Source organism: Ruditapes philippinarum, unplaced genomic scaffold (genome assembly GCF_026571515.1).
Source record: "Ruditapes philippinarum isolate M1 unplaced genomic scaffold, ASM2657151v2 ctg2963_1_1_1_1, whole genome shotgun sequence".
Classification (NCBI taxonomy): domain Eukaryota; kingdom Metazoa; phylum Mollusca; class Bivalvia; order Venerida; family Veneridae; genus Ruditapes; species Ruditapes philippinarum.
Genome location: NW_026853030.1, coordinates 7449 through 137145, shown reverse-complemented (window position 1 = coordinate 137145; position 129697 = coordinate 7449). Strand labels below are relative to the sequence as shown.

The following is a 129697-nucleotide window of genomic DNA, read 5'->3' as shown; positions in this document are numbered from 1 at the left end:
GGGCCCATATATAAGACCGAGTTGAGTGGCATTATTTCATGCAGTCAGTTTTTATATACGCCACTATGTAGGCATAAAATGAACATTTCCATACAACAGAACTAAGGGGTACTAAGTTATATATATCAACTATATATTTGATTTTACCATAGGTGAAAACATATTGACCAATAACATAAAACCCCATTAAAAATATATACATTTGTGGGACATATATCATTTACTACTAAAACCGGCCTACGGGCACTATGTTAGAAGGGTAGCCTACGCCCCCATACATCGTTTTAAACATGCCAGAGTTGCGAGGCCTTATGTATGCCCCACATTAAATATAAACCCCACAAGTATGGTCTCAAATAGACCGATGCCCCGTAAATGGAGGAATGTGACTGTATATATATATATATATATATATATATATATACAAGATAAGCTTTGTAGGAGCACATTTGTCTCGGAGCACATCTGTCTTGTACGACCGATGAGGTCGCATTTGTCCCTCGTGAGACAAATGGGACCTCAAATGCCTACCCCTAAAAAACTCATTTGACAAATGTGACAAATGTGCTCCGATCAAGTTTTAAAGGGATAAGAAAGCACATTTGTCTCATGTTTGAAGGGACAAGAAATCACATTTGTCTCATGTCCTCTTTATGAATAATTTGTCACATACTTTCCCACGGCAGAAATTTTTTTAAGAATCGAGGTTCGCCGTTTCACCTCAGTGTAATCATCAGCAGGTTTGCTAATGTCTTTGTATAAAATCTTAAACCTAACACCTACAGTTAAACTATTAATTCTAGAAATTTGATTGACTCGACCTGAGGTCGTACACAGAAACATACGGAATCCCGTTCACGATGGTAAAACGGTAAACACGCGATGGGACGATGATGAAAATGCGATGGTACGATGGTGAAAACACGATGGTACGAACTTGAAACAACAATTGTACGATGGTGAAACAAACGATAGTAAGATCGTGAAACAACGAAGGCACGATGATGAAAATGTGATGTTACGATGGTAAAAACACAATGGAACGATAGTAAAATTACGATGGTACGAAGATGAAACTGCGATGTTTGAACGATACAATATCGTGACTTGTTTCACATCTCGCCGGAATCTCGCGTCTCGCTTCGCATCTCGTACGTCGACGTTAGACAAAAAGTCATTCGAGACCATATACCGCTAAATTGTATTCCCTTTATATTCTATATAAAACTGACTTTTTCAAAGAGCTACAAAACATAACTAGACACTTTTAGAGAAATCATTTTAAAGAGTAATGATAAAACTGATATAAAATGATACGAAAAGTCGAGGTCATATATCTAGCGTCACATTTGTTACTGTAAAATCACTTAAAAATCTGCTATGACGTAGCAATAATAAAATTGAAATTCACTTTATCAAATATAACCTTTGCCCGCAGGTTTTCTAACAAAATGTCAAAAACATATCCATGATGAAATTAAAACAGAAAAAAGCTAATGTTAAGACGTCTATGGCCGTGCAGAGTAAATAAAATAGTGTCCGATAACCTGTCCGCCATTACGCGACAAGGCAAGATAGCCCCGCGCTGGTTCATTTTTATTTGAATGAATGAATTAACGAACGAACAACTGAACGAACGAATGATGATGCAATACACGTATATGTTTAAACAAATTTTTGAGTGTCTATCGAAAGTATATGAGTTGTCTTATTCTAAAAATTAAATATAATATATTTATTTTTCTACCTATGCATGTCCTGTTGTTGTTGTTGTTGTTTTCTATTTCAGAAGGCCAAATTGGAAATAAGATATATATGATTGTTTTTGTATGTTCTTAATGTGTAACCTTCTTTAAATAAAGATATTATTATTATCATTATTGTTATTATTACCATAGTGAGGCCATTGAGTATCATTTAGAACCACTGAAAATCCTATGACCCTTTTTGCCACCGTAGATACTGCCTTGTTGTTGCTAAGAATATTTCTTAAATCATTTATAAAACTTCTAGCATCGCAAAAGAATCGTGTCACAATTAATAACGATAAGAATGGACTCTCTGCATGTGTTTGGGTTCTGGATGCTGCACTGGTAGAAATTTTCATTGTGACATGCAAAACAGGGATATTCTTCAAGTAAATATATGACTCCTATGCAGAGGCTGGAAGTTTTTTATTGACCGGAAGTGACCTTAAAAACGGTATCATAAACACAGGACAATGGCTGGTAGCCGGTATACGGACTGGCATAACTATTAACTTTTTAGAATTTTATGGAAAATATGTGAGACAATGTGCTTCGAGTGTCCTTTCTTTTGTGTATCGAACACATGAATGTTTACGAGAACATGTGCCCCGAGACAAATGTGCTCCTACAAAGCTTGTTAAAAAAGTAACTTGACATAAATTGATTGCACTAATCTACTGAATACGGAAAGTGAATGGAAATGAGACATCAATCTCCATTTTACAGCATTGGAGGAAAAAAGCTATGCTTTGGTATAACTACATACATTTTGTTTCAAATGCATTGAAGATAAAAAAAATGTGTACTTGATAAAAGTTTCCTTAGGTGACTATTTCCTCGCAAACATCCTAATTAAATCGACTATTATTTCCTAAATTTAAAGTAAAAAGATTCATTGGTTCTTAATTGTAAATATGACTTCATAGTGGATGAATCCAACACGACCTTTTTTGTATGGAAAAAAATAGTTCCCCTCCTAGAAAGGTAGAATATTAAATCCTTGAAATTAAGTGACAAGAATGTCAAGTTGATACCGTACCCTCTGTACCTTTTAATGAGCTAAATTAAGATGATACATAAAGCTTGAAACGTTATATGATTCAGTAGGACATTTTAGACATAGGGGAAAGAGTTTCATGTATGTCAAGAAGAATACTGTACCATCCGCAGGAAACCGTTAAAAATGTCCTCCATTTGTGATATATGTAAGATTTATTACTGTTTAAGCATGAAACTGTATTTCTTTAACTTTGTTTTATGCATACTAGTACATAATAATAATAATGTTTCAGAATAAGCAAATAATTTCAATAAGAAAATAAGAAGGATTTTTGCACATAAAGTTTTTTCTCTTCATTTTTAATGTTGTTAACGTTTAAGTACATTCGCACAACGTTTAAGCACATTCGCACACTTAATTTTATTTTATACTGTGAATCACTTTGTATTTATGATAAAATCTTGCATAAAAACTGCACACGCATTGACTCAGCGCGCAATGAAGAAATAACTGACAAAGATATCGGTCCCGGTAATTTCAAAACACAACAGTCAAATGACAACGTACCCAAAAATGAAAAACATAAGAAAACTAGTTTCTTTTGCCAAGCGTTTATACATTTTTCATTTTTTGCTTATTTTGCACAATTAAGATTATCGTGAAACAAAATGACTGTGCGAATCACTTGCAATTATGCACAAAAACTATTGATCCCACCATAGAAATTATTGTCCTTTTAAGTCGCATTTTTTTAAAAAAAAATTGAGTCGGATGGGAAAGATTGTTTGATAAAAGTAGTTTTCTAAATGCACTGATTCAAAATATCACGCATCCTCATACAATGGATAAGAGAAACATCTAAGGCATCTAAAGATATTTTGAACAAATATTTAAGTCTGCATTACATTTTGAAATTCATTTAATCGCATGAGTCTGCCGAAAACACAAACATAATTAAAAAATGAAGATAATTTTTGTAAGTGCGCTTATAGTCTGTGGATGTTTCACATCTGTTAAAGCAAACGATGTGTGCCTTAACGAGACAGAATATGATTTTTACATGTAAGGGAACCTTGTTAAAGATGTTGAGAAAAGGATAAATCTTTGAGAGAGAACGTAAAAGGTTTGATTTATAACTAATTATTAAAAGTTCTATTGAAAAAATATTATATTTAAAAAAATGTTTTTATCTTTATTTTAATCTATAAGCCTGGAACTGCATAATGATAAAACGAAATTTATTGTAAATTATTTACTACTTTTCTGTATTCATTGATTTTATTTATAGAAATGTCCCGTGGCGTCATGTCCTGTAAGGTCATGTAGTGATAAATGGATTACCTACAACAATTCTTGCTACTATTTTGAGAATATCAAAACAGCAACATTTGAAGAAGCAAGGGCAAGTATCATAACTATAAACTGAAATGTCGTGGTTTAATTCAACCTATCTAATTTGATATTTTCATTTGTTTATTCGTTTAGCAATTCTGCAAGCAAAAGTCTGCTAACATTTTGTACGTTGAAGACAATGACGAAAACTCCTTCATCGTAAAAATGCTCGGTCGTTTTAAATGTGAGAAATATATTTTATTTAATTTAACATCAATAATCATAGCTTTTTAAATATTTGTCTTCTCATAGTTTCCAGTAAATACACGTTACCCGTTTTATTATGCCTCATTTTTTAAACATTAGAAATAAATTGAAAGACGTAAACTTTCATGTTCAAGTATGTAATTGATTAAAAATCATGAATATTTGATCCATGTCATATAATTATATTCGAATAAATCAAAAGAAGACGTTTAGATAGAAAACATCACATGGTAAATTAAGCGGTTACAAATCTGCGAACATTAACTAAACTGTCATCAGATATTTAGATTTATAATGGGATTAATTAATCAATGAATTAATAGCAATTAATTAATGGTTTTCAGGATTCAACTGCAGACAGTTTATAGAATATATTAATATATTATTAAGTATAATTGTTCAATGGTTACAATTGCATATATTATGAAATAGCCTTGTGGTTAAGGTGTCTGCCTTTGAACTCATGAATCATGGGTTCGAGCACGACCATGATTTCTCATAATGACACCATTACTGGTTAGTTCCAGGAAGCGGACTCGAAATTAATTGATATAAATTACAATCGAGCTAAAATAAATATGTTTAAACTAATAAGCTAACAGTTTTTGGTTGAATGGATTAACCGACAAGAGTACAGAAGGGAAGTGGAAATGGATAGACTCAAATGCTCCTGCAAGGTTTATCAAATGGGTACCCGTTGAGTGAAATTTACCGAGTAATTATTATTTTTTACAGTAAAATGTATGATTTGACTCGGATAAAATGTTTTCCATTTTGTTAATGCTGAATTACACATACAACGATTGTTTTTATTTCTAAGACATTACTTGTTACGAAGCAATACAAAGTCTGATATAATTACAACGATTTTTTTTTAATACTTGACCCTATAGAGGAATAATTATCTAAACACATTTAGGTCAGCCACAGGGTCGCATCAAAGAAAATTGTGTTGTGTTTGTCGAACGTGACTCATATCAGTGGCATGACGTAATCTGTGCAGACAAAAATTCATTCATTTGCAAAACGAGTGACTAAGTAAGTGAGTCTTAACACCAAATTAAAATAGAGTTTACATAACTGAATTATTGGAAACAGAAAAATAAATAGTACACAAAAAATAACTTTATATAGAGATTGTTGTCTGAATACAGACTTGGGTTTTCTAGAATGTTTTCTGGAATGTACAAAAAAGGAATCTTTCGTTATGTTTAAAATTTTTGAAAACCGCTTGTTGATTTGATAATTTGATATATATTTTTGAATAAATTATTTGATTGTAAAAATATTTACATCTCAAAACATTTGATCCAAAGAAGGATATTGATTCCAATATAATTAAAGAGAATAAACGTTTATAAAAAATATATAAAAAATTAACTACTCATTTATAAAAAAAATCATACTGTATTTATATACATGACCATAATGACCAGAATAATATGTGTACTGTTGTTTGTTTTGTTTTTTTTGTTGTTTTTTTTTGTTTTTGTTTTTTTTGTTTTTTTTGGTTGTTGTTGTTGCTGTTGATTTTTTTGTTTTGTTTTGTTGTTTTTTTTGTTGTTGTTTTTTTTTCAGAAAAATCTCTTTGAATGTTGAGTGACTCTACATGCATTGGCGCCGGCTATTTATAAATATTACATACATTAAATAGCTACATATGTGACTGTATATATATGTATATACATGATAAAATTAGTTGTTGAAGATACATTTTATATCAAGTTAAGCAGCAATTGATATCAATATTAACTTTTTTTTATACAAGGGACATTAAATGTACTTAATATTTATTGTGGCAATCTTTTTCTTTCACAAATTTTGCTGGATAACAAATGCGAAATCTTCTTTATTTGACTAGATTTGACGAGTCTGATTTAAAAGATAATAATTCTATATAAAATTCATTATTTTTTGTTGAAAGCCGAGCGTCCAATTTGTTACTGACTTTTAAAAATAGAGTTAGTTCGTAAGACCACCAGCAATATGATTGGTATTTTACGAATTTGTACTGTTTTCTCTTCAGATTTTTGTTCACACAGTTTACTTATCCTGTATGTGTCGTGTTCTTACAATATGTTTAAGAAAGAATTCAATAAAAAGTATATATAAAATATTTTGATTTTATGAATAAAAAAATCTATAATAAATATTTTGATTTTATTAAAACTTTTACAACAATATAAGTCTATTCCTTCCCATCCCCGCTAAACTCAATAGAAATAACATCGGATTTGTAATCCAGAGGACACTTGTTCGATCGTCGAGCAAGGCAAAATTTCTCCATCACAATTGATGCCAGACATTACGTCTAATAGACATTTGTCGTTTACTGCTAATACAAAAAAACAACTGGGGATTGGTTATCGGTCACGTGCGGATATTTGAACATTGCTGGTTAGTTATCCAGGAAATTCGACTGTATGAACCAACCATCGACAAATGATCGAAATAATATTAAAAATCGGCGTAAAAACAGTCAAACAAGCGAACATAGCTACGAAACATTTGTTCATATGAAAACGAAGATTTTTTATTTGCGTTGGTTTATTATTAAATATAAATAGTGTAGACTATATAAAGATATTTCAACATTGCTATTAGAATACTATTCTGTGGCTCGTACAACAATGCGGTTCTCTTTATGAGATTTCAAACATTATCACTGGAATCACTTTTTCTTGTACTCATCGTTATGGGTTCAAATCCACTAGCCAACGGTTTTTTGTCAAGCCTACGAAAGGGTGATGGTTTTACTCAGGTGCTTGCTCGTGCATGAAATATTGCAAGAAGATGCGCCTAAGGTATTTATAAACAAGAAAATCTATGACTTCGCCATTTTTAATTTAAATAAAACTACAAGATTGTAAATGTAACATACAAGGGCCATTTATAATTTTTGTCTTAAAACAGATACATATGCAGTAGGAAGAAGGAAATTAAGTTGGACACGCACAAAAAAAAATAACTCACGCTTTTTCAAGGATTTATTATTTCTTATTATATAGAATAAATTGTGTTTAAGTAGAACTTCATTATACTAAAAAAGTTGATAATGTTTCAAACATTTAACAAAATGTCACATTTGAATGCATAAAATCGTCATCATTTTATTTATCATTGTATTAAATAACATTAATTGTACTTATTAACATTAGAACAATTAGTCTGAAATACGTCCGAAATAACATATCATTTGAAGGGTTTAAAAATGAAAAATAAAATTATCTGAATGTAATTAACATTTATACCTTATGATGAAAGCTAAATATATTAGGATAACAACTGTCTTGTTTACAATTATGGTTATTATTATTACTATTTTTATTATTTTTATTACTATTACTAATATTATTATTATTATTATTATTATCATCATCATCATCATCATTATCATCTATCATTATTATTATTATTATTATTATTATTATTATTATTATTATTATTATTATTATTATTATTATTATAGTAAAATCTTTATTTGCTTGAAAACTTTTTCTTTCAACGTGCTCTTTGTGAGTTTTTATTTCTCCCTTTGTTCGTCAATGACTGTCTTTGAACTATATCTTAAACTTGATTTTAACTAAACTTCACAGCAATGGCCCTTGAGTGGCCCCTATCAATGTTGTTAAAACATTTCTGGTTGGTTGCATAAAAAGGTCACAGGACGAAAAAACGTTATGAAACCAATATTTATTCAGACAATTATAATTTTAGGACATAACACAAAAGTGCATTCAATGAAATGAAACTAAGTGTGTTGTCAATATATGTGAGCGATGAACAAAACTTATCAAAAATGAATGTACTATGATAAAATTTTGACATTTGTTTTAAAATTGTTTTTTAATTTTGCAAAGAATGGAATACGAAAATACAATCCTTTGTGACATTGTTTATACAAATGTAATTAACTATGGCGTTTTTAAAGTATTACACATCTAATTCATGAATCATGTACACCATATTCTTGCGTATCAGACAGGATTATCTACCGTTTACACCGGCGCTAGAAAACTCTATCTTATACCCCCATGTAAGACAATCCGCGTGCTTTAAATGGCATCATTGCCGCGCGCCTTTTATGAATGAATTTATTGAATAGATTTTAGGATGAACCGTTATGAATGAGGTTGTAAGTTCATACGCTGCTATAAGAAAAAAGTGCATAATGAGAATATCAGTTTCTGAAAATAATTGATATGTAATATGCAAGAAAAAGAACACCGGCTGTTGGTAAAGACGGGAAAATCTATTTCGAGGTTAACTGATTACAGCGGTAACGAGTAATCAAGAATCATTGATATCGATGAAGCGTGGTTGAGGTCGTATGAACCAAAGCTAAAAAGACAATTAGCTGAGTGGCACATACCAAGCTTCACTAATTCTCATTAGTCACAAAGTCACAAGGTCGATAGTTGTAAAACCTTTAATGGGAAATACTTTGAGGAGGCAATCGCTGAGCCAGGTTATCCGTAGAAAGAGACTAGAACCATTGGCAGCCGATACAATATATATACATGAATACGTACCATAGCACTGCGTGCATTGCTAGAGCGTTATGATAGGGAAACCATAAAGCATCCCTCTAAAATCCCAGACAGAAGTCCCAGTGACTCTTCCCAACTGAAGGAGGACATGATGGGTATTTGTTAAATTGATTAAGATGAACTTGGCTTTGCTGTGACAGCGAGGTTGTGGGTGCTTCAGAATTTTTATCTCTTGATAAAATCACAGTTTATCGTTCGGATGCGCATCGTCGTCGTGATATACATGTAATTCCTCGCATTCGAACTTCAAACAGTGGTTTCATTTTATTTAGGGATTAAATCACTGTTTGTGATATATTGTTTCTGTAACAACATACACGTACAAACAGGAAAAATCCCTTGAAATTATCAAAAGATAAGTTTATATCTTATAAAAGTTTGAGTATCAAAACAGCTTACTTTTATCTTCTTCAAATTATGTTTTAAAAAGTTCTCATTTGACCAATTATTAAAACAAAGTGTAATCGAGTAAACGATATGTGTACTATATTTCAAAAGACCTTCTGATTTACGCAGTTGTATCAAGGTGTTCACTCAAAACAATAGCAAACAAGGATGTTAATGTAATAGTTGCGATAGTAATCTCCTAAAAACGGAAAGTCACGTTTCGAGCCATCCTGACACCGTTGTGAAAAGTATTTAAGTCTGCTTTGAATATTGAAATTCATTAGAAAACACTAGTATCTAAACGTTGACAGTGTAACGTGAAAGAAAATGAAAATATCTTTAGTAAGCGCGCTTTTGGTCTGCTGTTATATGACAATTTCAAAAGCAAACGAGGTGTGCCTCAACGAGACGGAATATGATTTCTACATGATGGAGAACCTTGTGACGGACTTTAAAAAAAGACTCGAGTCTTTGAAAGAAAATTTCAAAGGTTTGATTTCTCATTGATATGAAATACGGTTTAATTTTCAAAACTTTTTTACTGCATGCCATATTTCTCTGCTTATTAATTCACCCGTTTTACATTCATGTTTACATACAAATTCAAATTGAATTAACCTTGATTTGCGACTTATAACCTTTTAAACATTCGATTGTGTTATTTATAGAGATGGTACATGCAAAATGTCATAAAACGAAATGTCCTCAAAGCTCTTGCGCTGATGATTGGGTTTCTTACAACGGATCTTGTTACCGCTTTGAAACTTTTCCAGCTCGTAATTTTGAAGAAGCAAGGGTGCGTAAGAACTTATAACTATAACTGATCATAAGATTTGGATGTAACTTATTTTTTTAAAAATCTATTTTAGTTTATACACGATACAAGTATAGAATAAAATACATAAGTAATTCTTTTTCATGTTAATTTGTATGATTTAAGTATTTGACGAGATTATTTACTTATTTTATTTCATTTACTACATATTTTTATGTGCTGTTGAAATTTTCCGATCCTAATTCATTCTTTAAACTTATATAATAATATTTTAAAAGTATCAAAGCAATAAAATCAAAATAAAAAAAGGAATAAAATAAAACATGCAACTATAACGTTGTACAGCAAGATTTGTTGTAGTAGTTATTTTTGATCACTTTCACAGGAGATCAAATAAATATTGTTCACCGAAATATGCATTGGTCAGAAAAATATGTTCGTTTTCGGTAAAATATATAAAAAATAAAAAGCTATAAAGCTGGAAATCTTTACTTCGCTAAATACAAAATGCATTGGTAGTTTACAAGCGTCATAAGAGAGAACAAATATTGAAAGTTTTACTTTTTCAAAAGTTGATTTCTGTGTAACTTAATTGACTTAAGTTCTTACGATTTTGAAAAGATGATTTTGTATAGGCAATCGCTGTTGATACTTCGTTTAATTATGACTGTCATTGAATATAATTTATATGCATAAATGCACAAACTTATTTGGAATGGCTACAGAGAGACGCATTGTATTTATTTGGTACATAATTTAAAAGCTTGCTGAAAGTAATTTATGTTTTTATTGAACATATATGTCCATTTTATTTTTTTACAATAATTACATAATTTTATATTAGTAATTAAATCTTATTGTGTACTTTAAAGGAAAAATGGGCCGGTTCCTAAAGGAATAGTTAGCATGTGTGAAATTCTACCCTTATTGTTAAAAAAAGAATCTATCAAATATCCTTTCCTTCATTTTTACAATCATTTTAGTCATTCATGTAAAACATTTTAAGTTATCAGCCTAGGCAAATCTAAGCACAGTATCCGTTTATGTAAACACTTGGTTATGCAGAAATATTCAATAAAAGTTTGATTAAAATGTAACGATTGTCATAACAAATTAATTAAAATTTTATACGTGTAAACCTTTCTTTTCTTCTCAATTCGCTGACAAAAATAAGTGAACTTATCACCTTATTAGCTGTAAATCATTTCATACTGATAAAATTTGAACAATTTGAGGGGTGGATATGGGCAACAGTGACTCTGAATATGATTTTCATATTGATGGCAGCTGTTTTATTATCTTCATATGAGAGTTATTCGAACATATGTCTTACCGGAAATTAACCTTTCTTTTTTACCGATGCAAATTTCCATGAATCATACGAAGTTGGTCCCCCGTGATTTTCTAAGTAAAGCTCTTATATACAGATATGGAATTTGATATATGCCAAATCATTTTTGTTAGGCTTTCTGCAAACAAAGAGAGTCTGTATTGTTGTATGTACAAGATGCGGCGGAAAATGCGTTTATAGTCAGAATGCTAGGCCGCTCGAAATGTAAGTTTATCTTCTAATTGGCATCGTGAAGAAATAAAAATATGTAAAATTAATTTTGCCATCACGTATTTATGATGCCGTATCATAACTATTCTGTTAGCCAGATGGTTCTATTTTACAAGCCCCATTCACCTCTGTTCATAATTACTTAGATCATATTTTGATAAGTTTTGAGACCTCGTATAATCTGCTTTAAAAGTGAACTGTTCATATTTGTTAACAATAAAAACACTATTTGGACACCTTCTTCATTTCAAAGCTAGTAATAAAATAACGGTGAAGAAAGAATAATATTGATTTATGAATAATGATAATGAACCGAGTGTGCCAATTAATTATGATTTTCTAATTTAACTTGACTTTAATTAACAATTTATGATGATATCAATGAAAAACGGCATTTCTTACTGTCGAAGTAGTTAATATGCATGCTACGTTCTATCAAATTTGAAATAGTATAATTAATATTACTCATGCTGTAGCAAGTCCTCATTGGCTATTGGGTTTGACTGACCAAGGGTCTGAAGGAAAGTGGAAATGGATCGACACAAGTGCTCCAGCGACATTTATCAAATGGGCTCGCGGTATGTGTAAAAATACAAAACTTGTTTTTGGAATGATAAAATGTTATATTTCAGACAATAGTTTTTTGTTTTCTTTTTTAACACAAACAAATAATAAATAATATGCAAACTGTTGAATTTGAAATAGAATGGCATTACAACTATCCAGGTATCCAAGTTTTATTTTGGTATGTATATAATTCATTGGTTCAAGGATAACAGTAAAAATAATTTGCCTTTGATATAATTATAATTTGTAAGGAAACATGAATAGGTTTTGTATCATTATAAAATGAATGTTTTAGGTCAACCGGAAGGTCGCACAAGACAGAACTGCGTGGTGTACAGCAGTTCTGCCTCATATCATTGGCATGACACAGAATGTACTAAGCGATATCCATTTATCTGCAAAACAGGTATTCTGTCATATTTAAGATTATCATCATACAGACCTTAACAAATTTATTTTCTTTCATAACTGATGTGTGTACAGTACTTGTAATACATTTATTTTAGTATTTAATCAATAATTCTAACAGAAGGAAAAACTCATTGTTTTCATACTTACAGTCTTATAATACTTAATAAATAGTTACTGTGATTTACTTGATTTTATTGTCGATTTAAGCACAAACAAACAAATACATATGCATATGGTGTTTGTTATAATTTGATCATATATTTTGAGATACGTACATGTGCTCATATATTTAATATTTTAACCAATGTTTCATTGTATTTTATTGCAGTAAAATCGACAACAGGAAGACAACAACATATATTTGTTCATTGACGTATCTATCGTTATTTCCGTTATGTTACTAAAGACACTTTCACACAATATTATGTAATGAATTGCGACCAGCAAAAAATTTGTACGATCTTATACTACTTTATCATTTATATAGATATGGAGACATTTCTCTGTCACTTTCTTTTTTTTGTTGCGAATTCCAAAACGATGCTCAATGACAATATATAGTAGAACATTTGTTGTTTGTTTTTACGATAGTAAAGTTAAAGAAATGACGTATGTTTGTTTTTTATGACTATATTACACATATTTTCCATAGATATCATGTATATATATGACTGTCTGTATGTTTAAAAACACTTTCTACCAGTTTCGGGTATATGTGTTATTTCCCGAATCGTCTTGCACTATTCACAATGATTTATTTCTGTTATATATGTACAATGATGTTCTCTCGTATCATTATGACCACAACATTATGAAATTTATAATTATGGTTTTGCATTGAGAATGATGATTTTATCGTCTTGTTATGCGGATAACATTTTATTCTAAGTAAGTAATAAGTAAATTTCTAAAAACGATTTCGAAATTCTTTGAAGGAGTTTGTAAAGTGTTTCGTATATGCTTTTATTTGATAAAACACACACAAAAACTGTACGTTATTTTAAATGATAAATAAGATTAATCTAAATCTAAATAACTTTTCTAATAGAAATTTAAAAACATTCTTTAGAAAATTAAAAAAAATATAGCCTAAGCGTTCTTTATTTGAGATAAAAACGTTTAGTGCTAGGTTTCTTGATGAATTGAGAGCTGTCAAGAACTAATCTTAATCACAAATCTAGCTCTAAACGTCCCTGATCGTGTGTCTGTCTTGTTGATGGATCTAGTTCGTCCTTTGTTGCAAATTGTCTAATACATATAGTTTCTTAAGATCTATCTGGTTATGTATTTTTTGTTTTTTTAAAATTACTGTTGTCTTCATGCAGACCTACACAGTATATCTACCGTCAATCCAAAGTCATTTTAGAAATTTCTGACGGTTACCTTTTGGCTTAGGCACAGTTACTAGATATTTGTTTTAGTTTATTGATCCTCAATGTTAATCATGGTTGACTGATTATCTCATCTAAACTTAAACATTTTTTGTGCAAGTAACTTCAGTTATTCAACACAGCAGTCATCTTGAAAGTCACTCTTAGTTAATTACGTGAATTTGCAGTGCGCTCATTCACTTGCTTCAATCGGAACATCCTCGGCTATTATACATAATGAACTCGGACACAATACGGATTGAAAGTAGTTCTACCACGTGGTTATAGATGTAAACAAAAACAGAGCGTGTAATCTTTGATAATGTATAACGAATGTATATATTTGACATACATAGACAAATAACGATTGAAAATATGTCTGACAATCATAACCAATCTAAAAATGCCCATTGATGTAGAATTTTAAACAAATACGAATTATACCAACCGGTAGACATTTTGTACCTGCGATTTCTACAACCATTATAAAAAGTATATAAATTGCGTAAATTTTAGTTTTATATCTTTTAATCTACTTAATTTAGATGAACTTTTACTAAATATATTGGAATAAACAAATATAATGGCTTTTTGTAAGCTTATTAAATCATATGGGATACACGGGAAAAAAAACTTATACTCAATTTCAATAAATCGTTCTCATAGAAAATAACCGAGTGTTAATGGTTTGGGGGTAACAATTCTAATAAATTTATCAAATGTATAGTTTTCTTTGATTTATTTTAATCAATTATACTCGAAAAAAGATTCGAACACATTTATCATATACAGATAAATTTATCCAACAATAATCTGTTGTTGATTATGGGTCCTTCCTGTACAGTTTGTATTGCAATAATCCTCCTGACAGCATTCTGTGCAGACTGGAACTGACCTCTGGTTGAAAGGGTTCAAAATTCTGTGTTCTATAGCACAATCCTGAAATAACATATTATGTTTTATTAAAAAAGAACCTGTTTTATAAATAAGATATCAGAACGATTGAAAGATCTTTGTAATAAGCTGATATATACTATTTCGATTTGACAAAAGAAGTTGATAAATGTGCTACTAATCTTCCTACATGACGTAATTTGTAATATCTAACGGAAAGAGACGGAATTTACTCAGCTGTTTAATTATTGTTTTTGACATTTTTTTTTTTGTTGAAAGGATTGATTCATACTGGTGAGAATAAAGAATATGATTCTATTAAAAATTAATGTAGTAACAAGTGGAAGCAGCCCAAATGCAGTGTTTATATCGGCTTGATACTGTAATACATATATTCTCCGTCTGACAAATACAAAAATTTTCTACATACATTGACTGACGCGCATCCAAGGTGAAATATGGAATTGTCACCCCATGGAAACTCTTCGATGCGGCATACCTAAGAACAGAAAATGAAGAAATTTCGAGTCCCTTACCATATCATATCGAATGCAAACTTTTTTTATCAAGTAATATGATCTGGACATGAATTAAAGTGTGCTTATTAATGCAACAATGACGGTTAAGATATACGCCTTAAATTTCTGTATAAAGCTTATGTTACTTAATTAAAAATTAATTTACTCACAAATGTATACCAAGTTCATATTGTATTAATAAAACTCTTATCATTTGATAATAAAACTAGGAAATAAATGTAAGCAAACCTCATTCGAGGAGCAGATAGTTATTTTGTCACATTCTTCTGGGTCACTCACGTGCGAACAGTCGAGACAAAGAGGGCCTCGTGATTGTTTTGGCGGGAAACCTGTTAAAGTTAAATAATCGATTTTTTATAATAAGAAGTCCTGAAGGTTATATAATTTGAAATGTTTGTACAAAATATTGTATTTTGCTAACTGTAACTAACTCAATAACTAAATTAGATAACGAAAATTCAGTGCAAGTAGATATTTTTGGAATTTGGAATTTCATTGGCCAGGTACGTGTTGTAAATAAAATATTCAGTTACAAATAGAGTTGCTATTACTAGGTACCCACACTAGCACCGTGCTCTCCCAGTAAATTTGAAAATTATACAACAGGAAGTGGGTTTATTCTTTTACGCATAAAAACACCTTAAAATAATTTTATACGTCCAATAGTATGACATTATTTTACGGTATATTCATGCCATTATCGTGTCCATTTATCTTGATTAGCAATATCCATTTATCCCTCCCTAAAATTAAAAAATTTATTATACCATTATCTCCACATCCATGCGAGTTACAGAAATTACCATCACAGCATTGTAGACATGTCCCCTTAGAATTGCTCCCATGCTCGTTCAGACGACAGGTCTGTGATTTATATTATTTTTATGATACACTTTAATGATTCATTTTGGCTTATTGTTCTAAAGGTACTTATATAAGCCATAAAAAGGCGACTTCTTCCTTAGTTGTTTTTTTTGTAATAATGCACACAGCAATAACTTTATCATATTGTATGCAAAACCCTAAAAGTTCAAGTTCAATTTTTACAATACTTAATTGTATAGCTTCGTTAAAAAATCTCAAATGAGCATTGTACATCATTATGTCTGTACACTACTGTTTCAAAACTTCTTATAGCGAATTGGTTGGTTGTTTAGCAGTGTCATTTTTTTTAAATTGGAATAAAGCTAAAAATCTAAAAGTCACAAAATTATATAAATAAAAATGGGTCCTCTGCAACGTCAAACAATTTAATATCTTTTTTTACCTGATAGTCTATACATCCAGATCTGTAGTGAGTGTGCCCATTTAAATTTGTAAAACTCTGAACATAACATGTCTGCAATTTATAGAATAAACAAGAAAACAACTATCCGACGCACAATATACAATTACTGAGCTGTCTTAGCATTTTGTATCATTTTCAATAATTGATTCTTACATTGATTCTTCAAGTGCTTATGTCTGATTCATTAAAAAGAACACCAAAGCTAGGAACGTGACAAATGTTTCACTAATGCCTAAGTCACAAATGACAAACGGCCGTCGGGCGGCGACTATTTCTCCAAAAAATCGCAATATCGACCGATCCAGCCACCTTGACAATCGGACGACACCAGCTGGAAAATTTCTTCATCGGGCGGGCGCCATCAGTTTTAATTTCTAGTTAAAAGCTAACGCGGTTCGAACGATACTTTTTGGGGTCATTGGTTGAAAAAGTCATCTGGCGCGGATCTTTTTGATACAAAAACACTGTCCAATTACAAGTACAAATGTTGCTGCAATGCAGTAATTGAGAAGCTCTGCGCAAGAAATGCGCTCATTACAGATACCTTACCAAATTATTCCTTCGCACATGTCATGTTATATTCAGATTAAGTACTATTGTAGATTTTTTCCGAATGTTTTGTAAACCATTTTTTGCATAATTATACTTATCTTATGCATTGTTCATAATTAAAAAGAGGGGCCAGATATTTAATTTGAAAAATGCTTTCACTGATGCCTACCTGGTAAGGAAAGTAATTCCATTGAATACAAACAAGACTTACAAGACTTGTAAATGTTATGTGACATGACTGTACTGTGTTCTGTTTGTGTCACTACTGTAGTCAGTAACATAAGATGATAGAAATATAAAAGTCTGTTTTTATTTTTATTTCAATTGTAACAAATTGGACTTATAATATAGTAATATAACATGCATTTTTATGTCAAATATAAAAAAATGGTTTCTTTCAATACTGATAGAAGACTGTTACCTGAATTTTAGGCAGGTATGAGGAAATTCACTATTCGAGTCAAAGATATAAAAGCTACTTGACATTGGTGATATATATAAAAAGCTATTGTTAATTGATTTATTGGAAATAAAACCATTCATAAAAAAACAATACACCTCATGTTGAAAATGCATATCAAAGTTTCTTATCTATCTATATATAGTATATGCTTAATGAGTGTCCTTCCGCCCGTATGGGCACAATATGCAGCTTTCGCTGTTGAGTACGGACCCCGGATGCCCTTAAAGAGTTAGTTTTGAAGTGCAGGCGTGCATTGCCAATGTAACCACAGAAATGTAAGCTTATATACTAAAGTTATAATTATTTCAAAACAACCATATATCAACATGTTATTATTAAACATTTAGTTTCATAAATATAAATTAAGAATAATTATCAAAAGCAAAATTATTAAAGTCTTCTTTTGAATTTTAACGTGAACTTTATGGTCAGCAAGAACGTCTACGCGTATAAGAATTTTTAGGAAAAGGCCTGTAAAACCCTTTTTTGACAAATTTAATCCTTTAACTTGAATGCGTGTTAAAGTAAACAAAATTAAAAAAAAAATTTTTTAATTTTATGCCCCACTAAAAGGGAAAAAAAAATTTTTACTAACGTCAAAAGTCAGAAAATTAAAAACTATTTTTGCTTTCGAAATTTATTTCAACAAAACTGCTTTGGTTCCAAAATTTAAATAAACGCTGCGAAACGAAGGGGGAAACCAAAATAAAAACGAAAGGATAATTTAAAACCAATTTATTTTACTTAAATCGAAGGGGTTAAATTTATTAAAACCAGGCCCCTGGACAAAAACATAAAAAACCCAAAAAATCTGCGCCACGGGACCCGGGGGGACAAAGCCGGTCTGCCCGCGCGAAAGCACCAGTTGGGGAACGGTATCGCGGTTCCGGGGGGATTCTCAGATTATGGTACCGGGCTCTTTGTTTTGTGTAAAGGTATGCGCGGCTTGAGTCTGTTTTAATTGAGGCTTGAGAGTTTTGTTGTTGCCTAAACTGTATGTATCTGTGAATTCTTTTGAATTTTAACGTGAACTTTATGGTCAGAAAGAACGTCTACGCGTATAAGTATTAAGGAAAAGGCAAGATACAATTGTTGCATTATTTACTTGGTCTTCATCTTGTCTCCATCAATTGCCTTCTTTGCTTGCATATTGACCACTGACTGATTTTTAAAACAATATCATAAAATGCCGATTCTTTACCACCCGGCGATCACGCGGCGACCGTCCGATCCATTTATAAATCGGGCGGTGACAGTCCGGTCTTTGAATGTTGTCTGTTACATAAATTCGGCAAAGAATCGCCCGGTGGCAGTTTAATTCATTACCACGCCAAAGCCTCCAAAAATTCGTTAAATTGGTCGGTGGCCGTTTTATTTGTGACCTAGGCATAAGTCAAACAACTGCTGTTAGTGAAAACAGAGTCAAGTCAGACAACGTCAAAATCTTGATGTGGTGCTTCATTTCGTTTTTTATTTTTATAAAAAAAAATAACCACGAAACATAGACAACGTCCTTCTCTAAAAAATTCAGGCATCGTCAGAAACACATAAATTTTAATGTCCCCATTGTTTCAAATGAATAAAGGCGAATTTTCTAATTTGTTTTAATTTAAATTCCCTAGAAATCATTCTTGGGAATGGATGGTTTTCAGTCATTTTCTTACCTGGTTATTAGAACATGCCATAATTTCGTCACAGTAGGAAAGTCCAGAAGTGTAATCACAAGAAAAACATTTAGGTGGAGCTGAAAGATTAAATACACTGACGATTTATCCATGAATTAGTTTGCATATCACTGACAATCCATCTCTGCATTACTTTACATACAAAGCGGTGAAAAAGGAAGCCCGGCAACAAGCAAACATTGGTTACTATGGTTACAAGTATTTCGGGTGTTTATTTATAACTTCCTTTCATCTTTGCACAAGTAAACGTATCACATTAATACATAATAACGGTAAATATAAAAAAAGAAAGTATATGAAAATAAAAGGTTTTTTCAAATTCCTCGATTTTATCGAACAGCCTTCGTACTAGTACAATATTCCTCATTTCTGACAAACACTGACTAAAAGAGGACAATGAGACTGTAAAGGATGCAAACAGACAAACAGCAGCAAATTAACGGCCAACATATGCAAACAGACATTCAGCAGCAAATTAACGGCCGAAATATGCAAACAGACAAACAACAGCAAATTAACGGCCAAAATATGCAAACAGACAAACAACAGCAAATTAACGGCCGAAATATGCAAACAGACAAACAACAGCAAATTAACGGCCGATATATGCAAACAGACAAACAGCAGCAAATTAACGGCCGAAATATGCAAACAGACTAACAGCAGCAAATTAACGGCCGAAATATGCAAACAGACAAACAGCAGCAAATTTACGGCCGAAATATGCAAACAGACAAACAGCAGCAAATTAACGGCCAAAATATGCAAACAGACAAACAGCAGCAAATTAACGGCCGAAATATGCAAACAGACAAACAACAGCAAATTAATGGCCGAAATATGCAAACAGATAAACAACAGCAAATTAACGGCCGAAATTCTTTTTTTTTTTTGTAAAACAATAACACGGTCCGACCGGGTTTTTATGACCTTTGTATCTGTAGGACAATCAACATAAAAATTCACCAAATGGAGACAAAAATGCCTGTTCTTTTACCAGGTGTTTTGATAAATGAATTTCATTTTTGTATTAGATATTAATGGCGCAAATTTAGCAGTCTTTCAAGTATCGTCATTATGTCGTTTCAAAGAAAAGTGGTTGTTATAACAGTATTCGCCATGGAAATATAGCGCCAGATAGGTTCCATACGGTGGCACGAGTGACATGAGTGTTTTTTATTTATCTCGTGCGCACAAGTTACTAAGTCGTAGCCATGAGATAGCTAAGTCGTAGGAACGAGATACTATGTCGTGGGTACGAGTAACTTAGTCGTCACTAAGCCACAAATAGTTGAGTCGTGGCAACGAGATTGTTAAGTCGTGGCCACGAGATGGTTTCTCATGGCCACGACATAGTGGCCTTATTATCTCAACCCCACGACTTAACTATCTCGTGACCGAGACTTAGTAACTCGTGGCCACGATTTAGTAAATCGTGGCCACGACATAGTTTCTCGTGGCCCAGACAAAGTATCTCGTTCAAACGACTTAATTATCTCGTGTCCATGGCCTAGTAACTCATGGCCACGACATAGAATTTAATGGCCACGGCATAGTATCTCGTGCCCACAACTTAATTATCTCGTGCTCACGACTTCGTAACTCGTGGCCACAACATAGTTCTCGTGGCCGAGACTACGTATCTCGTTCAAACGACTTAATTATCTCGTGCCCTTGGCCTAGTAACTAATGGCCACGACATAGAATTTTATGGCCACGACATAGTATCACAAGGCCATGACATAATATCTCGTTGCTACGACTTAATAATCTAGTAGTAACGACTTTGTAACTCGTGGCCACGACATAGTATCTCGTTCCCATGACTTAACAATCTCGTTGCTACGACCTAGTAACTCGTGGCCACGACATAATATCTCGTTCCCACGACTTACTCGTTCGTACTTCACTTCAGTGTTGTTATATTTTTCTGGTCCTTCGGGATCATTGATGCCAGCACTATTAAGTGTTGAGAATTGAGTACCGCTCAAGCCGGTGCTAGGGGGCGTGAGGGATGTTGCACGTATTCATTATCCCTCATGTACAGACTCAATCAAACCGAGTCTGCAATTCTCTTGTAATTTTGTTGTGATTAATGCTTCCGAGGGATCACTTTGTTTCCAGATTTTTTTAACTATCTCGTGGCCACGGCTTAGTAAATCGTGGCCACGACATAGTATCTCGTGCGCACAAGATAAATAAAACACACACATGTCACCTGTGTATCACCGTTGATCCAAGACTTTTGAAGGACAATGAAAAAGAACAACGAGTTTATTGTTCGACTTTTTTCTATCAGCTTCACCGCGAGGGCTTTTTGGTCGCATTTTTATGTTCGATGATCTTGCATTCATCTTTTTGACCTGGAAACGAAGGCGGTATCTAGTGTGTAGAAAACTCCGAGATCACCGGCAACAAAAAGACTCGGGTTCAGCACAGCGTAGGGAAGGAGATGTGTATTTATTTCATGGACCGAATGAAATGATCTTGGAGCATGAAGTAAAAGACGACTGCACTTTGAACACAGAGTATTACTCCAAGGTAACTATAAAACTGATAAAACTTAAATTTGAAGATACATTCATCGGCGTTTAAGCCAAATTAAACAAGGCCTAGTTTAGTTTATAAACTTTCTTCTTGTTTCCTCATCTTTTCTATTTTACGTCCAGAGCCTACTGACAAACAGCAAGAAAAAATACGGATGGGAAACATAATAAACAGACGATCAACACGGGCAAGGGACATAAAATGAAAATTCTAGGCAAAAGTACACCATGTATATATTGCACTAAACTATCTAACTTATAAAAAGATTTATAAAAAAATACTTAGACTAACCAGTCTTGCAAAATGCATCATTCTGTCCATCATTTGTGCAATCACTATGACTTAAGTAGTTTTTTTCGACTGAAAAAAAAACATCAGGCGTGGAATTATTTCAAAAGTCGTAGTTTTTGGTTTGGTTATACGTCGCACCAGCGCAGTAGATTTCATATGTCGAAATTCAAACTTTACTGATTGAAGACGACCTCAGTTGCTCCTCCGTGAGTAGCAGTAAACTAGCTATACATCTTCAAGACATGAAAGAGGCCCCCTGGCGGGATTCGAACCTACAGCGTTAGGGGGCAAGTGATTTGAAGTCAGCGATCCTAGTCACTCAGCAACAGACGCAGAATTAAGTATTGTCGGTCACAGGTTCCAAAACTTTAAGAACAGAAAATATATGTAAACTCAGTAATCTACAGTCCGCTCCAGTGTAACCAGGCATACATTTACATTGATATTCGTTCAGTTTATTTAAACAAGTTGCTCCATTTATGCAAGGATTAGATACACATTCATCGATATCTTTGAAAAGAGAATGAAATTATAAATAAATAGTCTCATAAAAAAGTTAAAAAATATATTTTAATTTGAAAAAGCATGAATATATTATTTGAAGAATCATAACATCAGTAAAGATGAAACAAAGTAGGTACCCTTGTACACAGAAAGGCAGTTTAAGCTGTTATTTATGTACATTAGTGTCATATGAAAGTAATAATAAACACAATCATGCACAAATGTATATATAAGATAATTATTTCTAAAATTATTACATATGAGATACATATGTACGATAAAAGAGACATGGAACAACTTTCTCCATTTTATATGAATAATATATACATTCTCTATAAAAATATGTAAAGAGAAATAACACAAGAACACTTTCTTTATGTATTTTGTTTCATTTGTACTATCTTTTTATGATTTTAATGAAAGACATCTTTCTAACCAATACATAATACTAAATTAAGCAGCAGTGAGTATCAAACTATAAATATGATGGAATAATTGTGTAAAAACTGATGTTATATGTACCTGTCTCGCAGACTTGGCCAGTGTATCCGGGCTGACATTTACAAATAGCGTCTGATATATGCACTGCTAAACACCTGCCACCATTTAAACAATGTAGTTTCTGGCATGGCCCAAAACCTAATGTAAAGAAAAACATTGAATTAATTTTATGATCTTTATAATCACTGTTAATATGAAAGGATGGTTTAACATTAATTTCTGACAAAATTCATCTTGTAAGGATATCTAATTGATAAAATCTCTTTAAACTCCATTTATTTTAAATATGTAAAGCTTACTTGGTACATTTTTTACTTCTACTTTCATGTGGTTTTGTTGCCCACCGTATCTGAAATAAACGAAATTGAGATTTTAGTTTTTCATTTATTAAAGCTCTCGTTTAAAAATGTAGAATCAGAGTTGAAATTGCAGCGATAGGTCTATGGTATTTAGCAGTCAATTCTTTATACAGAAATATTAAGGTAAATTATCACGAACTAAATGTGTGTCCAACTGACACAGATGCCCCACAATTCACTTTTGTGTCAATCTACAGGTTAGCCTCAAAGCAGGACAGTGTAACAGATGACAGACGGTTATATCGGTATATTTCCACCCTCTAAGTAGTTTTTTTCGGGGGAGATATAGAAATGTGTGAATAAATAAACATAGAGAAAAAATATGTCATTATAATTATACAATTACCCTGCAGAAGTACACAAGTCAAGTGTGTCTGGATTTTCTGTCTTGATAGCTAAATCCGTCATGCACAAATTATCAACTGGAGTAGTTTTAAAGAAATGAACACCCGGCACTCCTTCTCCACACTCTCTGACCTGAGAACTGGTTATATATATTTAAGTTACAGAAAATCTTATGTTCTTCAAATATAACCTCGCAGATAGATTTTAACAGTTTTAAAAGTATCAAAGTGAAATAAATGTTTGTATTGTTGCTGTTTGTTTTGCTAGACGTCTACGCAGATTTAATTACATTTTAATTATTGAGCGGACGAACAGATTATTTCTGTAAAATACTATTATATAAGTGGCTAGGAATGGAATGAATAAAAGTGCCGATCGAGATTTGAATTCACAAAGCATTCGTGAATACAATTTTAACAAAAACTCAGAAATTGTTCATCCTGAGGCTATCGAACTAGCAACATTCGCTTACGATTACACTGCAGTACAAAGCAGTTCTTTTTATAACTATTTGCAAAAACTGTATATTGAAATAGATTATATAGTTAACAGAATATCTTTTAAAATGACATTTATATTTAAGGCACAAACACGGACTCAAAACACACGCACACTCATAACACTTAATTAATTCCGTATTTCTGAGACTGTTCCATCCTTAACTTTATTGGCCGAAAAATAAACACACCACAATTAGAATTTATGCGCTGGGTAAACAGAGAGGCGATAAAGACTACGATTGATGAAAAATAAAACTGGGTAAATCGTCTTCGATTTTTTCCCAAATTTACCAGCAATTACATAGAACGTTGCATAAACGGTGAGGTTGTATTGATATTATATGAGTGAATACTCAAGTACAATAGCGCTTTGATTTAAGGTAGTAACAAAACATATACACAAAACTGCGCCACTATTCAACTTGAGCACGTAAATAAAAAATGCAGAACGCTTTTGTCAATGCATACCAAAAAATTTTCTGATGAAAATGCAATCTGAAAATATATTCAAATTAATATCAGTTCCACTGATCTGCAAGGTTTAAAACTATTTAGATATTATTACAGTACCATTGACCTCCAGGCTGTTGCTCTGTAATAATCTGATTGTGACATATTGTGTTCGGTTTACATAAAACTGTCGACCCATCAGGAATACTTTTGCTAAAATGTGGCGGAGGCTAAAATAGAGATGAAAAACATTATATAAAATCATGACGCACGGATTCAGAATCATTTGCGAATTTATGTGATAAATATCAAGTTCGATATTCTTTTATAGCTGTTTATTTATAAAACATTACAACAATTTATGTTATAACACCATATTTTTAAAACATATAAATTGATGAGTATTTTAAGTTCGTATATATATTTTCAGTTCATAGCTACATAATTTAAAGACAACGATTTGCTGGAAAAAATAGTTAAGTAAAGTATGGTCGTACCGTGTTATGATTTGAATCTGAAATTAAAGATAAAAATAATTTACTACTAATCTAGTAAAATATAAAAGTTAAGTAATAGTAAAAGTATTAAGATTGGCCATCATGTTGATATATTATGGTTTGGGTCTCACTCTGCATAAAATGATCAAGGCCGTAACAGAAAATGATAGTAGTCGCGTGTATATCGAGAACAATTTCTGTACAGAAAACGCCAGATGCAGCCTCATTTCATGATATAAATTAAGTTCGAGTTTGATTTACTAATTCACTATAGTATGATAAATAAAAGTAAAGATTTGATTTGAAATAAGATTTTATTTGACATTTTTCCTCCGCTTAATAAATTAAACTACCCGCTTGGAATTTCGGTTTCGTTTTATGGTGCATGAAAATGACCGAATTTTTATTTTTCTAAAGAATTGTTTTAAAAGAATTAGGATACGCTAGTATTACGTTTTCCGTTGTATTTTTATTCTCACGGCAAAGGATTGATTTTGACAATTGTTTAAATGTAAACGATTATTTAGTAAATACTTAGGTACTTGAAACTGATAAAAATACAAGGATTGCTACACAGTAAAATGCTTATACAGGCTGTGTGTCATTGCACTAAATAAGATTGATTTAAATTGATTGAAACGTTAAACAAACTAATGTAGATGATCCAGACAAAACTGTGTCTTTACTGACATATTTCCAGTTCCCTATTACCTATCCCAAATCTCAATATATCCGTTATTTTCCGGTCTGAGTTTTGATATAATCAAGTGACTCTTGGTTTTTTATGGTCCGGGCCTTGGTTATACATGCACAATGTAAACTAAGATAACTGTGCTTTATTTGAAATAACGCAGACTTATTCTAAAGAACCATGCCTTATCTGAGATATCGCACTGTGCGTTATTACCAATAAAGCATGTTACTGGCGTATAACAATGGAGGAACATCTAAAAGATATTGTTGCATCATGCGATAATGATCAAGCGAATAAGTATACAAATGAGTATAAAAAATAAGACAAAATAACTAATCATAATGTATGATATATAAGTCATAGAACTAAAGAATATGTATCAATTAGTTATTTTTATGTCAAAGTGAAAAAAGTACTTTGTTAGGAATGGGCATGTCTGGCAGCTAAAGGATATTAGCCGGTTCAAACATCTTATATCAAAGCAGGTTTAAACTTCTTATATCATTACAACCGAATAATTGGCTACCTAACACACAATTGAAGTTTTGATACGTAAGATCTAACCACAAAGACAAAAAGGCCTAAATGGGTATCATGCATACATCAATACGACAAATAGGATTTAAAGAGTCAGCTCAGTTTGATATTTTATCGGTTCCAACATAATCAAAAAAGTAGCAAGAGCTGTCACAGAAAAGTGACTTTTGCTCCCGAAAGGAAAATTTGGCAAAAAATCCGCAATATATGCCACAATACCGGTAATACATGCCCGACCGCCTTTAATAATATCATTCCTAAACATTCATTTATTTTATTAATGTAGGAGAAATAGTCTACACAAATTTTACTAAAGAATTTACTTTTTATAGCTATGGCCACCATTGTGTATAGCGGAGCGGAACGTGCCGGCGATATGCACAATTAAGGATAGTACTGATCACTTCTGTGAAGTGTCATTGAAATCCGACGAGCAGATTAACTTGTGAAAGCCGGGCAAGATTTTTAGCTCTGGCGGCCAATTTGTGCATTGGAGGGGAAGTTGCCTGTGCTACGCACAACTAGGGATGATACTGATCACTTTTGTGAAGCTTCATTAAAATCCCATCAGCAGTTTGACCCGTTTAAGCCACACAAGATTTTTCTATTTATAGCTCTGATGGCCATTTTGTGCAGCAGAGCAGAACGTGCCAGCGATATGCACAACTGGGAATGGTACTGATCACTTGTGTGAAGTTTCATTGAAACCCGACCGTCATTTTGACCTGTGGAAGCCTGACAAGAATTTTCTATTTGAAGCTCAAGTTGCCATTATGTGAAACGGAGCGGAATTTGCTGGCGATATGCACGACTAGGGATGACACTGATCACTCCTGTGAAGTTTCACTGAAGTCCCCCAGCGGTTTAGGAGATGAAGCGCGGACAATCTTTTTCTATTTATAGCTCTGGCGGCCATATTATGCAATGGAATTGCACAACTAGGGATGGTACTTTTCCCTCCTGTGAAGTTTCACTGAATTTCCCCCAGCGGTTTTGGACAAGATAATTGGATATTGAAAAATGAACATGCAATGTAATATGACGTGACAATAAATGATATTTTATTTGAAATGTAAGACTTACTTTTATGTTGTACAGTGATATTCGTGCAAATCTCGTCAATATTCATCCTTGAAATAAAAAAAAAATCATCACAACTTTATAAAATAGCATATATTATATTAAAGATAATAGGAAAATCTTAACAAAATTAAATAAAATCGGAAAACAGGGTGATTTCAACAATATAATAACAAAGTAAGCTATAAATTATTGTAAATGTTTCAGATAGAACTATGTTAATGGAAAATAAGTAATAGCATACATTTATGCTGATGGTAGTTGCAAATAAGTTACCCTGAATTTGTACCATTTGTATGTGCAAATAAGTTACCCTTTATTAGTAGTAGTCTGCTGGCAGAATTTATAGGGACCACCTAGCGATGCTTTAACACATATCTGTGAAATATGTCTTGAATGATCAGTACTTCCAGTTCCTAGCACACTTTTGTTTGATATACTCAAACCGGAACTCATAAAACCAATCAATGGACTGAAAGATAAAACATAGAAAAGGAAATAAAATAAAAAATAATGGAAACCCGATAGACTGGAGTCGAAAAATAAAAAAAACGTGCATCTCTCACATGTACTAGTATAGGTTTTTGCAGAATTCAATATTCAACGAAAGACTATAAAGACTACATGGACTACATCAGAACATATATAACTTACACTAAGATGGAATATGGGACAATCTTTTATAGCTGACGTCAAACAACATATTATACATGTTGTTTTCAGTGCAAGAACACATTGAAAATAAAAGGTCCTTCAAAAGCAATAAACACAACATAAATAGTATTTTATACAATTTCTTTGTTATCAAGAAACACATTCAATAGAAAACATTGATCACGATTAAAACTAAATAAAAAAGAAAGAATTAAGAAGAAAATTACACAAAAGTTGCAACTGTATTTAGCTATATCTCTTCCTACCAAAACAGAGTTAATCATCATGGACATTGACATGTTATAATGGGACAAGCAACTGGAGATTAACGTCGCACTATCTTTTTCATCCAATCAGGCGCAATGGCATTATATATTATTTTGTCATGTTGATCATTGTAAAAGGGTATCTTTTTTATTCGTTGTAAACGGTGTACAATAATACAAATATAAGTCAACTGGCATAATCTTTTTACAGTCCTTTTTATGATGATCTTGACTTTAAGAAAATGTTATCAATTTAATCTCAAATAAAAACAGAATTAAAACATTAATTGAATACTAACGATCAACTGTCAATTAGACGCCAACATCCGACCGTACACTCGGTATTTAGTTGGTAGTAACATTTTTCGTTATCATATTCCCCAAAATAAACAAAATGAAATAAAGAAGTAACAAATTTGATATCATTATATATTATATGTTTGCAATGCTCATGTAAATTAAAAAGAAAATGTCTTAAAAAGTCCATTATAGATATTGTTTATCCCAATATACAATTAGATGTCAATTGTCAATTAGACGCCAACATTCGGTCGAATACTCTTTATTTAGTTGGTAGTTACTTTTCTTGTTATCATATTCACCAAAATGAACAAAATGGAATGAAATTAGTGGCATATTTAATATAATTTTATGTTTATATATATATTTGCAAAGAACATGCAGATTGAAAAGTAAATACGTGTAAAAGTTCCTTACGGACTAGTTTTCATCCCAATATACGGTGTATTAATGCAGCAGTCACTATTTTCTTCACATTTGACGTCATATGGAATAGCGCTGTCTATTTCAAAATATTGAATTCCACTAATCGTACCATTCAAATTCCTGACACCTGGTAAAGTCTTGTTATTGTTTATTCCTGATAAAGAATTCATAAATCGTATTAAAATAAACCTAATGTAATTTCCTTCTTTACTGGCGTCACTTTAGCGGGTTTCATATTATAAAGTTTTTGTGATGAACTCTGCGATTTGACACAAAGTTTTAATGACTGAGCGAGAATTGTTTATTTTTTTATCGTTTTCTTTTTTGTGACACATTTTGCAGTTTATTCGATCTTGTTATTGATACCATTGTATATTTGTCTAACTATTTATAATACAAACGCATATTTGTGACCATATTAAATTGTAAAAAAAAAGTTTGTTCATCATTGATTTTCTTCACGTTCTTAAAAATTATAAGTAAGCAACAATAAAATTATTATTAATAAAGAAGCAAGAAAGTATTTCAATTGTCACTATATTTTTATCGTTGACATGGAATAGCAAGCAATCACAGTACTTTGTCAGGTTTCTACAACTTCACAAAACCGCATCTCCACCTGCATCTGAGTATATTGCTTTGCCGATCTTATTCGAAAGCTTGATACAAAAATTTTTGATAAGCCTATAGAATTATTTGTTGTACAAACCTTTAAGTTGTAATATTAAAGATCAATAAATTATATTCACCATGTTCACAATTTGTGCCTATGAATCCATCCGATGTACAAATGCACGAGTATGTTACTGGCGTCTTCCTGAAATCCGCCATACATTTTCCGTTGTGTTGACAAGTGATTCCACGACATGGTGATATAACTGCAAAATATAAGTTTTCACATTAAAAACATTGATCGTACATATTTATGGTAAATTTATTTTTGATGATAATGATCATTTCAAACAAAATAATCAAAACTTTAATAATTAGATATATTTACCTTCCCTGTCCATATCTGTGACTACTTTAATAGTGTAACATCTACGTTCACCTTTTTTCCTGAATGTATGTAACGAAATTCATTTTCAGTTATTTTCAAATACACTGCTTATTGGTTTTATCAGGAGCGTTAATCAAATGCGGGATACTTAATTGAGCTTACCACTTTGTTGTTTCTACACTATATGAACTGCAAGTGTAGTTAACGACTACAAACAAACTTGTTCATTAGAATGATAATGGATCGTTAAGTTATACCAGTAGTTAAACTTAAATCATCATCACTATCAATACGACAGATCTATCATTTCACAAAATAATAACTTTAAAATATTTGAATGACAGAAATAAAATGTTTGTTACCCTGGTATCGATACTTGGAGACAAAGTTGGTGCGAACCGTCTGCTTGAGGTGGAACATACGTGACATCCCCAGTACACACCGTACTGTTCTCTCTCTTTACTTTAAATATGTGTACACCTTGTACGGGACTTGGACTCCTCTCAGTCAGAGATGGACTAAAAGTTTATGAAAACAGCACAATATTACAAATCCATGCAATGCATTAATCTAAATATTTAAATTGCTGTGTTTTAGTAAGGAAAAAAGCAAACTTAATTTCCCCCTTTTTAGAATATAAACTTGAATATTACCATACTCCAGGAAAATTAAACATATCTCCAGATGTAAAATGCATGTCGAAATGACAAGCCTTTTTGATTTCACACATCACAGTAGCTTCAGTTGATAGTGTAGGGGGAAAAAAGAAGGGCTTGGTCTGCAAAAATGAAAAAAAAATGACAACAATAAAATTATGAGTTTCTACTTTTCTCAACCGATTTTTCAACATACTTAAATATTTTGTCAGAAACTCTTTTCAATAACTAATGTTGAAAATCATTAACTGATTATTCAAATCATGTTTAAATTAATTAATTTTCTATCAATATTTACATTAGAAGATAAAGCAATGTCTCAAGCGCAAATTAAACAAATTAACTAATATTTACCTTGTCCGTTTTTTCCAGGGCTGTACCTAAAATAGAAATAGATTCTATAAACTGTTTTTAAGATTGAATAACTGAAAATTGATATCTGATATTGATATATTATAATAAATATTCTGGACCACAATGGAAACAAATGAATTAACAAGGACTTTTTTGTGTCATCCTAGGTATATGAATACATGAATTGGCACAATTTTCCATTTATAAATAACTTGGTGGTATTTTATATAATGTCTATCAAAATGATTATTTAATTACTATTATGTTTAGTTTGTCTTCTTATAACTAGTCTTAAGGTTTCAATTTAAAGTCATAATATAGTTATTTTTAATGATTTTTATTGGTTGTTGTATCACTCATGGTAATAATTATGTGATATTTTTCACCATGAAATGCCATGTAGTTTTATACAGAAATAAATTTTCATTATGATATCGATTTTGAAGTGAATGGAACTTATCATAATTTCAAATACACCGGACCGCAAAATAAACGCAAAGGTTTTGAAAACGTACGTCTCTTTTAAATGTCTGCTATATAGATTTTGAACCTTATTATTTTTATAAAAAAAATTATTTTAAATTTATGACCGTGATATCTGACTGGCAAACATAATTTTAATGTCTAGGAAAGGTCATCTCTGTAAATTGGTTAGTAAAAATAAAATAAAAATAATGTCATTTACTCTTCTAAAACAGTTATTCAATTGATGATATAACAATTTTCTAGTTATTTTAGGTTAATACGTAAAAATCGCCACAACACACGGCCAAAAAAAGTCATATATTATGTATAACCTAATGTTTTATTTGACAGAGTAAGATTATAATTATGTAAGGTAAGTTACAATTTGTTCAATAGAAAGTGTCTGCTGAATAAATTTGATAATGGAGTTTTGGAAGAATTTTACTGTGTTATGAAATAAAGCTCTTAATATGGTCTCATATGTATAGTTTGCATCACACTCGTGCATTCAGTACCCACATGCTTATATGTACACATAGCATAAATTTGTCATTTTCTGAAGTATTAGCTTGGAAATGTCGTAGAGTCTTTTGATGTTTTGTTTTCTGAATTTTTTACTACTCAAGAAAATGCTTAAGGCGGTGTTAAAAATGATAAGAAAAATGAAACTGCAGATAGAAATTAATGCAAGTATTAGTTTTTCCAAAAACGAGTATTCGAATAAAAGAATTCAGCGAAAGGGACTCCTTCCTGAACAAAAGAGGTAATGCTTATTCTTTTTATAGAAAATTATACTATTTATCCCGTAGGAGTCTATAGCTACACACTGGTTTCAAGCTTCGTACATGAAGAAAGTGTTTCATTTTTTTAAAAAGGTAAACCGACAAAAAAATGGCGGATGACGCGCTCCGTAGACACCCATTTTTGAGGTTTCTTGTCGTCCATTTTGTTATCATGTGATATTAAATTATGCATTTTGAATGGCTTAGGGCTGCCAGTATTCGGATAGAAACGGTGGAATATTGTTGAATGTATATGATAAGAAACGGCAAATATAACCAAACAGCTAGCTAAGGGAATTTCAAACAGTGCTTTGAGAATAACTAAGGGTTGTTTGGAATAAGAGATTCTTCATGAGACATTCCTATTTATTTTAGGTCTTTTATCGAGAAACCTTGGGCATACCTGCGGAACAAAATGGCTTTGAGCGTAAAATCATGACATGATCTCATTTGACTTTCAACTTAGGTTGGTCAAATATATTTCTAGTACTTTGAGACTTGGAAATTCGTTGAAAAAAGCAGATTGAATGCTTTCATTTTAATGTTGAGAGATGTTAGTGGTCAAAAGGTAATAAAATATGGGCGTTTTGCTGGACACTATAGGGCAAAGCTCTAGACTGTCTTTATTCCGCATAATTAGTGTCAGTTACAGTCGTATGTCTCTTTATGTGCTTGAATAATTGATTCCTGGTTCAGAGCCAAATCCCGCAAAGAGCTAGCTGAAACGCAATTGAATCATTGGCGCATTTAAATTTTTAGCAAACATGTTAAATGCCTGCACCAAAAAGCCAAAAGCACACTTCTCCAAAACAATTGTTCAAAACAAGTCAGTTTGGAATGTCAAGAGGGGTTTCAAATTAACATAAGTGATCCCTACAATGTCCCAGAAGCCAAATCATCAGTATGTTAATACCACCAACTGAACTGTAATACCATAATATGTGGGATAAATGCAGTAAAGGCATGTCGATAAGAGAGTAGTAGCTTTAAGAACTGTAAAGCAATCATACCTAGTCCAGTCTCTAGTCTGGTAGCTCTAAAATTGTATTAGGTTGCCTTTTAAGCCGAGTGTCTTTGGAGCAAAATTTATGCTTCTAACCAGTTAGTGAAAGTGGTTGTAAAAGTAGTTATGTGAAGGACAATGTCCCAATATGAAAAGGTGGTAAAGAGAAGTTTAAGGAAAGGCTCTGCCTCTGACCATTTAGTTATGTTGGGAGTAAGGATAGCTGCAAGAAAACGCGTTGGCTTAGTTATATAAATGTACCCGATGGTATAGTAGATCATTACTTGTAGAAACCGATGTCTTAAATTTAACACAACTTGTGGGTTTAGGTAGCAATAATCAGAATTGAGGCATACTACTTTTAAATTTTCTTCATTGAATTATTGAATTTGCATTGAATTATACATATGTAATCAATATTACTTCTGATTATTTACTTTTGTCTCATTTGAATCTGTTAAGTATATACATACAGATTCATGTAGCACTAGAACATTGTTGATAAGTTTCACCAAACACATAATCTTTAGACAATTCTTAGCTGGATGTGCATGTTCGAGCAAATATGTTCGGCTGATAGGTAACGTAATCTACTTCGTTCCGGCTTCAAGTCTAGTTAAAGGGACTCCACTGAGGTTTAAAAGCCTAAAAACCTAACATTTGAATTTCTTACATACATGAGCTGGGGTAGGTAAACGGAAAAAGGGATCGAGTAAGCGTACACTTTGCATATTTAGCCCCGCCTATAAATAAAGCACGAATTTCTTATAAAGCGTTATCATCATGATTAAAATAGACTATAAATCTGTGGAAATGATCAGTGTTACTGTATGTAAGTGCATATGCTTAATCCCCCTAATAAATATACACGAATGTCTTATAAAAATGGAAAAAGACTTTAAAGTGTTAAGTCGTGCAATAATGGTGCTTTCATTCATATGCCAAATGATTTAATCAGCATATGAACCTATGTGATGATATCAAGTTAGATGACTAAAGGATCATCTGAATATACATACAATGTATAGTTTTGTTCATATGAAAAATATATTAGGAATCACATTATAAGAGGACCAAGTTTATACTATATAGTTTTCATTGAACAGATACAACGCAATCACGTAAGATGACCATGTACATATACTATACTTTTCATTGAACAGATATCAGCGGGTCACGTACTTGATGACCAGGGGATCATCTACTTGTACACATAAAATAATTTTCATTTAACTGATATCATTGAATCACGTAGGTGACCAGGCGATCATCTAGATATACACGTCCTCTTTCTTATTATGGAAGGGATACAAGGGGATAACGTAAGATGACCAGGGGATCATCTTATTTTACATATGCTATAGTTTTTATTGATCAGAAATAAGGGGATCACGTAAGATGACCAGGGGATCGTCTAGCTGTGCATACAGTATAAGATTCATTGAACAGATATCAGGGGATCACGTAAGATGACCAGGGGATCATTTAGATGTACATATACTATAGTATTCATTGAGCAGATATAAGGGGATCACATAAGATGACCAGGGGATCATTTCTACATGTAACATATACTCTTTCTAATTATGGAACGGATATATGGAGATCACGAAAGATGACAAGGGGATCAACCATATGTACATTTACTATAGTATCCATTGAATAGAAATAAAGGGATCACGTAAAATGACAAGGGGATCGTCTATATGTCCATATATACTATAGCATTCATTGAAAACAGAAATAAAGTTATCACGTGAGATGAGCAGGGGATCTCTACATTGTACATTTATTCTTTCTTATTATGGAACAGATATATAGGTATCATGTAAGCAGACAAGGGGATCATCTAGATGTGCACATACTATAATATTCATTGAACAGAAATAAAGGGATACCGATCACGTTCGATGACAAGGGTATCATCTACATGTAAATTTATTCTTTCTTATTACGGAACAGATATATGGGTATCATGTAAGCTGACCAGGGGATCATCTATATGTACACATACTTTAGTATTCATTGAACAGAATACAAGGAGATAACGTAATATAACAAGTGGGTCATCTAGATTTACATAAACTATAGTTTTCATTGAACAGATATCAGGTGATCACGTAAGTTGACCAGGGAATCATCTTAATGTACATATACCGTACTTTTCATTGAACAGATATAAGGGATCACGTAAGATGACCAGTGGGCCATCTATATGTACATATACTATATTTTGCATTGAACAGATATAAGTGGATCATGTAAGATGACCAGGGCTTCATCTAATTTTACATATGCTATAGTTTTTATTGAACAGAAATAATTAAGGGGATCACGTAAGATGACCAGGGGATCGTCTAAATGTGCATATAGTATAAGATTCTTTGAACAGATATCAGGGGATCACGTAAGATGACGACCAGGGGATTATCTACATGTATCTACTCTTTCTAATGATGGAAAGGATATATGGAGATCACGAAAGATGACAAGGGGATCAACTTTATTTACATTTACTATAGTATCCATTGAACAGAAATGAAGGGGTCACGAAAATGAGCAGGGGATCATCTACATGTACATTTATTCCTTCTTATTATGGAACACATATATGGTTATCATGTAAGCTGTCAAGGGGATCATCTAAATGTACATGAACTCTTTCTTATTATGGAGGGGATATAAGGGGACAACGTAAGATGACCAGGGGATCATCTAATTTTACATATGCTATAGTTTCATTGAATAGAAATAAGGGGATCTTGTAAGATGACAAGGGGATCATCTAGATGTGCATATACTGTAAGAATCATTGAACAGATATAAGGGGATCACATAAGATGACCAGGGGATCATCTACATGTACATATACTCTTTCTAATTATGGAACGGATATATGGAGATCACGAAAGATGACAACGGGTTCAACTATATCAAAATTTACTATAGTATCCATTGAACAGAAATAAAGGGATCACGTTAGATGACCAGGGGGTCATTTAGATGTACTTATATGCTTTCATATTTTGGAGCAGATAAATGGGGATAATTTTAGCTGACCAGAACAGAAATAAGGGGATCACGTAAGATGACCAGGGGATCGTCTATATGTGCATATAGTATAAGATTAATTGAACAGATATCAGGGGATCACGTAAGATAACCAGGTGATCATCTAGATGTATAGATACTATTTGCGTCCGTGGACAAGTGGTTAAGGTCGTTGACTTCAAACTACTTGCCCCTCACTGCTTTGGGTTCGAATCCCGACAGTCGCCCTCCACCAGTAAAGCTGGAACGTCGCGATAATCTTACGTGATCCACTTATTTCTGCTCAATGAAAACTATAGTACTTATATGTACATTTAGATGATCCTCTCATCATTTTACGTGATCCCCTCATATATGTTCCTTAATATAAAAGAGTATATGAACATCTACATGATCCCCTTGTAATCTTACGTGATTCCTATATTTCTGTTCAATGAAAACTATAGTATTTGTACATCTACTCTAGATGATCCCCTGGTCATTTTACGTGATCCCATCATATCTGTTCCAAAATGAAAAAGAAAATGTACATCTACATGATATCCATGTAATCTAACGTGATCCCCTTATTTCTGTTCAATGAAAACTATAGTATATGTACATCTAAATGATCCCCTGGTCATTTTACGTGATCCCCTTATTTCTGTACAATGAATACTATAGTATATGCACATCTAGACGATACCCTGGTCATTTTACGTGATCCCCTAACATATGTTCCATAATGAAAAAGAGTTTATGTATATCTAGATAAATTCTAGTAATCTTAAGTGATTTCATTATTTCTGTTCAATGAAAACTATAGTTACTGTATATTTCCATCTAGATAATCCCCTGGTCATTTTATGTGATCTCTTTATATTTGTTCCATAATGAAAAAAGTGTCAATGTTCATCTAGATAATCCCTTGTAATGTTACGTGATCCCCTAATTTCTGTTCAATGAAAACTATAGTATATGTACATCTACATGATCCCCTTGTCACCTTACGTGATCCCCTTATTTCTGTTCAATGAATACTATAGTATATGTACATCTAGATGATCCCCTTGTCACCTTACGTGATCCCCTTATTTCTGTTCAATGAATACTATAGTATATGTACATCTAGATGATACCATTGTCATCTTACGTGATCCCCTTATTTCTGTTCAATGAATACTATAGTATATGTACATCTAGATGATCCCCTTGTCACCTTACGTGATCCCCTTATTTCTGTTCAATGAATACTATAGTATATGTACATGTAGATGATACCATTGTCATCTTACGTGATCCCCTTATTACGGTTCAATGAAGTGTATAGATTATGTACATATACATGATCCCCTTGTCATTTTACGCGATACCCTCATAGCTGTTCCAAAATGAAAAAGAGTATGTACATCTATATGATCTCCTGGTAGTATATGTATATGTAGATGATTCCCTTGTTACCTTACGTGATCCCCTTATTTTTTTTCAATGAATACTATAGTATATGTACATCTAGATGATCCCCTTGTCACCTTACGTGATCCCCTTATTTCTGTTCAATGAATACCATAGTATATGTACATCTAGATGATACTATTGTCATCTTACGTGATCCCCTTATTTCTGTTCAATGAATACTATAGTATATGTACATCTAGATGATCCCCTTGTCACCTTACGTGATCCCCTTACTTCTGTTCAATGAATACTATAGTATATGTACATCTAGATGATCCCCTTGTCACCTTACGTGATCCCCTTATTTCTGTTCAATGAATACTACAGTATATGTACATCTAGATGATGACCATTGGCATCTTACGTGATCCCCTTATTTCTTTTCAATGAATACTATAGTATATGTACATCTAGATGATACCATTGTCATCTTACGTGATCCCTTTATTTCTGTTCAATGAAGTCTATAGTATATGTACATCTGCATGATCCCCTTGTCATTTTACGCGATACCCTCATATATGTTCCATAATGAAAAAGAGTATGTACATCTATATGATCTCCTGGTAGTATATGTACATGTAGATGATCCCCTTATCACCTTACGTGATCCCCTTATTTCTGTTCAATGAATATTATAGTATATATACATCTAGATGATCCCCTTCTCACCTTACGTGATCCCCTTATTTCTGTTCAATGAATACTATAGTATATGTACATCTCGATGATACCATTGTCATCTTACGTGATCCCTTTATTTCTTTTCAATGAATACTATAGTATATGTACATCTAGATGATACCATTGTCATCTTATGTGATCCCTTTATTTCTGTTCAATGAAGTCTATAGTATATGTACATCTACATGATCCCCTTGTCATTTTACGAAATACCCTCATAATGTTCCATAATGAAAAAGAGTATGTACATCTATATGATCTCCTGGTCATTGTAAGTGAGCCCTTTATTTCTTTCTGTTCAATTAAAACTATATTAAATGTACATCTACATGATCCCCTTGTCATCTACGTGATCCCCTTATCATCTTACGTGATACCTTTATTTATTTTCAATGAATACTATAGTATATGTACATCTAGATATTCCCCTTGTATTCTTACATGATCTCCTTACATCTGTTCCATAATAAAAAAATAGTTTATGTACATATAGATGATCCCCTTGTCATTTATTTGATCCCCTCATATATGTTCCAGAATGAAAAAGAGTATATACATCTAAATGTCACCTGGTCATCTTACGTGATCCCCTTATTTCTGTTCAATGAAAACTATAGTATATGTACATCTAGATGATCCCTTGGTCTTTTTATTTGATCCCCTTACATCTGATATGTAATGAAAAAAAGTTTATGTACATCCAGATGATCTTGTAATCTTACGTGATCCCCTTATTTCTGTTCCATGAAAACTATAGTATATGTACATCTAGATAATCCCCTGGGCATCTTACGAGTTACCCTTATATCTGTTCCATAATAAAAATGTTTATATGTATTTCCCTCACATATGTTCTTTAAGAACTACAGTGTTTATACAGATGACCCTTCTTCATATATATTCCATCACTACTAATGTATATTTACATCTAGATGATTCCCTGCTCATCTTACATTAACCTCTCATGCATCTTCTATAAAAACTAGTATATGTTCATGCAGATGATCTCTCTTATAATGTGATTACTCATATATCTTTCATGAACATAAGTATACATTGTGTACAAGTGCATTCAGATGATCCTATAATAATCTTACTTGATATCCTAACATAGGTTCATCTGCTGATTAAATTATTAGGCATATGAATGAAAAACCATTATTCTACAGTTGTATGTCCTGAAGTTTAAAGCCTGTTTCCATTTTCTAGACATATGCATAAATTTATTAGGAGGATTAAGCATATGCACTTACATACAGTAACACTGATAATTTCCACTGATTTATAGTCTATTTTAATCATGATGATAACGCTTTATAAGAAATTCGTGCTTTATTTATAGGCGGGGCTAAATATGCAAAGTGTACTCTTACTCGGTCCCTTTTACCGTTTACCGCTGGGGTACTTTAAACAGAAATATACGCAAAATTAATTAAGAAATATACTTTGAAATAAATTGAAAATCGTATTTTTATGCTTTTCTTAGCCCGTTTTGAGTGAAAAGCGTTTAAACGTCTTTCATTTTGTGTCAATTATTTACAATTTGTATATTTATTCCGGAAAAACGAAGTGCGCTAATGATCTGAAATTTTGCACAAAGATTAGTGGTCTAAACCTACTTCAAATGGTCCATTTATCTGGACAAAAATATTTTCAGTCCCACCATGTCAAAAAACCTCAGTGGAGTCCCTTTAATGTTAATCAGGCGTTAGCAATATATAATAATTGTATGTTTATGATAGCGTGGCTTGTTTTTGTATGCTTATTATAAGAAATTGCGTGACTGGGGGTTTTCTGTGATGGAAATAAAACGAGCCTTTTGCAGATTTTGTAGTCATGACCATGATTCATTACATTTGATGACTAAGTTACAGGGTTATTAATTTTACCAACGAAAACCTGTTGGCTTTGTTAATGTAACAGGCCTGAAGTTCGGAGGTTTAGTCTCTCATTTTTTGAAACTTTTATATATTCAGTATTGTCTTTAATATTACGTCCCCTACATCGGACCATGGAAACGATGTGCGCCATCTTGGATTTTTAGCCATATTCATTTTATACTCTGATTTGCTCTCTAACTGGTCTTTACCTAAACATGCTTTGTGACAAATTTCAGGTTTTTCCCAACTTAAGAAGTTTCATTTCAGGGGGTCGAACGTATAGCGGTGCGATACTCCTTTAAGCGAGGTGATTTCATGCGATACGCCCTAATGGCAGATTTACTCGTGTAAACACACGTCAGAGTGAGTGTTTTTTATTAAGTATTTCATAAATCTTCGATTACAATTGCATATTTTGTATTGAGAATGTCAAGATAGGACCGACACACATTTCATCAAAATAAAAGAGGCCTAAATTCATAACGAAAAAAAGTTATTGAAGGTAAACTGACGGCAACTAATTTTGGGTCGGTGAATAAAATCGCTTAATGCAAGCTTATATTAATATAGTTAATTTCTTTTTCTTCTTTATTCTATAAGAGTAAGCATAATTGAGTTGCATAGCAAGTACCTTTGTGCTCCGATATACATAGACGCTTATTGGTCAAAATATTTTAAGTGTACGCTGGATTTTGGTGCGATAAAGATAAACTGTACGCTGTTAAAGGTTCGATATTTTTCATTAACACATCTGCTGTACATGTTTTCCTATTGATCTATACTAAGATATCTACCATATATTTGCCCGTTTCCGGAATTCTGAAATCTTCTTCTTTCCTTAAAGATTTACTTGAAATAAAAGTTTTGTATAACCATCTATATAAGTGTTTGAACTTAATTTAAATAATTAATAATAATTATCCTGTGAAAATTAGGAGTTGGAAAAAAGTAACCTTTACTCTAAGACCTTAGATAAAAAGTAGGAATTTGACCAAAATATGTAAGAATGAATTCTTGTATAATTTAACTCACTTTTAAAGCAGAACATTTCAGAAAAATAGCAGTTAATATGTGATATAAGGGCTGTTTTACTTCATGAGGTTCTAAGATCGTTTGCACATGTGCTGTCAAACTGATTTTTTTTCATATTATAAATAGAATTGAACATTTCAAACAACCTATAAAATACAGTGAAAGTACATTTCACTGCTGTTCTAGAGATAGAGACTGAGAACCAGGTGGTAAAATTCTTTTCTAAAATGTTGTTTAGAACAGGCTATTTTTGTAGTGCACATAATTGTGGCCTGTCAGGAAAAAACACAAAACTACAGTTTCAAAATTCAGTCAGTCATTGGACACCAAACAGCTCAGTGTCTTTCTTAGGAACAGCTGATTCTCACATGTGCAAATACACTGTTATAAATGTAGCAGAGCAATTAAAACATTACAAATTGATTAACAAACAAAACTACTGCCAGATAGGTAAAGTACCACAAGTACAAATGCTGACACATGTGCAAATAAACAAAAAGTTTTTGAGTATATAATATTAGATTGAGTCACACTGCTTATGGAGTAGTATATAAATAACACATGGGTTTGTGGGTTACAGTTAAACTATCATCCCAAGGAAAATACTGTTAGCCAAGATGTTAGCCGAGGGAAACAGTATTTTTAGGAGGGTTGATATTTTTACTGTTACCCACAAACGCTTGTGTTTTATTTATTTTATTTCCCGAACAGATACTGTAATCAATAATACTTTTATTTACATAAAAATCACTTGCCCAGATTTTATACTGTTAAAAAGTGCTGTTGGCCTGTAACAGTACAAATCTCTTGGTACACTTGCTTTAACAATAAGAGTAACTCCTAGTGGAAATGAATATTTACAAAAAAGTGAGGGGTAATGCTATACATTAAATGTTGCAGAGAAAGCCTAGTTTTAAAAGTAAAACTACTGGCAGATATGTTAAATCACTAAAAGTATGAATGCTTTCATAAGCAAATACACAAAGCTGTTTGGTATACACTGGTTATGGAGTAACATAATTATATATTCAAAGCGACAGAGCTAATGACAAACATCAGAATTACTGAAATATAATGATGTGCTCTGTATATAATATATAACATCCAATCCATAGAGGAAATCAAACCAGTATTATTATTTTTTTATAAATTTCAAGTTCCATTGCAAAAAAAATGGAAGAAACAAAACGAATATTATCGTGCCTATTGATTACTTGATAGAATTTCAAATTTCTGTGCATAACTTATCATCTCATTTTAATTATTAACCTTTGTGAGAAAAGAATATTTAAATTAACTATACCATAGTTTAATACACGAATGTACATTTATTGACACTTGTTTTAATTGACACTGTGGTTTTCATATGATTAACATACAAACTCAAAACTTGATATTTCATCAAAATTGAATAAGAATGTACTGTAATGAGGAAGTTGCTACAGAAAAACATACCAACATATGTGCGTACAGTTGGTTTATCGGACCAAATATTAGGCGTACAGTAAGAAAACTGGAAATATGTTATATACTTTCGGATAGATATGGAAAACTACTCTAGTATATCGTTTTGTTTTCAAAAATAAACATGTTGGGACTTAAACTAATCGAATATCTCGTTTTAAAACGACTGATACATTATTCGTTTGCATGTGCATATCAGGTTGACGGTTAAATTTGCAGCAACAAATACCTCAATAACTTCCTCAATTCTATAAAATTTCGTATTTTATTTTGACAATCATGCACAATTATAGTTTTGATCAGCATGCACAATGCTATTCTTCAAAAAATTACAATAGACAACAAATATTTGGAAAAAACATGCTCTCTTTCGTTTTCGCTCCCGTCCGCCATTAGGGCGTATCGCATGAATTCACCTCGCTTAAAGGAGTATCGCTCCGCTATACGTTCGACCCCCCTGCATTTGATATACTGACATTTATTTTAAACAAATTGGAAGCCATTAAGTGGTCATTTTAAATGGCCATTTCAATGGTCAAGATTAAGTTTATCAGTTTGGAATCCACCTTTATCATATTCACCATACCCTAAATAGGTAAAATTTACCAAGATAACACAAAATGCCCAAAGCATCTTATACAAGGCCATAATATCATTTAAGTCCTGTCTATATACATGTACAAAGTTCAATAGTAACTTCTGGCTCTAAGATTGAAACAATACTCCTTAGAACAACGTGTCTCCATGAAACAAATAAACATATATGACATGTTTGTATTCATACATGTAATATTGACAATATGTGAAAATTGAACTTATTGGAAATAAGCTTTTGCGTCTTGAAATGGTGGTCATTTATTTATTTTATTCAAATTCCATAAGTATATAGGTAGTGTACTAAAGCCGTTGTTACTATTCGAATTATATTTGTTTCTCCAATCATACAATTATTTGCGATTTTATGTATGTTTGAAGATTAAACTGTTCAGCTACTTACTTATCACTTTAACCATGACACATATTTCATCTTCAGTTTTGCTAAAAATCAAAAGAAAAAAAAAATATACGAATTGAAGCTTTAAATATGCAGTTATGACAAATTTTAAGTTTATGATCGTTTTTAATATGACCGACAAACAAATAAAATAAACATTAAAGTAATGACATTAAGTAGTAGCCATGACAATATTATTACGATAAAAACGAGTATGTTAGTCGGCCAAGGCTTATTATTATCTTGTACGGGATAAAGTTAACAGCCACCTTATATTAATGAGTAACCAACATATGAGGAAAACCAGTATTGTTTTCAAAAAATTAAACCGCGTGTGTGTTTGAAATTCAGAAATGTTACACGGTTTTATTTAACGGCAAAATACAGGCGAAAATGAAACCGTGACAATTTTGTAAAGGTTTTCGACTCCCACAAGTCACGAAAAGTCAATTTGTATATGTGCTATGAGATGATTAACTGGATGTGTGTCATTTCTTACCTGTTGAGAGTTGCCTGCAGACAGAATCTGAATTCCCCTGCCTCATTTGGAATAGACACAACCTTTCCTTGAAATACGGTAGAAGAACTTGTGAGAGGCATAAAGGAAGGTACCATCACATTCAGCCGTGGATCATGATATCCCAGAGATACACTTGGGCTTGGCATAAAAACACATAAGTAATATAAAAAATCTTTTATGCGATATCTTCAAAAAAGTGACCAATAAACAACATAGTTTTATTCAAAATTTGATTTGTTCAGTAACTATTAGAAATCATAAATATTGTTTACTTACGAAACTTTTTTCATGCAAAATATTAAAAAAGATACACTTATAGATAGCCAAAACATAGGAAAGCTTACGAATGTCCGTTCTTTGAAAACACTTGGAACGGTATATCACATGCCTCGTTGATTACGCATTTAACCTCGGACGGAACTGTTAAATCTCCGATGAAACTCTACAAAGATTTAATGATGGATGTTTTATTGTAATATTGTAAGCTGCCAATAATTATTTTAAAAAATAATATTATCAAAAGTCAAGTATGACAGATTAAGATTTTGGCTCCCATCGTTATCTATCAATTAGTAGAAACTGATCTTTTTTTATTCATTTACTGTGGCCTACATGCATGTTGTTACAGTGTAATTAAATATCTAAATATCTATTAGATTTGAAAAGTAGTTTTTGTACTACTGCAAAAATGTAGTCGGTATTAGACTATTTAACAAACGTTCTGTGTTGGATACTTGAGGAACGTGATTGATATGTTTCAATTCAAAGCTATTTTTACATTACCAGTGTTTGTGGTCCCGTCATTTGGCTATCTACATACGCTACAAATGATATAAAAAATCATTAGAAGTTTAATGGGCATAAATCGTATGCAGTTACAATGGTGGAAAATCTTCCATGATAAATTTTACATTAGATAAACTTATGTATACTATTGTTTTGATTTGTTTTATGAGTTAGAGCATTATTTTATCTGTATTTTTAATCTCGGATCAAAGACTTTTTATTCTATATAATAAGCCCGAATAGTGTACAAACTAATGTCCGTGGCAAAAAGAGTAAAAGACAAACGCAGTTATATTTGATAATAAGAACAGAATGAAAGTGTAACCTTCATTGCATTGTGGCCCCGAAAATCCCTTTGAACAGTAGCAAACTGGATTATTCATGTCATGTCCATCACAAAAGCCCCCATTCTTGCATTCGAGAGTCTGACATCCTTTCTTAACTATAAAACAGATATTGTATATGTTAAAACATTTTATATTGATATTATTATTATGCCATGAGAATTAGTTTGAATTAACTTTATAAACATTCCTCATTTTGAAATAAAGATGAGCAAAACATATCGCTTAAACCATGTTCATACTGTAGGGAAAAAAACAACTGAAAAGATTTATAGATTTGACTTATTGATTTTACACGAGAATTTAAACCTCTTGTTGGTACTTATAAATGCTCGTACCCTACCATATACGTAAAGTATTTACAACATATATCTCGAAACCTCGATTTTTAATTATTAATAAACAATTTCGGTATAATGCCTACCAAGAGTCGTTCGGTCTTTTACGTTTATGGTAAAACAACGTTGCTCACCGTCGACTGATTTTCTAGATATAAATATACACATATGATGAAAAGAAGAAATTAAACGATAGGAATATTTCAAATTATGCGCTTGCATCGTATAAAAAATGCCGGTTGGAAAGTAATTAATTCAATTTTGTATTGATAATAAAGAAGTATAAATCTGAATGTAGATCAGTGAGTCATATTTATCACGTTCAAATAATTAGAAAGAAGTTTTTTTATCAGATTGAAAAACAATGAATATAATTCTTATGGATATTACCCTTTTAGGCCGACAGTCAAACAGATCCTTCGAGCAGTGTTTTTGTCCACAATAGTGTTAACTATAGATACATCGATTGTACAGTTACCATTAGTAGGACACGTATCGCATGATGAGAAGAGAAAATAGTTCACAAACCCAGCAGGTGGATTTACTTTAAACGTCACACTAAAAAGTTCATATTGATTATTATTGAACTGTTATAATGATACAACATAACATTTAGCATATGATAAGATATCTCATATATAATGATCATATCAACCTTATACTTGATTTGCTAATTCAATAAAAGATTGTCTCTGATTGTATGTACTTTTACATCATAATGTTTGCGTATTATCAAAGAATATTTCATGTACAAGAGTATGCTTTTCAAAAACGTCAATTAATTAAAACTTCAAATTATGTTCAACAACAAACGAAAATATTATATATTATTACCATTCGTTTTCATTTCCAGTTCCAGGAGTCACACGATAGAGCACGTGACATGGTCCACCAGCGAGACATTCTACCTCGGCATCCGTAGGTAAACTTGGCTCAACGAAATGAGGTCGATACTAGTAAAAAAAGTTTTATATTTAATAATAATTGTCAGCTATTATTTAAACCACAACAATAACCAGGAAAAATAACTGTGATTATCAATATCGTGTACTTGCCAAAACCAGATCTAAAGCAAGCACGTGACGGATAAGTATAAGATAAAATTTTCTGGACAAAGTTACAATTTAATCTAACTACTATTTGCAAATTATTAATATAAATGTTTTTATGGCTTTCAAAATATCTGAAATGGTTAAAAAAATATCAAGGACATACCTTAAACGTGTATATAGTGATGGTATCTAAAAGAAATGTTAGAAAATCATATTTAAAAATTGATTTATTAAGCAGTTACATCGTTCAATATTATTTTGTACTAGAAACGGATATTTAAGTATACCATAATGATCTTCAAAAAAATAAAATGCACGTAATTCTTAAAGGTGCACTGGTATCTCAATGTGTGCTTTAAAAATTGTTTCTAAATGTTTACAAGGAATTTAATTCGATTATCATACCATTGTTTTATAAATTACTCACCAGAAACAACATTGACCTCAGTACACAGCTCGTCTTTATTAATTCTGTCAACATGATAAATACTGAGTTATAAGCAATATAATGTAGTTTATATTTATGCATTTGTAGATATTTGTGACATTCGTTTATGTAATATCAATAGATAAATCAATTAAAACTGATATTTTGGATTTTTAATTTCCATTAGTTTATCAAGAAGTTTATATAATCTATATACACTTTTGTTGTAAATCTATGAAGTATTGTTTGGTTTGATAAAACTAGATATATTAATGAAAGTCATTAATAACCCCACTTTTCAACTTGGTACTAAATTGTGCTGTAATGTATTTTAAATGTCCACCTATAATATTTATTTCTTTGAGAAGATTTTTCATTAAACCCTTATCATTAAATTACCATCTCGGCACAGAGATATGGAAACAGCAAGAAAAGAATTACTAATATTAAAAGAAGACATGAAAATCTTGGCCTGTAATACAAACAAAATCTGTATTTTATAATATTAATTCAAAAATCACGCTTTTATAGATGTTTTGGGTTTTAAATCATTGTTTTCTGGATACAATGTGTTATTTTTGTAAATTAAAGCACAAAATGGTAAAAAATTGTTAGAAAAAGTAATATGAAACAAGACTTTGTGTGAGCAAAATTGAAGACAAAAGAGGCAAAACCCTGTGAAAGTATTTGTCTGTAACTATATCTGAACTCAACCTATATTTATACGGTTTCATCTGCGTTACAAAAATTATTAACTCATTTGGAACATATTCAAGTTATTATCCAAAAACCATTAAACTGGCTACCGACTACGGACAAGCTCACCTTTTTATACCCCTCGCCAAACTAAGTTTGTTTCAGTAAAATAAAGAATGTGTGCTGTATAAATAATTTGTTATGAATATTTTCTTCCATTTTGATTGAAGTGTGTAGGATAAGAACGTTGAAAATAGCGTGGTTATTATGAAAAAACAGGTAAAGAATTTGTCCTTTTACAAAGCAGTTTCAAAGTTATCAATTGAAAAATTATATTCCAGATCAGAAGACTGATAAGGAGGAACAAGGTAGTGTGACAGTTATTCTTTGACAGACAAGAAGTTGTAGTTGAAAACCATTTCATTCAACCGAATAAAATGTTAAACGATTAACTACAATGTGACGCTTTCATACACCTTTCAGATACAAATACACAATCATAAATCATACCCATTTATGTCCATTGTCTGAATGCACAAAACCTTCAAACCCAATTGTGTAGATCTAAATCTAATATTAGCTTGATAACTATTGTGAATTGGTAATCTATCAACAATCTCGATTTGTCCCAGCAGCAGCGATGGATCAACATACCCTGCAGATACAATGGGTCTACAAAACAAGAAGTATTGAAATAACTAGTAACATTTCCTCATAAATATGAAGAAAGGAGCACCATTTGACAAACAGAAAATCTAGAATAGCAGTATGTTCTAAGCTTATGACAATCTGGCAAAAAGGGTGATTCAACGGAAGCATTAAAAACAGCAACAGCTGTAGTGTTATTTAATCTTCAACACTTAATGTGCTTGATTCAATGATCTCAAAGGAAAGAAATATATAACAACATTGACTATAAAAACATCACATAAATGACTGGTTTTTAGGAAAAATCAGCAAGAGAGTATAAAATAAAAAGGAGGAAAATAATGTTGAATTGCAAACGTACGCATGATTTGAATTCTCGCTGACAATCAAAGCAAAACTGCACTTTTGGTTCAAAACACAGGTAATAACCTTTGGCTTGGCTACGTCTGTAAATGCCTGTTATGATTAAATAAAAATGTTACACAACGAAATTTGAAAAATTATCAGCATTTCATAAATGCTATGACAACACGTCTGATAAAATGATAAAATACATTTTAACTATCTTTTGCCAACAGTATCTATAAAAACAAGCATTTACCATTCCAAATTTACTTATAAAAGACAATAACTAAGATAAAAAGGAAATGTACTAGTATTTTAACTTACTGCATGCGTGGAAGAAAGTCCTGTCGAAACTGCAATATTAAAACATTACATAACAGCGTTGATGGGAAAATTCTTTAACAGTTGTTTATCCAAATATATTGAATATTAAGGATCAACAAACATTTCATCATGTAATAAGTCCATTTTAATATTACGAAAAATATATTGAAGTAACCTTCTTCAGTCAGAAATAAAGTTATATACAAATAAACATTATTTTGTGTTTTCCTAAAATATAAAGATGTTTTTTGTGAAGTAACTTACCATTGCTACAGGTTGGGCCGGAGAAACCAGCCTTACATATACATGTTGCCACTCCATTATCTGTGTGACAATAGGCTTCATTCTGGCAAGTATTGTCACCTGTTTGGCAGGGTCCTGGCATAAACAGTTAAACAGATTAAAGTCAGCGAAAGTATATTGTAGAAGAAACAGACAAAGTCAGCAAAAGTATATTGTAGAAGGAACAGACAAAGTCAGCAAAAGTATATTGTAGCAGGAACAAACAAAGTCAGCGAAAGTATATTGTAGAAGGAATGATAATATTTATGATGTGTATGATGTTTAAATACCCATATGCATATGTGGTGGCATTTATTCAACTCTTACACACATATCGAAGTCATTGTTTTTCAAACAATATGACCACAATCGTACAGTTGAACTTCAATAAACATTGATGAAAATGAATTAACTTCAAATCATACATAAAGCTACACATGAAGGCATATAAGATAAACGAGTGTTTTAAATATCAACTAAATCTATTTAACCTGAAGTAAAAACAAGATCCGGTTGAACCGGGTGCTGTTCCCCGATTAGGATTCGGACACAGAAAAGCATATCTCTTGTTATTTCAGGGTTATGGCTCAGACAAAGTTCAAAGTGAAATAATTCATAAATTAGGTAATGCAAAGTAACTTTTCTTTGCACTGCATATCTTCGCAATAAGATTTATTTACCTACAAAGTTCCATGTTAATATCTTCAGAGCTTTGTCCCGGACAAAGTTCACAGTGGACAATAACCCAAAAAAAATAGCAAGACAGATTGACGTTTTTTGCACTGCCTATCTGGAGTTATATTTCTTTCTTTGTACTGCATATCTACGCAATGAGATCTATCTACTCAAAGAGAAACCATATCTTTGATACTTTCAAGCTATGTCCCTGACAAAGTTCAAAGCGAAATAATGAACAAAAGGAAGAAACTTCAAAACTTAGGTAAGGCAGATTAACGTTCTTTTGCACTGTTCATTTACACAATGAGATCATCTCCTTACAAAGTGTCTTTTTCATATCTCTTACACTTCCAGAGCTATGTCCTTGACAATGTTCAAAGTGTAGAAACTAACAAAGGGCAATAACTTCAAATTAAGGAAGGAAGAGTTTTGCACTGCACTTTTAATTAATGAGATCTATCTACTAAGTTTATTGTTGATACCTCTTATGGTTTCAGAGATATGGCCCGGTGAAAATATTAAAAAAGGGCAATAACTAAATTATCAGGTAATGCAGAGTTGTAGTTCCTTTTATGTTCTAGACAATGTTTAAAGTGTAAAAGTGAACAAAGGCATATAATTTCAAAATAATTCAAGACAATAGTTATGGTTCCTTTGCACTGCACTTATACCTAATGTTATCTATCTACCAACAGAGTTTCATGATGATATCTCTTATTGTTTCAGATTTATGTTCCGGACAATCTTAAAAGTTTTTAAAAAATGAACAAAGGGCAATAAATCCAAACTTAGGGAAGGCAGTGTTATGTTTTATGTGGATTGCACATCTACCCAATAATATATATCTACCTACAAAGTTTCATGTTGATACCTCTTGTTGTTTCAGAGTTATGTCCTTGACAAGAAAGCGAAAGGACGAACGGACTTTCTAACAGGACAGTTATAATGTGACTACTCTGTTGTTTTCTCTTTTGTTCTTTTAAGCCACACAAAAGAAAATAGCCGCATAAAAGCATAACGGAATGAATGACATCAATGAAAATTGTGTCCCTAGCCACATGATTACTATCCTGTGAGTGCGGACATCCGGACGCACTGACATTCGGACGGACGGACAAAGCGGCGACTGTTTGCTCACCCTTCGGGGAGCATAAAAATATATGTAACAAAACATGTATTTAGCCATACTTGCCTTGTTCGCATTTATCACCTATATAGTTATTTGGACATACACAAGTAAAATTGTCGTGACCTACGAGTAAGCATTTCCCGTTGTTCTGGCAAGGAAATCCGAAGCAAGGATCTTTTGAATGTAGAAAATAAAATAACATTACATGAATACCGTTAATCTCAATTTCGAACTTTAATTTTTTTCGTAAATTCCTTTCTGCCACAACTTAAATACAAATTTCGCTACATCAAAGTACAAAAAGGTAGAAGAGATCTATTTTTTATCCAAAAGAAGAAAATGTTATGAATACAGTTTTATTCTTCAATTTATCAATTTAAAACAATTAGTAGTTTGTTAACCAGCATAAATTACCTTTCATGTCAGCGTACACATCTACTGTGTAACATAGTTGTTGGTACATAGAATAACTGGAAATAATATTTGAACAACATGTTTAACAATGATAAATTTGAAACACATGATAATGCATTATAATCGATTCAGAAGGAAGCTTTTGCTTTAATACATATCTGACAATAATTTAAATCAATAAAGCATATATTTTTAACTTAATATTAAAGTTGTGTTGACAACGTGCACTTAAATATGTGTATATGTTTAGCGCATGTTCTCTTTTAAGTTTCATTCGCAATTACAAAATAACATCTGATGATACCTACCTGGATTGAAAACAAATCTGTTTCACCCCTGGACTATTATAAACAACAGAAGCCTCTGTAACACATGATTGTCCACGTGGATGTGCATTATAAACTGTCACTTCGTCAGTTGATGAGATGACATTTTCGCTATGATCAATAAATATGGTTTTACCTTCAAGTAATTTTTTTAACACGTGTCGCATAATTATATGCTTGACCCATTACCCGATATAGACGCCTTTTTGTCTCAAATGGTGAAAAAATTGCCTTATTTAGGCCCCCAACTCTTGTTTTTGTTTGAGAAATGTTGTTTAAAAAAGTGACCCCAAGCAAAAGATACATCAGGGGGTTGCCAGAAGGGGGATGTGCCCACTTCTGTTTGGGGGGGTTTGAAGGGGGCGGCAGTCCCCCTCATCGCCAAGACAATTTTGGACTTGTGAGAGGCTAAAAATGACCCCAGATCGATTGTAAGGTAACGTGTAACCAATTTTGAAAAGCATTTGACTCTATTTCAATCCATTAAGAAGTTGCAGCACTTTGAAACCAATTTTGATGGAAAAAAATCAACGCAAAATTTTGATTTTTGGTAATTTTGAGATGTCCCCTCGTTGCCATGGTAACAAGAAATTTAAGCCTGGGCATGTTTTTACAAAGACAATGGTCCAGTCAACATTTGTGCTAAGTTTGATTAGTATTAAAGCAGTTTTTATAGTTTTATAGCAATTTGAACTTGTAACGGGAGACTTTTCAATGAAAACAACCATTTTTTCAAAATGCTCATGAAGTAATGGGTTAAAAAAGCTTTAACTTTAAATATTCAAATGAATATCGACTGATTCAAAAACGTTTATTTTCGAAAGACAAATCTGAAACTGTTAAGAAAAATGCAACCTGGAACATAAGTAGCAACAGAACGAATAGTTAATATCATTCCGATTATACCGTTTTATTTTATGCTTTATGGTGGACTACTGATTTATCCGTGAAATTTATGTCTGATAATGTCACAGTGAAAGTTATCAAAATATAATTTCACACTTTTAATGACGAGACCAATTTTTAAAGGTTTTCGTGGTACCCCAATTTTTGTTGACAATTCTGACAATACCAGGGGTGTTTAGAGAAAATCAAAGCTGAAATTGATTAAAACTAAAATTTTAAAAGAAGTTAAAAGAAAAAAAATTGCTTGAATTCATTCAAATTTCAAATCACCAAATATCATCAAATTTTTTGTTTCATTTTTACAGTCTGAAAAATACAATTCCTTCCACACGCAAAACTGCTCTTGATGACAAATGGCCATATTGAAGTATCCTACGAGCATTAACAGTCTAATGTTATATGAAAACCTGAGAAAGCAATGACAGTCATCCGCTCGAAGAATAAGTAATCTACCTAGCGTTCGTAAGACAGCCTTTTAACAATTCCATGTTTTCCAAATTCCTAGCAACTTTTTGAATGTTTTCACATCTGTCTACAATTATTGATTGTCTGCAACAATCCTCAAATAACTTTTCTTTTTTCTGAAAAGATGTATGACTAACATATCCAAATGATGTTCCTCTGGTTTAATATAAATATGCTATAAGTAACCAAAATAGGTCGGATGGTGTGACTTTTTCATCTACTAAAACTGTTTGTTTTTATTATAAAAAAGCTATCATTCATGTTTTTGAATAGACATAAATAATATCATCGCCATTTAACGTTGCTTGTCGAAATGTTTTTATCAGCTCAAGACTTCTTGTATTAAGGGGAAATTTGACTAATATTGGACTAAAATTGAGGCTACCAGTAGGGAAACAGATTTTAATATCAAAGTTAATATTGAGCAAATTTCACTTTAATTGTTTTTAAGCATAAAATAAAAAGAAAATTCGTTTGTTTGTTTTGTTAGATGTTATTTTATATCATCTAATAAATTTAAAAAAAAGTATTCTCACTCGTGACTACACCATTTGTGAGAATACTGTTTTTGAAGCTTACTCGATGAAATAAAATTTCATCTTAAACAAAAACAAAAAATATATTCTCTTTGTCTTCGTGTTTGTGGCATGTTTTCATTAAAGACCTAAATTAAAAAAATTGTTATGATAGTTCTAATTTTCGTTATCAAAGAACGTTACGTAAGAAAATCATTATCAAGGTGACCAACAAGCTTAAATATGACGTTGATCAACGTTGCTGTTCAAAACTTGATAAGTTTAAAAAAAATATATTCCAAATTTTATTATAACGTTGTACTGTCTTTTAGTATTTAAAGATCCTATAACAACATATTTTTCATGGTTTTATTTCATAAATATGATGCTCAAATTAAGATTTGTCAATATTGTAAGTTCCAATAAGCATTATTTATAAAGATATTACCGAATTTAACATTTCATGTAAATAAAGGGAGCTAATTAGAATTTTTTTTTTCTATAAATTCTAAGTCAAATTTTCCAATAAGGAATGAATGCATATAAATTATTGATTAAATATAATGTGCACACATATTTGCAGTACACATTTTCCATATTCTTCGATGTTTGAAAATTGTTTTATTTGCATAATTATGTACATATATATTTTTGCAAGTGTGGTATACAAACACAGTCACAATATCAATCACAAAACATACAGGATCTTTAAATTACATTTTGGCATGATTATTGACTGGTTACCTTCTCTTTATAATTCTGAGAAAGATATTTGTTCAAGATTTTGTTTTTCCGTATCAAAAGAATTAGAAGCGATAATTTGTTTAGCGTTTGGTCAGATTTGACTAAAGGTTACTAAAATTTAATCTTCTGAAAAACTATCAATTAGAAAAAAAATGAAAATAAAGTGTGATGATAAAAAAAACCACAAAGTGACTAAGTCTTTCCTTTCTTTTGTTTTATGACCATAAGAATTTTTAAGAAATTGGAAAATATTCCCGAGTTTAATTGTATTTGACTGCTTTTAAAACTATTAACCATGTATTTCACTTATGTACTTTTCCTTTATTAGTATGGGTATAAACAGTTAAAACAAGCTTAAGATTACCAGCATGGGGAAGCTGCTTTTCCAATTTGATCTGTATCGTCTGCGTCATTATCTTTATCATCCATATCACACCGGTCACTAGGTACAATCCCACTGGCTGATCCACCGACAGTTGACCCAGTTGTTATCTTACAAGAAGACCTTGAAAAAGTATAATATATTCAGACATTTTGCATAACAGCTTCGTAATTTTCTTTTGCTTTCTGTTACTTCTGAACGTGAAATAAAATGCTGAGTGACTCTGTTTATACATTAACATTTAGCATATGTACAAGTTACAACTTTCGTTGCACATGGGTAGAATAAGGAGTATGCTAACTTTTAGGGGCATAAATTTCTGGAAATATTGATTCTAGAGTTAGTTATATACCCATTTTATTATGGTGCCTGAGATGACATGAAACGCTGATTTGAAATTTGAAGTAAACATTAAAATAAAGAAGTTAAAATAATAATAATAAAAAATTTTTTTTTTTTTGAAACTAGAAATGTGTCTGAAAACACGGATGCTCCCGCTCTATATGTGTAAGGACGCTTTACAATATAAATACAGATGTAATGACAGGACGGCATAGTCATTATTTCATAACCTTTGCATCCAATAAAAACATTTTAATACAAAGTAACTGATGTATGTCGAATCACAAACAGACAAAGCACTGATTGCTCAGTTAAATCTGTATTAAAAATTGGGAAAATTTACTAGGTTTTTACAAAATTAACAAGTACCTGCACTTTAATTGTTAGAGAAACCATTGAGTATCACAATTGCCAGGATAACGTGGATTCATTATGCTTAACTTTTACCAACTGACTTTAAAATGCCTTAATACATGACCGGGTTATTGACAAGACAATATTTTCGAATACACGCATACAAGCACTCAAACACAAATGCACCCACGCAAGTACTGAGTGAAAGACAGGGTTCAAACTTTATGCTAAGGGGAGACAATTTTGAAAATAGATGCTCGCGTTATGAACGTTTTCACATAAATTGTTGTTGATCATTAAAATCCCAGAAATTGGAAGTTTGATGTTGGTAACTTGATGCAATAAGAAACCTTTTGTAAAGGAAAATAGGTAAAAAGTTCATGGGGAGATAATTCTGAAAATGTTGGTGTTGATATATATGACAAGGTTCATGATTAGGAATATATATTTGACGTCTGAAGTAGATAAAGAAGTCACAACAAGATAGTGGAAAATGTTTACTCTATCAAACTTTATTCAGAAATCTTGACGCAGACGCTGGTGTGATTGGTCAGCTCGCTCTCTATATACTTCGTATAGTTCAGCTAAGAACTTAGCTTATCAAAAGTATCAATTTCTCTACTACTTCATTCAAACGTTCTTTCTCTCAATTTGTAGTTTAATATGCTCAAATGTTTAACATATATTTCACCATAATAATGTTTCCATGTATAGTCATTGTATCCCATTAGATATCTCCCACTTGATTAAATCAGAAGGGTTGTTTTGGAGATACTCTTTGTGTACGATGCATTTGACTATAATAAGGCATTTAAATTAGCTAACTTCTTCAAGGGTATATCATTAGAAGGAAATTTTGAGTCATTTTCGGTGTCATTGCACAAGTTGTTAGTTTTCAAAGATTCTTTTTTCTCTCGATTTCATAGCTTATAGAATGAAAATCAATGATTTTCCATCTTGGGCTACATATTGATTATTGATGTATTTACATGTTTGCCTGGCCACCAGTTTATAAGCTTATTATTTGAAAATGTATTTTAACGATAATTTTATCCTAATTTGTTTTATCTCTTTATATTTAGTTGTTTAATCAATATTCTCTTACATGAATCAAGGTATATGTTTAAAAGAAGTACTGATATTTTTAAAAGGCATACTAGTTACTCGCTTTTTGGGTTATATAACGTTTCATCAAAAAAAAACTAAATATTTTATCGTTCTTGATTAATCTCTGCTTGACAAGAACCTCCATACACAAACTGATGTATTTTATAGAAAATATTTTTATGTTGTTTGAATACGGTTTAATCGAGACAATTTTTCACATGTTAAAATCGCATGAACTTATAAGTAAGGTTTTTCAAGATATTTTCAATGCATAGATCCCGGATCCAATTATAATTATCAGATTGAGGATACGATAAGAATTTCACCACAACCTAGTTGTTAACAAAAAATCACATATCAATGTTTGTGGTTAAATCTATTGTTAATCAAATACACGATCAGAGCAGGGATCTCTTTCTAACTTTTGATCCAGATTATTCGAAATAGTGGGTCTTAATTTGTTTAGGCATTGATAAATTTAATCATATTTTTTTAAATCGGATTACCCTGATAAAAGCGAAATTTTCACATATTACACACATACTCTGAACGTGTGTGCGAAAAATATTACTTCCGTAACATTTCGTAGTGTACTCAAAAAAACTGAAACTACAGGTTACGACAAGCTCAGACTTATTATTGTATCAAGATAATAAAATTTGAAGTGTTATTTTCTTGGATACTATCTGACATAAACCAAAAAGTTATCTTAGAAAGTAACATGTCATACCTTTAAGTGAAACGGGACATATTTTATCTTACTAAGCTTACTATCACAGGGATAAAATATAATTTTATTTCACAAACGTAGTGTCAACGTACCAGTGCTCAACCAGTTTTTCACAAAATCACATAAAAACTTTTTCAAAACAAAAAGTTTGCTGGGACACTTATTTCTGTTACAAAGCTGGCACTTCCAAACTCACAATAAGCTAAAGCGTTTTAACGACACGGATCAGGATACAATTTACCAAGCAGTTGTATATAGGGTATAAAAACAGTATATTTTTCAGGCAACCAAATCAGTGCTTGACCAGGTGGCTTTATCTCTATCAGAACTTTTATTTTTTTAAAAACAGATATGACTTTAATGTTCAACAATTCTATTTCAAAGATATTTTGAAACATTAATGTCTATAGATGTAAATATGAGAGTAAATATGATACGAAGGAAATGCTATACATTGACAAATAAAGTGTTTATAAGAGTTTTGGAATTTACATATACTGGGGTGTTTGAGATTTTTTATTTTTGGCGCCTTTCCTATGGAAATATATTAAAAGGCAATTTAACAAAGTGTTGTCCTCATTTGCCCTAAATTATCATTATTTTAGTGTTTTAAATAGTTTTTACTGCTTCTTTTATTTTAGAAATGTATTTTTGTATTGTCTGCAATATGGCCAATCTTTGGCCAATCTTCTACAAAACGTGGGGTACTTGTACATGGTGTAGAGGTTACAGGTTAGGTACAAATACCACACACAAACTTCCAGGGTTTTCCACTTTAATGCATAAATCGTACACAAATAGAAGTATTGGTCGAGCACTTGGCTGGTCGAGCACAGGTTCTGTGACACTAGATAGCATATGACTACTGAAAGGTAGATGGAATGTTAACGACAGAAGTATGTATACAGCCGAAATGGCTCAATAAAACTAAATTTACTATTATGCAACACTTATCATATTTTAAGCCGACATTGCACCGATATTGCTTCTATCATCCATCAGAATTATTATCCACACACTGTCTGTTTTGCAAGGTTTTTAATATAAAAGAACAGATGTGGTAGTGAAAGAATTAACAAATACCAGAATTTAATATCGGACCAATATCATGAATCAACTATGGACGAATAGTATCAATTAACTATGAATTGTTATCAGTTTTTTTGTGAGACCACCATCATAACAGTCAAATCTGAAGCATTTACTTGGTGTATATAATGCTTTGACTTTTTAATCAGATATAAAATATAAGTTGATATGTATTTACTAAATACAACTTAAAATATTGGTCTAAAGGCAGGATAAATTGCTTCATGGTGAATAAAATTGTAGTGTGTTCTAGATTCGGGCTATATAAAGAGAATGAAAAATTCAATAAAATATTTTGCGGTAATTCTTTAATTTTGGATGCCCCAATTTTATCAATATAACGGACTGACATACGATACTATATACTGTACATCGACTAACTGATATTTGCCATATATATCTCTGCTTGCTGGGATACATGTAAACTGTTAACTCCAAAACTTTTACAACTTTGATGAGTAAAATATGTCTAATGACTGACTGGCAAGGCAAGTTGGTGAAAGTCAAAGAGTCTTCATTGGACGTACTTGTACAAAAAACATGGCAAGTATGTGAGTACTTTTAACAATGTTACCAACACTAACTCCTTAGTACTATAAATATCACAAAGCGGTATATAAAACACAATCGTTCGTCACAAACAAATGTTGAATTTGGCATTATTTGTGTTTCAGGTTTTAACAAAATGTTTAAAATATATCAAAGTGGGTTATATTATGCACAGAAGCAGAATTTAAGTGTTATAAACAGTTTGACAAATATCTCCCATACCGATTCGAAACGATAGTTGTGTACAATAGAACTTGGCACCTCGCTCGGACACTGCATACGATTCTACTGCGATCTTCCAATGTTGGTTTCTCGAATTTTACTGTTGCCTACAAAATCATATATTATATTACACACATGCAATTGTATTAAGAATTTAAACAATGATCACCATTAGGACATAGTCTGCTTCTGTTTCAAATTTTATTCATTCATTGTTTAGTTCAGAGGCCCCATGAACAGATGCACAGTGCATTGAATGCCACTGGTATGGCATAGTTTATACCTGCAGTATATGAAAGGAATATTAAATCAAATACGACAAGCCTTTAGGAATTTATGCAAGCAATGATATTGATGCAAACAAGAGTGTTCAAATAAATATAAAGAGAAATAGAAACAATTAATGAAGTCCAAAGTGGCAAATTTGAAAATATTCCAGGTTCGTATTGATTGAGTCTGTTCATGTACCTTACTGGAAAATGCAAGCAACTGTCCATGCCCTCCAACACAGACCTGAGCACAATTCAACAGTTTAACACGGTGAAGGGAAATTTTTAATTTAGAAACATCCACAGCTGTGTTCATACTGCGGTAATCATGACACATTCAATGAGACATTAAAATCGTTAAAGCCTCAGAATCTCAGTAGATGTATTACGCATTTAGAAAATAATTATATTAATAATTATATATTTAGAATAAAAAGAACATAAAAGAACATAAAAAATATATCTATCTATCTATCTATCTATCTATCTATCTACCTACCTACCTACCTACCTACCTACTTACCTAATTACCTACCTACCTACCTACCTACCTACCTAATTACCTACCTACCTACCTACCTACCTACCTACCTACCTACCTACCTATCTATATATCTATCTATACAAATATAACTTACATTAATTTGGGTAGTGTTGGCTTCATCTAAAATAATAGATAAGTGAAATTAACTTCTATTATAGATATTTATAATGAAATATGTCATCAAAATTAATATAAATCCAGACTTACAAAAATAAAATATACAAATATTATTACAGAGATATATAAAAGCCTAAATATAATACATATTTAACCACACCACCTTACATAAGAAATATACATGCATTTACCTCTTAATTTATAAGACTAACTGAACACAAATGAAAAGATTGAAAAAAATGAACACCCTCAGAAAAGCCCAAAACTACAAAATTGAAAATGTTGCAGACTCGTTTTAATTGAATCTGTTCACTAGTTTAAATTGATAAGCGAGAGAAATAGCTCAAAAAGTTGAACTTACCTTTTCATAAAAAAAAACAAAAAAAACTTTTGAAAAGCTTTTATATAAATAACTTCCTGACTAAATTTTACCAAAACTTTTCGCTTGCAACTTATTCCTTATATCGCTTAACAAAACTGCCGTTATATTACATGTCTTTATTTTATGTATTTTTGAGTGGATAACTGGTTAATCTATCAAAATTATAAAAATATAATTAAAACTTGTCAATCATTGGGGATGGGGAACGGACCCAATGTGGTTTCCAGAATTGAGCATCGGTAAAAATATATGTTAAAGGGTAATTTTTTAACTTTTTGAAAATTTATGTAAAATTCAAAGCTCAGCCTCATTTGAAGAAACCCAAAATGCAATTCCTACAATCCTAACTTTCCTATATATTAACCCTTTTTAATCCGGATTTTAATGCAGCCTCCGTCGAGTTATTCTTTAAGTCTCGGGTTATGGTGTGCAATATGTATTAAATATGTCACTATACGTATTCGGGTCTATTTCGAAAACTTACATCCTAACGATGCTTAACATTTAAACAAAGACTTATTGAAAAATGTATTGAGCCTTGGCTACAAAAGAAAGAATCGCCGGTCAAAATTCCATCTGAGCTCCATATGTTCTGAACAGTTCAAAAAGTGCATTGCATTAAATATCATCAACATAATTACGGATCACTTCCATGAAGCAACCTATGTTTTATTCTATTGTATATCATTCTAATTAAAAAACTCGTTTCCTAAATAGACATTTTTTCCTGGTCGATTAGAATAATACCATCCGTAAAGAAAGAAACAAAAGACATTTAGCTCACTAAAAGTATTGATTTTATTTAAATTTTAACGAACGCGTATCGAATCTTCTATATTATCACTTAGACGTAGAATTCAAAATTAGTTTTCAGGAAGTAAAAATTTCCCTTGACATTTGTTACATTGAACTATTTCGAATTATTCGACACCATAGTACAATGTAAGTATCTGGTATGGATCGTTGTGAACCAAAGAGTACATTTATTTTATACAACAGACACAGAATATCGACTAGAAGACCACGTTAATTCTATTCGGCTCGCTAATGTCAATATAAATCACTAACAATAATAGTGTATTTATTGATACGTTGCTGTGTTGATTTTAAGCACTTATGGTAATGTACCTTTACCAGTTTGCTGTCAAAATATATATTTATTTAGTGCCATGTTTGTTCATATACCATTTTTACACCGATATTAATTTGGCTTCGCGTGGCTTACTCGAAAACGAAAGAAGACTATTTCTTTTTAGGACAGTTGAATTTGGCCCTTGTTTTGAGCCAAATCTTAATTAATGCTTTTATCAGGAGTTGTTCAAAAATGTTTAGCATTGTCCGGTGGTAAGAATTCGTAAAATTCCTGTATTTTAAGTGTATTTAATGACATTTTCTTCGTAACGCATGTTTTAAACGCACTATAACTCACGACGGAAAACAATCGATACAAATCGGGATGATGTAGAGGAAAGTAATGAGGGTAGAATTACGTTTCGATTTTCTTCAAGAAAACTTTAAATTTTTAATAAATGTTTTAAAATTTGAATCTTACACTGCGATAGACCTACTCTTTCTTATTTACATATGGTGTTAGATTAGCGAAACTAAACACATGATTCTATTCCCGATGCTCAATCTCAGTTCTATATTGGGTTCTTCCTCAATTTCAAAGAAGTGACTGAGACTACATTTTAAAATATTTCAATCACTTTCATTTTCACTTACAATTCCGACATTATCAAATCTGTTTAGCACAAAACAAAGTTGAAATTGACTGTTCATAATAGCCTAATAAATGTATGTACGTCCGCTCGATTTCAATTATACATCCTTGGCATTGTGTAACTTTTTAATCTTCTAGTTTTCTTTTTGTTTAAAATTAGTAAATAGGTATCAATTTTGACTGCATTTTTTGTAGAATAATGCCCGATTCGAGTTCAAATGTGCAGCAATATAATCACAAAGGTCGATATGCCTGGTTATTTAATTACAAATCATTTGAAGGATAAACCGAAAATCTTCTGTACGAAATCTGCTGTGGTCATAGTATTATTTTTATAATAGGTTTGCTCCTTACAGTAGATTTGCTTTTGTTGATCATGGTCATGTAAATACATAATTAAGACGCTTGTTTTTGGTTGAGTCCTTTATGTTTTGTTCAGGGGTGAAATGTGAAACCTAAATTTACAATTTATATGACATTTAATATTTTCGATAATTTTAATAATTGTTATAATTCTGGAGTTGTTTCAACATATTTTTTTTGTGGAGGGGGTTATTATACTATGATGCAAGAAAAAATAATGCTTATTTCCATGCTTACATGCTTATAAAATAAATTGGATAAAAGATATGTTGAGCTACATTGAGCGTAGAAGTATTTTTTCTAACGTTATTTGATTAATTGAGCTCCACCTATAAAGCTTAATGGACGGTTTTCTATGAATATTGTCATGTTGGTAGCACAAGGGTGTAAATACACGTGACGTTGTGAAGCGTGCGAATCGTCCCGCAATTTACGTAAAAGAATTTGAAACAAAAGTTATGGAAACATTTTACATTTCATTATGCAATAATATATATATATTAGTAGCTATTTTTGTGCATCTACATCGGTGTTGTGAAATGTTTGATAGCTGAAATAATAAATGATGTTGGTCTTTCCTTCCAAGTTCAGCAGGTTACGGAATCACGCAATGCACAAACATTGTCCGTCATAATGTTTGATATATTTGATTTATATATAATATTCAACACGGATACCGATTTTTGTATTTCATAAGTCTAAAACGACTTTACTTTCACTAGACAATTGGAAATAAAAAAAGTATTCAGATAAACTGCAATTACGGTGGAATAAGACTGTTCTATGATAAATACAAGAAAAAAACGTGATTAATACAAGAGCATCGAAAATAAACTAGTAAATATTAATTTTGTTATTTTTGTTTAAAAATAATGCAGATTTTTAACTTACGACTAGAGATTATAGATAATCCGAAGCATGATGTTGATTTTGACGTTCTGAAAAGATACATTAAGCGAAACATTTTTCTCTGTCACAGAATACATATAAAATATGGATTTAAATAATACGTAATATATTAAGAGGACTCTATGACATTTCGACCCAAAGACACCTCGAAACAATTAGACATCTTGACCCATGACACTTAGATTCTTATACACTTTGACTCCTTTTATTGATTAGACAATTTAAACCCTTATTCTATATTATAGAAAACATATTTTAGAAAAAGAATGTGCATGAAGAAGTTCATTCAGAAAAGTGTGATGTTTATTTTTCAAGTTTGGGTCATATATAAAATTTAAAAGATATATATTGAATTGTAAGTGAACTCATATTAAGCTGTGATTGATCATTCATAATCATTCTTCAAGCTAATTATTGCAAATAAGAAACAGAAACACACACATTACATTTAAACAGAAAATAAATTATGCATAATGCATTAATATTATCGTAAATTACAGTAATTAAAATATACATTGTACATGTTTTATTCCTTTTTTTCGAATTTAGATAAATTACCTTTTTTACAATTCATGCAATTTGGTTCAAAGAAATAATTCTTGAAAACATATTCCTCCACCCCCTGAAACTAAGAATTAGTAAATGGTGACCATTTTTTTTTCATTTGACTCGAGATTATTTCTTTTCATAATAGAAACAACAGATTGAAAAAACATAAGATTCTTACCTTTAAACATCGATCCAAAAAATATACCTATGAATCCACATGCGTTAGTCACATAATTAAATATTTTACATAATCGTCCTATATAAATATTATAGCATAATAGCCCAGTACATTATGAAAAAGGCACCAAACACCAAATGATCAGTAATTAGTTAGTTGTAATTAGATTAAAATCTATATTCATGTTTTCGACTAAACTGAAAAATGATATAGTTTCATCTATTTCTTTTATGACAATTTTAACTAATAAAATTGAAATTTAATTTTCAAAATCCTTTATTTAATCCGTTTACATTTGGCACTTCATATACAACCTCAAAAGCTGTAAAAGTAATATTTTCGTAAACAAACGAAATTTTGAACACATCTTGAAATTATTTGATATCTTAAAGTCAATATTTATTCCAATATACGTTATTAGCGTCACATTTCATAGATAGAGTATTCTCCATTTATTAGGAATGGGAATTATCTGCTATTATCAGAAATGGGATTTTCTCCCATGCATCAACATGGGACTTTACCCCCAAAATCAGAATGGGAGATTTCACCCACGGATGGATTTTCCTCGGAACGAAAATAGGAGGATTTTTAAACATTACTTTTTTATGTTTTTATTTACACAATAAAGTATTTAAAGATTTCAATAATAATTTTCTTGCAAAAAAAGTTAATTCTTTATTTTTTTCTAAATCTCCCCTTATTTTTATCTCCCATTTTTATAAAATGGGGATGAAACCCCATGGATTTCCCCATGGGATAACAAAACCCGAGTGGGAGATTGAAAAAAACTCAGTGGGAGACTCACTTTTGTCTCCCCAGCACTTATTGTGAGGGGTATGTGAAATTCAAATGCCAGTTTTTGCTTAACTTTATACCCTTTGTTGAATGAACTCTTTATTTATTTTCTTTTCACTTAAGAGAGAGTAGTTGAGTTTGCGAATATCCCGGATTTGCAAACTTATTCCGGAAACTATGAATTGTTTCCTTATCGAGAAAGGCTAGACATATTTCTTTTCCTTTCAGCTAAGACTTATAAACATAAATATAGTTACTAGCTGAATTATCCTATTGGAAAGCGAATTGGTTGTCAATTAAATTTTCGTTCTTGTCGGCCAATTTTGTATGTCGAGTTTTGAGTATATTTTTGAAATAATACTATTTAATGCTGTCCCTCTATAATTCTACCTACCAAAATGCCATCCTTAAAGATGGGAACGATTAAGTCTTGTGTTCAACTTTCTGGAAACACTCTCTGTGTATAAATTTTATTATACAACTTCAAAAGAAATGTAGAAATTATGTCAAAGGAATGTTCAAATACTTCTGCTATAAGGTAAGCAGTCCCCGGGCTCTATAAATTGGTTTGACGAAACTGCAATTTTAACTTCTTATTCAGGGAAATCAGCATCTTATTCATTATCATATGCAAAATTACTAATAAAGTGCGTGCTTGTGTCAGTGGTCGTTTCGATACCGTTAAGATTATTGAAATTACAACAATATTTATTATCCTTTAATGTGGTTTTATACTACGATTTTACACATTTCCAAGATTGTTTGCTTGCGCTATTGATAATTTAGCTGTACGTGGTACGTTCTACTTGATTTCGCTGAAATATACGTTTTCATTTTTTCTTTATTTTAACATGACTTTTATAACATAATAGTGTTACTTTGAATATGTAATATTGTGTTTACAAATATGATGTACGTTTTTCTGTTTCTTATCAACAAATATTTTTCATTCAATTTATAACTATATATGTGCATATATTTTCTTTAAAATAATTCAAATAATCAGTAAGTCTCATATTTCTTGATATTAGAAGTTGGATATATAGTGTACAGGAAAAATATGACACTATTTGCTTGGAAAAGTGTGAATTACATACCGACTGAGACATTTAAAAAAAAAAGAAAAACACCTATCCAATTTTTATTGGTTTTATTGTAATTACTGAAATTAATGATAATATGTATACACATTTACATAACAAATTTTCTGTTTAAATGAAATGCGTGTGTTTCTGTTTTTTTATTAAAATACTTGACTCGAAGAATCTTGTAATGATAATAATTAAAAACATTTGTTATTTGATCTAAAGTATTCCTCTTAGTATCTTACTTGCCTTTCAAAGTACGAAAATTGATATAACTGTCAAAATATCTCACTCACTTTAGGGCGTTAGGTCGAAAAGTCATTTTAAAAAAGGGGCTTAGAGTAAAGGGGTCATGAATTCATCTTAAAATCCTAAGGGATCGAAAATCACAGGATCTAAGTCTCTTACTCGCTGTTAAGAGTTATCTAATTTATTATAAAACATGTATATAGTTTCTGTGTACACCATTTAAGTCAACTACCAACTATATCCCACATGCTGGTTTCATTTCTGAATTATTACCTTAAGATATTTATGAAATAAGTTTTCACTATTGTTTCGTTTATGATACCTTATAGGGAAAATGATTTCATTAAATTTTTTGTGTGAAACTTACGTATATGTTGCCGTTACACATAAATACTGTGGTTTAGAACTGTTCATTTGTCCATCTATTGTTATATCTACCGAGAAGATAGGGGAAATACCAGGAAGATCTGTTGACTTTATGACAGGGTGTGTTGTTACGATACTTTGTAGTTCAGCTGTTGTTTCGGTGCTCATTACAGGAGGTGGGCTACGGGATTTAAAAACTTGAATTAAAAGTTGAAATAACAATTAGATAAGAAATACATGTTCATTTTTACAATACAAAATTGATAATCTGTTAACAAGTACTTAAATATACAATTGGAGTTTTACTATATATTTATATTTCGATTTTCTGAAAGAGTAAAAGTACGGTGAATTGCAGAACTGTGAGATTTTAAGACAGATTGCATTATTTAATTAAGCTTATCTACATTAAAATAGGTTGTAGTTAAAATGGCGCTTATATTTATGAACATATGTCGGATCAAATTAGGAAGTTATTGCATTTGAAATTGAATAGTTAACATTCATTTTGAATGAACAAGTATTGAATATCTTTAAACTTTCATTAATTTTGATATCTATTTAGAAAATTATCAACACAAAATAGTAAGTTGATAAAGTACATGAAGAAACACAATCACATGTAAATTGTTATTTATACATATATTACTTTAATCACATGTACATTGTAATTTATACATATATTAATTTGTCCGTACAGCGGTAATAAATATGATAATCGAAAAGTGATAAAAAATTGCCCGTTAGATCTCCGTTTTGAAATTTAAGAAATATTTAGTCTGGAAAAGAATTCGTATACACCTTTATAAGTGTACGAGTATTAATATCATTATTATTGCAAATATATTGTAGATACTTGATTAGTTTACAATAAAATTCACCGAAGTTACTAAATTGTATTACCCTGATTTAGCTGCAACATACAAACGCAGACTGCATGCTAATCTCATGTCCCGATGTTTATAACATATCAAAGTGCTTCCATCTTTTGGAGAAGGAGAAATTATCCCGCTGCCCTGTAAGCGACAGACAAACGAATTATCACAGTTTTTTAAATATTACATAATGTTTCATTGTTTTCGGAAGAATCGAAATTGGTCTCTTCATACATTTACAGTCATGTGTTAATTCATAGAATTAAGACTCGTAAAAAAATTATAATGCTGGAAATTAACAAATTTCCATGTTCTAAAACGTTTTAAAATGCATATCGACATCATTTACAAACGCAGAGATGACATAAGTAATTTAAATGTGAGTTTCCTAAGATGACCAAAGCTTAGGGTCATAATTTATAAATGTTTGTAAATAAATGACTTTTGTCATTATCTAAGTTTATTTCTATCTTTAAAGATTAAAAAGAAACACAATATAAGACGCAATAATTACTTACAACAGTTCCCGATATATTACATTTTGCTGGAAAATAGAAAGATATACATAATCATTATTTTGTGAAACGAAAACCTAATAATAAAAGACTTTCAATACTACTTATTACTTTGGCTTAGGTTAAGCTTTATCCTCAATTTGGATAGCTTTTACCTTTATTTGCCTATATTTCCCTACAAAATTTAGCACAAAATATATCAAATTTAGCACTATATATAATTTCTTAATCGCTGGTCGTTGGTCTACATAGATTTAGGCTATCTTGGCTTAGTACAAAAAATTACGTGTCAGGCAATCTGGTCCGGTGTATCCATATGAACAAGTGCAGTGACCGCCAACAGAACAAACACCCCGCTCATTACAAGGATCTGGTTCACAACCACCTGGAATTTTCCAATGATATAAGCAGTTTATTAGATATAACATATAATTTTGTAAAATTTTCAACAAAAATTACATGAAAAATAGAAAATAGAATTAACCTACTTGCTGGGCAATTCATGACTCCATATCTCTGAGAAGGACATTTGTCTGTAAGAAAAATAAATAAATAAATAAACATCGCCTGCATAAACAAATATTTGTAGGTAAACGTGGAAAAAATCCATTATTTTATGACCATCTTTATTGCAATTTAACGGATTCATATGTAAATCAGTAAAGCAAATGCAAGATATACTGTGCAATTTTTCATAACAAAATTATCAACAAAATGGACCAAATGTCTTACCCGTTTCACAATGATCCCCTTTATAGCGATCAAAGCATTCACACGAATAACTTTGGACACCATCGATACATATTCCATGATGATTGCATGCATTTTGATGGCAATCGTTAATATCTACAAAATATGTATTTTAGTAAGTAAAGCAAATAACTCGTGGTTCCACCCGATGAAATAATTCACTCGCTGATACAAGAGCAAAAAAAAAACTTTGGTTGTATCTTTTAAAGGTTTCTTTGAGAAGGTTTTCAAAAACATGCTTTAATATAAGAAACACATTTTAATCAAAATCATTGAACTGTTGCAAAATTTTAAATTATGATTAAGATTACTTTTGAAAAGTAAACAACAAATCCACTAATTTGTTTTATAATGAAATACTTGGTTTTATCAACGAAATAAATAAAATGAAATAAAATTTAAAAAAATTTAAAAATCGCCATCTGCATATTTCACTAACTCTACAGCTTTGCAAATCTTTACTTAAAACTGTTAACATGAATTGTTTTGTTTTCAACGTTCTTGCAACCGTTTAACACTTTTGACGCGTTTGTTGTCTCCAGCACGTCAATAAAACAGTAGTGGATTTCTGTTTTTATTTCCTACGTAGTTGAACAGCTTTAAGCTTACGTAATTGGCACCACATCAAAAACGTAAAATTTCAAAATATTTCATTTTTTACTTCTCAGTAAGATATGTCGTAAACTGAAATTTTTCTGCTGAAATTATGCACTTACTATTTTCGCACGAAGTCCCAATAAAGCCCGGTTTACAGTAACACTGTTCATTAAAACAAATATAGCTGTTATTATGAACGCATGGATCTGGATCACAAAAATCAATTCCTGAAATAATAATTGAATATATATTTCTATTTGATTTCTTTATACCTTTATCTAAGTTAAAGTTATCCATGTAACATAATATGAGAATGTCTCTACAGAGAAACAACTTTCCATAATAGATATGTATTGCACACAAGTGGTGTGTGTTAAAATATATATCATAAAATGAAAGACGTGTATAATACAACATAACACAAATGTTAATGAAGACCTGTGTTATCATCAATTGTCAACGGTCTAAAAAGAAAGTGATGTGCTGATTCATTTACTTGCTTGAACCAATAGCATCTACTTGCTTGAACCAATAACATCTGCGTTTACTGTGTTTACTCACTGTAGAATAAATACTTAATGTCGAGCCACACGATAATAACACGAAAATATATTAACTTACTATGTTCGCACGTTTTCCCATACGTTTTAGGCATACATCTACATCTATACCCACCAGTGGCTATATCTCTCTCACAATAAGCTGCATTTTTACACGGTGCTGACATACACGGATCTATATGTGATATGATAAGCGTAGATAATGATATTGACAATCATTACCTCCCTTGGTCGCCATTTTAAGGGTCATTTCCAATTTAACATGGGCCTTATTGCTCCTTGCCAAGAGGAGTGAGCAATTTTTGTTTATACTTTTGTGTCCATGGACCCGATTTTGAACAATTAAGCTAAAAATAAATTCAAAACCAAATCTTCATTCCATTTTCTATTATATAAAGTCATATATTGGTTTCCCCTTCGTTGATTCGCAACATGTCATATTAATGAATGAAAACGGAAACAAATTTCACGCCTCAATCGCAGGGAAGTCAGTATGAAAAACAAAACATGAACTTAATTCGAAAATGTGTTTTTTACATTTGTATCTTCCACAATAAATTTCTATTTTTTTTTTTGTATTACGCAGTATGTTACGAATGCATTCAATTGCTGTACAAGACTGTAACATGAACTCAAAAGCTATAAAAAGGTGACAAATACGAAAATATATTTATAGAAGTAGTTTTAGTTTTGAGTCTTGAAACTGTTTTAGAAAAAAATGATATTTGAAAAAGAAACAGTCAGGGGGAAAATTGACTTCACAAATAATTATACTGATCAGACTTAGATCAAATACAGCAGCTTATAAGATGTTTCCTTTTTAAAGAAACTTCCCATACCTTTAAAAAATTTTTTTTTAAAAAAAACAGTCCTAAATCAACTATTTATGATAAAAAATAATTATAAAAATATAATAATAAATTATTTTTATTTTATTATACCAGTAAAAAAAAGGTACCTATGTTTTTACAGGTAATAAATTTTTATAACTATTTTTTAATTATTTATATATCATAAAGGTTTTATTTAGGATTTTTTTCTAAAGAAAAACCAAGACCGGACGAGCACCTATGCCCATTTGTGCCACCAGTGTTATGCATTGCAAATTTTTGGACAAAAGAAGGACCAGAAGTCCACTGATTATAACTGAACCGGAACATGCTGACGATAAACAATAACAACTTTTTTTTGTAAAAAAACGAATATTTTTTTGTCAAAAACGAATTGAAATATATTCTCTATTGTATAAAACTAATTAAGAAAATAATCAATCGTAAAAATGCTAACATTTGCTCTCCCACGTGGAAGAAATAAAAGTATCTATCTATCATACTGAAGGGAAACAAGTGTGCACATTTCATTTTTCACTTTTTCTGCAGAAAAAGTCATTCGTTTTGACAGTTGCTAATTTCATTTAAATATCAGCTTTATAGTTTATTGTTACGTGGTACAAATTTATATGCAGGTATCAACTATGTTACACCCAAAATATCTATGTCGCCTGTCTATTGATCACAGATATACCGACAACACAGGATGCGCTATCTGTAGATCAGCACGTGGTAGGGATAATTATATGCATGGGCTGTTTTAGATTGCCGATCACCAAAACGTTGTAGTTTTAACTCCACGTTAGAATTGCGTTTTAAATATAAGACACAGTAGATCTAAATATAACTCGATCGCAGACAAATATGATAGAGCTATGCAATTTTTAACTTTTGCAAAATTTTCTGTTGATTGGTCACGATTTTTTGGGAAAAATTTAGGGGAATACTCTCAGTAGCTTTTCTTTGTATAAAACAAAAAAAAGGGGAAAAAATTTAAATCATAAAAGAAATTTTGTCTTAAAAACAAATTTTTTTTTCCCTTTTCTTGTTTAAAACCTAAAAAGTAAAAAGAAATCCTTTTTATAAAAAAAAAAGGGGGTTTACGAAGAAATTTAAAATAGCTTGATTTCCGTAATTTTCCCTCGTTGTTCCGCAGTATGACGAATCCCAATTGTCCGATTGCAGGGAAAACCTAACGGGTTTCCCGTTCCACAGGGCCCACAAGGCAAAAAAAAAAACTAGGGGTAGCCCCCTTCGCTTTGAGTGATTCGTTTTGGTCTCCCTTTTTATTTTATATGATACAATTGGGCCCAAACATGAAAAGGGGTTTTTCGAAAAATAAAGTCGATAAAAGTTTTTGTTCTGACATGTTTACATATGGATTTTTATATTTCTTGCCTTCATTAGTTGTTGAAATTTGTAGAAAATGATTAGCATTATAGGTGAATAAAGGGTACATACTTTGATATTTTATTACCATATTCTTTTATTACTGACTAGTGACACAAGCAGAACAATGTTGCACAGCAGTCATGTCACAGTACAAGACTTGTAAGTCTTGTTTGTATTGGAATTACTTTCTTTACTAGGAAGGCATAAGTGAAAGCATATTTTCATTCAATATCAGGTCCCTCTCTCATGGACAAGTGCATACATACGATCAGTTTGATTACGCAAATTTAAATGATTTACAAAACATCCGGACTTTGTACAAAAGTTTACAATAGTTATCTTAATAGAAAATGCCCTGTGCATAGGAACAATTTAGCAAGGTATATGTAATGAGAGCATTATTTGCGCGGAAAACTTTAATTGCTGCATTGCATCCACATTTGTACTTGTTGAAACTTAGGTTTTCATATTTATTGGTAGGCACTTCTGAAATTCCACGATATAAAACAAAGTGTATTGCAAGTAAAGAATCAAATGTAAAGTAAATGTAGACAGATTATTGACCATTATTCTTACGTATTCAAATGCTTTTTAAGTAATTTCCTGTCTCATTTATCATTGTCATCATTGTAATCATTCTCAAATTTCATGAACTATTATGTTTCAGTTAAATACGTGCATGTCATGTCATTTATTCATTATATGTTGTATTTCTATATGTTATTTGGTGATGAGCTTGAATTGCTTAAACCAAGTAATAAATATTTAGGTCAGCTGCTTATTATGATTTTTTCATATTTTGTCATATCGAATATTGACTTCAAAAATGAATGCCACTTTAAGCAAGGGAGGTAAATATCGTGGTTTATATTATTCAAGAATATACAGGAACATTTGAATTTTGAATTAATTACAATGTAAAATTCCTTTCTTTTCGATATTACTTTGCAACCTATATATTTACATGGAGGAACTTCCACTAAAAACGATAAAAGTAATTATCACCTGGTGGTTCAATGATAAAAGTAATTACACACCTGGTGGTTCGATGATAAAAGTAATTACACACCTGGTGGTTCGATGATAAAAGTAATTACACACCTGGTGGTTCGATGATAAAAGTAATTACACACCTGGTGGTTCGCTGATAAAAGTAATTACACACCTGATGGTTCAATGATTAAAGTAATTACACACCTGGTGGTTCAATATTGCTTGTGATACATACATCTTCACTTTCACCGCTGTAACAGATAAAGACAATCAAAGCATCAATTTTTTAAGTATTCAAATGTGCAAAAGCCTAGATTTACAGGAAGTGCATTGACGTGCAAAAAAGTCAATGTGTAAAAAATTACTTATTCAATTTTGCTGTGCAGAAATATTCGGATTGAAATAAATTCAGTTTGAATCAATATTGTCATTTAAAATACATCATTTTCAATTTTTAGACACAAATATGCAATACTAAAAAAGAGATTTTTTTCTACGAAAAATGCCTACATATAGTTACGATTAGGTTAGAAATGACGACTTTTTGCTTTTACAATTATAGTTCTTTTGCCCTTAACTTGTCTTAGTAAAATTGTAAAAAACAAGAACCAAAACCGATATATCTGACGAAAATATTATTTTCTTATACGCCAATTGCCATTTTTTTTGTGTGCGCTACTCATAATATTTGGCTAAGCCTGAATTAAAAATATTTATCGTACCCTACGAATACACTTATTGCACAAAAATGTGGAATTGCTCTTCTCATTACGCTTTGTAGAAAGATGCAGTTTTCATTTGCAGAATGTTTTTATATAATCTGCAATCAGTTACATCTTTATACATTTACAGTTTATATGTTAAACATTTAAATTATGATATCACATACCCGGAACTGAACTTAGCTGTAAGAAACAGTATGAATATTTGTTCCTATACCAAACTAGACATCTGGTGTACTGCAATTTTGTCTTGATCGCAATACACAAACAAATAGGGAGGATTTGGGAATCAATTGAAATATACACTAAAAATTGTAACCCTTTAATTCGTAAGAATATAGTTTGAACAAGAATATACAGGAACATTTGAATTAATTACAATGTAAAAATTTATGTAAAATTACCGACTCTTTCTTTTCGATATTACCTTGCAACCTATATTTTTACGAATGACTTCCACTTAAGACAATAAAATTAATTACACACCTGTTGTTAAACGATAAAAGTTATTACACACCCTGGTGAAAAAACAAGAAACGGTAAAAGACTTCCAGATCCCCACCGAACAGTAGAAAATTTATTAAAAAGTGTTTTTTCTTAAACTAGTTGCATAGACTGACAACAAGGTAATAACAATATAAGTGCATTGCTGGTATATGAGAGCCATGACCTTTCATGCTGATATCTTTTAAATATTTTTAGTTATAGACAAAACAAAAGAAAAAAATGCAAATTAAGCACTTAAACCAACAAAGGGCACTAATTACAAAATTGTGATGTAGAGAGTGTTGGCATTCTTTTCATTTGCATTCATTCGTATCGTGGTCAAGTATCAAATTAATATCTCTACAGCCTCATGAGTAATTGGCTGAACAAAGTAATAAGAAATGAAACAAAGAGTTTATCACTGAGAAAAATCTTGTATGACACTCACCCATTAACGTCCTTTGCTTTAAAGCATATACGTTCCTTTCCATGCATTGAATGTTCAAACGACAAGTCAGCTTTATACACTATCTGGCCTTTGTGAGTAAGAGATTGTATTGGGCCGATTTCATACTTGTCAATGAAACTGTCAGTTATATGTATCTCAGACACATCACTATCAAAATTAAATATTTAGCTATTTATTCATGCTCATGGATGTAAAGTTATGTTTTATTACTCTGAATGGAAATTATCTGGTATTGAGAGCATATCCAGGGATGACCCAGAAATACCCGGAATTAACTATAAATTTAAAAATAATTATTATGTGTTCATATAACAAACACTATAATAATGAGTAAAATTTCCTCTTTACAAGGAAACAAGAATACTATTTAACACATTATGCTCACCACATGCGTATTAAAGCAAGCATAGAATGCGTATAAGGCTTGATCTGAACGCTGTCACAACGTCATAAGCGTTGACGTCAAAAACATACAAAAATATTTTCAAATTATTTTCCGCTGTACGGAATAAATATCAATGCTTTATAAGCCATTGCGTTTATAATTATGTTCATATACCATATGGTGTCCTTTTGTCGGAAAAATCACGGATGTCATTCATAATAAGTGTGCTAACAATTCAAACCTATGACTGTGATTTAATTTAAGTGTGCGGCGGAGAGAGGGGTAAAATCATACGCATCTCAAAGTTGAATGAATTAAATATGTTACATTTCTTTATATCAATTAAACATTTTAATTGACGTTTTTTAAAACAAGAGGGCCATGATGGCCCTGAAGTCGCTCACCTGTATATAGGCCCCCGGAGCGGGGCCAGTTCAAACCCCAGGGCTTTTATTTGAACAAACTTGGTAAACACCCATTAGAAGATGTTTCATGCTAGACATCAAAGGTCTAGCTCGTTGGATTTTTAAAAGAAGTTTTTTCTTTACACATATATTTTAAAACAATGACATCCCTGGGGCAGGGCCAGTTTTGACCCAAGGACTTTTATTTGAACAATCTTTGTAGGCACTTACTAGAAGATGTTTCATGCTTAATTTTTTAACAAACTTGGTAGACATCTATTAGAACATGTTTCATGCTAAATATCTTAGCTCTTGCTCTTTGGGTTCTTTAAAAGAAGATTTTTTAGTTTTTACTATATGCATATAGGAAAAATCAATGACCCCCTGGGGCGGGGCTAATTTTGACCCAAGGGCTTTTATTTTAACAAACTTTGTAGACACCCATTGGAAGATATTTCATGTTAAATATCTTAGCTCTAGCTCTTTGGGTTCTTCAAAAGAAGATTTTTTAAAGTTTTTACTATATACATATAGGGAAAATCAATGAACCCCTGGGGCGGGGCCAATTTTGACCCCAGGGCTGTTATTTGAACAAATTTGGTAGACACACACTAGAGGATGTTTCATGCCAAATATCTAAGCTCTAGCTTAGAAGAAGATATTTAAAGTTTTTTTTTTCTTTTGGCCAGAGTTCTGCATGGAATGGAATTCTTTGAACAACTTTGTTAAGGCTTCACACAAGGAACATCCCTATTAAGTTTCATTATGATCTGCCTTACGGTTTCAGAGGAGATGTCGTTTTAAAAGTGTGAACGGACAACGGACAACGGACGACGGACGACAGACGACGGACGAAGAGTGATCCTAATAGCTCACCCTGAGCATATGCTCAGGTGAGCTAAAAAGCTTTTATCCATATAAATATATCCACTGAAAGATTTGGCTTGTTCTAGGGTAGCTTCGACAGTAGCGTGCACATTAAAGTACCGTCAATGAATAGGTTTAATCAAACCAAGCCTGCAGCGTTTTCAATTTCGCCGTTTGGACGTTCTTAAGGGATTCTGCTTTTTGTATTTGATAACAATGTTAACCAAGTATTTAAGCATACGTACACTCCAGATTTTATATATAAAGCCACAACACAAGTTGCGTGAATTTTGCATGCAACAAGCTGGTCAGGTGACGGGATGTCAATAAAATACGGCTTGTTCTGGAAATAATAAACATGAACTAATATCTTTACAGTGACATTATGGCAATACAAGGGTAAAAGGTAAGCGAACAGGTGAAAATCATAATAAGTTTTGCCATAAACCCTTTCAATTTACTTCACATAAACGATAAATAACCAGGCCCAATGCAATTTCTGTAGATATTCAAGCAAACATCGGAATCTACCTGTAACGTTCGGTTTATTAAAATACTGGGCAGTCTTTTATATTTTAGGCAGATTTATTTTTTTATCATAAACATTTTTCCAATATCAAATGTTGGTCAGTCACGATTTTAACAGTCAATCATTTAAACAGTCAACTCAGCTCAGTTTGATAATAAAACAATGAGCATTATGGCACGGTCAGTCCCTTTATTTGAAATGAGAAGACATAATGGCAAGTATAAATTTATTGAAATATAAGGAATTCAAATCAATCATTTCAAATTTGCTACATTCATTTACAGTAATATTAAAAACAAATTTAATATAAGTCATTAAGTCATTGCTTCATGTAAGTGCAAATATGAATTATCACTTGACAACTACGTCAACCTGTACGCTTTGGCTCGGTGTTTAAGTGCTTTGTGTTGTTTATTTGTAATTTAAGGGCATGAATTCGAAATCAAAGAGCGGGATTTTTTCCAGATGCATTCAGAATTTAACAATTATCTGGACTTCGTATAATAAGAACAGTATTTCTGACATGAAACATATAACTGTCATCAAAGAAGACGGAATTAAAAAGTCAACCTCTGACAGCTGCTTCAGTGATTTCAGTTCTTGTGCTTTATCACTCACATCATCGGTTCATTTGTGCATAAAGTGAGGGTGTGAGTTTGAATACAACACTGAGTGTTAACTTTCGGTCCGGAATTTTTGTGTTACACATTTGAAACTTCCGTAAGAAATAGTGGGTTTTTAGATATATGACTTACCGTAGAATATGACGATGAGTGGTTGAAAACATCAGCTGAAAAGTACATCAGAAATCTATATCCTTTAATAGAATAATGTGGATAAACATGTCATGGTTATTATATATGCATCGTTTCAATAAAACCGCTTTTTATTCACTAAAATCTATTTAAATGAGAAATCTTTGCAGAATTAAAAAACGACACAAAAAAAAATCAGTTATCACTAATATAATTGTAAGTTAAACTTTGATTATCCCATTTGATAGCAATTGCAAATTATATCAAAATTATTTACTCACGCCGAACATCTAACACGAAACATCTTTGTTCATCAGAATCAACGCTGAAGCATTTCAAACATTAATATATACCAAAAGATTAAATAAAGAAAAAACTAAAAGTAAAGTTAGACAATATATAGATCATATTATTATGCAAGATACATGTATGTTCACAAAAAAACGTAATGAAGAAGTTTATTGAAAAGACGTTACTTTTTTAAGAAAACAAAAACAAAACATGTCTAATTTTTACTCCTTTTCCTAAAAATAGATTTTCTAGTAAATTCACCGTTTTTCCCCTAAACTTATAAATTTTATGGAAATCCGTCAAAGTTAACAAGGATTTGTCTTGTACTAAACGTATCTAGGTATTGATTGTATAGGTATTTTACGAATTGATACAGTCTATGCGTTCTTTATAAAACTATATGAAGCAAAAATATAGAATACCATAGAAAATGAAAGAAAACTGAAGAGATTATATCAGGTGTACAGAAGCAAATTTGAAATTGCACATAAACATTATTTTTAAACGTCATGGTTTAAATAAAACGTATTTTTGTCTGTGAATAAGATGTGAGTCACATTTCGGCTTCAGGAAATATTTTCATAGTTTTTTACCAGCTATAATGTATTTGTAATGATATTCAATTATATTTCTTTAAATGTCCATTTTATTTCAGAAATTTTATTTCTAAAATAACAACACTTTTTATCTTTTATATCTTGAAAAAGATTCATAAATATTGCACATTTTGCGTCTTTTGCCCTGTTGACAATTTATACAATTGTAGTGAATAAGTATTTTGTATGGAAGAAAATAAATTACTACATTGTTTTCACATTGCTACTTTTGCGGCATATTTCCTCACGCCCTGTGCTACTTTGTTCAATAGTTATACACTTAACATGTTCTAAACATTATAAAAACAAATGTTTGACAATTTCAAATTCTTTAAAAAAAAGACATTTCAGGTATATAATTCATTTAAATGAACAATAAACATGAGTTAAGATATACTGTGGATTTGGTATGGATGTTTTAGACTCGGGGAAATGAAACGAGGCTAAAATGGACCAAATATTGATTGATATTAAAACAGAAAGATCTTCATATGCTTGTCTTTTACATTTTACACAAGGTTTGAACTAAGAAACGAGATTCTGTTCTATCTTACCCAGTAGAATCCATGACACTAACGCATGCTATATGTCTTCCTGCATCCGTAACTGATGGTTTCCATGACATTGTGGTAAACATTACTTGCGACCTACTGGGATCCTGTTGAGCATGTGATAACAGGAGGTTTTCTCCTTTTAGTCCAAAAATTGTAAACTCTCCTATAGTACTAAGAAAAAAGACAACTTTGTCATCATTTTTATTTTATTTATATTACTATCAATAATTAAAAAGTATACTTTAATAAGCATTAACTATTAGAGTTCATAAGTTCATTCCCTGAAATCATATCTTATAATAGAATCAAATGTAACGCTTTTTTAAAAACAACTTCATGGGAAAATATATTAGAACTATTTGGTGTGACAAAATTAAACTTCCTATTTTTCTGTGGTTATATATCATTAGTTGCCACTTTATCCTGCAAACAAAATAACAGAAATACATCGATGTCGTGCATTTAATCATCAATCAAGGATATGTGGAAATGCATAATTCAAAACATATTTCTTTGAGTGGTTATATGTTGATTCTGGTGTGATTTTTAGAAGGCGTAAATGGTTAGATAGTATGTATCTTGAGTCTAAGCGTCAGCACTGACAAAACCAAACAGTTATTTTCTTTTGAAGGAATTAGTTAAAACCAAGAGAATGGAGTATTTTCATGGAAGACATGTTGAAGTTGGTTATGAATATATTAGGATAGTTTTTAATTATACAGATACATTAATACAAATACGACACATTGTAAAGTCGTGTTTCATTTGATAATAGTGAGCTTTATGAAATATTTTCACATGGCTTCTTTAAATTCCATAATGACATTTAGCAGCACTTCGGGCTATATTACAAAAAAGTGAGTGCAATCTTTTGATGTGACATTGTCCTTTTGTCCTGATAATTTGGTCCTATGAAGCACAAATTGTCTCTTCTTGATGTTGTATTATGCACTAACATTTATTGAAAATAACTTTCATGCATGATGAATTTATGTACGAACACAATTCTTTACTGCACTAAGTCCTATTTGTGAAATACACGAAGTCCAATGCCTTGCCGTTGTCTTGACTAAGGGACCTGTGTATTGTCTCTGCCAGCCAGATACTTAACTATTAGTTGTTATACTCCGCATAATACTCACGTGTTTTCGGGAGCTTCAGCATATATTTTTGTTCTCAATTGCGTGCCCGAATACATGATGAAAACATGGTTTCCTGCATAACTTGGTTCTACAAATACTGGAGTTGTTAGATTATCTATAATCTGAACAACAAACTGAAACAAACATATGTGTCGCATCGCATAAGTATATTATAATAATGTTTAAGTCAAAAGGTAAAATTGCATTGAGTAGCAAACTGAAACTTGTTGAAATAACTGGTAGATATACACGCACGTATAATCATAAAAATAGTAATTGTAATCGCATGAATAAGAAATGCAATGTTATATATATTATTGTATTTTGTTTACTGAAGTATTAATCTTTATAGTATATTATCCTTTACTTATTATAGCAAATATACATGTGTATTCGCTCAGATACACAATTCAGCATAGTCCCAAAACACTTTGTTCATTCATTTAACAATTCAATTTTTTTCAGTCAATAGACAATAATTATTGGATTCATGGATTTAAGGAGTAATCAAATTAAAAAATTATATTATACCTGAACGGCAGTTGTGCTTAGGGAGTATCTTCCTGCAGTGTAATGTTCGGTCCCGTATATTATGTCCTTTCTATTATAATCACGGACGCTGACAGGAACGGCAATCCATGTATTATCCTCATACCCAATGGCTCGCGAAGCGTTGATGAAAACAGAGCAATTCTTGATGATGCAAATATATATAAAACAATTAAATGATTTGTTTTTGCTTTGTGGATTTTACCTTAAAAGTTTATACATTAATTATTTTGACAGATAGAATATACCATTATTTTGTTTCCAAATATAATCTTTTGATAAATGTTATTTTAAGATATGCCGGGCGCGAAAAAAAGTTAATAAAAGGAAATCAAAGAATACTTCAAATCTTTAGCAAATAAATATATAATTTCATAAGCATCAAATTTCGGTTCTGATCTTTTTCAATCATGTCATATGTTGTAAAGTTTTATTTGAAAATTTTAAATGTGTAAACTTGTTTGAAATAAACTAATCTTAATGTGACTACTAAGAATATACATTTTCGCTATTTATTTTTTTAATTCTTGCGCAGATTTTTAAGAATAACAACTGTCAGCTTATTGAAAAAAAACTATATTTATGCTTGTATAATCACTGCTATATGAAACATAATTTACCTCCATGATCTGTACGAGTGGAGGTGGATTTGTTGAGATCAATCCTCCCTCACTAAATTCTGAAATTTTACATTTAATGTAATCGCCATCACCATCAACTGCTGGAAGTCTGATTTCGGTAACCTTATCAAGTTTAACCCTTTAACATATAAAGGCATCATTTATTATAAAATCATATTAATATCATTATGTATGTATTACAGCTTATATCTATTATTCATAGATGATATGTCAATATTTGTAACAGTGACATCAAAAAGTGTTTAGTGCAGCAAATATATGATATACTGAAACAAACGTTGACATTTGCTGGTAAGATATTAACTTTAATCATAAATACTTGAACCGTCTGTCAAGTGTCCAAAAGTATGCTAAAACTGTAATTGCAAGAGAGAATTACAATAGCTTTATCGATTTAGTAGACAATTACCGGTAAGGTTGCCCTTACCATCAAAATGTAAGTGCCATTTGTTTGAGATTTCAATACCATATTACATATATAAGAATTATAAAGGTATGCTTAAGAAAGAAACTCTAAAGTTATTAATCATAGAAGGGTTGTCATCTTAACATCTGACATAATGACCTCAATTAAATCGTTAAGTCAACGTCCAGTCTTGGACAGTGTCCCTGCTAAGTGAAAACACTAAGCAGATCTCAGTGTTCAAATTAAATAACAACAACTACGGTTGGTACTTTTTTTAAGTCATTGATCGGGAAAGGTAGAAAAGGTGTACAAACGTACGTGGAAACGCATGTATGGGTCGACGTACGGACATTTTAATAACAGTATGTTCAAATATGTTCAGTGTGAGAGCATTATCACTTATATCGTTATGATAAACTGATTATTCGACCAGATTTTTTTATAAAACAATTTACGCATATAGCTTTTAACATGACGAAACTTGTGCCAGATATAAAATATGAAACATTTGTATGCTTTGCTGACATGTGTTACTTATCTGATGTAATTGTCACAAATTACAAAAGGTCTGACCTTATATGTCAAGTTGATTTGAGTTTAAATTAAATCATTTTATCAATGACTTACTTTGCTACAAGTGATATTGGAATGAATATGATATAAATAAAAACATAACCTGTAAAACGGTTTCGAAAGAGTCTTCGGACTTTGATTTGTTGTTTTTGTATCGCTCCTAACCCTTGAATATATTTTTGTTTGGAAATGCCACCTAATATTCTTTCCACTTGTCTGCACTAACGAAAGATGCCTCCAGGACAATCCCGAGAAACTGAAATTTCAATAACATAGACAGTAATTTAATAATTCTCTTATTATTCGGAAACAAAATAACACATACGATTTTAAATATCATTCATGGTACGAGTAATATTCAAAATGAATCATCTAAAGCGATTAAACAATGTAAATTGAATGTAAATTTCATAAGAAAATTTAAATAATTGATAATATACATGTATACTTACTTTTTTAAGCGTTTAACCGATACCACATTCATAAAAAGGTCCATGCTAAACATTACATTTATTTTGTATGAGTAGATTGTAAATTTTGTATAGGTAGAAGATCTGAACACGACGTTAAATACGGAGCTCTATAACGCGTGACTATTGTTTTTGGCATAAGTTGTAAAGATGATTTTTATGAAGAATGTTCTTATGATGAGCTTAATGAAATGTCGTTTTCAAGTTTCAAATATTGGCTTAAGAGATTTTCCTAAGAAGATGCACAACCTGATTGTCCACCGAAAACAGCAACCTCTAATTTGATAGATGATACTTCATAGAATGAAAGGTGTAATGTTTATATTAAAATAACTGTAAGACAAATAGCTAAATTAAATTTATTTTCATTACCAACACGCTTAGCTCAATGACTATTATCTGCTAATTTGTTTAGAGGTCATTGGTCTCACACCGCTAATTCAAAAATCAATTAGGATTAGTAGTAGGACACTTTTGGAGAAGCTAATAATTACAGGTTATTGATCCAGGGAAAACAGCGGCTGGATTTACAGTCGAGTTCTGACCAAAACTGAATTAGAATTGGCGTTAAAATCAGAAAATAAATTTAAAAAATTAAATTATAGACAAAAAAACTGAATTTGTGAAAAAATGCTATGCCACCACATTAATACAACACTAAAAAGTAGGAACAGAAGTAGATGTTTCTATACAATTGAACTTTGCCATAATGCATTAGTGTGTAGTGTATTTCGGGGTCAAGGTCATATTTCAGATGCAAGACAATGAGCAGAATTTAATATAAATACAAAGGGTAGGGAAAAATAAAAATTATGCTTACTGATTAAATTTTGTTATTTAAGGATCTGCTTTATACTTTTTAATCGCTCTATAAGAATGAATGCATAAATTTTAATGATTTCATATAATGTGGACAAATATTTTATACAGTACATATTTTACATATTCTTCGATGTTTGAAAATTGTTTAAGAAGCATAATTATATACATATTTAACATTTCACTTATGTATGGTTACAACTTTAAGGGCGGTAAATGTAAAAATTGCACCTTCCGTTCGTTTGTCTGTCTGTCTGAATGATCAGATATTTTGGGTTTATGTGAAAATGAAAGCAATAGTTAATAGTAAATTTTCTTTTATGCTATTCATTCCGTAAAGTTTTATTTGCCTTTTTTGTCTTATGTGGCTTTAAGAACAATACAATAATCACATACAATCAAAATGTGAGAACGTCCGTCCGTCTGTCCGTGGGTCCCCACTCACACAGCATACGTGCCCGGACTGTAACTTTGTCATGCATTTAGGAATTTTGAAAAAACTTGGCACAAATGTTAACCACATCAAAGTGATTCAAGTCGGAGAACTAAGTCTCTTTTCCAAAGGTCATGGTCACACTTGCAGTTTGAATGTTAACATTTTTACAACAAGAGTTTAAAGTTACTAACATGCGTGTCTGACTTTATCTTTGTCATGCATTGAAGGATTTTAAAATAATTGTCGAACACATAACGACGACGTGTCCCTTCTAAGACACATGGAACTACCTAAAAGGGAGAGGTCACACTTAGAGATTGGATATTTACCACTTACAAAACAATAGTGTCTGGACTGTTACTTTGTCATGCATAGAAGGACTCAAGATAACTCGGTACAAAATGATGATGTGGTGCTTCTATGACTCATGCCCCAATATAATAAGTCAATATTTCACAGTCTTAGGGTTCACAGTATCACAATCAGAGTCATAATATTCTCTGAAAAGCACATATCTCTCTTGATTGATGGCATGTGCTTTAGACAAACTCACAGAAATTCATTTTATGAAAAGTTGCATTTCATGTACACATGAATGAAAATATTCAAACTATTCAATTGTTTCCTTTTCAATATTCTTTAGCTGGAAATATATACCGATAGAATACACATTACCGATAGGGCGGCGCCATTTTTTTCCCTAGGGTTACAAGGGTTCATCATAGAGTCTCCCACTTGATCAACAGAGGAAAGCGTAGTGTCCAACTGTAAAAGCGTTGACACTTAGCATGCGATATGTCTTTAAAAGTAGGGTCATAACCTCTTTAAATAAAATGATTTTAGTAAAAACAACAGAACAATTACCATGGCCCACGATCTTACGAAGTTTGTAAATAACATTCCCGTAAAATCAGACTTGCTCATCGCTTTTCACAGAAGTGTTTTAACTCACTATTGAATTTTAAAATTAAATCAAGATTACGATTGTAATTTTGTTTCAATATTTCCGTAATTTATGATAGCGGTAGCCCTGTTTTAGAAGTTTGTTAGTAATGAAAATATTCCGCTCTCTGAAATCCTTTACGTTGCAACAAGCTCTAGTGAATCTAATTAACTGTGAAACATTCATATAAATGAACCAAACCAAAGGCTTATGAAATATTATTTCAAAGTAAGTGACTTAATTACTTTACTTATTGTAATACCAAATTAAGTATGTCATTAAAAATTTGGTGATTATGAACTATCCACATTTTTTTTAAACTTGCATAAATAAAATAATGATTTTCTCTGTAACGAAATATTTATATATTATAGATACGTGTACATGGTAACTAGCATCACATGTTTACGTTCCTTTTTGTATCATAATTTTATTTTTAACACGACTAACATGCACGTGATGGCTGCCCTGGCAGTCATAGATAGAGACGTTTTATAGCCCCAACACGTCACAAATTACACTTCTGTGGCAATAAAATAGAGAAAAACAGAATCATTAAAGAAAGCCAAAAACGACAAAATTGAAAATGTTACAGGCTTGGTTTGATTGAGGCTGATCATGGACGGTACTGTAAAGTGCAAGTTACCGTCCACGCCCCCATAGCACCGGCTTAAGTAGTATTCAACATTTAGCATGAACTGGTAAAAATTGGGATTTTAAAACATTCACAGATTTGTTCAAATGTCGGTTATCACGGACCCTTCAATGTGGAAGGTTCGGGCCATTCAAAGAAAAGCGGCATATGGTCTCCAAGTAGAAAGATGTTCCCAAAACTAAATGGCAATGGGCGAAACTATTAACGATGAAATTTGAAAGGGAATCAGAGGTTATGATGTCTGCATATCACAGACAAGACGTCAAAAAAAATTTAAAAGGCAGTTAACATAGCCTAAGGGTTGTTTATTATAAAGTTTCATGTAAAAAACTGAAACTGCCCAAGCTGTAAAAGACCAAATGAAAGAAAGTGAAAATACCACATAATGTGTAAACGCAAACAATATTGCCGTGCTGAATCTTCAAGGATCGAAAATATAATTAACATGCCTGCTTTAAAATATAACATAACATAAATTTATTGCATAAAACTCTTTTACAAAGTTTAAAGCAAGAAAGATATAATTGTGCCAAGTACATGAAAACTTGTTTTCAGAAAAGAAAAAACAAGTTTATTAAATTGACTTCACGAATACATAGCATTTTGCACATTTTAGCAAAGTTCAGTGTATTTATTCTAACATGTCAGCTTTTGTTTTCAAAATTAGAGTATACAGTATTATGGAGGTGTATGAACAAATTATGAAATTCTTATTCTATTGGCAATATATATATATTTCGATAAATTACAAATATATTTTTTGGATGTGGCATTCATTAATTGATCAAATTTATGTATAGATGGTCAATGACAAAAATACTGCCGAAAATATTTTGTTCTTATTTCGCGATATTTAGGACATACTAAAATAAAGTGTAAATCAGTCTCAACTTTTCTGATATAGGTCAGGGTTACGCATTGTAACACGGCCAGCGATTGGCTGAAAAAAAGTGCAGGGAAAACCGTATGAGTCAATTTATACATGAGGTGATTGGATGAATGTGGGGTATTTTTAAGTATAAAAACTAATTTAAAAAGTAACACTGCATTGTTTTCTGAAGAGAATGAAATATTTCATGAGTCTCTGTGATAATTTTGACTTGGATATTTGCATTTATAAAAAGTGTATGTCAGTCCTGTGATCAGCAGAAAATTTCAATGAAATGGGGGGTAATCCTCTTTGAAGTCATTTTGCAAAAAATTTGGTTGGCTACCCCTATATAACAGGAACATTTTTATGTGTCAGGCATTTCATTCTGCTAGAAAAATTACCTCTTTAGCATGAAAACTCAATTTTAAGGTAGGATCAGGGACCATTTCTTATAATGTAAGTCTATGGAAATATCAATGCGAGTGTCTGACCTAAAGAGAGGGAAATTGGAACTGTCATAATTCATTTGTTGTACTTTGTCTTCATTGATACGCCACGAAAAGCTGATATTTTGGAAGAATGGATGTATACAGCCTGTCTAGGTATAAAATTTCATTATTTCAATACAACTGTTGGTGTTTACAGCAGATAATGTGTCAAGGGGGTCAATCTACAAGCATTGTTTACATATGAAGAAGAGTATTATTGTTACTTAAAAGTTAATAATGGTTTGTGTTTTCTTTAAACAGTGAATTTGAGTGATAATTAATTGGTGATATGTTGATGATGAATAATGTTGACCTTGGTCATTAAAAATATTTTTCAGATTTCAAAGAAATGCTGTACATTGGATATACACATGCCAGGTTTGAAGACTTATGTATAACTTGACAGGACCTGATGTAAGCACATTGGCCACTTTTGATGGGTGTTGCAGGTATATCAATACAAATGCATATTGTCAGGTTCAAAACTAATAGATTAATACTAGAAATAGTCTAGGGTGCTGTTTCTGTTAACTTTTCGACTTATTTTAGGAGCGGACATTTCTTCGCTCGGCACAAATATTTTTCCATTTTGCTCATATAATAACATAGAATGTCACAAATAAATTGCTTCTATGTCTGTTTCCCATATAAGAATGTTTTGTGTTTCATTTACAGGCATAGATAGCATAAAACTTCAAATAAATAGCATTTTAAGGATTATGTCTTAAAATTTACTTGGTTTCAGGGCATAAATATCAATACATACTTAGAAATTGAAATCCATTGAAAAATGTAGCATAATTAAAGTTAGGTAGCCTCTGAATAGCCTCTTATTATGTATTTAAGATGCAAAATAGTGATTAGAATTTATTGTTTTCTATTTGGTAATACATATTTACACACTCACAATGTATAATGCCATAGTTTTTAGACTTTATGACTATTTAATGCATTATTGAATGAGCATCATAATGGCCAAGGGTAGAATTATTTTGTAGAAAAAGTTTTATTGATAAGTAATTGTTGATTTACTTTTTCACAATCATATTAGGCACAATTATAACACAGCTTTAGTGTCTCTGATGTGTCTATAAACAGAAAAGGCACTAATTCTGGTATATAAATGTACACAAAGGGTGTGATTATGCACAACTTCAGTGAATTACCTCCCTTTATTTATTGAGAAACTTATATAAGTGCATAAATTCTAGTTTCTGGCTACCTAATTGAGAAGAAAATACACAGTACTATCCATTCCAAGTACATTTTGGTCTGAAGAGGTGATTTACATGGTAAAACACCTGAAAGAAGGTTTCAATTGTCATATTTGGCTCCAATGAATGCAAAAATGGCAAAAAAAATGGGTGTAGAAGTCAGATTTTAGGCTGTTACTGTGCTGTTAAGTCCAGTGGAACTTGGTTTTTCCATATATTGCATTTTTTAATATCCATGTGAGAGAGAGACCAAATATATATAAAGAATTTTGGCATTTTATTGACATTTTGGCTTGTATTTAAGACTATATAAGCAAATATTTGGAGTAAAAAAATACAGCAGGGGCAGTTTTAAAATACCTAGTTACACCCAAAATGTTGCTATGTGTGTACAAATAATGTGTAATCCATAGTCAGGTCACTATACAGTAGTTATTAAGTATGTTTGCTAAGCTAAATCTTCATTCAGGAAGTCTATTGGTAATAAAATGTTGAAATTTGGGTGAAAAATCACTTATTTTGTTATGGGTGGGGTGACAAAATTGCTCCCTGCTACATCCTTTTGTTAGAAAAATTAGTTATTTGAAGCACTTCTGTAAATGAAAACAGTGTAGTTTTGCTATCTGAGTGATTTTATGGAAGTTGTTACAAAAATTGACTTCAGAATAATGAATTATTTATGAAAATCACATGCTAACATTCTTTTTCAGAATATCCGGAATGCAACATAGTGGTGCCTGTTAGAAAAAAGGGAACTTCAAAGCTTTAAATGACTTAAGAGTGGTGAAAATGCATCCATATAATTGGTAATTGTATATGCAACTTCATTTATTATTAGATATTAGAATACTAAACATTTAATATTCCCTTTAGGTCAGGGTAACGCATTGTAACACGGCCAGCGATTGGCTGAAAAAAAGTGCAGGGAAAACCGTATGAGTCAATTTATACATGAGGTGATTGGATGAATGTGGGGTATTTTTAAGTATAAAAACTAATTTAAAAAGTAACACTGCATTGTTTTCTGAAGAAAATGAAATATTTCATGAGTCTCTGTGATAATTTTGACTTGGATATTTGCATTTATAAAAAGTGTATGTCAGTCCTGTGATCAGCAGAAAATTTCAATGAAATGGGGGGTAATCCTCTTTGAAGTCATTTTGCAAAAAAATTTAGTTGGCTACCCCTATATAACAGGAACATTTTTATGTGTCAGGCATTTCATTCTGCTAGAAAAATTACCTCTTTAGCATGAAAACTCAATTTTAAGGTAGGATCAGGGACCATTTCTTATAATGTAAGTCTATGGAAATATCAATGCGAGTGTCTGACCTATAACATGATTTACAAAGCCGTTCTTCTCGAGCGATATACTCGTAGCGTCCGGTTTCTATGAATAAACTGTGCGACGATGTTCTTAGTCTTGATATTGAAACCCTATACTTGTTCTCTTTAATGCAATCTAAATAATGTTCTGTTTGAAATTATGTTTAAATATACAGTAAGATTGAAGTCGTGGCGAATTATTTATGTCTGAGTACCAGCGTTGATAATATGTATCTAATATGCGTTATTTTATCTACTAGAACGGTATATTATTCACATCCGTTTGTTGATTCCAGACATAGCTTAATCAATGTACATCTAAAATACTTTTCACTTGAGCAGCCCAGTTGTGGCCACGATACTCACGACCGCTATCAGCGTCAGCTTTTAAAAACATATAGGTCTGCTTTATTAATGAAGAGTCCGTTTCAATCCAATACATATATATGTATATATATTAAAAAAAACTATTTATATAAAAACAAAGTTGAGTATTCCTTTTAGGTTGACACAATCATCTCCGGCATTTATTTTGATACAATTACGAGAAAATGGCATAACTAAATGATTTGCCGCTGGTCTGACATCGGCATTTCTAAGCCTTATACCCTGGTAACAACCGAAATTAATGTTCTTTCAAAATCTCTAAATTGAGAATACGTCAAACATTGACATAGTAAAATAAGCACATCGAACAGTGGTGTTGCTTCGCTTTCCGTTAGTTCTGCCGTATATTTTTCCTGAATTGAGATCATGTGTCGCAAAATCTACCCATGTAGTGTAAAAATGGTTATAAATCGCATAGCGCGCTTGCAATTTTTTCTCAATAAAGTACTTTTCTATCTTATATTATTACGTTAATGTTCTGGACACTTCATATAAAGTTTACTAAATCTAATCCACCTGTGTCGAAGCAACAAGATTTTTTTTCGAGAAATTAAGAATAAGAAAGGCCAACACACTAATATTAAAATGTGGCAGGCTCTCTTTGATTTAGCCTGTTAAAGTCTACTTTATTTCGGATATTCCCTCACATGTAGATATGCACGATTAAACTATTTATTGTTTACCAATTTCATGCTATGACATCAGATACTTTATATCAACATAAATATTATTATAAATGTACTTACATGATATCCATTATTTGTAGGTCTTTCTCCATAATAACGCTGAAGTGCATTATTTCTTGTTCCCATTTTCCCTTTTCACTGACAGCGATTACAGTTTCATTGTATGTGGAATTTACTCTTGCATCCATAGGAATTAGTACCGTTGAAGCGTTTGATGTTTGTTCCTTTGAAAATTTACCAAGGTAGTATGGATTGTTTGAAACCATTTTTGGTCTAGTTAAACGAGTAGATCTTCCAATATCAGATTTAGTACAACCTGAGCCACAGGGGCCTTTCCCAAGCACCCAACCAGTTATAAGCTCAATGGTTACCTGGTTATTATAAAAAGTTTTCTGTATCATCAAACAATTCATGTTTTATTTAGTTTTTCTGACGGTTCTTACATTTTCAAATTAACCGTTTGAAAGAGATAAAGTATAAATAACTACACATAGTGTATACGTATTCAGGTTTCGGAACCATATATTTCCAAACCAGAATTGTTGTTGTTGTTAAATCTTTATTATCTGGCAAGAATGAAATAAAATTGCAATAACTAGTTACCAGTTGGTTTCCGTCAGGTTGTTTTTCCATAACATAGCTCATGGACCCGCCATAGAACTGCCCATAACACTCAACATGTTGATAAAGCATGCCTAGTAAGATGGTGTTAGCAAATACTAACATCATAGTTTTCATATCCTGAAAAAAAACCATTAACTACAATGTATAATAAAATATAAAATATAAAACATTAAAAGAACGTTTAAGAAATCACAAATTATCATTTCTAAAGTCATCTGACATCTAATCGTCCTATTTTTTTTCGAATCGAACTACTCATACGTACGATTTTATCATGGTTAAAATTAACTCTCACGTGAACATTTTATGGTACATACGAATAAAATACGAAAATAACGATCAACAGCGGAACATGTAAATTCAAGCCAGTCACAGGATAGTTTTGTCGACGTCGAATAGTAATTAGTATATTTTTAACGGATTTAACTCAATACAGGATTGGACCAGTACCTTTAGACGCTTGCAGAAAATAAACAAATACCCTTTTTTTTCGCCGATTTTTACATTTTTCATTTATTAACATACATAAATCGGTGTGAAAAGATGAATTAGACCTATTCAAGTTCATTCCGTTGGGTAAAAAGGCAAGGTTTTATCATTTTATAATTCAAGCGCCTTGCCCGGTATATACCGGAAAACGGTATTTAGTGTGGTGCTCCAATCCTTTTTTAAGTCTCACTCATTTTTAACACTTACATCGAATATCGAAATTTATTTTTCAAGTAAATTTCTAGCTAAATTAAAAATTTGTGTAAGCTTAACATTGAAAATTAAAAGAATTCGAAAGTTGAATTGCGAATTACAAATCGAATATTAATATTGCGTCATCTAAAATATTTATCAGTTTTCTTTGAAAAATGAAATTCTAACTCAGACGGATGAAATATTGAGCCAGCTCAAATTTGAAGATGAACAACGTGTGTAAATATTTTAATCTAACTTGTAGCAAAGCTGTGTTTCGAGTGAGTTTTGAAAACGGATTTCGTTTGCTGTTTTCTAATGGAATAGTGATAAAATAAATATTTTTATTAATAAATGAAATGAATTGAAAAAAAAAGATAATATAAGATAAAATTTTAAAAAAAAAATCATTTATAAAACACGCCGCTGAACATCGCATTTCAAAATCTCGTCATTATGATACGTTACAAAATACAAACTTTTGACTTCAAAATGTTGACGTATACATGTATTTTTATTGTTGTCATCGTAGAAAGTATGAATGGAATAACACATAAAACATGATTCTTGTGGTAAACATTTTCTCTCAATTATATCAAACATAAAACAGTTAAACAGTTAAAATATATGCACAATGCTGTTCGTATATAGTTTTAGAGTACAATTATCGTAAATATCACAACTAGGTTGAACTCTAAATACACCCCGATTTTATTACTTTTTATATTTTTACAAACTAGACCCATGCAAAAATACATATCGTGAAAACGATTTAAATAAAGAAGGCATACAGCCGTTTTGCCCTCATAATCTTGTCTTATTTCCAATTTATACTAGTATAAAAGCAATAGCTGTGTTAGCTGTATGTTGTAATTTAGTTTGTTACTACAATAATTGAAATTTTATATATGTATATGCTTCTAAAACAATTTTCATTCATTGAAGAATATGTAAAATTCATACTGCAAGTTTTGTTCACACTTTATGAAATCATTAAACTATATGCATTCATTTCTTATTAAAAACAGACTTAAACTTTACAGAAAATGAATTTATAATTACCTCACTTTATTAACGTGGAAATGTAAATTCGGTAATGTCTTTACAAATAATGCTTTTTGGAACTCACAATATTGATAAATCTTTTTTTGAGCATTTTTCTTATGATATAAAATTCTGGAAACAAAGTGATCCCTCGGAAGCACTAATCACAACAAAATCACATAAGAATTGCAGACTCGGTTTGATTGAGTCTGTACATATAAAACCATAAAAAATATTATTGTCTTTATTTCCTCCATAACTGAAGAGCAGTTACATAATATATATTACAGTGTACAAAGGATCATATATACAGTAAATATAAATACAAAATTTTTATGTATAATATAAATTAGTAAAGAAAAGGCATATTTATAATATGAAAAAACATTTATATATTTACTCATACTAAAAGATAACTATTGCAATTAATCTGTGATATCTATCAACAAATGTCAATTGAGTGAAAATATCATAATAAAAAAAGGGGAATAAGCTACTTAGTTGCATAGATATCAGGTTCATATGTATATATCATGAGCATCAGAAATGAGCTTGTTTAGTGTAACAAAATCACTTAGGCGAAGACAGAGGTAAAATGCAAATCATTTAAGTAGTTTAAAGTTACAATAATTTCATCTTTGAGGACAGACGATGAAAAATTTTGGGAAAAATAGATTTTATAAAACAGAGATGATTGCCAAATCACATTATGTAATTAGCCTTAACCGAAACGAAATTACCAAGGCGATTAAGATGTGTTTAAGCTGGGTCAGTTGTTTTATATATGAAAAAGGGCACTTACGCAAATTATCAATTATTGATTATCTAGGATGATCCATAACAAAATTCGGACCATAAATATTTTGACAACTAACAAAAGTGACGTTCCAAGGCTTCCATATGTCGCGCGCCAGTCCACTTTTGCACATTACGCAAACAAACGGGTATATAAACCTGATTTTTTTAATTTTTTTTTTTTTTTTTTTTTGGGGGGGGGGTTCTTTGAGTTGAGTTGATATAGTTTAAGTGTTTAATTTGCTTTTAGACTCTTGCTAGTATATAATTATGATGCATAATTTTATTTTAATTAATTTAATTATCATGCTTTCACTTGGACTTAATCTATACAAGCATAGAGTTCTAAATGAAAGACATTTTAAGCTAAATGAAAGACATTTTAAGCGAAATGAAAGACATTTTAAGCGAAACGTGTTTAAATAGTTTCTGTTTTAACAGTTATTTGGGTAATTTTCATTTTAGAGTCTCCCATTACAAGTTCAAACTGCTATGAAAATATGAAAAATGCTTCAATACTGATGAAACTTGGCACTGTTTTACAGTCAAAACACATTACATTTACAAGTCTTGTTTGTATTCAATGGAATTATTCCTTACCAGGTAGGCATCAGTAAAAGCATATATATATTTTTTAATTATATATCTGGCCCCTCTCTTATGGACAGTACATGTATACGATAAGTATAATGATGCAAAAAAAAAGATTTACAAAACATTCCGAAAAATGTTCAAGAGTACTTAATCTGAATATAACATGACCTGTGCGTAGGAATGATTTGCTAAGGTATCTGTAATGAGCGCATTTTTTTGCGCGGAGCTTCTCAATTCTGCATTGCAGCAACATTTGTACTGATATTCATCTACAAAATAAGTCACTGGGAAAAGGTCTTTAAAGAATAAATTTTTAATGCTAATCTAAAATAATAAAAGTCAATGCCTCATGGTTTTCGTTCTTTCCGAAATATTTATAAAAAAAATAACCTTCACTGGTTCTTTGAAATATTTTTATACGGTATAATGAAAAAGAATCAGTAAGTATTGACAGAATGCATTCTGTAATTGTTCTATTTAACCTTGAAAAACAATCATTAAAAGACATTGGTAATCTTATTTTGAAGTTTGTCACAAATACGCCGGATTTTTCTAAATGACAGAAAATAGGACAGAAAACTAGAGCCATACAAGAGCCATTCTAATTAATTTTCATCAAAAACTAGACGCGATATATGATCACCCGGTAGGTGACATTTAATTTATCTCGAGAAATTAAACATGATACTTTATTTGTAAATTATGTTTTATGTAAATCTTTTAAAGAAATCTATTTTCAATGAAATATATGTTTATATAGAGCTTTTACGACGCGGTCCGTTGCTATGAAAAATCGACCGGAATTAGAATTTTCTCGCGCATTCGCAATTTGCGTAGGGCAAAACATGCATCGCCCTACATAGAAATAAAGTAAAAGTTCATAGACAATTCCGAGTTAGTTCAAGGTAAACGGTAGAAAAAATAGCTTTTAATAAATATGTGTGTGAATAATTTTAGCTGTGTCAATTGGAAAAACTTTGATATTAAAATATAAATAAGCAATAACTAAACATGGTTTTGTAAAAAAAAAAACACTCATCTTTTGAAATGTTTTAAATTTGATTTTACTAGACACTGAACAATATTAAGTTGTTTGAAAGTAGAAAAAATGTTTACATACGCTTAGGCAGGTAAACACAATAAGAAGAGGCTGCATAATTCCGCTTTCTTAACAGTAGCTATCAGTTGTCCAAACAATGGATAACTGCCTGTAGCTTGCGTTATCTGAAACTTGTGTCAGGATCTTATCTTTACACTTATTATGGAAACATCTAAATAAAGACGTTCAACGTGACATTGATGATAAGACTTACTGCAAATTGTCGACGTTTAACTATCTGTTACATTAAGATTATTTAATATTTTAATTCATTTATTCGTCTTTTATGACACTTGTTTATATCTTATTCAATTTATTCAATACATGAATACGTATGCTTAAAACGTGAAATGTTGAATTACATCTCTACAATATTAAAACAGTAAAATAGGCTTACATATATTTTAGCATACATGCGTTCTTTATCCAATATTTTAAAACATTATACATGTTTCAATTATCATCATCAGCAGCAGCAGCAGCAGTAGCAGTAGCAGCAGCAGTAGCAGTAGTATAGCAGACTAGCAGTAGCAGTAGCAGACTAGCAGTAGCAGTAGCAGAAGCAGACTAGCAGTAGCAGTAGCAGTAGCAGTAGCAGTAGTAGTAGCAGTAGTAGTAGCAGTAGCAGACTAGCAGTAGCAGTAGTATCAGTAGTAGCAGTAGCAGTAGCAGTAGTAGTAGTAGAATTATTATTAATATCATTATCAACATCAACATCATCATCATTATTATTTATCATTATTTAAATTACTATCATTATTATTTTCATTATTATTATTATTATTATTATTAAGAACCTATTATGTGCAAATGTGTTTAAAATAATACAACGTTGCAGCAATGTATTCAGCACAAACATAGCCAAATTATAATAATGTTTCGGCTAAGATGACCCAAAATAATTCAAGTGGTCAACAAACCGACCACAGATTAAAATACAGAAAAATGTTTTGTAGGATTTATTTGTGTAAGCATGCTTAAATAATGTCAGAATTCAAGAAATTTACGTTGGTCTCTCGATTCGAATTTTTAAATTGTCCAATCTGCACAATTATGAGACAATATAGAAATGATACTGTCGTGTAAGGGTCCGAGGAGATATATGACTAGATGCATGATCCAGTTCCAAGCAAGCGAAGCACAAACAATATTTAAGAAACTTAACTACTTGTAGTATGGACCGAAATAAAATTACCTATCTGCCTTCCCGCGAATAATCCTCAATTTTGAAAATTCTATACTGTTACCTGCAAATGCAATACTGTAATGACCGTCCTACTTGTGAGTACCCAAATATAATGAAAAATGTTGAAAATAATATCGTTATTACGATAATCAAAGTGGATAGGTCATCAATGGGCAAAATGTTAGTATACATTTTCTATCTGCTACACTCATATCATGTAATATCGGATCATGTATTTAATACTTGCCAACCAATGTCATGTTTGATAATTTCTTGATTATTATTTTTGTAAATCATATATTTAAACTTTTCAAATGTGTCAAGTTACCTAAAGAAGATGCCCAACCGGAGAATGGGGCATTTTTTAAGGACTTGGAACAAATATCTACACCCAAGATTTAATTCAACCAATTTAGCACATTAAAGCCGTATGTTCAACGCAATAACAAAAATGTGAGAATTTAAGAGAAAAATATCACACATCACAATCATACTGTCATCAACGTTGCGCTTCATCATCATACTGGCGGCATTAACATACTGTCGATCTTCATCATCATACTGGCGGCATTAACATACTGTCGCGCTCCACAATCATACTGGCATAACCATACTGTCGCGCTTCAAAATCATACTGGCATTAACATACTGTCGCGCTCCACAATCATACTGGCATTAACATACTGTCGCGCTTCAAAATCATACTGGCATTAACATACTGTCGCGCTTCACAATCATACTGGCATTAACTTACTGTCGCGCTCCACAATCATACTGGCATTAACACACTGTCGCGCTTCAAAATCATACTGGCATTAACATACTGTCGCGCTTCAAAATAATACTGGTGGCATTAACATACTGTCGATCTTCATCATCATTATGACATTAACATACTGTCGCGCTCCACAATCATACTGGCATAACCATACTGTCGCGCTTCAAAATCATACTGGCATTAACATACTGTCGCGTTTCAAAATCATACTGGCATTAACATACTGTCGCGCTTCAAAATCATACTGGCATTAACATACTGTCGCGCTCCACAATCATACTGGCATTAACATACTGTCGCGCTTCAAAATCATACTGGCATTAACATACTGTCGCGCTTCAAAATCGTACTGGCATTAACATACTGTCGCGCTCCACAATCATACTGGCATTAACATACTGTCGCGCTTCAAAATCATACTGGCATTAACATACTGTCGCGCTTCAAAAATCATACTGGCATTAACATACTGTCGCACTTCAAAATCATACTGGCATTAACATACTGTCGCGCTTCAAAAATCATACTGGCATTAACATACTGTCGCGCTTTACAATCATACTGGCGGCATTAACATACTGTCGCGCTCCACAATCATACTGGCATTAACATACTGTCGCGCTCCACAATCATACTGGCATTAACATACTGTCGCGCTCCACAATCATACTGGCATTAACATACTGTCGCGCTTCAAAATCATACTGGCATTAACATACTGTCGCGCTTCAAAATCATACTGGCATTAACATACTGTCGCGCTTCAAAATCATACTGGCATTAACATACTGTCGCGCTTTACAATCATTCTGGCATTAACATACTGTCGCGCTTCACAATCACTTTAACAACATTGTTTTGTCTCACTTCACAATCATAATGTCACCATATAATAAGAAAGATATTTATGCTACTATTACTCTTACCATTTAGCTCTAAAATGATTCTTACAGAACTAATACCTCGTCGTAGTGGTATAATATATAAAATCATATTATATATTACATAATATAATCATACTGTATTATAATATCATATTTACTCTATTATAATTTTACCTGCTTCTGATCTTCAAAGTACTTTAAGTTTTTATCCTATTTTCACTCTAATCCATCTTGACCTGGAAACAAGTTAACCACACCCGACATTTTGCCTAAATTTTGACATGACCACAACTGACATTTTAAATTTTATTTGAGCAATGGTACGAAACACCTGCAACAACTGGAACAAGCTCTGCACCAAGAAAGGCAAAGTTTACCTCAAAATCGCATTAGATGCCTTACTGGAAGTATGAGGAGAAGGGTTGAGACTGTCATCCCGGCACGTGGCGATAACACACATGATTAACAATTTGGCTACATAATGTCATTTAAGGTTATGTAATAATCTTCAACATTTACCAAAAATATCCACTAGTAAATGTTTTGTAAATGTTCCAACTCCATACTTATAAACACTCACATTTTTGGTAAAAAAACAACACATTTGCTTATGCTTTAATAATTTGGTTCAGAATAAACTAAACTCATAACATTACTGGTTTATAATTACTAAGTTGGTATCGCTACTTATCAAATTACTATTTCTTAGCTCAGTTAAGTCATCATCTCATGAAAGTGCTTTCAATCACAACCAATTTTTATTTGTTTGGGTCGTCAGACCAAACAAATAATGGTAGCGAAATTTCAGAGTCCAATGTTGTTAATTGCAAATGCCGAAAGTAGTCCACTATTTTGGAGCGGTTACTTCCCTTTTGTATGTACACTAAAGCCGAAAAATTCAGGGGAGATCACTGCGTAAAAATGGTCAAAGACAGGCGCATCAATTTTCAAGCAAAGTAATTCCCGAATGGTCAAAGATTTCTAATATTGTTTTATTGTATTTTCTGATCGAAAATAACTAAATACAAAGCGGACATTCAATCTCTGACACAGAAGTTTACTACAAACCTAACAACAAGTAATTCTCAAAACAGCTTAAAACTAGCGATTTAAAAGAAAGAAATATTTTATTTTGTTACAAGTATCCAACAAATTACAACGCATTTAAAGTTAAACAATAGCGTTGGCTTATAGAATTGTCAATAAATGCACAATCACAAATTACGCGGATGAATATGATTTTATCAATGAAAATACTATTTTTAGCCATGTTGATTACCGAATACTACACAAACCGAGTAGTGGAATATATAGATTCTACATGCCGGACCGTTTGGGCGAGAGGATTTTCGCTAAAATATTTACTTCAATTATAAACAACAGGTTTACCCTGAACAAAATACCACGAAATTAATAAGGATTACAAACCCGAACTGCAATGGAAGTTCTAAATTTAGAATGACTTGATATTATTCAGCCATACTGTGTATAACTTCTCCGTGGTACAGTGGTAACGCGCTCTCTTGTGTGAGAGGTCTCGAGTTCGAATCCCAGTCGAGGAAACTTTTTTTTTTTTGTTAAATTCTTTTTTTTAAGTGTTTTTGTTAAGGAAGTAGCCATGATATACAAAGATAAAGTGTGGCTGTCGTAAAAAAAAGAACATAAATGATTTTTTGATGCAACTCTAGTTCTGCAGAATTCCGTATGTATCAAACTCTGGTGCCTTACAAAAGGAATTATAATACATAAAAATAAACTTATACAGGAAAATGCATACAGATATACAGTACGATTTAGATTGCAAAGATCAGAAAATACCACAGAACTTGCAGCCGTTTGATTCTTTATAAATATACATGCTTATAGTAAGCTCCAGGATTATTTACATCTGTGTTAAACAACAGTTAAAGTCGTTACAAGCCCTAATTTAGAATAATATGGTTTTCTTCAGGCCGTTCACATATAAATTCACCGTGGCTGAAGGGTTTTCGGGCTCGCTAAGGAAGCGAGAGGTCTGGAGTTCAAATCCCAGTAAAGGTTACTCATTTTTTTAAATTGTTAAAGTCAAATAAACATTGGATTGAATATCAGTGTTGCAATTAGTCTAACAGCCAATTTACTACAATTAAAACGCTGGAAAGCATTGGTGGCACTAAACATATAATCTCACAACCTGCACCTTTCTTACATTCTGAGACCCAAACAAATTCAGCGCCTTCTGTGCTTTGATTAAATTACCGGGCTGTACTTAACTTATTTCCAGGTGTATATGTAAATCTACCATATTTTATGGGATAATTTCAGTAACCTTCCACCCAATCCCCAAATATGCATGTAGATAAATGTGGACACATTGCACTTGAGAGCAGCTGATGCAAGTATCTGCATGCTGTATGAGCAATGAAATAATAACAATTTGTTAAATGCCATTATATATAATATCATTAGTCTTCAGTGGAGATATTTGAAGTTACATGTCAAGTGTAAATAGAACTAAAACAGTTATCATTAACACCAGTTTGCTATCACATCTAAATATAAATGAGATACTGTTCAAAACGTTGCTTAATATTATGTACATGTACATAATACAGAATAATCTTTTCCGTTCAGATGTTAAAAAAGACAAGAACATTTGAATTACAGTGTATAAATAGTTTTTTTATTTAAATGAAGACATATAATAAACGTTCTTCTTTATGTTTCACATTACATATAAAACATTACATTTCAATTAACCATAAAAAATACAAACAACCCTTGATACAAAATGAAGTTTATGTTGAACAATAAAAACATAATTCAAACAAACATTGACTTAGGAAAACGTTATTCTTTATGTTTCATATTATATATAAAACATTTCATGTCAAATATAAACGACCTCTGATACAAAATGAAGTTTATGCTGAACAAAAACATAATTCAACCAAAAATTGACATATTAAGTACACGTAATTCTTTATGTTTCAAATCATATGTAAAACATTTCATTTCAGATAACCAAAAAAAATACAACCACTGATACAAAATGACGTTAATGTATAAAACAACAAAAAAACAAAATTAAAACAAAAATTGTAGATTGTCCCAAAATATTGCATCAAATACTGTATGAAGTTTTTCCATAACTCACAACTAGAAAGAGGGGGACAATCTTTTACATTCATAAAAGTGATTTACTCTTTAACCCTTAAACTGCTCAGTTTGTGTAATGTATATGTCCCCTTGAAATATGGAATAGTAATTTCTAAGTTTAAGGGTTTTCAATTTCAAAATACCAAAACTGAGCTACCAGAAGTACAGAGACTGTCGCCCGTGCTGTTAAAAGCTAATAACTATCCGTTACAGCAGAGTAAGAGTTAAGAATTTTGACGTTCTTTAAGTTAAACAATACAAAATAAAAAATCCAATAATAATAACCAGGCACATATTTAATAAGCATATTAACATCATTTATTATCACAACAACAACAGAACATTGTTACATTTAAATTCAATTGGACGGCCAAACTTGTTTAATGAAGTTACTTTTCACATTATTTTACAATTAATATTTAAAACATAACACATACTTATTGGCTAACATGCGTAATTAGTGTGTATTACAACTGCATGTGTCTCTGATAATGGCGATTGTTGACATATGAGATAAAAGCGTCGAGTAATTCATTTCCAAGAGCGCCTTTATCTCTTAAAGGGAACTTTTTATTCGATTGAAATATTTAGTTAGTGTTTGGGGGAAAGTCGTAAAAATGAAAAAGCTCATGTCAGTTTTATGTTTTTAGCATGTATATGAAAACATCATTTAAAATAGTCAGGATGAGAAAATGGATTGAGGGTAAAAAATATTTGTGGTAAAACTGAAAGAGGGGAAACAGTTTACCCGAGAAAATCAATTGGGGTAAAATAGATTCGGTGAGGAAACGGAATTGTGTGGAAACGGAATTGAGGACAGCCTAGGTGAAGAGGAATATCACATAGTGTGGTTCAAAAGAGAAAGTATGCCATGATGCCAACATTCAAACGATACATTTTCAAAAAATTAAATAAAGGCAAGGTAACGTATTTACATATAGCTTTCATAGATAACAAATAATTTACATATATGATCATTATGAGAATACAAATTCAATCTCATCACTTAATTAAAATTCCTAATTTCACAACTTTTCTAAATAGATAGACTTGTTTCAAATGATAACGACATCAATATTTACATAATCAACATTATATTAGTACTATATGTACTATATTTAACCAACATATGAAAAAGTACATTAAAAACAAGTATTCATGTACGTCCGTGACATCTGCATTTTTCTTATAATATGTTTATTTTACAATGTCTCTTAAGCACTTTCAGTGTTTCAAATGTTTCCCGATTTCTTCAATAATGTTCTCCATTCTAATTCCTGTTAGATTTCCGCTATTACTACTTTTGACATCTTTATAGGCATTTATCAATTTACTTCTGAAATATAAATAACATAACGGTTTACACACAGGCAATAATGCAGGGTATATATATCTAACCCAAGAAGATAAAACAATAATGCAGGGTATATATATCCAACCCAAGAAGATAAAACAATAATGCAGGTATATATATCCAACCCAAGAAGATAAAACAAATCAAGGGAAACTTAATCAAAATGTGAGACATATTTGAAACAATTTGCTCATTAATTTATCGCATTGCAATACTAGTATATTTTTTCCGTTCCTTTGGCATATCTAAATGCATGTAGATCTAGTGTCAAAGTCGACAATGAGGAAGCGTAAGATCGTAATTTTCACATGTGTAGCCCCCTTCATAACCAGTCAGTGATTTTATTTAACTGATTTCTAGGGATCTCCACTTCCCATATTTCACAATACTAGTATTTGTCAAGTTTGAAATGGCAAATTGTTTATATAGTTTTACATTGCAGCCAATCTGTTAATGAAAAATTTCATTGTCATTTATCAGTAAAGTGAAATAATCCACTTCTTTCAAGGTGGAGATAGTGGAAGTAATTAAATTTTTTACTTGGTATAGTATCATTGGTTATACATGTAATTTCAATAGAAAATTTTCCAACATTCGTCTTTATGTTAGCTTTGACAAACTTGCAACGATTTTCCAACCAGTTCACCAATTTGTTATTTAAAACTGCAAGATGGAGAATTATTACAAACTGTCAAGAAAGTCAGAATGAATTGAATAAATATCCTATTAGCATAACCTTCTTAATCCTACTTTAGATATTTTGTAAGCTTCCCCCCAACTTTATTTGGCTTCATATAATTCGATAATCGCTGTAACTGCAACGCTGTTTGTTAGTGCGTTTCAAATGACATATGGTTTCTCCTTTCAGCCCAACAGCAATACAAGATATTAGTAAGAACTATATCGCCAACGAGAGATTACGTAAATTTCCAAGGAACTTTTTGCGTTGATTATTCCAAACACAAATGACTGTTTTCAAGAAAACAACTTAAAATCAACAAGTTGAAATAAAGTAAATTCCTTATTCAAGAATTACGCTATCACACGTTAACACAGACCAACAAATTAATACATATGAATATTCTCAAATGCAACATGTAATGTGAACAATTTGAATCCGTTTTCTTACATAACTTCTTACCGGGATACATGGGGATATCTTTCTTGGCATTTTTTTATTAGTAGTTCTTCAAACCTCTCCTGTTTTGAAGTGTATGCCGAAGATAAACGAGGAGCAGATATATGTGCCTTGATGTTTTGATTTTCTTTTTTGACGCTACGAGACTTTTTCTTTACCTAAGAATAAAAGATACGCTATTCATTAAAATATTTCAATTAGTTTCTTATACTAGACAAAACTTCTAACTCATTTAATAAATTGTTTTTATTTATGACCGAATTCAAAACAAACTTTCCAAAAATGCTATACAGCATGTAATCAAAACGACAACGTGTGAATCAGATAAAGTATAACATTGTGTTCAATTTATCGTTGTAAAGTTGAGAAGTATTAGATATGTATTTCGAAAGATTGACCCCTTTAATGGTGATTGACCAATAACTGAAAGTGAAAGCTAAAAAAGTATTACAAAGGTAATGGTTAAAAGATTAAAACTGCCTAAAATATTAAAAGACTATCCCATCCATTTTGTCCACTCTAACTGATAAATTCTTAGGGATATTTATTGAAAAATTTCGGTAAAACACGTAAATTAGAGAAGATTCATTAGAATTGGAAACAAATATGGTAACACGTAAATTTACATTGACGTTTACGTGAGATGGGGATAATGTCACTTTAATCAATTACTCATTATAATTTAGCTGTTTTAACCTTGAGCCCATTCAGAATTTGCACTATGAGCGGTTAATTAAAACCGATCAATTCAATTCATTGTTATTTTATAGCATTGACAAATAATTGTGTGTCTCCAAGTTCCTGCAAATGATTTGAAAACCGTGCATAGGAATTTGAAATTAAAACAACGCTTCTGTTAAAATGAAGATGCTGACATTTCTGTACACTTAATTTATTTCAGATTTGCAACTTAATCTTAATATTCCAACATGATTATTGTTGCCCGTCCTTAGGAACATATGTATTTCTTCAACCAAAATCTTTGACCAGCCCTGTCTGCCGACATCCCCGATTCAGTATCTCTAAGACATGTTTGATAGAGCCATGCAACAGCCCGTAAACGTGATACCTATGCATAATTTCATAGGTACGATTTGGAATAAAATACTGTTCATCACAAATATTGAATACAAAGGGCATTTTGCCATGTATATTTCGCTCAGAAATACATTGCCTAGTATATTTCTATCAGAAATATCCTGTTTCTTTTTATCATAAATTTGATATCATTTCGATCTTCTTATATTAGTATCACAAGTATTGAAAAAGTCAACTCGATTTCGACTTTTTATTACTGTGTTTGTAAATTTTGTAAATTTGGAATAGCCCGTTTGAACAATGATGTGATAATTATTTGAACATTGATCAGGTAATAATTTCGAAAATTTATATCGTCATGTAACATAAAAACTAATATACATACAGCAGTTTACGCACTATATGTAAATATAAATATATACATACATAATCTCTTTCTATTTATCTTCTGAAGTAAGGTAAGCATTCAATTTTAAAAAAGATTAAATATTTTCCAATATAACAATACTCACGGTAGTCCATTCTTTATCGATCTCATCTATGTCTTGGACATCTTCCGTAAATACATTTCCTTCACAGGTTTTTGTTCTAGTCATGTTGATTGTTGAGCTCTGACCTGATTAAAGTACGAGACAAGGTAATTAAAACTGACTTTTTTTAATAGATTTAAACACGACAATGCACAATAATGAGTTTAAATAGTGATATATTAGGCGTATGATATCTGTTTACAGTCCTACCAGGTACCAATCTGGTCTATTTGAGTTAAAAAAAAGTCAATATTTTGAAACGTTTTATAAGTTTCTTTTTTTTTATCAAAATAAGATGATTCCGAATTGTCGGTCAAGATTGACTTTTACTTGGTGGGTCCAAAGTGAAAGAAGGTCAATTTTCGTATAATAATAAAAGACAATACTAAATTATAACAATAACAATATGCTTGATTTCTGAGGACCAAGTTAAATCTTTCATGGTTTTATGCACATTTCATGAAAGGCAAAATACAGTTTAAATCATGTTGTAAGTGCTAAGAAATGCGATTTTCTCTGCAACAAACATAAATATCTTAAATCATAGACTTGGAAGTGTAATTGCAAATTGTTCATCATTTTACATTGTGAGTTTTGTCTATATATAAAAACGGGCCTACTTGCGGAATCGCATTAAATGTACTCGTGATGAATTGTTTGACTTGATCAAAAGTCGAGTAATGAACAAATGTTAGTTACCTGAAGCACTAATGGAGCTTCCAGCAATGTTTGACCAAGGAGTAGCTGGTGAATCATTTCCAACGGCTGCAAACGATTTCTTTTCTAAACAAATTCACATTTTTAAAAGTCAATATACCATTATTACACATCATAATATAGTTTAATACCTATTCATTTAAGAAAACTTAGTTTTTGCTATTAAATTTTCCCATAATCATACTTTATAAAATATTATACTAACTAGAAAAAATAAAATATCTCACATTAGCAACATCAACATTATTCATGTAAAAAGTTATGACTATAGGATACCAAATAAAATCTTTATTTCTAGATGTATATAGACCTTTTTGATCGTTTCCAGTATCAGGTTTGTGTTTTGACTCAAAAGACTCTGTTTTGAAAACACCAAGCGGCCCTTTTTCATCAGGAATACATGTCTTCATATTTTTCCGATCCCTGTTTAACTGAGAAGAATCATGATCCGCAGCCGTTGCCTCCTTAAATGTTGACCGAGTTCCGGTCGGTGCAACTGCCTGGCTTCTGATTCCTCGACCTCTGCCACGGCCAAAACCATCTGTCCTAAGTGATGAGTTCTTACTGTTACTTTGTCCGTCACCATCATCCATAGAGAAAGTTTTCTAAAAATCATGTAAATATAATTGATAGGTATATTATGACAGATTAAACTAGTACCCAGTATTAAAGTTTTGTAAACTGTGAGCTATGATTAATGAAGTGGTTAAACATTATCTGAAATCAAATGACTGGCACTTATCTAAGTTATCGACAGTATTGAAGTCAAATACTGGCAAGTAATTAATACTGCTATTCTTATTTATCCTTTTCTGCTTTATATAATACACGTTATTAGCAACTATAATTCAAAACAGTTAAATGCATAAAAAATAAATCATGAAGTAATTCAAAAACAATATGATTGACACACAATAGAACGATTCATTTATTTTTTACCTTTGTTACTTGACTTTCGGATTTAGAGTAGGCAGCCTTTTTGTGGTGTCCTATGTATGAAACAAAATAGGTGGTTTAGCAACATATAAAGAGGTAATCTTCAAGTTGTTATAATAAATCATTTACACATAAAAGAAAAAGGCCACTTCAATATTTGTAGAGTTTATATTATGTATATTATTTAATGCAGCTAACGTCGATGCCAGAGCGTAAGAGCTGAGGTACTTTCAATTATCTCTTATCATTAGATTCAGGTACGAGTCGGTTACACATAAACTATTCATTTTGTTTCAGCACTTTATTTCCAGAATAATTATAATAGTACAGTGTAACGAAATTCTCTTTTGCTGATGTTCCAGACAATAGTATATGTAAATTATATTGAAACAAAGTTTACATCAATTACTATACTACATATACGTATAATAAACATACAAAAAAATCGAAAGGATACTGTTAATTTCTAGTAATAAATCTTAAAAATATTATTATTTAAAATCAGTTTAAAGAGAGTCGTAAAACCCATACTTGTCAATTCAACTAAAATAAAACGTTTTTTTATGTTTAATTATATTTTCATATGGCAATTATCTTCTGTACTATATTAAAGTTACGACATAGATAGAAAAGAAGAAATTAAGACAAAGCACTCAAGAATGTACAATATAATGTCAACCAATATGGAAATGACTGCAGGAAATAATCAAAGCAAAGTGTTAACAAGCTCACTTCATCAGCCGTATAATTCACATCACTTAATTGATGATATTTAGCATTAATAACTGTAAATCTCTGACTTTGAAGATTTGAAAACAATGTTAGTTTGGTATCTTATCTAAAATTGACAAATTACCATGTAAAATATGAATGTGTGTACAAATTTGGTTTCTATGGCAATTTAAATGGTGTCAGTTTTTCTAAAATATCTAATACATACTAAAATATATCCTTTCCTGATGCAAGAAAAATATCATTGAGTTTTTCTAAACAAATACTTAAATGATGAGCATGTGTGTAGGGCTTTGGTTTAGGTAATCATGCTGTACAATAAAGCAGGGCAATAATGCATGAAGGGAATCAGTAACATTTCACACTCATTTTAATTATGTACAGTTGATTGCTTATGGAGTTTTATACATCAGTCATAAATGCTAATATACCAAACGGCAGTATCTACTGAAAAACGCTTTGAATTAAAATGACATTTAATAAGCTTCATACTCGTAAAATATGCAACATTTTATCAGAACTTAACGACTGTCTTCATTAACGAAATAAAAATACTATAACTCAATAACGACGCACGAATTTTGATGACATTCTATGCCAAGAAATTATCACCAGCCTGTACTCTGATCAATATAGACAAACTCTTTTTAAAGCGATTAGTCAGCCAGATATTATTGTTATTACATGGTATCTTAAGATAATCTATAAACACACCCGTTTCAAGGTCAAACAAATCTAACACACGCCAACAGTTACAGACATTTTGTTCATAACATGCCCATTGAATTATAAATGCTAGTCACTAAAACACTAAAAAACTACCAGATATATTTTTCAACTAGCGTGAAACACTTTACTCTTGATATCATTGTAGTCATTCACAATTGAAAAGTACAGATGCTTACATGGTTTAAAAATTAACAGATAATTAGTATATTAGTCAATTAAAGATGAATAAAGTAAGTCGACCAGCAATTCCAAATAAAAAACATCACACACGTGATTAATAACCATCCTTAAAGAAATAGTTCCTGTTGAGACCGCTAATGTAATAATGATCATTTATTACAGGTAAGCAAAGTTCAAGATCAAGCAATTTGGAAGAGGATGAAGCAAGACAACATTTTTTCCTATTATAAGCACATTTCACTATACCTTCTGATTTGCATGCAGCGTTTTCCCGAATATGCTCAGTATCAGTGGACCAATTTAGAGAGATCTGTTCATCTTTCATAAGTATCAACAAGAGAATAATTGTAACATTGTTATGAAAAAAGTTAACTTCTTGTAAGAATTAAAACGGGTTAATTTCAAGACATTAATTTCAAAAATCTACATATTCATAACAAGGCAAAACATGCATTATGTATTTTAACAAATGTTTCGTTTCATATGAAATATATATACTTTCAACCTGTATCATTTACCTCTGGAGCTAGGGCGTTGTTCTTTTGGTAAGGTGCTCAGATTTCTTAAGTTGGTATCTTGACGTGCAAGTTCATCATTGTTATCATAATTTTGAAACCAATTTTCTTGTGTATTCTCCGGTGATCTCTGCGAATTTTGTCTTTTGAAATATTTATCTGATAAAAACCACAAATAACACAGAAAATTATAAATTTAATCATAACTTCATCATTTCAATAACAAAAACAAGAGAACATCGATCAGGATTAAGAGGTTGATGAAAGTAGCACAATTAAAGAGTTGATGAGGATCATTTAAATGAGACTGAAGGATATTTTTGTTTTATCAGTAATTTTCGGATTTTTATGTATGGTAGTGTAACGTAGAAATACTGGCATATCACTTGCCTTACTAGCCTCGATGACAAGGTGTAAGGCTTTCAGTTAGGATTAAATTGAAAACTGTAGGTTTTTTATGTTTTCATGTATAAATTTTATTTTATTTTGCAAAACTTGTGTGTTATGCGAACATACTGAAATTAATAAAATGAAAAGGTAAAATTGGTTATCAAAATTATAAAATAAAAATACTAGAAACACGATTTGTAAACTCATGTTTATGAAAACTACCAAAAAATTGTTTGTACAAGATACGAACTTGCAATTATTTGGTCACTATTCTAGGCCAAAGAGCAGTTTTAATAGATTAAGTAACAATACCTTTATAATTAAAATCGTAGTTGTAAATCATAATAAATGACTGAAATTATCGAAAAACCTTCTGAAAATTAATAAGTCTCAGGTCAATATTGTAAAACAATAAATATGTACTCCTACAGGAAAAATTGCAACACCATAACAATAGCAGTAGGTACGATATAGCGTTCTCGACTTTTTCAGTGCTTGATACCAAAACAAGAGCAGCTGAGCTTGGATAATATTGAGTTTTCTGAATTCATATAGAATCATAATTCTTTCAATACTTCTAAAGAAAACAACCTGCACGCAATACTTAGCCGAAGTGTGACGCCGACGCCTGGTTGAGTAAAATTGCTCTCCCTATTTTTCGAAAAGTCTAGCTAAAAAGGCTTTTACATAATTTGGTCAGCTTCGAAACATTCTGAGTTTGTATTTCATTGAAACTCATAGAATTGTGTGTTGTTTGTAATGTCATGAATATACGTGAGTTTTCACTCAAGAGGATAGGGCGTTCAAAGAGGAACCTGTAATTATACGGTTGGCACACAATAAAATAGAAATAAGGGTTCAATGAAGAACAAAACAGCTCTCCCTGTAAGATTCTCATTTCTTGTGCTATCGGTTATTCCAAGCGAAATACATATATGTGCCATAGCAATAAATGTCACAATGTTTTAGAACATCAAATATACCTATAATTATATTGTTGGCATACAATAAAATAAAAATCAGGGTTCAATGAAGAACACAACAGTTCTCGCAATAAGATTCTCATTTCTTGTGCGCATGCGTAACGGTTAGCGTGTTTAAGTGAGTCATGCCCGTCAACGTGTTACAGGTCAAATGAAGTTATTAGTATGAAGTTAAATAATGATATGAATGATTGAAAAAAAGACGATATGGGAAAAATATAGTGAGACAAAATGTCCCTGTGACAGCAATACTATGTAAGTGTATAAATCAGTGTTAAGTATAACTTTATCAAGTCAATTAAAAACTACATGTATATACGGAAATAAAAAAAGTGTGATTACCAATCTGGTCATTTTATCATTTATAATTTAAAAAAAAAATACAATTAACAATTCAAAATTACCAACCATGCTTCCTAACATCAAGAGCGACTGGATCCATCCACGAAAACGCAAGAACAAACGTCACAGCTCGGTTTTTGAGGGGTTCATAATATTCGTTGGTGCGTATCTTGAATGTGTAATTTCTTTTGTTAAAGCAAACCTTAAATATCAAAACACAAACTACCGATAATCTTTTATGATCTACTAGGAAAAAAGCAATCATGAAAGTATTGTTAAGCAATCTAAGGGCAGGCCAAAGGAATGAGACCTTTTGACCCCTCTGATATCTCCCAGTAACAGACTAAAATGACAGTTTAATAAGACAGACAGCCGGACGAACGGACATAGCCATACAATATAATACGTCCCGGATGTCTTCTACTTTTTCACGTCGATAATTACACATTTTGTCATTCCTCAGCTGTTAGTCAACTTAACCAATTTTTCTGGATAATTAACCAGAAATTACCAATTTCTTCTAAGTGACTGAATACTTATCCCACATGATTCATAACCTGCAGTTAGAGCCAAATGACCATCAAACTCAATGTCTGTAATTCATAGTCCATGTGAATGTTTGCTCGCCCGAGGATCGAACAAGTTTCCCCTAAATAACAAATTCAATGCTCTCCCTATTGCGCAAACATGAGGACAACTCCATAGGTACGGAAAAAATGGAAACGTTAATAGAGAATATTGATTGAAATTTAATATAATATGCGTGCATGCGTGCGTTAAAGAAAATCAAATGCCAATAAGGCTCATTTAAGAGACAATTGAGAAGAAATATATCAAACAGGATAATAACATTATGTCAGAATTAAAAGGAACGAAAGTATTGTTTGATACAAATGATCAAACATGAATAGTATTTAATGAATTACTTTATTTACCTCTGTGGATATTCGCCTACCATTTGAGTCAACAGTCCCATTTAAACGCGCAAGACGCTCTTCAAATATTGGATGTTGCCAGTGATTGTCAGCCTTCACTTCTTTTCTTGTTCGTCCTTGCTTTGACATTGCTTCTCTCCATAAATGTCGAAGCCACTCTAAATCTACAATATCGTTTCCATGTGACCCATTTCCAATTGCAAAAAATATTTTTGGTTTTTCTTTGAAAAGTTGTTCTCTGTTTCTAATATGATTGTTTATCATGTAGGTCTCCTCCCATTCTTTAAGGAGAACACTATACGTTTCTGGATGTGACAAGCCTTCTATTCCCAACTCAGATCGTCCTGGTAGAATCCAATGCAAAAGCGCATAATAAAGATAAGCTTCTACATATTTCCTATCTTTTGCGTTCTTGTTTCGCTGTATCTTCCATAAATCAGTACTATAATTGAGCAAGCGTCTATATAAACTCAAACTGGCATTTATCTCCTCTGTGGACAATCTTATAATATTGTACCCTAAATAAACTAACAAATCCCTCTCTTGTTCTGTAAAGTCTTTTTTCTCTAAGCGTCTTTCTGCCTCTTTTACTCGCTTTTCAAACTTTCCACGACTTTCTTTATCTGTGTGAGCTTTCATCAGAAGTTTTAATCCTACTCCAAATAGAAATTCGAACTGGGACGTGTGTTCCTTACTCCCATAGAACATTTCAAACTTTTCCCTTGGCCTTAATAAAAGAGTATCACCCGAAGGTGTAAAGACAGTTGTCAAATGGCGAGCCATATAGGCTCTTTCCTCAAGAGTACGAAGTGACATTTCTAAGTGATGCTGAATTTCACTTTTTTTCTTAAAAGTTTCAAGAGTGGGCGCCAATGCAACAATTTCTTTGTAAGGTGATGTTTCCAAGCAAATGTTATCCTCGTTCAAGAACTTCCAAAATGACTCTTTATCTTTATAACATTCAAACTTGTGAAAATGTTCCAGTAAGCTCAAAGCTGTCATCACTTCCATATAAAAACTGTTTGAGTTGAAGGCAGCATTTTCTTCGTATTGTGTGGATGCTTCTTGTGCAAGTTGAAATTTTTCCACAGCCTTTGAAGCTAAATTTATGCATTCTGCAGCTTCACAATTTGCCATTTTCTTCCCAACTAAATTTGAAAATGACTGCTCCATTTTGGTCTTGAAAATCTGTCCGTATGTATCAAGAAGGTAGGAGTTATGAGGAAGTTGTAACAAGCATTGTTTTATGGTGTCTTCTGCAGATGTATAGTCTTTTAAAACGATGTAGTAGTATCTTGCCAGTTGTTGTCCGACCATTGCGTTTCTACAAACATTAAAACATCTGCTAATAACGTCAATTACTCTGCGTTGTGCTTTTTCATCAGTGTCATTTTCTTCTTTTTCTTCGAGGCTTAAAATTAGTGGAGAAAACTTCTGGACTTTTTTCTCACCCTTTTCGTCAGTAACAGACTCTCTTGAGGTAAACAAACTGCAAACTATCTTTACAAAATGCTTTGACATTGGATTTGTTTCGCAAGCATGATTCTCGGTAACATTGAGAAGATCAACTACCATGTCTCGAAACGTTTTCACTTATCAACGTGCATGATGTATTCTAGAACAGCTTTTGAGAGTAGTTGCGACAGTAAACATACACCATAAATGGACGAGTATCACTTTTGATTTCTCGAATGAGTAAAAGCAACTGCATTGCATTTGTTATTCTGATGTTCCATGTTTCCCCTATCTATTGCTTGAAGTTTCTGTCTCTGCTTTCGATGTATACAATACCAAATGGTTTGTCCCGACACTGTTCTAGAGTTTAAACGTGTCTGGATCGTACACGTATCGTTCATAACAGAATCAAAAATCGATTCTGGTTACTGGATTGATCACTATCAAAAACAGCAAATAACTGATAATAATCCAAGAAGTACTTGCTTTTCTTTGTCATTTATGTCCTTAAATAGTCTTTGTGTTTGTGTCCTTGATATATTTATTGTACAAACGAATGTCTCATTACGTTAAAATGCAATAAGTGTTTTAATTTTCATGTTGTTATTTGATTCAAGTTCTTTAAATTTTTTCATCAAACCATAACTGCTCTCGTTTGTAGGTTGTGTCGTATCAACATCTCTAGATGCATGTGAGACAGGAACTCGTGTCACAATAAGCAACAAACAAATAGTTTACCTGGTGAACTTTTTTGTATGCTATTTCATTCAACCTTTGCCTTCAGTAAAATTTATATCCTCTTCATTTTTGTTATCAACTAAGACTAACACAGGTTTAGGCATCAGATAAACGCTTCTCTTTGAACTCCTGAAATCGATATATTTCTTCCTGCGGTATCTTCAGTAATCTTATGTACAATACAACATCTAAATGCTCTTTCTGGATTCCGACGTATCGGCTAAACTGCCAGAGTAGATGTTTGCCAACAGTACTGCCACCAGCCCCAGGATTATGCTCGACGTAATGTGTGGTAAATCTATCTTGCCCCTTTTGATGAGATCTTGGAATTAATTTCTCTTTATGGTAGTTCAAATAAATCACGTGTTGCGATTGTATGCATAATAGAAGTTCCATATTGTAACAGCGTTTCCTTCTATAGAAGTTCTCTTTTCTTTCAGTTCGCTTTCGTTTACAGTTTTCATCAGATTTTCCTCTTCCATAAGACTACAGTGCTCTTTCAGCAAAACCATCAACCAATTCAATATCCTTTAAATTAATTGCATCCATTTTCCGCACGTGTCCATTTATACTGCCTTGCCACTACTGTCTGGAAATTTAAACAAAACATCTTTATTTGGTTTAAAGACATTTTTAACTGTTGCAGCTACTTCTTCCCAGCTCAAACCAGATACTAATTTACTGTCAAAATCTTTTTTACTGATCTTGCCTTCATTTTCCTTCCTCCATTTCTGTAACATTTCATCATTGTCTGTTATCACAATGCACTCGCCTTTAAATGACGTTAAAAATGTTTCTCGGGCAAGTTCCAGCAACGGATCACATTCAATTGGCTTTTGAAAAACAAGATATATGACTAAGCCTCTACCCAATGGAATTTGTTGCCTTATTTTGTGCAGTGCATTTTTTACACCTGGCAATCTATTGCCATACCATAACTCAGATGTCATGCTACCTTTTTTAAGTTCTTCATTTCCATTGAGTAAAGCCATATATTACTTTCACTACTTATATCACTTTCTCTACGTGATCTTTTGTGTACTGAAATCTTCTTAGCCATTTTCACATTGAAACCGTGTTCCGTTTTCAATACCATTACGCAAATTCAACTGATGAGTCAAAGTCAAAACAGCCAGGGCAGAAGTAAATGCCATGGCCATGCTAGAGATATTTTCCCGTAGAAATTCCGCATTTTGGCAACCCGATATGTCTCCTGAACAAATAATGGGAATAAACGCATCCGTAACATATTTGTTTCCACCAGTGAGCAATTTCATTAGTTTCTTTTGTTCTTCTATATTTCTTGTTTCATTTGATGACTTTATATCTTTCATCTCTAAGTAAACCCTCTCTTGGTACAAGGTTTTTAAATCTTGTTGCATGCCGTCTATTTTTGATTCTTCAATAGTACTTATCATGGTGTCTTCTATAACAAAACATTTGCGCCATTGAAATCCTTTAGGTGGATAATTAATCTGCATAGAACAGTCATCCATATATCCTGAAAACGGTACAATATCGATTTCAAAGACAACTAGGTCATCTTCGACAGGTATTTTTTGCACTGGGCGTATACATCTTTGGGCAACTAGTTGATGCTTTTGGTCAAATGAAATTTTGATTCCAGACAATATGGCATCATCTAACGACCTAACATTTTTACAGCAATCTTTTGGTACCCCAACAATTTCACCACTCCTGTTACCAGCCTCTTTAATTCCAAAATGTATCGTTCCGTTTTTCTTCCCATTTATACAAGCTGAAGCAAATCTTATAACTTCCTTTACAATGTAGGCAGGATGATAATGTTTTTGTAATACTGGACTAACAAACAAGTGAGCAGGTGTTAATAAATTTCCAGGAGACGGTTCAACTTTACTTTTTGTAAAAATTTATACCATCGGGCCACCCTGAATCAAATTTTACGCAAAAATTCGTCTTTTTTTTAGCTGGGGAATCTACGAAATTTGACTTTTCGATTTTTGTATGTTGTTAAACAATTTCTTTCCCAAAAGGGAAAATTTTTAAACCCAAGCCTTTTTAAAATTTTCCCCCTAAACACCTGTTCAATTTGGTCATCTGTTAGGCTTGCAAATATTTCAGCTGAAATACATTCTTCGGATGCAGATTTTTCAAAGTAGAGCCCGATTCCTTGTTTTACCTTTTCCATCTTTGAAGCTAAGTATTTACCAAACACGTCACACGGCATGTCTGATATTATTTCTTCTGTGTCTAAAAATAATTAATTGAAATGAATTTTTTTGGAAAAAAGTATCGGTTTATTAAAAAATCATCGGCTTTGTGAATAACACCATTTTTAAAAGCATATTCTTTCGTTACATATACAAATATTGTGAGGAGAAAAAAAGTTTGACAGATTTTATGACGACGAAATCGGTTAAACCTGAAAAAAAGAAGAGCAGCCTAGCGGTGGCAAACTGGTCTTTTTCTTATTTCCTTAGTCAAACAAATCATCGGAGGAAGAATATTGTAGAAAAGAAAACTCCTACAAAACATTTTCTTGTACAAAATATAACTCAATTTTTTTACATTGATATACAAAGTCGTTCAAGGGACAACATCATATCAGAATAATTCAACATACCGGTTGTCATACGTGTTCTTTTTTCAACCATTAATAAATAACAAAGTTATGATAATCTATGGAAATTTTAATAATTTGACCTTGATGGTCAAAGTCAAATAAAAAATGGTCAAGGTTACATTTGTATAATTTAATGATAATTCATAAATATATTTGTGCAAGTATCAATTCATAATAAATATTTATCACCGCCTCCGTGGTCGAGGGGTTAGAGTCGATGACTTCTAATCCAGTTACCTCTCTGGCGTGGGTTCGATCCCGGGGAGATGCTTTGGTAGTTTAGCGCGGAGGAAGGTAGTCTAGTACTTGTGTCACTCTACAGGAACAATGGTTAGGAAACTACCCGCCTATATGACTGAAATACTGTTGGAAAAAGGCGTAAAATGAAACAAACAAACATATAACAAAGTTTAGGCCAATTGTAGCCATATTCACTAATATGATCTGTCAAGGTCAAATTGAGGACAAGATAAAGTTCAATTAAGTCTTCTTTAATGTCATGGTTTCTTCTGCCCAAATGTGAACATAATCTGTTTATAACTTTAAGTAGTTTTCTTAAAAATGATTGCATTCCATTTATAAATAACAAAACAGCCAATTTGGGCAAAAAATCAAGCCAAAATCCAATTATTCTAAAAAATTGATGAGTGAAAATCATTATCTAATTGAAAACCATATAATTGATCTACTGAAAGGTATTGTCCGAAGAATTGATGTAACCAAGACTTTATAAAGACAATCCAAATATGAATTACAAGGTAACTATCAATTATGGCAAACATCAAGCAATTTTTTTTAATGACATTGAAGGTTATGGCCATTTTTGAGTCAGTTTCTTCTTGATTACTTAAAGATCTTGTTAAAAGGGTTGTTGTGTAAAATTATATGGACAATCTATTCAGAAATAAATAAAAATAATAATAATAATGGCCAATATGAAAGAGTTTGGCCAGCATCGGAATCGGACAACTTGACTGTAGAAATAGCTCGATTTTTTCTTCGAAAATATCAAGCTTAAAATGGGAATCAATATTATGGAAATTATCAGCTCTATTTAAATGCATCAGTTTTGTAAATAAAGCCGTCTGAAAGTCTTTTTATAATAACAAAAATTATTTAAGTTAGAATTCGAATAAATTATGTAATTGTGTATATCTTACCTTCATTTACTTTACTGTCACTTAAAAGATCACCGCTATCCTTCCATTTAATTCCATGAAACCTGCAAAAGAACATTTAATTACAAAAAAACAGTGACATTTCATTTCATAAACAATGAGTTTATGTCAGCAGAAACATGCCATAGTATTATCTTAACTATGAATTAATGTTTGACAATAATTTATTTCCTTATCTCGGTTTTCAGTTTTTACAAATATAAATATGAAGCATAGCATTAATGAATACAAACCTACTGTCTTTTTCCTCAAAACTAACCCCAGGAAAGCATTCTTTCATGCTTTCTTGAACAGTGGAAAACTTGGTGGTGTATTTGCATTTTTCTTCGCAAAGTATATGGATATCCTCACAGGCGATGCTACTTGTTTCCTCTTCATCAACCAATTCTTTAAGAATGTCACAAAGTCTGGTGCTCTCAATTGCATGTAATTTTGAATCTGTCAATTAAGAAACAATGCCATAAACTACTACAAACACATGATCATTTCTGTGAAATAGTTGTAAAATCCGACTTCAAATAACTAAGTTATGGGCCGGACACGATTTTGCTGCAAGATCATGCTGTGACCTTGACCTTCAAGGTAGCAACCTAAATGTCGCGCGTGACACCTAGTCTCAATATGGTGATCATTTCCGTGAAATAGTTGTAAAATCTGACTTCAAATAACAAAGTTATGGGCCGGACACGATTTTGCTGCAAGGTCACGCTGTGACCTTGACCTTCAAGATAGCGACCCAAATGTTGCGTGCGACACGTCGTCTCAATATGGTGATCATTTCTGTGAAATAGTTGTAAAATCCAACTTCAAATAACAAAGTTATGGGCCGGACACGAAGTCGGGACGTACGTACGGAAGGACTGACGGATGGACGACGGAAGTGCCAACAATTGGGGTTAATGTGCTTTTTCTTTGATCTTTATGTGGCATTTTTCCCATAAACCAGTAAAATGTCCACATATGGGATTTCCTTCTTTTTTAACTAAAATCATGGACGGAATGAAGCTCATAGACCATTGGATGTTCGCCCGGACGGACGGACTGACAACCCGACGACTATATGCTCCCCCGAAATTTTTTGGGGAGCATAAAAACTCTCTAAAGAGGAACAAGTAATATTGTAAACTACAAACAAAGCAGATATAAAATCTAACCCTTAAACTGATGTCACAAAGTTCATATTTGTTTCTGAAATAGTACATGTTTAAAATCATTATTGGTTGGAACACAACAGTTAAACAAAATGTGTACATTATATAAGGAAAATCAATGATCCCACCCCCTCCCCCACCTCCGGGGAAGGGCCAAATTTGACCCCAGAGTTTTTATTTGAGCAAACTTGGTAGACTCTTACTAGAAGATGTTTTTTTACAATATACATGTACATAGTATAAGGAAAATCAATAACCCCCTAGAAAGGGCCAATTTTCACCCCAGGGCTATATCTAAGTTCTAGCAAAGACGGGCAAATTGACCTCAGAACAATCATGATCAATATTCTTTCTGGTGCAGGGCAAATTTTGACGCCAGGAAAACCACACACACTCATCCACCTGAAGACTGGGCTTTTGGTAACTCTAGTACCATAATTTCAACAACCTGATAGAAGTTCTGTAAGAAGAAGTTCTAAGGGAAACATCTAGGGTCTACCACTTGGTCCTGCAAGAAGATTTTTGAAGGTATTACTATATACATATCCGGAAAACCCATGACTTCCATACTAAGACGTATAATTTGAACAATATCCGTAGAGGAACTCTAAAACTAAAGCTATGGGCTTGTACTTTCAGACAAGAAGACTTGAAATTTGCATTTTTAACCCCATTTTGGCTCTGTGATATACTTATTATGCAACCGACCTGAACCTTTAAAGATGTACTATGCTCAAATTTGATATCAGGAAATATTGATAATTGCTACACAGTCTCTTTGTAAAAGGTGAAATAAACATGTTTTGACTTCACACAAAGTGAATATGTCATATTTAAAACTCTACACACATTAGTCGACACAATATGAATATATAGTGTCGTTAAAAAAACTGGCAACTTTACTTGTCCTATATTAGAGAACGTGACTTCCAATATAGTTTATCATTCATTTTTTATTTAAATTAGACATGTACAGTAAGAATTTCATAGGTTATATTAAATTTCTTCGATTAAAATATTTTACTCAAAGATAAGCGTAGTATAACAACTACTAGTATCAAAGAGAATCGCTAAATGATGAGTTAAATGGTGTCAGTTAGTGTCAGAAGAGATGATTTAAGAAATTGTTGACCACGAATAACGCACATCGACGTAAGCTTTCCTATAAAACTTCTACAACATATTTGTATTTTGTACAAAAAAAGCCGTACCTATATCCTTTTCATACGATGTCTTATGTTGCACAAGGTCTGCAAGTAGACTATTGGTCTTTCTTAGGCAGATGCATAGTTTCATTAAATTTTCTTTTTTCTCTGTCATCATATGAAGAACAAACTGATGCATTTTTTCTTCGTTGTTATATGTTAGTTCTATAAGGTTTCTTATCTTGTCAATGTTGACACCCTCATCTTTCAGCTGTTGTAGAAGTACATCAATATCTATAAACTTCGATAGCTGCCGCACATACCGTGTTAATCCAAATTTTATCCATGTCTCATCATTGCAATCAGCTGTAAAATAGATTCTCACCTTAGATTATACCGACAACTTAAGTTATAATAATCATATGTATGTGTTTGTTTGTATCCAATAATTATGTTGTGTTTTTTTTTCTATCATAACTAATTAAGATTTCTTTCAGAAGGATATCTAAGATGACTTAAAACCTAAATTGTGAAATCAATAATTTACACACGCTGATAATGCATCTCATTTAAAATTGAGATACATAGTTTCAATTTTCTACACAAATAGAAATTCATGCCAGGCACTTACGCATTTAGAATAAAATACAAATAACAAGCATTTAATAAAAAATAGTAGATCTTATTGAAATAACATAATGATGTTAATTATAACGTTATCTCCCCTTTTTCATTATACAAATTCTCTTTACAATATTCTCCTCTCTAATATTTTCTTACATCTTTCTTCATTCCTTTAAACTTTATCATAAGCGCATTTATCACTTCAAAACATTAAAGATTTGATCAATTTACGTACCACCAATATTCGCAGTGTTTTCGCATAATATAACAAAGGCCTACACATTTTCCAAATATCAAGAGGCTAAGGCCTATTCCCAAATAAATAAGAAAAAACACTTGGTCTCTGCTGAAACAATTAAGTTTTTTGTTAATCTTTTCACAGTTAAAGTTGTAATTAAATTTGTAACTCATTTATAAGTAATTTTTTTTAAGAAAATACAGCATTTTGTCTATTTTTATCAATTTCATACCTTGTTCATTTTTTCCGGTTTCAACTAACTTCATCATTAACGACTCGTTGTTTAAAAGTATGATGTCCATGCTGCATCTTGTCCTAACTAGTTCTCTGTTCTTCAATTCCTCTATTCTTTTTCTCATTTCATTTTCAAACTCACAACTGATATCTTTTGCCATGGCAATAATAACCTGACTGGCTTGAATAAATGGTATATCGTCGTCAAGCATTGCTTTAGGTCTATGCGCCAACTCATTTCTCTTCTTTCGCATCGTGGTTAAATTCGATTTCTGAGTTGAGTTGATAGGAAAAAGTTCAAGTAATATTAACGAAAGTAAAGATATATCCATGTCCTCTGGGTCTTTGGTATTTAATAGAATGAATTGTTCCTTAAAAAGTTTTTTTCTCGTTTTTAAGTTAGTAATTTTATTCTGCACACCTGGGTCTTTAATGTATTTTTTAAAAGTACAACCCTTGCTGTCAAGCTCAGCCTCAATCATTTTTCTAAGAGTATCTGATCCACAATCCAAATTTAGTGAAATTGCTTTTTGATACTTATCTGATTTTTGCAAGTCAGTTAAACCCGAACTGCTACCCATTTTGCTTGAATTTAGATAAATTTAATTCTTCAAAATTGACATTATTTTTAAAAAAAAATATTTCACAAAAATGGTGTTTTTTAGCTGCTAAACATATTGTAAAACTAATCCATTGCTCATCCTCAGAGATATAGATTTCAACAAATAAGACAAGCTGTCGGCAATGTTGTCATTAATATTCTCCTTTACCATTGATTTCATCTGACTGCACTGTTAACTGTTTGTGTCATGTAGTAATTCAATTGTGTTTTACTGCTTTATTTGTTCTGTTGTTGTTGCTTTTCGACACTTAATGAAAAATAGACTCACAGGGATGAACATGTCTACCGGAAACGTTATCTGAAATAAAATTATGAAAAAATATTCGTATGAATGATTATTTTTTTGCCCACAAGTATCAATAATTGTTACTGTGTTACTGAAGGCTTTGAATCATGTTTCCTAAGTAGTATACATGTTCTTACCAATGAAACAGCATTTAGAAAGTAACTGTCCATATAAGTAACTTAATGATAAATAACCACAACAATAAAATTAATGTTAATTAACGTTTTAAATTTTAGCTTGGATATTTCAACCTTTCAAGAATTACTTTTTTCCAATCCTATTCTTCTATTACTTTTTATTATTTATAAATACTTCACAATAAGCTACAAAAAATCGACATGTCTGGGTCGCCCATCACCTCGACACACTTTTCGGGCTGCAATGAACTTCAATGAATCGCAGGTGTACTACAACTTCCATTTGTCTGAAGATGATATGTAAATGAACATATTAAATATGTATGATGCACATATAATCAAGCCACACGAAAAATATGTCGAGGTGATGGGCGAGGCAAGACATGTCGATTTTTTGTAGCTTATTGTGAAGTTCCAGTACATGAAAAACGGGCACATTACAAATCAGCACAGAAATAAAACATTGTTTCCAGGATATTTGGATCAAAACTGCAGCCACTAGAGTGTTAACATTAAACAAGCTATTTCTATTTTTGTTGTTTATGTTTTTGATATGTGTGAACATATTTGTGAATTTCATTATCTTGTTTAATTGAAGGCCATATTGTAAATAAGATATGTTTTTTTTTAATATGTAACCTTCATGAAATAAAGTGTTGTTTTTTTTTATTATTATTATTATTATTATTATTATTAGACCTCTACTATATTATTATTATTATTATTATTATTATTATTATTATAGCTCCTGGACTGCGACCTAGTTTTTGACCCGAGATGACCCATATTCACAGTATATAAACGATTTGAACCCCAACCGGATCTTGTGAGAAGATTTTAGTGTCAGCCATATTCTGCCACTTCACTTGTTTACGATATTGGTATTTATATTGATACTGATGGACGTTTGGTTAATAAATCTATATTTATATTATAAGAGAGAAACTTTATTAAACGTCTAAGTTATGCAAAACATAAACGTTAGCACGAAGGCTATAAAATAATCGAAACTCACGAACAGCTTTCATGTGATCAACACTGAACACGAACAAAAATCCGTCTTATTCCAATGTTGATTTAGTTAAACATTGAATTTTGATATCGGACTACTAAATTAATCAATAACAAACGATAATTTAGTCATATGCATAACATATTGCTGTATCTTGAACATAAATTTAAGAGTTTTACCAAGGAGGTCATTTCCGTAAACTGAACGTTACTTGCTGGTGATTGTGAACCCTACTTGTGAGTTTACGAATTTTATCTGTACCCTGACTTGTGAGTATTTTTAAAGATTTATTGGAGAAAAAGTTTACGTTCATTGCGATTTTGTATCAATTATTGCCAGAAAATATAAATGATTATAATAGAATTTTAGTATATAAGGTGGGATATAAGGTATTTACCGAGAATTGGTTTAACTGATAATATTGTTAATCATTTGTTTAAGAAAATATATAATGCTATGTATATTTTTCTTTCGCATCACCATGCAAGAATACAACTGCATATACTGTTCAGTAAAGACTACGAATTTCAATGACATCATTGACCTCTAATTATTCGCCATCCAGACTGCAACTTGAAAATAAGAAGAATAAAATTTTCTACTTAAAAAATTTCAGCGTCACAGCCAATAACGTAAACGAAAAAAAAAGAAGTTTATAACACCAATAGCTGAAACACTGACAATTAAAATTTCAAAATTTCCCGAATATTCTCCGTTTAAAAAGATGCCAAAATTGTCGACGTCTATGAAAGATATACAAGAATAAAAGTCGTACATGTCAGAAAAAGAAAGTCAATTAATTTCTGAGAATATAAAACAGTGTTTAAAAAAGCAGAATGAAATCAACGGTAGGTGAAAAGCTTTCAACATGTTGAAATAAGTAATCTGCAAAAAAATCTTGTAATGATATTTCGAGTTTTTTTATACGTGACGTTATATAACGGTCACGTCAAAACTAACAACAATGTCGTTAGTTAATTATTCCTTTCAAGAAACAATTGTCTTTCTGATTCGTATAAACAGCCACTTCATGCCGGTATTTTCAAGACAGTGAAAACATGACGAAGCACCTTCATTCATATGCAGTTTTAGTTACTTACATAGAACTAAAACATGTACCCTTCTCTTGTGACACAATAACTTCATATTCTGCACATCAAAATTAAGAACATACGACAAAAACACAATAAAATCATCAAAAGTGACTCGCAAGTAATGGTTCAGTGAAAACACAAGTAGGGTACAGATCATTAAAATTGTTTTAGCAAGACGGGTACAGTTATCAGAAATGTCGCCACTATTATTTACTATGTTTTATCAATATTCAAAGATATTTTCACAAGTGTCTGTCCGGTAACATGAGGTTAAGACAATAAAGTTAAGATTCAGATATGAGTTATAGTAAAATAAAACAATTTTAGGCATACATTTGCTTGTGTAATCGGCGTGTGTTGACATAAACAAAATATGAGGCGAAGAGCACAGCGTTTTATGCGCATATATTTTACGAAGAAGGTTATGGATGTATATTTAAGCAAAGATAAATTATCTCTTAATATGAATCAAATGTTAACATACCGTAACATATTAAATTCAAGCCGATTTTTAATAGTTTAATGTGTCATTACGCCTGATTGTACGTTTAGATGCTGAATTCTTCTCACAAGATCCGGTTGGGGTTCAAATCGTTTATATACTGTGGAGTTAACAACCCAATTGTGTACGACGCACGACGACGGACATAGCCTATAAGCCCCGTCACTACTACCCCATTGTATCGTGCCATGTAAATATTATGACAAAAGGATCAAAATAAATTATACAAAATAAAGATTCAGGGATATTTAATTTTTTTAACTGCAGTTGTGATTTATAGGTAAATAGATCGATACAACGGGGTTCCAGGCTATACACCTCAGCTTGATCACTTCAAGCTACGCCCCCTGATCTCCGATTAATTATAATTTTATTTTTTCGGAAAATACAAGACCCTGCTTTTGATTTAAATATGGGTTCTGATAAATTCTATCACCATGCTTAAAGATGCATATGTTTATGTATCATACAGTATTATTATAAGATCCAAACTGTAGATCTAGTCTACTGTACAGTACTGTTGACCTATTTTTAAAATGCTTAAAAATTTAGTTTAACCGACCACTAAATTGTTATTTTTAATACCTAATGTAATTCTATAGATTAACTAGAATACGATGAGATTACTTACAAAATATGAAACCTATCCGTTTCCATTTTGTAGTGGTCATGAGTGATACTCACAAAAAAAAGTTAAATTCAGTCAAAACACTCTGACCCAAAATTCCAATATGACGTCATTACTGTGTACTACAGTACAGTACAGTTCGCGAGCTACAAGCTGTTTCTGCAAAGCTGTTGTTTGCAGAATTTCATTTTTCAGGATTCTAATTATTAATTAATTTGTGTTTTGAAAAATAATACCAGATATATCAGGTTTCTTCACTTAATCATCTAATCGGATGTATTCCGTGAATGTTCGTTCGCTCAGTGAACTGCACTGTAGCTATATATACATGTGTGTTGGTTTTCCGAAAATAGTCTGGTCCGCATATTTTACAGGCGTGTACATGTAGTGGGGCCCAGATAAAGTTTACATTTGTCTATCTCAGGACATGCACTACAGATAAACTTTAGATCTAATTAAATATATACTGTCTGAGTTAATACTGTGCTCAAATTTGATTTTAAATATAGAATCTAGCTAGTTCTAAACTATTGATAGTTCTAATTGTTGCTCCATTCGTGTATTTGTGAATATAAAATAAACATGTTAATTTTGACCTCACACAATGACAAAGGAGATATAAATTGTTATATTTATAAAATTCTGTCACAATATGACACAAAATATAATTATAGACTACTGAAGTAACTCGTTAGTGTCATTAAAAGAAAACCTGCAGGATTTTTGGTAATGTTGTTGATGTTGTTTTTTGGGGGAGGGTTGGGGGTATTTTTTTATAAAATTGAAGTTTGCTATAATCTGGTAAAACATATTTTTATATTTTTTACATGAAACCTCAGTTACGGTGTAAAGGGGCTCAAACATGTCTAGCCATAGCTCATAACAATTAATAAAGTTGCATAATTATACAGTGATGAGCACATTTATATGACTTTTTAATTTATTCTATGGTGTAAAAATGTTTGTTGTTATAAAAATTTAAAAAAGGAAACATCATGCTTACAACAATGTACAATCATGTTAAATATTACCAAGTGTCTTTTTTATGTACAACACTGAAATGTACGTTACCAATGAGAGTTTACAACTGTACAGTATATAATTTATCAAGCCTTTAGAAAGTCTTTAAATAATGCTAAAGATTGATATTTTAACATTCAAGTATGTTGTCATAAAGGGTTTAATACGCACATACAATGTTGTTTATGTATCATAAATAACTAATAACATTCTAGTGAAGAACTCCGAAGTATACATTTAAATAGTAAAATATGTATCAGTCATCTGTAAAATTTGGTATTGTTTTATCATTCCAAACACCTGAATATATTAATTGGTATGGTTTAACAAAAAATGTGTTCATTCCGTCCTACATCTTTTGAAAATAGTACAGTAAAAACAAAATTACTGACTAGTTCAACAATTACATGACACTCAAAATAACGTACATTTCTCTGCCTGTTTTTGTGACAATGACCTGCTCAACTTGATGAGAGATCTTGTTTGCAAGAATTCAAATTTATGTCCGGGAGATATTCTTTTTCCATATTCAAACATCATTTTTATGATTTCTCAACATTATTTTTTTCACTTTCCGTGATTCAATATTTGTAAATGGTATTGAGAATGCGTGTTTAACATCATTATTATATTGTTAAGTTTCATCGGAAGTAATTGCAATCACAGGTGGCAGTATCAGTGTTTGGACACCCCACCACACGCTGCCCCTGAACCCTGCTACTACCCTGAAAAAAATCACTACTAAGGTTTACTATAAGATACTAAATACAAAACCACTGATAATTTTTTTTTAAAAATCCACTATTAAAGTTATAGAAATATATATGCTCAATTGCTAAACAATGTGGAACACGGGAAATTGTCGTTTCGGCGACTGAGCCGCATTCCGGCATTGTTTGGCAAATGAACATTTAGTAGACTTTCCATCTAAACGTATAATTTTGATAGTGAAAAATTTGAATAGCAAACAGTTGGCATTTGGCTTTTAAACTTCCTCTCCAAAATGTTCATATATAACAAATCATGGAACAATAGTCATTTTGAATAGACATATTTAACGTATTACAGTATATTTCTATGGAGGCTATTCGTTGCCAAAAATTCAGCATTGTTGATCTGAGTTGAACAGTTTGTTAATGGAAAAAATACAATTGTATTTCTTTGTATGTAAACTCCAATGTTGCATACTTGCATTGAGTTTGCCGATTTAACATTGAAAACATGCATTTCAACAAAATACATTTTGTTAAACGACAAAACATTTACTGATAGTAGCAATACCAAGTGTTCGAATACTCAAAACATAAGTTACATTCTTAGCTTTACATTGTCGAACCATCATGATTCAGATCAGCATAATCCAGCTTTACACGTTTTTCAAAAGGAGATCAAATAAGCTCCGCCCATTTTCCCGCCCACTAAATCATCGTAAATAAACGTATTTTCCGCTCATTTTCGGTATTTACCGTCGGCGACAAGAACTGGCGTAGTTTCCGTAGGTGTTTAGTTACTAAACATTATTCACTTGCATGATTGCCTACAATCAACATCAGCGGACCTTAAAGGAATATAGGCATATACGAGTAAGTTTTAAAACGTTGTAGACACCACATTTCCTGGAAAAATTAAGAAACTTAAAAAAAAACCCAAAAAACACCAGGTTACATACTGTCTGAGGTTAAATATTTTTCAAGGAAGTGAAAACTATTGAAAAGACTATATTCAACGACAAATAAATTTTACTGATGGTATTCCAATTTGCATAGGAATGAGCAACATTTACAGTTAAGCTGCTACCTTACCACTTTCAAAATTTCAAGTCAACATCTGATAAAGATTTTGATAGGAGTAATTACTAATACAGACCAAATTCTGGCTGTTGTCTTTCCTAGTAGTACTATTATATTAGTAACCTTAATTCTAGCGTATGACTTGACAAGAAAAAAAACTTTTAACAATAGTAAAATTATAACCAAAGTTGTATGTACCCTTTCGTACATAACTTTTTACTTTTACCATATATTTTCCCATTTTCCCCATTTTGTTTTTCAGTAAAATTTAAATGAGTCCAAATGTATGTATGTTGATTATCAATTTATGTATACCTTGTTTATTTTATATC

General features: G+C 31.6%; 5 protein-coding genes and 1 long non-coding RNA gene across 8 annotated transcripts; 2 read left to right on the top strand and 4 right to left on the bottom strand.

Moving 5' to 3' along the window:
- The first annotated feature begins 9443 nt into the window (after positions 1-9443).
- On the top strand, positions 9444-13083 carry LOC132732023 (perlucin-like protein). The gene is made up of 6 exons (XM_060718364.1): positions 9444-9774; positions 9953-10080; positions 11524-11614; positions 12097-12198; positions 12483-12593; positions 12927-13083. The coding sequence occupies exons 1-6, from the start codon at positions 9612-9614 to the stop codon at positions 12968-12970; spliced, it is 639 nt and encodes a 212-aa protein (XP_060574347.1). The 5' UTR covers positions 9444-9611; the 3' UTR covers positions 12971-13083.
- A 1624-nt stretch (positions 13084-14707) lies between these two features.
- On the bottom strand, positions 14708-22584 carry LOC132732038 (uncharacterized). The gene is made up of 7 exons (XM_060718389.1): positions 22228-22584; positions 19369-19448; positions 16669-16740; positions 16169-16265; positions 15630-15730; positions 15293-15361; positions 14708-14907 (listed from the first exon to the last, which is right to left on the bottom strand). The coding sequence occupies exons 2-7, from the start codon at positions 19387-19389 to the stop codon at positions 14767-14769; spliced, it is 501 nt and encodes a 166-aa protein (XP_060574372.1). The 5' UTR covers positions 19390-19448; positions 22228-22584; the 3' UTR covers positions 14708-14766.
- On the bottom strand, positions 22565-96533 carry LOC132732049 (uncharacterized). Its single transcript, XM_060718399.1, has 56 exons — positions 96423-96533; positions 92168-92305; positions 91625-91935; positions 83373-83525; positions 82270-82408; positions 81632-81793; positions 81101-81234; positions 79959-80129; positions 78799-78842; positions 78518-78552; positions 77479-77576; positions 75557-75724; positions 74105-74151; positions 70747-70860; positions 70245-70352; positions 69511-69624; positions 69267-69311; positions 69065-69163; positions 68782-68807; positions 68292-68404; positions 67390-67569; positions 64146-64192; positions 60764-60789; positions 59857-59963; positions 55446-55586; positions 52434-52562; positions 52126-52181; positions 51775-51885; positions 49887-50000; positions 49623-49651; positions 49315-49409; positions 48816-48977; positions 47610-47653; positions 47346-47371; positions 46965-47083; positions 46521-46688; positions 46217-46278; positions 45774-45890; positions 45446-45483; positions 45007-45104; positions 44642-44800; positions 44146-44186; positions 31351-31376; positions 30994-31118; positions 30703-30858; positions 30341-30399; positions 30090-30218; positions 29332-29494; positions 28008-28166; positions 27698-27744; positions 25384-25400; positions 25007-25116; positions 23938-24075; positions 23532-23581; positions 23254-23370; positions 22565-22737 (listed from the first exon to the last, which is right to left on the bottom strand). The coding sequence occupies exons 1-56, from the start codon at positions 96456-96458 to the stop codon at positions 22565-22567; spliced, it is 5793 nt and encodes a 1930-aa protein (XP_060574382.1). The 5' UTR covers positions 96459-96533.
- LOC132731958 (uncharacterized) lies at positions 87579-90472 on the top strand. Its single transcript, XR_009625962.1, has 3 exons — positions 87579-88065; positions 88290-88400; positions 89876-90472. It is a non-coding gene; the product is annotated as an uncharacterized LOC132731958 (long non-coding RNA).
- A 5356-nt stretch (positions 96534-101889) lies between the features above and the next one.
- On the bottom strand, positions 101890-114590 carry LOC132731997 (uncharacterized). 3 transcript variants are annotated; one of them, XM_060718314.1, is made up of 10 exons: positions 112907-114590; positions 112038-112173; positions 110260-110415; positions 109988-110059; positions 108104-108153; positions 107475-107769; positions 107147-107230; positions 106430-106533; positions 104883-105037; positions 101890-103723 (listed from the first exon to the last, which is right to left on the bottom strand). In XM_060718314.1, exons 1-10 carry the CDS (start codon positions 114479-114481, stop codon positions 103612-103614), a joined length of 2739 nt encoding a protein of 912 aa, XP_060574297.1. In that variant the 5' UTR covers positions 114482-114590; the 3' UTR covers positions 101890-103611. The 3 variants fall into 3 exon arrangements, with proteins under 3 accessions (XP_060574297.1, XP_060574307.1, XP_060574318.1); XM_060718324.1 differs by lacking the exon at positions 109988-110059 and having other exon boundaries at positions 112907-114589; XM_060718335.1 differs by lacking the exons at positions 109988-110059; positions 110260-110415.
- Positions 114591-116151: 1561 nt separating this feature from the next.
- Positions 116152-126689, bottom strand: LOC132731993 (uncharacterized). The gene is made up of 7 exons (XM_060718298.1): positions 126559-126689; positions 122273-123194; positions 121245-121544; positions 119116-119320; positions 118865-118926; positions 117136-117331; positions 116152-116923 (listed from the first exon to the last, which is right to left on the bottom strand). Exons 2-7 carry the CDS (start codon positions 122853-122855, stop codon positions 116152-116154), a joined length of 2118 nt encoding a protein of 705 aa, XP_060574281.1. The 5' UTR covers positions 122856-123194; positions 126559-126689.
- Between the last annotated feature and the right edge of the window lie 3008 nt (positions 126690-129697).

Bases quoted from the DNA above. Each gene is read 5' to 3' on its own strand.
- LOC132732038 (XM_060718389.1), bottom strand. From the start codon at position 19,389: ATGGCATGTTCTAATAACCAG. The intron at 15,731-16,168 runs GTATAATAAATT...TAACTTTAACAG, and splicing joins GCATGGATGTGGAGATAATG to GTTTCCCGCCAAAACAATCA. The intron at 14,908-15,292 runs GTATGTAGAAAA...ATGTTATTTCAG, and splicing joins TTGGATGCGCGTCAGTCAAT to GATTGTGCTATAGAACACAG.
- LOC132732049 (XM_060718399.1), bottom strand. From the start codon at position 96,458: ATGCAGCCTCTTCTTATTGTGTTTACCTGCCTAAGC. The intron at 81,794-82,269 runs GTAAATTATGTT...TGCATCATCAAG, and splicing joins CACTCGTACAGATCATGGAG to AATTGCTCTGTTTTCATCAA. The intron at 45,105-45,445 runs GTAATGTAAAAA...AAATCTTTGTAG, and splicing joins TGACGGGACCACAAACACTG to AGTTTCATCGGAGATTTAAC.
- LOC132731997 (XM_060718314.1), bottom strand. From the start codon at position 114,481: ATGGTAGTTGATCTTCTCAATGTTACCGAGAATCATGCTTGCGAAACA. The intron at 112,174-112,906 runs GTAAATAAAGTA...TTGATATTTAAG, and splicing joins GTAGGCGAATATCCACAGAG to GTTTGCTTTAACAAAAGAAA. The intron at 103,724-104,882 runs GTAAGAAGTTAT...TTTATATTTCAG, and splicing joins AGATATCCCCATGTATCCCG to AAGTAAATTGATAAATGCCT.
- LOC132732023 (XM_060718364.1), top strand. From the start codon at position 9,612: ATGAAAATATCTTTAGTAAGCGCGCTTTTGGTCTGCTGTTATATGACA. The intron at 11,615-12,096 runs GTAAGTTTATCT...CTCATGCTGTAG, and splicing joins AATGCTAGGCCGCTCGAAAT to CAAGTCCTCATTGGCTATTG. The intron at 12,199-12,482 runs GTATGTGTAAAA...TGAATGTTTTAG, and splicing joins ATTTATCAAATGGGCTCGCG to GTCAACCGGAAGGTCGCACA.
- LOC132731993 (XM_060718298.1), bottom strand. From the start codon at position 122,855: ATGGGTAGCAGTTCGGGTTTAACTGACTTGCAAAAATCAGATAAGTAT. The intron at 121,545-122,272 runs GTATGAAATTGA...TCTATTTTACAG, and splicing joins AACCGGAAAAAATGAACAAG to CTGATTGCAATGATGAGACA. The intron at 119,321-121,244 runs GTACGGCTTTTT...CTTAATTGACAG, and splicing joins ATCGTATGAAAAGGATATAG to ATTCAAAATTACATGCAATT.